Here is a 144,179-nt window from a genome sequence, read left to right as displayed (position 1 = left end):
TCAATCCCTTTCTTTGATTCTTGAATGAAGCTCTTGATGAAGAAGATTAGGGCACTTTTGTTTTTTTGTGTACTCTTTGATATTCCTTGCAAAAGTTATTCTATCTGATGAATAGTGCCCCTTTAAATAGCTTCCCATATCCTTTGGACAAGCTCCAATGGTTAGAATTCAAAAACTAGCCGTTACTGACCTTGGGAAGGACAAAAAGTACATCTGCAGAACTAGCCGTTAAGCTTCAGCCCGTGTTTGGGTCGGCTCAACCTGTCCTTGGGTCGACCCAACTTTCACTTGGTCGACTCAAACAATCCTTGGGTCGACCCTCTCAGAAAATACAGAAACTTCAATTTCAGCCTTCCTTCCCATGGTCGACCCAACCATTCTTTGGGTCGACTCAAAGTTCGCTTGGGTCGACTCAACTTCTTCTTGGGTCGACCCTCTCAGTAATTCCAGAGAACCATTTTCTGTCTGCCTTTCTGTCTTGCCTTTGGGTCGACCCTCTCAGGGTTTGGGTCGACTCAAGCTTGGGTCGACTCAACCACTGTTTGGGTCGACCCTCTCAGTAAATCCAAAGAACATATTTCTTTCATGTTTTGAGGTTCTTGAAGTTTGGGTCGACTCATGCTTACCTTGGGTCGACCCAACTCACTGTTCATCTGTGCCAATTTTGCAGAAGTGTGCCAAATGACTTCTTGATGTGCCGGGGTCGACCCAATCATCCTTTGGGTCGACTCAATCTACACTTTGCTGCATCTCAAGGTTAGATTCATTCAAATGAACAAAGACATGTATCTATATAATTCATACAAGTATACTGAGAGTAATGAACTTATAAATGAAGTATCAATTTAACTTATAATATACTCTAGATAATTGCTTGTTAATCATCAAAATAACACTATCATCCTCAAACCTTTGATTGGCTTGAGAGGAAGAAGAAGAAGGATGGATTTAGGAAGAAGAAAACAAGACCCGCAGCCTTTCTCTTTTTCTTCCCTTTTGGAACCAAGATGAAGAAGGAAGAGGGCATCCCAAGCTTTCTTTTTCTTCTCTTGATTGTGGCTCAAAGGAGGAAGATGGATGAGGGTGCTCACGGCTGGAATGAGGAGAAAAACATTCATTTTGGCCGAAATTCCATGCTCCCTTTTTAATTGCAAAGGGATAAAGATGAGCTCCTATTTTTTAGGAGCTCATCCTTATCTCTATTTCATGCCACCTAGGAGGGGCATGCGCCCCTCCTTTTTCTCCCATGCATGGCTCAAAGGGAGGGGCATATTTCCCTCCCTCTTATCCATTTAAATCTGCCACTTAATCAAATTAATGGGTGATTTAATTTGGGTCTAGTGCATGAGTCCAATCCTAGTCAAAATAGGACTTGTATGGACCTATTTCAATTTCCTCCCAATCCTAATCTAATTAGGACTTAATTGAACCATGACTCTATTGAACTCTTCAATCCTAATCCAATTAGGAGTTATGAAATTAATTAGATTAAATTTAAAATTAATTAGGACTTAAGAAAATCCTAATCTAATCAGACTTGTTCAATTTTCAGCCCTAAGACAATTTGGACTTTAGAAATCCTATTCCAAATAGGATTCTAATTTAATTTGAAATCCTAATCCAATTAGGACTCCAAAGATCCTACTCCAAGTAGGACTCATGATCAAGTCCAATTAATTAATCTAATTAATTAAATTAAATTACAATCCGATTGTAATTATTCCTTCTTCTAGCCACTAACTCTTAGCGGGTTTTCATTTATCAATCTAATTGATTATTTGTGATTCCTAATCACATTCAACCATTGGATCGGTCAATACCTCTAATGTGTGTGACCCCATAGGTTCCATTCTGACTGGTAGTGAGATATATTATGATCTCTATCACAATATCATTGAAAACTCCTTTCAATGGATTGAAACAATTCCAACTCAACTCACCAGGGATTATCGACCATCGAGATGATCCCTGTGAGTCTCACCATCCACCAGTGACACCTAGCAGTATGTTGGCCACCCAGCAGAATAGAATGATGAACCTCTAGGTTGCAGCAATCGTATGATACAGTCCTTCTATCGTGGATCTCTACAGATCGGAGGTCATGGAAAACTCGTCAAACCCTGTCGTCTGTCATATGTCTAGATTTATTTGACTTGAGTTCGATAGTGAAAAAACTCTTTCTCCACTTTATATTTCTGCCCTGGCCAAGGTCTTAGAACTCAGTCTAACAATCACATAGGATCACTCCTCTTCTATCAAGATCGATAGATTCCATGTAAGTGCATACCCTACTCCTACAGTGAACTTACTGCAGCCAATCTACACTACAAGGACCCATATGGCTAGAGACCATGTATACGTGTAGTCAAACTACAATAACCTCACTGTGAGTAGCCGAAGCACCGCAGGTCAAAGGACCAGTCATACTACTGCAACATCAAGCAAGTCACTGACGAGTGGATAGACATCCAAGTGCCTTCTTGTCTTGGTCACGTTCAGTGCCCTTGTTCTCTAACAAGCACCTACACTCTCACTTCAGTGTCCCTAAACTGTGGACTCGAGTCTCGTCCATCCATAAGGAAAGCGATCTGTGCACTGATCGGATCGATCACGGTCCTCGTGATGATCCATTGATCAGGAGCATTTAGAAAATTAATCACCAATGATACATGGCTCAAATTCTCAACTCTTGAGAATATGTATCATCATCTTATTAATTTCTTGGACGATTCATAGACACATAAACAATATGAATGAAAAGATGCCCATTTATTATTCAATAATAATAAAGTCAAGTACAAATTTATGTCCCAGAATAAATAATGTGTCTGCCAGATTGGCTTCTAGGGCATACATCTAACAATCTCCCACTTGCACTAAAGCCAATCAGCCATATATCTAAGTCCCATCTTCTCAAGGTGGGCTTCTGTCTTCTGCTGATTTAACTGCTTAGTGAGCGGGTCTGCCACGTTGTCCACGGAGTCTACTCTCTGCACCTCGACATATTTCTTCTCGAGGTATTCGCGTATGAGGTGAAAGCGCCGCTCTATGTGCTTGGACTTCTGATGAGACCTTGGCTCCTTAGCAAGAGCTATGGCGCCATTATTATCGCAGTAGAGTGTGATGGCATCCGATGGCATTACATCTAGCTCTGCAATGAATTTGTTGAACCAGAAGGCTTCCTTTGCAGCTTCAGAGGCGGCGATATACTCAGCTTCCATGGTAGAATCAGCAATGATCGGTTGTTTGGAACTCTTCCAATTTACCGTACCACTATTGCACAAGAACACATATCCAGATGTAGACTTTCTACCATCAATATCAGTCATAAAATCTGAATCTGTGTATCCTTCTACTTCTAACACTGATGATCCTCCAAAAACCAAGAACAAATATTTAGTTCTTCTCAAGTACTTAAGAATGTTCTTCACAGCTGTCCAGTGCTCTTCACCTGGATTCGACTGATATCTGCTAGTGACACTCACAGCAAGGGCTATATCAGGTCGTGTACACAGCATGGCATACATGAGGCTTCCTATTGCAGAAGCATAAGGAATCCTGCTCATGCGTTGAATCTCTTCAGATGTGTTGGGGCACATCTTTTTGGAGAGATGAATCCCATGTCTTAGGGGTAATAGACCCCTCTTGGAGTTTTCCATACTGAACCTCTTCAGTACCTCCTCTATGTACATCTTCTGTGATAGGCCAAGCATCCTTTTAGATCTATCCCTATAGACCTTTATCCCCAAAATGTAGGATGCTTCCCCAAGGTCTTTCATGGAGAACTCTTTTGATAACCAGACCTTGACCGAGGTTAGCATAGGAATATCATTTCCTATCAGGAGGATGTCATCCACGTACAGTACGAGGAACACGACAGCACTCCCACTAACCTTCTTGTAAACACACGGTTCCTCTTCGTTCTTGATGAACTCAAATGATTTGATCGCATCATTAAAACGAGTGTTCCAACTCCGAGATGCTTGCTTTAGTCCATAGATGGACCTTTGCAGCTTGCAGACCTTGTGATCACCATCACTGGAAGTGAAACCCAAAGGCTGCTCCATATAGATATCTTCATCAAGATATCCATTCAGGAAAGCAGTTTTCACATCCATCTGCCATATTTCATAATCATGAAATGCTGCAATGGCAAGCAATGTTCGAATGGATTTCAGCATGGCTACAGGTGAAAAGGTCTCCTGATAGTCAATGCCTTCGCGCTGACTATACCCTTTCGCTACTAGCCTTGCCTTATAGGTCTCTACCTTTCCATCCGAACCTATCTTCCTTTTATAGATCCATTTACATCCAATAGGTACTATACCTTCTGGTGGATCTACTAAGGTCCAAACTTGGTTGGAATACATGGAGTCTATCTCTGACTTCATGGCTTCCAGCCATTTCTCGGAATCGATATCAGATATCGCCTCATTGTAGGTATTGGGATCTTGTATATATTCCCTATCTCCCATGAGGAACATTTCCTCTGTATCCTCTACTAGTATACCTAAGTATCTATCGGGAGGATGGGAGACCCTACTTGATCTACGAGGTGGAGGAGGTACGACGTGTACTGGCTCTATGTGAATAGGTTCTATAGGATCCATTACTTGTTGCTTTTCAGAGACTCTCTCTTCAAGCTCAATTTTCCTCCCACTGCCTCTATCAAGGATAAACTGTTTTTCCAGGAAGACGGCATGTCGGCTCACAAACACATTGTGATCCTCTGAGACGTAAAAATTGTATCCTAATGACTCTTTAGGATATCCAATGAAACGAGCACTTATGGTCCTAGGCTCTAACTTGTCCGCCTGCATTCTTTTGACATGGGCCGGACATCCCCAAATCTTGAGATGACCAAGACTCGGCTTCTTACCATGCCATATCTCATACGGTGTGGTAGGAACGGATTTAGAGGGTGATGACCCAAAGATTGATTCATAGATTGATTTTGATGATCACAAAGCCTTGAAGTATAGATACTAATGTTTATGTTGCAAGGAGAAAGATATTTATTTGCAAGGAACATAGCAAGTTGGGAGAACACAAGAAGGCCTCCAAAGCTCTCAAGTTGGAAGAAAGCTACAGTTTATTGGCCCAAGCTTAAAGTTCAAAATCAAAAGAAAAATTCAAAAGAACAGTCTTCGAGTCGACTCCAGTGGAATTCGAGTCGACTCCGGAGAAGTATGAGTCGACTCCTAGGAGTCACAGGCAGAAAAGTCAGAGAGTAGTTTTCGGGTCTGAGATTCGAGTCGACTCCAGTGGAACGCGAGTCGACTCCGATGGTTGGTAGGTCGACTCCAAAGAAAGCAAGAGTCGACTCTCAGCGGAACACAAGAAAAAAGTCAGAGAGCATTTTTGGGACTCTGAGATTCGAGTCGACTCCCGCATTGCACGAGTCGACTCCGAGACTCCGCGACCATCAACAGACAGAAAACCAAGTTACTGCCTCTGAGATTCGAGTCGACTCCCAGACAGCTCGAGCCGACTCCAAGGCAGCGCTACACCAAGATGACAGAAGGATGAGTTTCGGAAACTGAGAGCCGAGTCGACTCCGGGGAAGTTCGAGTCGACTCCAAGACTGGACGAGCCAAAAGACAGAGGATCGGGAGTTCGGACTCTGAGATTCGAGTCGACTCCCAGGACAGTCGAGTCGACTCGAGAGGACAAAATTCAAAATTGGATCCACGGACTTCAGTGGAAGAGCCGACTCCAGAATTGCCAAGTCAGCTCCAGAAGTTGGCGAGTCGACTCCGGGTTAAGTCGAGTCGACTCCCAGTCGAGGCATGCACTTTAATTCAAATTTGGAACAGTGGCCGAGTCGCCTCCAGTAAAGCACGAGCCGACTCCTGCAACAGGCGAGTCGACTCCTGATCGCGCGAGTCGACTCCGATCCCAACGGTCATATTGTCAGGAGGTGCAGACTGGTTCCAACGGCTCTATTTCTGTCTCTAACGGCTATATTCTTGTCTCCACGCCATCTAAAGCTATAAAAACAAGAGGAGAGCTAGGGGAGACGGTATGGAAGTGGGAGAAAACATTTAGGGAAGAGATTCCAAGGGAAATCTCCCATAAGCACAAAAGGGCCATCAAAAGTGAAATAGAGAGAAGAAGAGCATCCAAGTGTATCCCGAAGCTTCTTCTCCATCTGTGCGCTGCCTCGGTGATCCTCTACTTCAAGCAAATCAGAAGAGGGTCAAGTAAAGAAGAAGCCGAGCTCCTTCATCTTCAAAATGCGATTAAGGGCTTCTCTTTACTCTATTTGCTTATATTGTTATATTTGTTTGTTTAAGAAGCTTTGATTTGTTTTATTCTTTGTTTTAATATCTTGTAACTTGATTCAATCAAGGGATTGAATCAAGGGGTTAAGGTTTGTTGGTGAGCCAAAGGAAAAACCAACGGTGTAAGGTTTGTTGGTGAGCCAAAGGGAAAACCAACGGGGTTTAGGTTTGTTGGTGAGCCAAAGGAAAAACCACGGTGTTAGGTTTGTTGGTGAGCCGAGGGTAAAACCAACGTGTAAGGGTTCGATTGTGATCCCGGAAAAACAATCGGGGTGGTTCTAGTCGGTGAGCCTGGGAAAACCGACCGAGTTCGTTGTGACCTCGTAAAACAACAAGTTGGGTTGTGAGCTTGTAAAACAACCGGCTGTAATCTGTAGGATTATAGTGAAATTCCCAAGAGGTCTTGGGGAGTGGATGTAGGTGCTGGGGTGCACCGAACCACTATATGTTTGTTGTGTTTGTAATGCTTCTTGTTATTGTCTAACTAACACACTTACTTACTTAGATAAATTGCTTGCTTAACTCTTATCCGCGCATTATTTAGCTGCAAGCATATTCAATCAAGTCACATTCTATACATCAAACTGTTGCTAAGTTTAACTCTCACTGTGCATCTATACAACTTAGCATAATTAATCAAAAAGTTTCAGAAATAGCTTAAAAGTTTTTTAAAAGACCCAATTCACCCCCCCTCTTGGGTTGTATCTACTGGGCAACAAGTGGTATCAGAGCAGGTGCTTAAATATTATTTGTAGTCTTAACCGACTAGAGCCAAAGATCATGACAACTCAAATAGATAGTTTTCTAGGAGAAGGACAATCAATTGATACACCTCCACTGTTTAATGGTATAAACTACCCACATTGGAAAATACGCATGCGCATTTTCATTCAATCACAAAACTATTATCTATGGAAAATCATAATAAATGACCTTCACACACTCTCTCATATTAATGAGAAGGACTTAGCACAATTAAATGCTAATGCTATGAACATATTATATTGTGCTATTCAAGAAACAAAGTTTAATGAAATTTCTGCATGCTTATCTGCTAAGGAGATCTGGGATACTTTAGAAAATATTTATGATAAATCTCAGATTAGCTCTCATATGCTTCAATTATATACTAACAATGAGACTGCAGAAAAGGGTGATGAATCTCCCTCAGTCGAGTCGACTCCAAGTAGCTCAGAGTCGACTCTCAAGTTCACCGAGTCGACTCCAATAAGGTCCGAGTCGACTCCGAGGCAAATCAGCTTCCTAAAGACAAAGAAGAAGAGGAAGCAAGAAGAAAGGAAGAAAGAGATAAAAAGGAAGAAAGCCTTGACCAAGAAAGTGTCTAGCAAGAAAATAAAAGTTAGAAGCAACAATGATGATATTAGCTCCAAGGAACTACAAGAGGTAACTAACTTGTGCTTTATGGCACAAGAAGACAAGGTAAAGACTGAATCTACTCTTACCTCAAATGATTTTCAAGAAGAATTCTCTTATGATGAATTATTAAATGCTTTTCATGATTTGTATAGTGAATGTAGAAATTAGCTGTGAAGAATAAAAATCTTAAGAAACTAAATCTGAAAATTTCAAAAGAAAGAAATTCTAATGATGAAATACAAGATTCTGAAAATAAAAGCTTAAGGTTAAATTTAGAACAATTGATTCAGAAAATCAAAATTTAATTAAAGAAAATCAAAACTTAAGCGAACAAATTAACCAATTAAGATGTTTTATTAACAAATTCACTGTAAGTTCAGAAAGATTAAAAATGATGTTTGAAAGCCAACATGCTGATTTTGATAAATCAAAATTCAGCTTGACTCCTTCACTTAGCCATAAATCTCTAGAGAAAAAGGTTATCAATCCACCAAGCAAAACCATTAAATAAGATAACTTATTTCAAACATGAAAAGAATGGACATAACAACTTTACCTATCGTTCTAACACAATTAAATCAAATGGTAAAGTCATTACTATTAAACAGATATGGGTTCCAAAAGGAACCATATGTCCTAACTCTCAAGGACCCAAGCAAGCTTGGGTACCCAAAATGAGAAAATGAGGATGTACACATAGGTGTACCAAGATACCCATGGAACATAAAGAAACTTAAAAAGGGTATTAACAAAAATAATAAGGAAATCAGTAATCCTTGCATCTCATTATTATTTTTGCTTTAGTATTTGATTAAAATATGAATTGCATGTATTGATCAATTTTGAGATATAGAAAATACTTTTGGAAATATAATCAAATCTCTTCATTTTATAGTATACTTTACTCACTATTGGATAAGTTGCAAAATGATTAATTTATTAAGAATAATTCTATGAATTCTCTATATGCTTGATTGAGAATTTTTATCCATGGCATTATTGTTTATTGATCATAGATATGATAATGTGTACTTGGTATGTTTTTGAATATATAAATACCAAGATTAAAGAAACCATATTTGGCATATGAAATCAGCTCATGCTAGTATGTACTTAATCTCAAAGGACCTTGCCATAGGCTTACTTAGATTATCCTCTTAAAGGTCAAAGTTTTACTATGCATGCTAACTAAGGAAACAAACAAAAATCAATTTCTAAATCTAGAGATGTTGTTTCCAACACTAATTTTTTAAAAGCCTACATTAGCCTTGTTCTTGGCACTCAAATTGCACAAACTCACAAAAAGCAATCAAATGATAAAGGTTTGCAAACTATGAATCACGGCATAGTTTTGAAAACCAATCTTTGTGTTAAGTTGTGCACAGAAAATAATATTGAATACAATTCTTTCTGCACCAAGAACACTATAGGTAAAATAGGATTAATAGAATCTTTGAAGAATTGAAAAAGGCAATGTTGTATGATAGTCATCTACTTAAATAATTTTTAAAAGCTATCATCACTGCTTGTCATACATATGATTTCTATTAGATCTATTTTTTGATGAAAACTCCTTTTGATCTTCTGAAAAATGGAAAATGAACCATTGCATATCTTTCATATTTTTCAGTCATACACGTTATACTTGATATGTTCTTTTAAAAATAATGCCAAATCTGATAAAGATACTTCTATCTTTGGATATAATTCATCAAGCAATGCATATAGAACATTCAATGAAAAGATTCGAGTTGTAGAAATATCAATTCATTTTCTTCCTTATGAGATTAATGATTTATTATCAAGATACTAAAATTAAATTATTTATGTATATGGTTAATCTTTTACATATAACAATCTGAAAACATGTTAATAATTATAACCAAATTGAGTTTTTCAGAAATACATTTAATGAAGAAAAATTGTTTGTTTAGAAAATGAAATAGATCTTGATTCTTGCATGATTAGAAGTAAAGATCACCATTATTATTTGCTTGCTTTATGAGCTTTATATTCTATCAAATGAGTGTGTAGAATGGACTCCTATATGCTTACTTTATTAAAGAAGATATATGTTAAATAACCACCATATTTGAAAACACTCATTACAAATATGATAAAGCAATATATAATTTGGAACAAGCATCAAAAGCATAATATAAAAGTTTAAGCAACCCTTTTGATAGAAAGTAATAATGATAAATCTATGTATCAAAAGGAAGAATTTGTGACATCATTTTTGGTTCTGCTAATGAAGATTTATATGTAGATTTTCACTAAGCTCATACAAGGTGAGTTTGAAATATGTATGATGAATGAATTAACATCTTCTCTCAAACTCCAAATTAAGACAAACAGAAAAGGGGATCTTCATTGACCAACGTTAGACCACAGGAAAACTCTTATAGAAAATTGGCATGAAGAAGGTATATCTATGACCCCATCTTGTAGAATTTGAAAAGAATGAGCAAAGTAGATCTATTGTTTAAAGCTGTATTGAAGCATGATAGAATAATTATTTTATCATACAGCTAGTAGACCAGAATGTATGCTTATTATGTGCCCTTATGAAAAACTTCAATCTAACTTTAATTAATCATATTTTATTAATGACAAATAAATCATAATCTGAATTTTGATAGAAACAAATGTTTAAGATAAGTTGATTAAAACTTAGCTAACATATCTTATTGATAATTATCTTAAGCAAATAGAATCTAAACTAAATTGATCTTGAAAATAAGAAATTGATTTGATCTTGATAAATCTTTCTATTGCCTCACATGCTTGTCCTTGAACTATCAGGGTTAATGAAACTATCTCTTTAGTTCAAGTGATATGTGCTTGCTTATACTTAGGCAATCTCTTGAAGTAAAGTGACTCAATATTCAACTATTGTCTTACCTTATATTGAGTCATCTAGTTAGAAATAAGTTGGATGAATGCTTTGTATTTTAAAGAAACTAATGACCTTCCTTCAAGAAAGAAAAATGAGAGATTTCAACTTGAAGGATATCTTCATGTAAGATACAATAAACATTCACATGCAAACAAGAGAAAGGATCTTCTTCAGTCAAAAGTTCACACATAAGAAATCTAGTTTGGCCTGAAGAATATATAATGAATAGGTAATTTTAGATACCTTTCTCACAAATTAATTGAGCAAAGTCAATAACTTAAATCCTATTATGGCATGATTAAATTCTTTAATTATTAATTCTTGATATCATGTCTATATGTGTATTGACTGACTTATACTTTTAGAAATTGTTTCATGGTTTGCCCAAACTAAAATATATCTTTGCCTATGTCATAACCATGAAATACACAAGTATATGCTTAAAATTTTGATTTAAAATAACTTGTGAGAAATTATGAATCCTTGAGCACAATGAAAATGTTGTTTGCATGATATACATCTATATGATACATAAGATTATTTCTTTATTCTGCTCTTTCATGTAAATTACTTGAGAATAACAAAAAGAGAGAGAGATAAAGAAAAGAAAATGGATATTATTCAAGAGATGAAAAATCTAAGCAAAGGAAAATACTTCAATCTTAAGAGCAAAACAATCATAATATATTCGGCACATTTGGAAGGGATAAAATCCAAAATTAATTATACTTAAACAGGGAGAATTTGAAGTAAACATTGTAACCCCTCTATATTGTTCATCATAGGGATGGTGCCAATGGGGAGGCTAGTGGTAGTACCCGGCACTATTTGACCCAACTATTCGGTGTAGGGCATATTAGGGACGGCACAAGAGGGAGGCTAGTGGTAGTACCTCGTGCCCCTTCCCAACTCCACCGGATAGGGAGCAAATAGAGTATAGAGCATAAGAAAGTAAAAATGAAAGACAAAGTAAATGAAAATATATAAGAAGAATCAATTCAATTTCTTTGTCACTTGGAAACACACCTTAAGGATGAAATCAATGCAAGATTATATTTAAATAGGGGGAGTTTATTTGAAAAGAATTGATTTTGATCCTTGACATGCTTGTTCTTAATATCTTAATGCATGACTTAACACACAATGTATTTTGCATGATGCTTTAAACTATGGGTTCTCAATGGGTTGTAATGTTCCATGATTGAATAATTTGATTGAATGTTGAAATGCTACATAACATCTTTTGTTTGATCCTATTGAAAAGAAATTTCAGATTTGTCATTCACAATCATTGTTAAAATCTGAAAGCTAAATAAAAGAGATTCATTCACAATCATTGTAGAAAGGAGAAGAGAAGAATATCTCTATTTAGGAAGAATAAATTGATTTTGATCTATCTTTCTACTCGCCTAACTTTGATACATAATGTCCTAATACTTATTAAAATATCCTTTATTTTGTATCAAAACTCAAAATTAAACACAAAGATTCTGAAAGTGCTTTAATGTTATTGAAAATATGTATTTTTCAATCGTAATAATTTAAGATGAGCCACAATGTGAAAGATACATATCTCAAATTATGACTTAAAAGGGCTCCATTGAAAATCTTTATGAAATTCAGAATTTGATATGATTACTAAATAAAATGTTAATGTAAGAAAAACAGAATTTATTTTGATTGCTCCGATACGCATCCAAAACATATCATTTCTTATCTTCAAAATATACTAATTTGATTCAAATGATGTGTCTTACGATGATCTTGATTGCAAGTAAATATTTTTAAAATATATGACTTTATTTTAATATTTAAAAATTTATTGAGCTTCATGTATACATTGCTGAAAAACTGTGATTAAGAAATTGAGTTCTATAAATACACATACCTCAATGATCATCTATATGTTTTTCTCTCCTACATTCTTAGAAACTATCATCAGAATATATATATATAGAGTGAATACTATAAATTTTGAATAATTCTAGGTCACTCTACATTCTCGATAACATAGAATTTCAGTTTTATTCACGTTTATTATTAAATTCTGAAATTCAACCAAAGAAAAGAATGATTAAAGAAGAATGCATCTTTTGAGGGGGAGCTGTAGATATTCAGTATCTTATCCTAAAGAAACCTTATTTTGATGCATACTTTGAATTTTATGGATTGATTTTGATGAACCTCCTTATATTGCAAGACATGCTTTAATTTCCTTGAGATGAGTTCTATCAAGGTTGTCTTATCTCAAACCTTGAGTCTTATGAAAATAAGCTGAAATATATTTTTGAGATTGACAATCTTATTGAACATTATCTACAAATTCTAAACTCTTAAATGGAATAATCAATTGAGGGAGAGGAAGAAAATTTCAGAAGGAGAGGTCTCACGGAACTTAATTGCATAAATCTATAACTAAAGGAGAGAAAGATTACTAAATGAAAAGTGATCCCAATACTCTCCAATATGTATCATCTGAAACTTAAATCTGAAAATCTTAATGAAAAAGGGGGAGAATAACGTGTAAAATTTTGTTGAGTATCTTTTGGAAAATCTATTTTGATATTCACTAATTAGTCCTAATTGACTTGATCTTTAGAACTTAAATTGTGTGCCAATTCATTATTTTATGTATCAAATTGTGCTTATTTTCGAAAGAAATAAAAGAAAGTCTTTAAAAGAGCTCTAAGATGTATCAAAAATTGCATGATTTCATATTTGGTGTTTGTGCTCCAATGCTCTTATTATCATAGAAGAACTTTGAAGTCATAGAAGAATTAATGATCCAACATGATGATATGTCTTTCACATATATAAGTTTTGATCTTTTACTCTGAAACTTAATTAAATTGCTCTCAAAATACTTAATAGATTGGGCAAAAGGTCTTAAATGAACAAGCTTTCATACTTAGTGAAGAGAGGTTAGATTTCCACTCATGGTTTTCCTTGAATATCATTAGTGGTACTTCTTGAATTAACTAAAGAAAGATTCCACCTACACTTGATTAGAAAACTATCTGTGGTATCAACTTAGAAAAACTTCTTGAAAACTATCTTAATTGGCTCTGATCTGTGCTCAACTAATCTGATTCCAATATTATTGCCTTAAGTTATATGATTCATATCTTTGCAATAATTTAACATTCCAATCAGAGTACAATAAGGGAAAGAAATATTTGAGTGTTCTTATCTTTGTGCTTAATGTTTCCCTATCTTTTTGATGTTGTCAAAAAGGGGGAGAAATATCTAAATATATGCAAATATCTAAGTATATGCTCATAATGCTTTATTACTTTGAATTGAATACAAATCAGCTTAAAGTTTAAATATGTTGATTGTGTTAAGCTGATTAAATCTAAAGCATTATCATGAAGTATGCCTTTTAAATATATATGTTTTCTACTTCATGCAACTTAGCTATGTATTACTTCTAGAAATCAATATCTTTTATATTGCATATACTCCAAGTTTTGTCATCATCAAAAAGGGGGAGATTGATGACCCAAAGATTAATTCATAGATTGATTTTGATGATCACAAAGCCTTGAAGTATAGATACTAATGTTTATGTTGCAAGGAGAAAGATATTTATTTTGCAAGGAACATAGCAAGTTGGGAGAACACAAGAAGGCCTCCAAAGCTCTCAAGTTGGAAGAAAGCTACAGTTTATTGGCCCAAGCTTAAAGTTCAAAATCAAAAGAAAAATTCAAAAGAACAGTCTTCGAGTCGACTCCAGTGGAATTCGAGTCGACTCCGGAGAAGTATGAGTCGACTCCGGAGAAGTATGAGTCGACTCCTAGGAGTCACAGGCAGAAAAGTCAGAGAGTAGTTTTCGGGTCTGAGATTCGAGTCGACTCCAGTGGAACGCGAGTCGACTCCGATGGTTGGTAGGTCGACTCCAAAGAAAGCAAGAGTCGACTCTCAGCGGAACACAAGGAAAAAGTCAGAGAGCATTTTTGGGACTCTGAGATTCGAGTCGACTCCCGCATTGCACGAGTCGACTCCGAGACTCCGCGACCATCAACAGACAGAAAACCAAGTTACTGCCTCTGAGATTCGAGTCGACTCCCAGACAGCTCGAGCCGACTCCAAGGCAGCGCTACACCAAGATGACAGAAGGATGAGTTTCGGAAACTGAGAGCCGAGTCGACTCCGGGGAAGTTCGAGTCGACTCCAAGACTGGACGAGCCAAAAGACAGAGGATCGGGAGTTCGGACTCTGAGATTCGAGTCGACTCCCAGGACAGTCGAGTCGACTCGAGAGGACAAAATTCAAAATTGGATCCACGGACTTCAGTGGAAGAGCCGACTCCAGAATTGCCAAGTCAGCTCCAGAAGTTGGCGAGTCGACTCCGGGTTAAGTCGAGTCGACTCCCAGTCGAGGCATGCACTTTAATTCAAATTTGGAACAGTGGCCGAGTCGCCTCCAGTAAAGCACGAGCCGACTCCTGCAACAGGCGAGTCGACTCCTGATCGCGCGAGTCGACTCCGATCCCAACGGTCATATTGTCAGGAGGTGCAGACTGGTTCCAACGGCTCTATTTCTGTCTCTAACGGCTATATTCTTGTTCCACGCCATCTAAAGCTATAAAAACAAGAGGAGAGCTAGGGGAGACGGTATGGAAGTGGGAGAAAACATTTAGGGAAGAGATTCCAAGGGAAATCTCCCATAAGCACAAAAGGGCCATCAAAAGTGAAATAGAGAGAAGAAGAGCATCCAAGTGTATCCCGAAGCTTCTTCTCCATCTGTGCGCTGCCTCGGTGATCCTCTACTTCAAGCAAAATCAGAAGAGGGTCAAGTAAAGAAGAAGCCGAGCTCCTTCATCTTCAAAACGCGATTAAGGGCTTCTCTTTACTCTATTTGCTTATATTGTTATATTTGCTTGTTTAAGAAGCTTTGATTTGTTTTATTCTTTGTTTTAATATCTTGTAACTTGATTCAATCAAGGGTTTGAATCAAGGGGTTAAAGGTTTGTTGGTGAGCCAAAGGAAAAACCAACGGTGTAAGGTTTGTTGGTGAGCCAAAGGGAAAACCAACGGGGTTTAGGTTTGTTGGTGAGCCAAAGGAAAAACCAACGGTGTTAGGTTTGTTGGTGAGCCGAGGGTAAAACCAACGTGTAAGGGTTCGATTGTGATCCCGGGAAAACAATCGGGGTGGTTCTAGTCGGTGAGCCTGGAAAAACCGACCGAGTTCGTTGTGACCTCGTAAAACAACAAGTTGGGTTGTGAGCTTGTAAAACAATCGGCTGTAATCTGTAGGATTATAGTGAAATTCCCAAGAGGTCTTGGGGAGTGGATGTAGGTGCTGGGGTGCACCGAACCACTATATGTTTGTTGTGTTTGTAATGCTTCTTGTTATTGTCTAACTAACACACTTACTTACTTAGATAAATTGCTTGCTTAACTCTTATCCGCGCATTCTTTAGCTGCAAGCATATTCAATCAAGTCACATTCTATACATCAAACTGTTGCTAAGTTTAACTCTCACTGTGCATCTATACAACTTAGCATAATTAATCAAAAAGTTTCAGAAATAGCTTAAAAGTTTTTAAAAGACCCAATTCACCCCCCCTCTTGGGTTGTATCTACTGGGCAACAGAGGGAACTCTATTCAATAAATAAATCGCGGATAATAAGGCATCTCCCCAAAGAAACATAGGCAGATCTGTGAAGCTCATCATGGATCGGACCATATCCAATAGAGTCTGATTCCTCCTTTCTGACACCCCGTTGAGTTGAGGTATACCCGGAGGTGTCCATTGTGAGACTATGCCATTCTCCTTGAGATAGTCCCGGAATTCTCCACTAAGGTATTCTCCTCCTCGATCTGATCGAAGAACCTTAAGGGTTTTTCCTGTCTGTTTTTCTACTTCATTTCTGAACTCTTTGAACTTTTCAAAAGACTCAGATTTGTATCTCATAAGATACACATACCCATATTGTGAATAGTCATCGGTAAAGGTAATGAAGTATGAATAACGACCCCTGGCTAGCACATCGAATGGGCCACACACATCAGTGTGTACCAGGGTAAGTATTTCAATGGTCCTCTCCCCATGTCCTACAAAGGGTAATCTAGCCATTTTTCCTTGAAGACAGGACTCACAAAATGGATATGACTCGGAAGTCAATGGGCCAAGAAGCCCATCTTTCTCCATTTTGTTCATTCTGTCCTCTCCAATATGGCCAAGCCTGAGGTGCCACAAATACTTCTAGTTTATCTCATCTCTCGATCTTTTAGATCCTATGGCATCCACTACTTGCTCAGACACATTCACAGATACATCAATATGCAAGTGATAAAGACTGTCAATCATGAAACCACGTGCAACTAATTTATTTCTGAAATAAATAGAACAGCAGTCTTTGTCAAATGACAAAACATGACCATCCTGTGCTAAACATGAAACAGAAATCAAATTCCTGCTAGTAGCAGGGACATAATAACAGTCTTTGAGCAATAAACTAAATCCAGACGGTAATCGCAGAGGGTAGGTGCCCACAGCTACAGCAGCAACTCTTGCCCCGTTGCCAACCCGAAGGGTCACTGCACCTTCCGCCAGCCTCCTACTTTCCTTTAGACCCTGCATAGTAGTGCACAAATGAGCACTAGAACCAGAATCTATAACCCAACTAGAAGTAGAAGAAACCGTAAGGTTAGTTTCAATCACGAGCAAGTCTAGCATATCTTCAGAAGGTGTGTCCCTTTTGTTCTAAAGGCTCTCGAGGTATGAAGGGCAGTTCCTTTTTCAGTGGCCGTCGACGTTGCAATGGAAACATTTTTCTTTGTCATTAGCCCTTTTCTTATGAACTTCCTTCTTAGGCTTCTTGTCTTTCTTTTGCTTCTTAGCAGGCTTCTTTTTCTTCCAAGTAGACTTTCTCTTGGAACCAGAAGTCAGCTCAGCAGCCAGAACAGAGCCCCTTGAACCTTTCAAGGCCCCTTCAGCAGTTACAACATATTCAACAATTCGGTCTTTGTGCATTCAATTTTATTCTATTGGTAGTTTACTATAAACTGACCAAATGAATCAGGAAGGGATTGCAGGATCAGATCTACCTGCAGTTCCTTATGCATGGACATACCGAGCTTCTCAAGTTCCTCGAGGTCCTTGATCATAGTCAAACAGTGATCGTGGACAGACTGCCCCTCACGCATCTTTGCCTTGAAGAGCCTCTTGGACACTTCAAAGCGTGCAGTGCGGCTCTGCTCACCATACAACTCTTGCAGATGAGCCAGTATTTCCCTAGTAGTCTTTATGTTCTCATGCTGGCATTGAAGTTCGTTAGTCATGGATGCCATGATATAGCACTTGACCCTAATGTCGTCATCAGTCCACTTCTGATGCGTCTCACGCTGATCATCAGTAGGACGTGCTGGTAGCCTAGGGATATCATTCTCGAGCACATACCCTATTTTTTCACAATTCAGAACAATTTTCAGGTTCCTAAGCCAGTCTTTATAGTTGGTTCCGGTCAGTCTGTTGGTCTCAAGGATTCGGGTCAAAGGGTTTGAAGCTGACATTGTGATCTGTAGAGAGTAAAGATTCTAGTTAGACTTTGTACTTGAACTTAATTTGTTCTAGGGACTTTTAAAACAAATATGCTCCCACTATTTTCTCGAATCCCTCATACTCCCCTGATGGAGAAACGAAAACCCTACGCGACTAGGATTTTTAGTGGGTACTGCGGTCTCACCGATTTACATGCCGCCTCACCTAACAGTTATTGGTGACATATAAATGGATGAGTGTACAACTCTTGTACAATGCTTCTCAAGCATATTGCAGTGGGTACTTGGTCTCTAAGTGATTGAAGACCTCACCTAACAGTTATTGGTCCCATTACTTAGTTAAGTCAGACCCACCGCATAACCGCGGAAATAAAGTCGTCATTGGGTCCTCACCTAACAGTTATTGGTGCCCAACCCCACCTTTACCCCACAACATCTCATGTCTAATAGAGAGGTCCAGTCCCCTGATGCAACTTGCCCACTGTGTCCAGCCGAGACAAATCAACGCCGGAAAGACCTTAGCAGCTCTACTACGGTGGAAGACCTATGGACTTAATATTGCATAATCAAGTCTTAGTGTTTGCAACTTGAGTTCTTCATAAGAGGTAATCGAACAATTGGCCAGGTAAGCAGGTGGGAGGCTCCCCTTACTCAGAGAGTAAGGTCCTAATTAAGTAACCACCTTATAGGCTTGCCTAGACACCAATTAGATCAATTAATCTAATATGACTAACTCATGTTGGTTCACCCTCGACTGATTAGGGAGGTTTCGATTTAGGTCTCACTCGATCGCGTATTCACATCTCATGCAAATATAAGTCTACCCGCATAATCATAAGCATTAAACATCCAGGCATTTATCAAAAATAAAATTAAATGGTGATGATCATGGATCCAGGATGGGGTCATTTACAAGCACATGCACGTCAATTGGTTTGATCGTCTTCAACTCTTGACTCGATCTTGATCCTCTAGGTCCAATTGTGATCAACTCCTTGATCCATCTTCAATCAACCCTTGATCTTGATCCGCGCATGTTGAGCTTGTTGATGTACATATCGATCAACCATCGACGTGCAACACACATCACAGATTACATCCCAGATTGCTTTAAAAATTAAATAAAAATAAAAATAAAATTTGTTGCCCAGATAGACAACCCAAGAGGGGGGGGGTGAATTGGGTTTTTAAATTAATTTGACTAATTAAAACTTTGTGGATGATTAATTAAAAACTATAGCAATTTATTTAATTAAAGCTAGTGCTGTGAGTAATGTGTGGGGAAGAAGATGAGAGACAATGCACTACAAACACAAAGTTTTATAGTGGTTCGGAGCTAACCCTTGCTCCTACGTCCACTCCCCAAGTCTCACTTGGGAATTTCACTATAACCCCCTTGGATTACAGTCGGTTGTTTTGCAAGCTCACAACCAAACTTGTTGTTTTACGAGCTCACAACGAACTCGGTCGGTTTTCCCAGGCTCACCGACTAGAACCAACCCCGATTGTTTTCCCGGGCTCACAATCAAACCCTTACACACGTTGGTTTTAACTTGGCTCACCAACCAACCTTAATCCCTTGATTCAATCCCCCGATTGAATCAAGTAAATACAAGAGATAGAAGAAAAACAGAAAATAGCTTCTCAAAAAGCAGATATAGAACGATATAAGCAAAGAGGAGTTTAGAAGCCCTCAAACGCTTTTAAGCTGAAGTAGAGGAATGGCTTCTGGAACTCCGGTCTCCTCTTGAAAGAGTGGTCGACTTGAATGCAGGAGGAGAAAGCTTTAATGCTGGGAAGATGTTGTTGGAGCAGTAAATGCAGATCTTCCCTTTTTCTCGTTGAAGAGCACTTGGAGAGCTTGAAAGCTTGAATGCTTGGAGTGGAAAGTGTGTTCTCTCCCTTGCTACAGTCTTCTGTGGCTATTTAAGCCAACCCCCACGGAAACTAGCCGTTACACTGCTTTTTCTGCCCGTTCTGCACACTCTGCGCAGCCTGACAATGTGACCGTTGGTGGGTTGGAGTCGACTCGCGCGATCAGGAGTCGACTCGGCTGTAGCGGGAGTCGACTCAAGCTTTTCCGGAGTCGACTCGGCAACTTTTCCAAATTTGAATTAAAGTTGCCGTCTTGACTGGGAGTCGACTCGTCTTGACCTGGAGTCGACTCGCCAACTTCTGGAGCTGACCTGGCAACTTTGGAGTCGGCTCATCCACTGAAGTCCGTGGATTTCAAATTTGAACTTTGTCCACTCGAGTCGACTCGACTGTCCTGGGAGTCGACTCGAATCTCAGAGCCCGAACTCCCGTTCTCTGTCTTTTGGCTCATCCAGTCTTGGAGTCGACTCGAACTTCCTTGGAGTCGACTCGGCTCTCAGTTTCCGAAAGTTGGTCTTCTGCCTTTTGACGTGAAGCTTGTCTCGGAGTCGACTCGAGCTGTCTGTGAGTCGACTCGAATCTCAGAGGCAGTAACATGGTCTTCTGTCTGTTGATGGTCGCTCAGTCTCGGAGTCGACTCGCGTACTGCGGGAGTCGACTCGAATCTCAGAGTCCATAAAATCAAACGGGGTTTTAATCAAATGCATTAGTAATTCACAAGATATACTCAAATGCTTTGAGCTCATCAAAATCAAACGGGGTTTTAATCAATCACTCCACAATCTCCCCCTTTTTGATGATGACAAAACTTTGAGTATATGTAAAATGAATTGCTCATAAAACAATGAAGTAAAATCCATAAATGAATTCAAATGTCTGATAATTTAATTTATCCAAGTTTGAAAGGAGTGAAACATCAAATTTCGGAGTTAAAGCTCCCCCTTTCATTTGGAATTATATAAGCCTTCATATTATGCACTCAAATGTTTGGCTTATATGTCATTAATGATTTAGCTTGATTAAAATTCAGATTCTCCCCCTCAACATATGCATTCAACTATGTTTTGATTCTCTGAATTTCCTTTTAATGCTTTGAAGTATTTGAACTGAAATTTTGGTTTTTAGAGGGGAAAATCTGTCAATTTGTTCTTGAGTAGGATTCAGCTAATCTCCGAATATCCCTTGAATAGATTCTGGAGATTACTCCATTAGGAGCCCCAAAAGAGAGATAATGAGCCTCGAGGTACCGAATCCACTTAGAACAAATTTGTGTGTGTTTTTAAGAGTTTATCTTTTTATTTATTTCCATTAATTTCTTTTACATATTTTTTTTTCATATTTCTCCCCTTTTACATATTTTATACATATTTCTCCCCCTTTTTGTCATCATATCAAAAAGGAGGTAATCACACACAAGCAATGGCACAACCAATCATCAAATGGCACATAATTGAAGATAAAATGTCTACTCATTGTATTGATATGAATGTGAATACATTTGAGCATACGATAAGTAAAGCAAAACAAGACAAAAAACACAACTCAAACACATCTATGTCCTCCTCGAGGATGAAGCTCCCCCTCTCGAGGATGCATCTCCTCCTCTCGAGGATGGGGCTCCTCCTCTCAATCGGTTCTGCTCCATGAGGAGGGTGACTGCATCTGTAACATGGCCAAGCTGCGCGATAATAGACGTAGTGGCTCTGCTATGTGTAGTGGAGAGCTCTGTCACCGACGCCTGAAGCCCAGTCACCGATGTCTGTAGTGCGTCCAGCTTGTCGATGAGTACATTCGACAAGCGCTCGGCCCCCTCGGTGGTGGTGTGCATGTCACGACCTATGTCCTCTCGCATCTGTCGAGTGGTGCTCGTGACCTCATTCATGCTTTGGAACTGGGCCTGGACCAAACTCCGGATATTGTAGATCTCTTCCCGTACATGAGCCGTCATGTCAGTCACGCTGTCAAGGAAGGGACCAACTGAGAGGATACGGGTGCAGGAGTGGGAGCAGGCACCGCACCTCGGAGCTCCCGAAGCAGATCGTCCCTCAGATCTCGGACGATCTCCTGCCGCAGCTCCCGGAGCTGCTCTGGATCAATACGGACCTCCATAGATGGTGGAGCCGAGGAGGAAGGTCCGGCAAAGGTGGTAGGAGCAGGAGGAGTGGATGGAAGGTCTGGATGGTCTGGATAGTCAGAATCGGGCTCAGGACTGGGAGAAGGTCTGGTGGTCTGAGCAGTGAGAGTGGACTTCCTAACCCAGATCCCTTCTCTCTTCCGAAATCCCATCCTGTGCATGGTCCCCGTACACAAGCGATCAGTCCATCGCAAGGCACGAAAGGGTTCCCTCTCAGGAATGGGGAATCTCGTACTGCCTAAAGAGAAGAGTGAATATCATCCGTATGGGAGTGAGAGCCTAGGTCTATCTAGGGGCTCACACATATACCTATAAATGAGCTTTGGGAAGTTGATCGGGGTGTCCTGAAGGATATAAGACATAATAGCTAAGTCCCTCTCATTCACAAAATCAAATCTCCCTGTCTTAGGGAAGATGGACCTGGACAGAATGCTCAAAAGGATTCTCACTTCAATAGGAAGTGAGCTAGCAGATACCTCATCTATGGGGGACTGAGGTGGATGCCCTAGGACGGCCGTAAGGGCCACAACCCTATCCTCAGGATGTGCAGGAGCTACCCCTACTAAAGGAAGGTGGAGGATATGGGCAATGAGATCCTCCGTGACACGTAATGGGACACCTACTACCGTGCCCTCGATACCTCCATCTCCCCGATGGACGGTACTATAGAACTCCTGAACAAGGCCTGGATATGTGGGGAGGTCCAAGGTGAGGAAGTACTCTAGGCCCTGGGCTCTAAGCTTGTCGCCTATGGTGAACCCTTCCCGGGAGAGATAGTCGAAGTTGACATACCTCCCGGAGGTGACTGCCTTCCCGGCCAACGGCCTTGCGGGAACTGCCCTAGGCGGGGAACGAGCCGGAGGTGGTTGCCTCGCGGGATCGTGCCGCGCCTTGGAGCGCCGCTCGGGACCGGCCTCGGGACGGGACCTCTTCCTAACGACGGTCTTACGAGGCATCTTGACCTAAATGGGAAGAAAAATACCTAGAGGACGGTGAAGGACCGACAGAGGAAGCTCGGGACGGACCGGAAATGACCTAGGAACGGACGGAAACTCAATGTCCGGCGAAGAATCGACGGGAAAAGGGTTGGAGACGATCGGGGATGACCTAGGAGTCGGCTCTAGGGCTTTTTGAACAGTGGGCGGCTTGAGGAAAAGTGTTTGCGAAACGACAAACCTAGGATTAAAAAGTCGGATCCCGACTGCGAGTCGACTCCCCTGAGTCGCGAGTCGACTCGACCTCGAGTCGACTCCAGAATATGCGCGAGTCGACTCTCCTTATGCGCTGTAGACCTTATGCGCCTGTAGACCTTGAGTCGACTCCCGACAATGTGCGAGTCGACTCCCCCTCTGCTGCCATCTTTGCGAGTCGACTCCCGCAAATGCGCGAGTCGACTCCCCCTTAGGAGCCGGCTCTGAAACTTACTCGAGTCGTCTCTAACCTTGGCACGCACTTAAAAATCATGCTATAACCGTGCCAAATGAGGGAAAAACACCTAATTGGGATCTGATTTGATGATCATTAAATAGAAACTCTATTTTAACCACATTCTAATCATCAAAATCAATTAATCTAGTGGAAACTCCCACTAGGATGGATCAATCACTCCTAATCCCCTCCTAAGCACACTAAACCTCTCTTCACTTAGGGGTTTTGTAAAAATGTCTGCTAATTGATTATCAGTACACACAAATTGGAGTGACACATCACCATTCAATACATGATCTCTTATGAAGTGATGTCTTATCTCAATGTGTTTAGTTTTTGAGTGTTGAATTGGATTTTTAGTTAGATTATGGCACTTGTGTTATCACAATTAATGGGGATTTTATCTTGTTTAATGCCATAATCTTCTAATTGTTGTTTAATCCATAAGATTTGAGCACAACAACTCCCGGCTGCCACATATTCTGCTTCAGCAGTGGATAATGCAACCGAGTTTTGTTTCTTGCTAAACCATGAGATAAAGTTTTCTCCTAGGAATTGACAAGACCCGCTGGTACTTTTTCTATCCAGCTTACATCCAGCGAAGTCTGAGTCTGTGTACCCTATTAAGTTTAGGCTAGATTCTTTAGAGTACCACAGCCCTATGTTCTTAGTTCCTATTAAGTATTTAAAGATTCTTTTAACTGCAGCTAGGTGTGATTCTTTAGGATTAGCCTGATATCTAGCACACATGCACACACTAAACATAATATCAGGTCTACTTGCAGTAAGATACAGTAAAGAACCTATCGTACCTCTATAAAGTTTTTGATCTACAGATTTACCTGATTCATCTTGGTCTAACTTGCACGATGAGCTCATGGGGGTGCTGATTGATTTGTTTCCCTCCATATCAAACTTCTTGAGCATCTCCTTGATATATTTGGCTTGATTGATGAAGATGCCTCCTTCAGATTGTTTGATTTGAAGCCTGAGGAAGTAGTTCAGCTCTCCCATCATGCTCATCTCAAACTCACTCTGCATCAAATCAGCAAATTCCCTCGCAGAGGCGATTGTTAGTAGCACCGAAAATGATATCATCAACATAAATCTGTACTAATAACATATCCTTATTTTGCTTTTTCAGAAATAATGTTGTATCTACATTTCTCCTAGAGAATTCATGTTCTAATAGGAATTTACTAAGTCTCTCATACCATGCTCTAGGTGCTTGTTTTAATCCATAAAGTGCTTTGTTCAGTTTATACACATGATTAGGGTATTGATGATTTTCAAAACCAGGAGGTTGTTCTACATACACCTCCTCATTAATATACCCATTTAGAAAAGCACTTTTTACATCTATTTGATATAGTTTGAAGTCCTTAGAGCATGCATATGCTAATAATAGTCTAATCGCCTCAAGTCTAGCTACGGGAGCAAAGGTTTCATCAAAATCTATGCCTTCTTCTTGATTATAACCCTTTGCTACTAGTCTAGCCTTATTCCTTATAACAATTCCATTTTCATCTAGTTTATTTTTATATATCCATTTTGTACCTATTATTGGATATTCAGAAGGTCTCTCTACTAGATCCCACACTTTGTTTCTAGTAAATTGGTTTAGTTCTTCTTGGCATTGCATTTATCCAATTTACATCATTTTCGGCTTCTTCTATATGTTTGGGCTCAAAGTGTGAAACAAAAGCTAGATGGTTATTCAAATTTCTAAGGGATGCTCTAGTCCTAACGGGTTGAGATGGATCATCTAGAATTAGTTCCTTAGGATGCCCATGAGCATACCTCCAAGCTTTTGTTAACCCATGATCCACAATAGGCTCTTGGCTTGATGATGCTTCTTCAACCAATTTTTGATTATTTTCTTGTAATCCCATCTCATCTATCTTTTCTTCAAGTATTTCAATATCATCATCAAAATTAACTTTCTTACTAGACGAGATGTCACTAGAGTCATCAAAAACAACATGTATAGATTCTTCTATAACTAGGATCCTTTTATTAAAGACTCTATAGGCTTTACTAGTTGTAGAATAACCTAAGAATATTCCTTCATCAGATTTAGGATCAAATTTCCCTAGATTATCTTTCCCATTATTATGTACAAAACACCTACATCCAAAACATGAAAATAGTTAACTTTTGGTTTTCTGTTTTTTCCACAGTTCATAAGGTGTTTTCTTTATAATGGGTCTTAATAGAACTCTATTTAATATATGGCAAGAAGTATTAATGGCTTCTCCCCAAAAGCACTTAGGAAGGTTACTTTCACATATCATAGTCCTAGCCATTTCTTCTAGTGTTCTATTCTTCCTCTCCACAACTCCATTTTGTTGTGGTGTCCTAGGTGCAGAAAAATTATGGGTTATTCCCTTTTTACTACAAAATTCGTCAAATAATTGATTTTCGAATTCGGTACCATGGTCACTTCTAATGGCTATGACTGAAGACTCTCTAGCATTTGTTACTTCCTTATGGAACTTTTTAAACATAGAAAATGCTTGGTCCTTATGTGCTAGAAACATGACCCATGTGTACCTAGAGTAATCATCTACTATAACTAGACCATATTTATTTCCACCTAGGCTTGTTGTTCTAGTTGGACAAAATAAGTCCATATGTAATAGTTCTAGTGGCCTAGAGGTAGAGACACATTTTATAGATTTAAATGAGTTCCTAGATTGTTTGCCAAATTGACATGCTTCACAAATTTTGTTCTTTTCAAATTTTAATTTTGGCAAACCTATCACGGAATCTCTTTTAACTAATTTAGTTATTGTGTCCATGCTTGCATGACCTAACTTACGGTGCCATAACCAACTAGCATCATTATCTTTAGTTTCATTTACAACTAGACATTGGTTATGTTTTGCAAGATCTTCTAGGTCTACAACATATACATTTCCACGTCTAATCCCTTTAAAAAACTAAACTATTATCATTAGGATTTGTTATAATACATAGTGATGGTTTAAACATAACATCATATCCTTTATCACATAATTGACTAATGCTTAACAAGTTATGCTTAAGACCATCAACATATCTAACATTATCTATAAAAGTAGAAGGGGTGATTTGAACTTTACCAATACCAATGATGTGACCTTGGTTGTTGTCTCCAAACGTCACAGCACCTCCCTTCTTAGCTTCAAGGGTGAAAAATTGGTCTTTATCATCCGTCATGTGCCTTGAGCAGCCACTATCCAAATACCAGCAGTTTTTGTTGACCTTGGCTGCAAGACACTCCTACACAAACAAATCATGTCATCTTAGGTACCCAAGTTTTCTTGGTCCTTCGTGGTTAGTCAAGTTGGTTCCTTTTGGAACCCATACCCTTTTAATTTTTCTTTTAGTTTTCCTTTTCCTATAGTCACATGCATTTGCCTTATGTCCTATATTTCCACAACAAAAACAGGTTATTTTCTTAGTTTTATTTTTCCCAGCTTTGACAAAGAAGTTACTAAGAAATTTTTGTTTATTTTTTGGTTTATACCCTAAACCCGCTTTATTAAATACGGCTCGTTGATTGTTAAGTATCATGTTTAACTTTTCAGAACTATACGTAAATTTTTCAACTAAAGGTTTGTATTTTCCAAGTTCTTTAGTTAGTGTTTGATTTTCTGTTTTTAGATCATTAAGTTCTTTAGTAAGATCCTTATCTAAGGTTTGTTTATATTTTTTAAGTTCTGAAAATTCCTTAGTTAATTTTTCATTATCTTTAGTTAAGGTGTTAGCCTTTTGAGTTAACAGTTGGTTGCTTGTTTTAAGTTCTATATTTTCTTTAATAAGAGCATCTTTATCCTTAACTAATGAATCATGCTTATGAATATAAGTTTGGTTAGTTACTTTAGTTTTCTGTTTTTAACATTTATATCCTTATATTCAATCATTAATTCATTAAACGCATCATAAAGTTCATCAAATGTAAAATCAAAATGCGTATCGGAAGTTACCTCATTTTCGTTGGCCATAAAACAAAAATTGGCCTTCTCTTCTTGTTCATCATCTGACGAGGAGGATGATGAGTCGGAGTCGGATAATGTAGTGACAAGAGCCTTCTTCTTCTTGTACTTACTCTCCTTTTTCAGTAAGGGGGCACTCTGCTCTTATGTGGCCCGGCTTCTTGCACTCGTAACACCCAATCCCCTCATTTTCCCTTTCCTTACCTTTGTCCCTGCGGTAGGAATTTGAGGGACCTCTCCTTTGATGATACGCCTTCTTGTGGTTGATAAATTTCTTGAACTTGCGCACAAGAAGTGCCTCACCACCATCTTCCTCATTCTCTTCTTCGTCACTGCTGCTACTACAAGACAAGTCCTTGTTAGATGAAGTAGACTTAAGAGCTATTACCTTTTTCTTGTGGGAGGACTCCTCTTCGCTGTGTTGCTTCATGGTTAGCTCGTGAGTCATTAGAGATCCAAGGAGCTCTTCAAGTGGAAGCTTGTTCAAATCTTTTGCTTCTTGGATTGCCGTCACCTTGGCTTCCCATGACCTTGGTAGACAGCGAAGTATTTTCCTGACAAGATCACTGTTAGTATAGCTCTTGCCAAGGCTTTTTAGGCCATTGACAATGTCAGTAAACCTAGTGAACATGCTAGTGATTGTCTCATTAGAATCCATTTTAAATAGTTCATACTTATGAACCAATATATTAATCTTGGATTCTTTAACTTGATTTGTGCCCTCATGGGTCACTTCAAGCCTATCCCAGATCTCTTTTGCAGAGCTGCAAGTAGAGACCCTATTGAATTCATTTCGGTCCAAGGCACAATAAAACACATTCATAGCTTTAGAGTTCAATTGTGCCTTCCTCATGTCATGTTCATCCCAATCCATTTCTAGTTTGGGTACCTTAACACCCTCTACATATATGGATGGGATGTATGGACCATTTACTACAATGGTCCACATCTCATCTCAGATAGACAACCCAAGAGGGGGGGGTGAATTGGGTTTTTAAATTAATTTGACTAATTAAAACTTTGTGGATGATTAATTAAAAACTATAGCAATTTATTTAATTAAAGCTAGTGCTGTGAGTAATGTGCGGGGAAGAAGATGAGAGACAATGCACTACAAACACAAAGTTTTATAGTGGTTCAGAGCTAACCCTTGCTCCTACGTCCACTCCCCAAGTCTCACTTGGGAATTTCACTATAACCCCCTTGGATTACAGTCGGTTGTTTTGCAAGCTCACAACCAAACTTGTTGTTTTACGAGCTCACAACGAACTCGGTCGGTTTTCCCAGGCTCACCGACTAGAACCAACCCCGATTGTTTTCCCGGGCTCACAATCAAACCCTTACACACGTTGGTTTTAACTTGGCTCACCAACCAACCTTAATCCCCTTGATTCAATCCCCCGATTGAATCAAGTAAATACAAGAGATAGAAGAAAAACAGAAAATAGCTTCTCAAAAAGCAGATATAGAACGATATAAGCAAAGAGGAGTTTAGAAGCCCTCAAACGCTTTTAAGCTGAAGTAGAGGAATGGCTTCTGGAACTCCGGTCTCCTCTTGAAAGAGTGGTCGACTTGAATGCAGGAGGAGAAAGCTTTTAATGCTGGGAAGATGTTGTTGGAGCAGTAAATGCAGATCTTCCCTTTTTCTCGTTGAAGAGCACTTGGAGAGCTTGAAAGCTTGAATGCTTGGAGTGGAAAGTGTGTTCTCTCCCTTGCTACAGTCTTCTGTGGCTATTTAAGCCAACCCCCACGGAAACTAGCCGTTACACTGCTTTTTCTGCCCGTTCTGCACACTCTGCGCAGCCTGACAATGTGACCGTTGGTGGGTTGGAGTCGACTCGGCTGTAGCGGGAGTCGACTCAAGCTTTTCCGGAGTCGACTCGGCAACTTTTCCAAATTTGAATTAAAGTTGCCGTCTTGACTGGGAGTCGACTCGTCTTGACCTGGAGTCGACTCGCCAACTTCTGGAGCTGACCTGGCAACTTTGGAGTCGGCTCATCCACTGAAGTCCGTGGATTCAAATTTGAACTTTGTCCACTCGAGTCGACTCGACTGTCCTGGGAGTCGACTCGAATCTCAGAGCCCGAACTTCCGTTCTCTGTCTTTTGGCTCATCCAGTCTTGGAGTCGACTCGAACTTCCTTGGAGTCGACTCGGCTCTCAGTTTCCGAAAGTTGGTCTTCTGCCTTTTGACGTGAAGCTTGTCTCGGAGTCGACTCGAGCTGTCTGTGAGTCGACTCGAATCTCAGAGGCAGTAACATGGTCTTCTGTCTGTTGATGGTCGCTCAGTCTCGGAGTCGACTCGCGTACTGCGGGAGTCGACTCGAATCTCAGAGTCCATAAAATGCTCTCTGACTTTTTCTTTGTGTACCGCTGAGAGTCGACTCTTGCTTTCTCTGGAGTCGACCTGCCAACCATCGGAGTCGACTCGCGCTCCACTGGAGTCGACTCGAATCTCAGATCCGAAAACTGCTCTCTGACTTTTCTGTGTGTTCCTCTTGGAGTCGACTCTTACTACCCTGGAGTCGACTCGTTGAACATTGGAGTCAACTCGCGCACTTCGGGAGTCAACTCGTTGACAGTTTCTGAGTTGAAGCTTTCTGTCCTTCTCTCTGTTCTCAGTCGGAGTCGACTCGTACTGATCAGGAGTCGACTCGAGCTCGTGCCAGTGAACTTGATACACTTGGAGTCGACTCGTGATACTCGGGAGTCGACTCGAGTCTCAGACATTGGTTCATGCAGACTTCTTAACTTATCCAAAATACTATGAACCAAATCTAGAGACACTTGGACAGGATTTTCACTGAAACACTCAATTGAATTCATTAGTAATCACAAGATATACTCAAATGCTTTGAGCTCATCAAAATCAAACGGGGTTTTAATCAATCACTCCACAGCTTCTAACTTTACTTTGCATTTATTGTTTTCACATCTGCTTTTTTAGAAGCTTTCTTTGTGAAATCCCAAACTTTGTTTTTCTTACTTGATTCAATCAGGGGATTGAATCAAGGGTTGTAAGATTTGTTGGTGAGCCAAAGAGAAAACCAACGGTGTAAGGTTGTGGTTAGTGAACCGGGAAAAACCAACTGGGTTTGATTGTGAACCCGAAAAAATAATCGGATGGTTCTAGTCGGTGAGCCTGTGAAAACTGTCCGAGTTCGTTGTAAACTCGTGAAAACAATAAGTTGGGTTGTGAGCTTGTAAAAAAACTGGCTGTAATCCTAGGGATTATAGTGAACTCCCAAGTGCGGCTTGAGGATGTTGGGGGCAGCGACTGTGCCGGAACCCACTCACACCGGCACCACCACCAACGTCGGACAAGCAAAGAGAGAATAAACGGATAAGCACTCTCTCGCTCCCTCGACACCGGACTCAAGGATCACCTCTTCGCTCCGCTACGAAGGGCAAAAGATTACCCCAGGTATCAATAGGGTAAAACACTTGAGCACCGCAGCGGATTATCGAATCAAAGGAAGAAGAAGGAAGAAAAATAGCAAAGCAAACACAAAGATGTAACGAGGTTCGGCTACAAGTAGCCTACGTCCTCCACCGCTCCAAATCTCACTTAGGATGAACTGATTATAGAGATAGCGCACACCCAAACGATCACAAGCGATCGCTCTACAAGAGATTCACATAGAATTCCCTTTGCACAAGAAGAAGGATCCCAATCCTCTTCTTCTCTAGAACCCTAGCCTCACAAAACAAACAAGAGTCTCTCTCAAAAATATTGGAATCGTCAATCTCTAGGGCTCTCATGAGTCCTATATATAGTCTCAAGACCTTCAGATGATCATAGCCGTCGAAACGCCACCAAAAAACACCAAAGAAAACTCGTCCGTATGATTTTCCGTGAGCCCGAGTCGACTCGGCTGTAGTTCGAGTCGACTCTGGCACGTCTGGACAAATCCTAGTATAACTGGCACGATCTCGAGTCGACTCGACTGTAGCTCGAGTCGACTCGACTGTAGCTCGAGTCGACTCGACGATGCTTCGAGTCGACTCAACCAACCTTCGAGTCGACTCTTACAGTCCAGACAGAAACATGGTTTTTCTCAGTCTTCTGACGTTTCTCCTTCCGGGTCGACTCGACGAGCCTCGAGTCGACTCGGCTGTTCCCGAGTCGACTCGACTGTAGCTCGAGTCGACTCGGACAGTCTGCCAGACAGAACTATGCAGAATTGATTCTCCTTCAATTCTCTTCATCACCAATGGTCTCCACATACCCCAACAGAGGAGTGGACGTAGGAGCAAGAGTTGGCTCCGAACCACTATAAACTTTACTGTGTTTGCATTGGCTAATTGTCTCTTTCTCTCACTTCACTCACTCCATCGAGTAATCTAACTATTCTGCTTGCATTAGATTTAGTTAATTACTCATTATACTTTTAATTGGTCAAGATTTAATTAAACCCCAATTCACCCTCCCCCCCTCTTGGGTTGTCTCCTTGGCTGCCGCCGCCTCCTGCCAGGGCATTGTCCCTCCCTGTCATCGGCTGCCTACACCTCCTCCGCCCCCTGTCCACCATACCCTCTACCGCCTCGCCACCCGCCATGGCCCCCTCTTCAACCTCCGCCTTGGCTCCACCCTCTGTGTCATCACCTCCTCTCCGAACGTCGCCCACGAGCTCTTTAAGACCCACGACACCGTCATCTCCAACCACCCTCAGACCGCCGTCGCCTGCCACTTTGCCTATGATGCCGCCGGCTTCACCTTTGCCCCCTATGATCCTTACTGGTGCTTCATCAAGTGCCTCTACATGTCCGAGCTCCTCGGCCCCTGGACCGTCGACCTCCTCGGTCCTGAACCCATCGACCTCCTCGGCTTGTCCGCTGCGTAGAGCTCCTCGACCTCTTGCACTCCGTTCTTGACAAGTCGGCACGTCATGAGCCAGCAGGAGGATGGCGGCCAGCATGTCGTCATTGGGGCTGAAGGGGAGACCGAGGCTCGGGAGTTGGTGAAGGTGGCTGGAGAGAGACTGATGTCTATTCTATCGCTTTTCTCTCCCGCTCCTCTCCCCCTGATTGTTTCGTTTCTTTTCTCCATAGTTGTAGCAAAAAAGAGTGGGAACTGACATCTTGTTAGCCTCTCTTTCAAAATGTTCAAAAAAAAAGCTTCTTGTCATAGCTTCTCTAGCCATGCAATCTTGAAAATCTATTAGGACATCCTGCAACTATAACATGAGCCGTAGACCGAGGTTGTAGAGGAAAAAAAAGTGAAAAATGACATCTTGCCAGCCTCTCCCTCAAAATGTTCAAAAAAAAATTCTTGTCATTATCTTCTCTGACCAGGCAATCTTGAAAATTTATTAGGACATCCCACAGCTATAACTGTGGAGTGATTGGTTATACCCCTATTTGATTTTGATGAGCTCAAAGCATTTGAGTATATTTCATGTTGTACTAATGAATTCAATCTGGTGTTTCAGGCAAATATATGTGAATTTATCTTTAGGAGCATCGAGCTTTTGTTCAAGGTCTTTTGGCTGAGTGTTGAACTCAATTAAGCCAAAGTCTGAAGCTCGAGTCGACTCCGGAAGATTGTGAGTCGACTCTAAGTGTTTCAGAGGTTCTGGTACAAACTCGAGTCGCCTCCAGTACACTACGAGTCGACTCCGACCGAGAACAGATAGAAGGACAGAAAGATGAATTTCAGACCCTGTCACCGAGTCGACTCCGACGATTTTGAGTCGACTCCGATGCTTGCCGAGTCGACTCCCGACAGTTTCGAGTCGACTCTAAGTAATAACAGACAGAAAGACAGAGAAGTGTTTTCTAGACCCTGTTACCGAGTCGACTCTAGAAGGATGCGAGTCGACTCCAACGTTTGGCGAGTTGACTCCTAAACATGCAAGAGTCGACTCTCAGAGGAAAGCAGACTGAAAGGTAGAAAACCAAACAAAGTGACTCTGTGAACGAGTCGACTCCGAGAATACGAGAGTCGACCCCAAGTCAGCCGAGTCGACCCCAACAGAGTGCGAGTCGACTCCGAGGCAGTTCAACTCGAAAGACAGAGGATCAGTTTTCGGGCTCTGAGAGCCGAGTCGACTCCAAAATGATCCGAATCGACTCGAGAGAGAAATACGGAAAAATAGATCTCTGGAATTCTAAGAACGAGCCGTCTCCAAAAGTGTCGAGTCATCTCCGGATATTGGCGAGTCGACTCCAGGTTTGGTCCGAGTCGACTCCAGGACGGGACAACACTTTAATTCAAATCCTGAACAGTGGGCGAGTCGTCTCCAGTAAAGCATGAGTCGACTCCAGCAACAGCCGAGTCGACTTCAGATCGAGCGAGTCGACTCCGACCTCAACGGATACATTGTCAGGAAGTGCAGACTGTGCAGAACGGCCACAAATCAGTGTCTAACGGCTATTTTTCAAGGGAAACTGTTTAAATAGCCAGAGAGTAGTAGACATCAAGAGAGTTACTCCATCTGTGCATTAAGTGTTTTTCAATTACCAAGAGTCTACTGAGAGAAAAGACAAGCAAAAGAAGGAAGAAAGCATTCAATACATTTCTACAAGTCTTTCCTTCGCATTCAAGGCTTTTCTTCTGACATCAAATCTTCAATGCACTCAAAGAGGAGACTCAGAGTTCGAGAAGCCCTTCTCTTCCTCTTCCGAAATCTGTTTGAGGGCTTCTAACTCTACTCTATTCATATTGATTCATATTTGCTTGTTAAGAAGCTTTCTTTGTATCTTTTTCCAAACTATTTTCTTACTTGATTCAATCAGGAGATTGAATCAAGGGTTGTAAGGTTTGTTGGTGAGCCGAAGTTAAAACCAACGGTGTAAGGGTTCGATTGTGATCCCGGAAAAACAATCGGGTGGTTCTAGTCGGTGAGCCTATGAAAATCGACCGAGTTCGTTGTGATCTCGTAAAAACAACAAGTTGGGTTGTGAACTTGTAAAACAACCGGCTGTAATCCAAGGGATTATAGTGAACTCCCAAGTGAAGCTTGGGGAGTGGATGTAGGAGCAAGGGTTGGCTCCGAACCATTATAAACTGGTTTGTGTTTGTATTGGCTGTTGTTCTCTCTCTCTCTTCATTCACTTCATCTAGTAACTTAACTAATTTGTTTGCAATAGATTTAGTTAATTACTAATCATAGTTTTTAATTGGTCGAGAATTAATCCAAACCCAATTCACCACCCCTCTTGGGTTGTCTTCTTGGTCAACAAGTGGTATCAGAGCCGGAGCTCTTATATTAAAAGAGTAAAAGATCAAAATGACAACCCCTTTTGGATCTTCTCTTGGTGAGGGGCAATCCTTCAATAGGCCTCCATTCTTCAATGGAACCAACTACACCTATTGGAAGGCTAGGATGAGGATATTTATCCAAGCTCAAGACTATGAAGTTTGGAGCATCATAGTTCATGGACCATACATTCCTTCTATTTATGTAGATAACATTACTATACCCAAGCTTAAAAAAGATTGGGATGACAATGATAGAAGGAAGGCACAACTAAATGCCAAAGCAATGAATGTACTTTACTGTGCCCTAGATCATAATGAATTCAATAGAATCTCTACTTGCAATTCTGCAAAAGAGATATGGAACAGACTTGAAGTGACCCACGAGGGCACGAATCAAGTCAAGGAATCCAAAATAAACATGCTAGTTCATAAGTATGAACTATTTAAAATGGAATCTAATGAAACTATCACTTGCATGTTTACTAGGTTTACTGATATTATCAATGGCCTAAAAAGCCTTGGCAAAAGTTATACTAATAGTGACCTTATCAGGAAGGTTCTTCGATCTCTACCAAGATCATGGGAAGCCAAGGTAACGGCGAACCAAGAAGCTAAAGACTTGAACAAACTGCCACTTGAGGAGCTCCTTGGATCTTTGATGACACATGAGCTCACAATGAAGCAACATAGTGAAGAAGAGTCCTCCCACAAGAAAAGGTAATTGCTCTTAAGTCTACTTCTTCTAACAAGGATCCCTCTTGCAGTAGCAGCAATGAAGAAGGAGACAATGAGGGAGATGAAGATGAGGCTCTTCTCGTGCGAAAGTTCAGAAGATTCATCAACCGAAAGAAGTTCTTTCATCAGAAGAGAGGTTCCTCAAGTCCTACAACAAGGACAAAGATAAGAAAAGGAAAAGTGAGGGAATTGATTGCTATGAATGCAAGAAGCCGGGACATTTCAAAATCGACTGTCCCTTGCTGAAAAAGGGCAGTAAATACAAGAAGAAGAAAGCTTTTGTCTCCACTTTGACAGACTCCGATCAATCATCATCATCATCGGATGAGGAACAAGAGGAAAAAGCAAATTTTTGCTTCATGGCAAATGATAATGAGGTAACATCTGAAACTCAGTTAGAGTTTACTTTTGATGAATTGTATGATGCCTTTAATGAACTAATGGATGAGTATAAATCCTTAACTCTTAAAAACAAAGAATTGAAGTTGACTAATAAATCTTATAGTCATAAAAATGATAGTCTGATTAAGAAAAAGGACTCCATTATTAAAGAAAACTTAGAACTTAAAACAAGCAACCATTTATTAACTCAAAAGAATTGTACCTTGATTAACGACAAAGAAAGATTAACTAAAGAGATTTTAGAATATAAAAACAGTAATCAAACTATAAAAGATAATCTTACAAAAGACTTAAACTTACTAAAAACAGAAAAACTGAACTTAACAAAAGAACTTGAAAAATACAAACCTATTGTAGAAAAATTTACATATAGTTCTGAAAAATTGGAGATGATTCTTAATAGTCAACGAGCTGTGTTTAATAGAGCTGGTTTAGGGTATAAGCCTAAGAATAAGCAAAAGTTTCTTAAAAACTTTTTTGTAAAAGCTGGAGAAAGTAAAACTAAAAATATAACCTATTTTTGCTGCGGAAAAGTAGGACATAAAGCTAATGTGTGTGATCATAGAAAAATAGAAGCCAAAAGAAAAATTAAAAAGGTTTGGGTTCCAAAAGGAACCAACATAGCTAACTTTGAAGGACCCAAGAAAACTTGGGTACCTAAAATTGTATGATTTCCTTGTGTAGAAGTGTCTTGCAGCCAAGGTCGACAAAAACTGTTGGTACTTGGATAGTGGCTGCTCAAGACACATGACGGGTGACAAGGAGCAATTCTTCACCCTAGAGCCTAAAAAGGAAGGTGCTGTGACTTTTGAAGACGATAACCAAGGTCACATCGTTGGTATAGGTAAAGTACAAATCACTTCTTCAACCTTCGTTGATAATGTACGATTTGTAGATGGTCTTAAGTATAACTTACTTAGCGTTAGTCAATTATGTGATAAAGACTTTGATATTTTGTTTAAGCCATCTCTATGCATCATAACCAACTTAATTGACAATAGCTTAGTATTCAAAGGAATAAGACGTGGCAATGTGTACGTAGTAGATCTTGAAGATCTTGCCAAAAATAGTCGTTGCTTAATAGCTAGTGATTCTAAAGTCAATGATGCAAGTTGGTTATGGCACCGTAAATTAGGTCATGCAAGTATGGATACAATATCAAAATTAGTTAAAAGAGACTCTGTGATTGGTTTGCCAAAGCTAAAATTTGAGAAAAATAAAATTTGTGAAGCATGTCAATATGGCAAACAATCTAGAAGTTCCTTTAAATCCATAAATTGTGTCTCTACTACTAGACCCCTTGAACTACTCCACATGGATCTTTTTGGATCAACTAGAACCACAAGCCTTGGTGGAAACAAGTATGGTCATGTCATTGTAGATGATTTTTCTAGATACACATGGATCATGTTTTTAACTCATAAAGATGAATCATTTTCAATATTTAAGAAATTTCATAAAGAAGTAACTAACTCAAGAAATGCTTCAGTTATAGATATTAGGAGTGATCATGGAACGGAATTTGAAAATCATCTATTTGATAAATTTTGTAGTAAAAAGGGAATAACTCATAATTTCTGTGCACCTAGGATACCACAACAAAATGGAGTGGTAGAAAGAAAGAATAGAGCCCTAGAGGAAATGGCTAGGACCATGTTGTGTGAAAGTAACCTTCCAAAGTATTTTTGGGGAGAAGCCATTAACACATCATGTCATATATTAAATAGAGTTCTATTAAGACCAATTATAAAGAAAACACCTTACGAACTTTGGAGAGATAGAAAGCCCAAAGTAAACTACTTTCATGTTTTTGGGTGTAGGTGTTTCATTCATAATAATGGCAAAGATAACTTAGGCAAATTTGATTCCAAATCTGATGAAGATATCTTTTTGGGATATTTTACATCAAGTAAAGCTTATAGAGTCTTCAACAAAAGAATCCTTGCTATTGAAGAGTCTATACATGTTGTTTTTGATAATACTAATGATGTCTCTTCTAGCAAGAGAGTAGCTCTTGATGATGATGCAGGGATACTTGAGGAAAAGATGAATGACATGACATTATAAGAAAATAAACCGAAACAGATTGGAGACACATCAACAAACCAAGAGGTAATTGTTGATCATGGGCTTACAAAGGCTTGGAGGTATGCTCATGATCATCCTAAAGAATTAATTTTAGATGATCCATCTCAACCTGTTAGAACTAGAGCCTCTCTTAGGAACTTAAATAATCATCTTGCATTTGTTTCACATTTAGAACCTAAAAACATAGAAGAAGCTGAAAATGATGTAAATTGGATAAATGCTATGCAAGAGGAACTTAACCAATTTACAAGAAATAAAGTATGGAACTTAGTTGAAAGACCCACTGAATACTCAATAATAGGAACTAAATGGATATACAAAAAATAAACTTAATGAAAATGGAATTGTGATTAGGAACAAGGCTAGACTAGTAGCAAAGGGCTATAATCAAGAAGAAGGTATAGATTTTGATGAGACTTTTGCTCCTGTAGCTAGACTTGAGGCAATTAGATTGTTACTAGCATTTGCATGCAATAAAGATTTCAAATTATTCCAAATAGATGTAAAAAGTGCCTTCTTGAATGGGTATATTAATGAGGAGGTTTATGTAGAACAACCTCCTGGTTTTGAGAATCATCAATACCTCAATCATGTTTATAAACTAAACAAAGCACTTTATGGTCTAAAACAAGCCCCTAGAGCATGGTATGAAAGACTTAGCAAATTTCTATTAGACCATGATTTTTCTAGAGGAAATGTTGATACAACTCTATTTTTGAAAAAGGAAAACAAAAATATGTTGGTAGTGCAGATTTATGTCGATGATATTATTTTCGGTGCTACTAACAATCGCCTTTGCGAAAAGTTTGCTGAGTTAATGCAGAGTGAATTTGAAATGAGCATGATGGGAGAGCTGAATTATTTCCTCGGACTTCAAATCAAACAATCTAAGGAAGGGATCTTCATCAATCAAGCTAAATACATCAAGGAGATGCTTAAGAAGTTTGATATGGATGGAAACAAGTCAATCAGCACACCCATGAGCTCATCATGCAAATTAGACAAAGATGAATCAGGTAAGTCAGTTGATCAAAAGCTATATAGAGGTATGATAGGTTTATTACTATATCTTACAGCAAGTAGACCTGACATCATGTTTAGTGTATGCATATGTGCTAGGTATCAATCTAATCCTAAGGAATCACACCTAATTGCAGTAAAGAGAATCTTTAAATATCTAATAGGAACAAAAACCATAGGTTTATGGTACTCTAAAGAATCAAGCATAAACTTAATAGGGTACACTGATTCTGACTTCGCTGGTTGTAAACTTGATAGAAAAAGCACCAGCGAGTCATGTCAATTTTTAGGAGAAAACTTAATCTCTTGGTTTAGCAAGAAACAAAACTCGGTTGTAATGTCTACGGCGGAAGCCGAATATGTTGCTGCCGGAAGTTGTTGTGCTCAAATTTTATGGATCAAGCAACAACTTGAAGATTATGGTATTAAACAAAATAAGATTTCCATAAATTGTGATAATACAAGTGCCATAAATCTAACTAAAAATCCAATTCAACACTCAAGAACTAAACATATTGAGATAAGACATCACTTCATAAGAAATCATGTGTTAAATGGTGATGAAATGCTTGAATTTGTTTGCACTGATGATCAACTTGCTGACATCTTCACAAAATCCTTGAGTGAAGATCGATTTTGTATTCTTAGAAGAGGGTTAGGAGTGATTGATCCATTCTTGTGATACTCCCCTATAATTCATTGATTTTGATGATTAGCTTATATTGGATATAGGATTTCACGTCTATGGTCATCAAATCATTCCTTAAGTTATAAAGATTTCCATATCTCTCTCCTTTGGCACGGAATTAGCTGAGTTTTTTGGTTATGTGCCAGAGTTCGAGTCGACTCGAATAGATTTTAGAGTCGGCTCATGGACGAGTCGACTCACGCATATTTAGGAGTCGACTCGAGATCGAGTCGACTCACGACATACCAGAGTCGACTCGAGGTCGGAAATCCGATTTTTAACCCTAATCGAAATGTTTATTCTTCACTTCTATTTTCGGCCGCCACTGTTCCAAAACCCTAGAGTCGTCTCCGACCTCGTCTCCGACCCATTTTTAGGTCCTTTCCCTCGCGTTTTCTTCCATTTCTCTTGTCCATCCCTCGGTTTTTAGGTCAAAATGCCTAGAAAAGCCGTTGTCCCGAGCCGGAAGAGACCTCTCTCCGCGAGCGGCGCCGAGCAACGGTCCAAGGCCCGGGACGAACCCGTGAGGCCACCACCTCCGGTTCCTTCCCCGCCGAGGTCAGTTTCCTCGCGTTCGTGCGCTGGGAAGGCAGTCTCTATCGAGAGAAAAGTCAATTTTGACTTTCTCTCCCCTGAAGGATTCACCTTAGAGCATCGTCTTAGGGCCCAGGGCTTAGAGTTTTTCTGTTCTCTAGACCTTCCTACCTACCCAGGGTTAGTTAGAAAATTTTATGGGACTGTCGCTAGAGGTAGCGGTGGTATCCAGGGAACCGTAGCGGGTGTCCCTATTTTTATCTCGGAGGACTTCATTACTCGAATCCTCCATCTCTCCCGAGAGGGGATTTTTTTCACTCATCCCCATGATAGGACAGAGGCCCTTACGGCCATCTTAGGGAACCCACCTCAATCTCCCATAGAGGAGGTGTTTGCAAATAAGCTTTCAGCTGAAATGCGGCTTCTCCTAAGTATCATTTCTAGGACTCTCTTTCCCAAAACTGGTAGGTTTGACTTCATCTCTGAGAGAGACCTAGCACTGATGTTCCACATTCTCCAAGACACTCCCATCAACTTCCCCAAACTTATCTACAAATATATCTGTGAACCCCTAGATAAACCTAGGTTGAGTCTCCCTTATGGCATGCTATTCACACTCTTCTTTAGGGAGTTAGAGGTCCCTATCCCTGAGGGGGAACCCTCTCGTTCATTTCGAAATACTGATCACATGGGTGAGGGGACTCTTCACAGAATGGGGTTACATAAAGTAGAGGATGTTTGGGTTAGAAAAACATCTTCATGCACACCTTCCAACCCCACTACTCACCATTCAGCTAGCCCTGACCATGACCAGGACCACTGCTCAGCTCCTCCCACTTTTCCTTCCACTTCTGGTCCTTCATTCCCATCTACTTCAGCTGGACCATCTACAGCTCCACCACCTCAGCAACCTTTAGAAGTCCGGATCAGCACTGAGCAGCTCCGAGAGATAAGACAGGAGATTGTGAGGGAGCTGAGAGATGATTTATTGAGAGAGCTCCGAGGTCCACTGAGTGCTCCCTCCACTGACGTCGTTCCCTCCTTAGCAGCAGTGTCTAAGATGGTAGCAGACCTGAAGGAGGAAATATACAACATAAGGAGTCTAGTCCAAGGTCAATACTGGAGCCTTAGTGATATAAAGGATGACACGAGGAAGATGCGAAATAGCATCAGGGAAGAGCTGGGCAGCCAAAGTCAAGGTGCGGAAAGGCTTGCAAATGCCTTAATATTCAAGCTTGACGCTCTAGGGCCACCTCGAAGATCATCGAACAACTAGGGAACGTCTCTGAGGGGCTAAGCTTGGTCATAAAACATACTAGACTGAGTACGGGAGCCACATCCTCCACTACTAAAAACCCTAGTATTTTTTTTTTATTTTATGATGTACAGTCCCTTGAGGACTTTTTCTGTTATGTATTCACACTTGTACTCAATTTGACTTTAATACAATGAATAGAAATTTCCTTTCAAAACTGTGCAATTTGAGTTCTTATATTTTTCCTGTGTTTTGTGCCTTTTTGCTATGATGACAAAAAGGGGAAGAAAAAATATGATGAATTGAAATGTAAAGGGAATCACTAAAAAGAAAATTCTTAAAGCAAAAAGTAATTTTTCTTAGTGGATTCGATACCTCGAGGCTCATTATCTCTCTGTTGGGGCTCCTCAAGGAGTAATCTCCAGAATCTATTCAAGGAATATTCGGAGATTAGTTGAATCATACTCAAGAACAAATTGTCAGATTTTTCCTCTGGAAGTAAGAATTTAAGCTCAAAAGCTTGAAGACATTAAAAGAAAATTCAGAGAACCTAAACAAAATTGAATGCATATGTTGAGGGGGAGAATCTGAAATCTTAAGAAAGCAAATTCATTAAACACATATAAGCCAAACAATTGATTGCATGATATGAAGGCTTATATAATTCCAAATGAAAGGGGGAGCTTTAATTTCAGGATTTACTGATTCATACCTTTCAATTTTGGATAAATTAAATGACTAGACATTTGAATTTATTTCAAAACTTTACTATAAATCACCTTTTGGTTGAGCAATTCACTTTACAAATACTCAATGTTTTGTCATCATCAAAAAGGGGGAGATTGTGGAGTGATTGGTTATACCCATATTTGATTTTGATGAGCTCAAAGCATTTGAGTATATTTCATGTTGTACTAATGAATTCAATCTAGTGTTTCAGGCAAATATATGTGAATTTATCTTTAAGAGCATCGAGCTTTTGTTCAAGGTCTTTTGGCTAAGTGTTGAACTCAATTAAGCCAAAGTCTGAAGCTCGAGTCGACTCCGGAAGATTGCGAGTCGACTCTAAGTGTTTCAAAGGTTCTGACACAAGCTCGAGTCGACTCCGGTACACTACGAGTCGACTCCGACGGAGAACAGATAGAAGGACAGAAAGATGAATTTCAGACCCTGACACCGAGTCGACTTCGACGATTTTGAGTCGACTTCGATGCTTGCCGAGTCGACTCCCGACAGTTTCGAGTCGACTCCAAGGAGTAACAGATAGAAAGACAGAGAAGTGTTTTCTAGACCCTATTACCGAGTCGACTCCAGAAGGATGCGAGTCGACTCCAATGTTTGGAGAGTCGACTCCTAAACATGCAAGAGTCGACTCTCAGAGGAAAGTAGACTGAAAGGCAGAAAACCAAACAAAGTAACTTTGTGAACGAGTCGACTCCGAGAATACGAGAGTCGACCCTTAGTCAGCCGAGTCGACCCCAACAGAGTGCGAGTCGACTCCGAGGCAGTTCAACTCGAAAGACAGAGGATCAGTTTTCGGGCTCTGGGAGCCGAGTCGACTCCAAAATGATCTGAGTCGACTCGAGAGAGAAATGCAGAAAAATAGATCTCTGGAATTCTGAGAACAAGCCGTCTCCAAAAGTGCTGAGTCATCTCCGAATATTGGCGAGTCGACTCCAGGTTTGGTCCGAGTCGACTCCAGGATGGGATAACACTTTAATTCAAATCCTGAACAGTGGGCGAGTCATCTCCAGTAAAGCATGAGTCGACTCCAGCAACAGCCGAGTCGACTCCAGATCGAGCGAGTCAACTCCGATCCCAATGGATACATTGTCAGGAAGTGCAGATTATGCAGAACAGCCACAAATCAGTGTCTAACGGCTATTTTTCAAGAGGAACTGTTTAAATAGCCAGAGTGAATAGTAGTAGACATCAAGAGAGTTACTCCATCTGTTCATTAAGTGTTTTTCAATTACCAAGAGTCTATTGAGAGAAAAGACAAGCAAAAGAAAGAAGAAACACATTCAATACATTCCTAGAAGTCTTTTCTTCGCATTCAAGGCTCTTCTTCTGACATCAAATCTTCAGTGCACTCAAAGAGGAGACTCAGAGTTCGAGAAGCCCTTCTCTTCCTCTTCCGAAATCTGTTTGAGGGCTTCTAACTCTACTCTATTCATATTGATTCATATTTGTTTGTTAATAAGCTTTCTTTGTATCTTTTTCTAAACTATTTTCTTACTTGATTCAATCAGAGGATTGAATCAAGGGTTGTAAGGTTTGTTGGTGAGCCAAAGTTAAAACCAACGGTGTAAGGATTCGATTGTGATCCCGGAAAAACAATCGGGTGGTTCTAGTCGGTGAGCCTGTGAAAACCGACCGAGTTCGTTGTGATCTCACGAAAACAACAAGTTGGGTTGTGAACTTGTAAAACAACCGGCTGTAATCTAAGGGATTATAGTGAACTCCCAAGTGAAGCTTGGGGAGTGGACGTATGAGCAAGGGTTATCTCCGAACCACTATAAACTGATTTGTGTTTGTATTGGCTGTTGTCCTCTCTCTCTCTCTTCATTCACTTCATCTAGTAACTTAACTAATTTGTTTGCAATAGATTTAGTTAATTACTAATCATAGTTTTTAATTGGTCGAGAATTAATCCAAACCCAATTCACCCTCCTTCTTGGGTTGTCTTCTTGGGCAACAATAACATAAGCCGTAGCTCATCCCGTAGCTGCCTGATCTTACTCAGAAAGTCAAAATGCATATTTATTATGTTACATGTGCTAGAATTAGCACAGAGTGAAGAGCGGATTTTTAAAACCCAATTTATTTATTATTTATAGTAATACTTTAATACTTTATATGCGGGTCACTATAGAACGGGTCCAATTTTAAGATCCAACCCGATTCCACGAGTCCTCCAAAATAGGTTGGGTCGGGTCTAAATGGAACAGGTCGAGTTGGGTCATGGGTCAACCCCCCATTTGCAGCCTTACTTAGGATCAAGGTTCAAATTCATTCAAATCTAATTGTAAGTATCACAAATTCTATTACAAATAGCATAACCAACGTTCATCCCAAATAAACTCGTGCTACAATATCTCCTAGTCTACATAGGCTATAGTTCGGGCCTGCTCTGATATAATTTGTAATACCCAGAACCTCACTTAAAAAGATTGGTCGAAAATTATTATTTGAGGTTTTTGGTTCTATATAGGTATCTAAAATCTATCTAGTGCATAGTCGATGTGGAACTAAATACATGCCTGGAAAAGTCCTCGCAGCTGCTTTTCTAACTTTACTATTGATTTTTTTAGAGATTTTGTTTTGTGGCCCTTCTTGTGCAAGTTATGTAAGGGGGAAGAAATCTCTTTGTTTGACCAAAAAAAAAATTATGTAAGATTAGAAGAAATTTCCTATTGAAGATGTAATTAGGGTAGTTGGTCAGTAGAAAATACTGAAACATACATTTAAGATGATTTCTATCAAAAATGTTGTGCAGATCATTACATATAACCCTTACCTCTCTTATTTATATCAAGACAAATTTTAGGTCACTATATGGTGTAAAATTATTATTTGCACTATTAAGACAAATATAAAATACATTACATATTTGAAATATATGTTTTGCTCGTGATCAATATTATTTTGATGCACTAGGAAAGAGTGTTGCTTGCATCATATCCCAATTACAATTTTGAATATCCAAAAGACCATGTGTAATATGCAAAATTTCAATCACAGTGGCATTAATTATTGGAGGTTCTCTCTATCATTTTGTTATTTCATGCATTTGCTGGTACATTGTCACTACTATAATTTTGTAGACTTAAATCCACTTTGCCCACAGATTTTGAACATTAATTTTTGTCTTTCTTAATTACATGACCATAAGAATCTCAATTAGCTTAGTTGGTAAAATCTTTGAGAAACTAGTACTAAGGACATAAGTTTAGGTCCTGCTATCACCACTATTTTTGTTAGAATTCTTCTTGTCCTTGAAGTTATCAACCCAATGTGTAAACCCAGTATAGATGTGGGCCCAACCTAATCTTGACCTGATCTGTCGATGAATGTTTTGCTATGGATCCAAGGTTAGACTTCTGAAAATTTTAAGTCGGATTTGGATTTGAGGTTTTTAGACCTGACCTAACATGGTCCCAACTAGTTACCTAATTTATTTATATATACATATACATTAATGCTTATTTATACATATATTTAAGTTTCTAAAACTCTTGACATATGAAACTTATCTATGACCTTGTGAGTAGAAGGAATAAAAATCCAAACATGGTAGAACATGTTAGGGCGTTTGCTCTTGACTTTAGATTAAACTAGCATGCATATATCTAGCACAATGCATAGGGTACAATTTTTTAATAATGAGTGAGTAGAAATGACCATTTAATATAGTTAAATTTTAATTGCACAATAAGTAATAAACTTTAATAATGAGTGAGTAGAAACAACAATCATTAATACCAATATCATTCATATCGACATCCACATGGCAGCAAAGAACTCTCCATAAGTTGAGCCTCTATGGAGAAACTCCCGACACCATGAATATTGGCCCACGTGATGCGAGAAGTACCTTTTTTCTTGAAATACAATATAATAATGTAATAAATTATAATAAATAAAAATCTTGAATAACTAAATTTTTTGTGCACATTAAACAATAAACTTTAATGATAGTCAAGCAAAAACTCCTCCCATTAATAATGGTGTCCATATGGCGCATGAAAAATTTTGCATAAGAGCCTCTGTGCAGAAACTCCTATCATTAATACTGGTATCTATGATACCAAACCTGCATAATGCGTGATATACGATTTTTCTCCTTTTTCCAACTCTCCCCTTGTGATACGAGGAGTACGATTTTTCTTTTCTTAAAATGCAATATTAAGCGATGGAAGACTTTCAATAGCCAAACTTCTATTTCACATCAACTAATAAGCTTTATGGTTGAGCACATTATAGCGATGTCATTAATATCTTGCATATTAAGCAATAAACTTTAATAATGATCAAGCATATTAATATCGGTATTATTAATATTATTGTCAATATGGTTCATGGAGAGCTCTACACAAGTTGAGCCTCTATTTTAGATATATAAATAAAAATAGATATATTTTTAAATTTTTAATCAATCATTTTTATATGATAAACCATCTAGCATTTATCATTCATGATTTAGCTTTTGGAGCATGTAATTAGATATTTCATTGATAAATTTCTCGAAGCATAAACAAATTTAGCTTGATTAAGTATTTGAAATATGTATTTTCGTACCTGATGAAAATGTATACTCAATCTATAACTGATGTATTGGTTTAAGTGTGCATTTTAATATATCCGAACCCAAGTTGAAGACTTAATAGGCTTTGTGATATTTTTTATAAATTGTGAACCCGTGCCACTCTTATCCACTCTCTCTCTCTCTCTATAAAAAATGTGAAGGAAAAAATAGAGAGAGAGAAAATGTCCCCCTGGCCTCCGTCTCGCTCGATCAAAGAATGTTTCCTGTGTTAGCTAGTGCTGCATCCGTGATCACAATGTCCAATTTTCAACTCAAAATACTGATCAAAGTCTAAGCGTTTGAAAAAGACTTTAGGGCTCGTTTGGTTCGCGGGAAGTATTTTCCCTCCTAGGAATATGATTCCTGAGAATCAGATTCCTAGGAAGAGGATATCTAGGAAAGTACTTTTGGCATGTTTGGTTAACCATGGGAAAGTGACAAATTTCCAAAGTGCTTATGTTTGGTTGACCATCCACTTTCCTAGGAAAGTTATGTATAATTCCTATTATGCCCTTAATAAAAATTAGGTCTTTAATGCCTTTTTAATGCTTCTTTAATGCTGAAGGGTCTTTTGGGGAAAAAATAAAAAAGGAGTGATTCCCACCTCATGGGAAAGACTTTCCCATGAAATGTGGGAATCATATTCCCATGGGAATACAACTTTCCCATCTCTCTCCTTTGAAAACTCCAACCAAACAAGAGGCATTTTATTACTTTCCCGTTGACCATACTTTCCCCCCTCTTTTTCCTGCGAACCAAACGAGCCCTAAATGAAAGCAACATATGCGAACTTTTTCTTAATAGAACAAAAATCTAGAAGGAAATCATGCACCCATCAGGAAGCCGTATTAAATTTTTTCATGCAGGCCCACGTATTCATTATCCATGAATGCTTGCAAGCAACCAAGGAAGACTTGGCTTCCAGCCAACGCCGTAATCGTACTAAACTGCTTATTGACTGGACACGAGCAAATATTCTTTAAAACGGAGCAGCTCAGAATGTCTGAGGACGTCCCGGACTCAACATTGATTGTGGTCAAATTTCATCACCTGACACGTCTTTCCGTAATTCTCTATCTGCAAGGGTTTTGATTTATGACGCCCATTTGCGTGCTTGAAAAGGCAAAGCTTGAGGGTACATAAGTCGCGGATTCCTCAACTCTACTCATTCAACAACATCAGGACACCAGCTTGTGAAAGAACGGTCAAACTCCAAAGCTGCCATCCGATTGACATGACCCGAAAGTACGCGCGATTTCGAAATTGTCTGCATTTTCTTTTCATGGAAAAGTTATCCGCGTATTAATTTATTTCTTATGCACGGTTAAATAGATTGGTTTTCGCTCTGATTATGTAAGAAACGTGCCAAGACTTTTATTGCAAAAAAAATTGGACCATGAACACTAGTATGAACAGGGTCCCAAAGTTGTCAAACTCGATTATCTCATGATCGATGTGAAATTTACCATTCAATTTGCAACAATATTAATTTTGTGTGGGATACAACATATAGTAGATCCTTTTATATTTTTTTTAAAAATCATCCGCATGTTAATCTATATCTTATGCAAAGTTAAATGGATTGGTTTCACTCTAGTTATAAGAAAAAATACTTACACTCTATTTTAGAAACATTAAATCATGAATATTAGTATAAATTAGGTTTCGTAGTTGTCAAACTTAATTATCTCATGGACGGCCTGAAATTTAGCATTCAACTCGCAACAATACCGGTCTCATAAATGCGCAGAATTCGTTGATCTTTTGACAGTTTTTTCTTAAAAAAGAAAAAATCATATATGTATGATCTGAAAAAGCCAAACAAGGATTATTTACATTATTATTTTGTTATTAGATTTTGTTATTTTTATCTTTTTTATCAATTATAATGATCATACTAACAATTGCAGTAATAATTTACACATGCTTTTGAGTTTTGATTTGGCAAACAACAACAGCAAAATAGTAATATTAGCATAATTTACACCCAATAAAAAGTGTCTCCACATAAATATATCTGAAAGCACTAGTTGTTAACGTTAGTGGCAACCTCGCAATTCGACTCAATGCCAACTCCATTTACCTTCAACCGCTCACTTCTTTAGGGGTGGTTCAATATACACCCCCCCTATTGCTCAGGACACCCCCCAAAAATTAAAAAAAAATTAAATACTCTCTACACCCCCCCATTTGCTAAGCACACCCCTAAAAAATTAAAAATTTCTAAATTACCCCCCACCCTCCCCACCCCCTCACCTAAATTGCTCTCTACACCCCCCAAACCCCCCCCACACCGCTCTTCCCCTCCAAAACACCCGCCGGCTTCTCCCTTCCGCCCAAAAAACCTCGCCTCAAGCACCTCGCCGGCGGCCAAACCCCCTCCGTCTCCCCATTCTCCCTCTCGTCGCCGGTCGGTGCAGTGCACCTCGCCAACGCCCAAAACCCCCCCGTTCCCCCTTCTCCCTCTCGTCGCCGGCATTCTCCCGATCTCCGACCACCTCGCCGGCTTCTCCCGGAACCACCTCCCCGGCCATCTCCCGAGCAACGAGCACCTCGCCGGCGCCTCCACGACCACCTCGAGGTAGCTCCCCCCCTCCCCCCGCCTCCAGTGCTCCGTTCGGCACTGGATCGCCGAACAAAAGGCTTCTGTTCGGCTGAACAGTGCCGAACAGAAGCCTTCTGTTCGGCAACCCTTAACCAAACAGAAGCCTTCTGTTCGGCTGCACAGTGCCGAACAGAAGGCTTCTGTCCGGCACTGTGCAGCCGAACAGAAGTGTTCTGTCCGGCTCTGTGCAGCCGAACAGAAGTCTTCTGGTGCCAAATCGCGTGCCTAACATTGAATTTCTATATTTTCAGACATGGATCCCGGTCCCGCCAGAGTTAGACCTACGGCGTCAGCTAGGAGACGTCGTGCTAGGATTGCTTCTCCCGAGCCTGCTCATATGTCATCGCCCTCTCCTGAGTCAGAGCATGATGATATGCCCGCTAAGGGCGAAGACGATGAGTCCGTTGGACCATGTCCAGGAGGTCCAGAGGATGAGTCCGTCCTGATCAGTTTCAGGACGCATATAGCAGCTTCCATCTGGAGGCAACAGGTATTGTTTATTTGTTATAGCATTATATTTTGTTTATTGATGTTTTATAAAGTAGTAGTAATTATACATTTATATTACAGGAACGGGCTCCACTAAAGTGCATGAACCATACTGCCAAGGTTGGTGAATGAAAGTGGTGGTCTTCAAACCAACCAAATACCAGGTTCAAAGCACTATTGAGGCAGTCGGGCCTCATAGAGTTAGTACAGTGCTCTTATCGATTCACCGATAAGATTCTGATTTCGGGCTTCGTAGAGAGATGGCAGCCCGAGACGAACACCTTCCATATACCATTTGGCGAGATCACTATCACGTTGGATGATGTATCCGCCATTTTAGGGATTCCTGTCGCAGGTGCCTCAGTAGCAGTTTCTCCTGAGAGGATGAGTGATCGGGATGCTGAGGAGCTACTTGTGGAGTTGTTGGGGGTGTCAGCTGGAGACGCGCGTCAGGAGGTACTGTCATCGCGCGGTCAGTCTGTGAGGATGGAGTGGCTGAGGACTCAGTTTCACTCTGTATCTGATAGAGACAGCCAGCAGAGGATAGAGTGTGCAGCACGAGCCTATTTGTTATTTTTGTTAGGCTGCACACTCTTTGCTGATAAGAGTGGGACCAGGGTGCCTATAGCGTATCTGTGTTTACTGCGGGATCTGGATAGGGTGAGCACATATGCCTGGGGTACAGCTGCCTTAGCATATTTGTATCGGCAGTTGGGGATTGCGTCGAGGTCATCAGTGAGACAGATCAGTGGTTATATGACGCTTCTGCAGGCATGGATTTATGAGCATTTTCCAGCACTCAGTCCTCACCCGTCGCTTGAGTATACTGATGCCAGTCCCCGCGTGCACCGCTGGATGCCCGGTACTCCATCCCGTACCACGATGGACCATTTAGTGGTTCTACGTGAGTCATTGGACCTTTTGAGCATCGATGAGTTACGTATCATATTACCATTTGCTTGTGTTTGTCAGTACTTTTAATATGCGATATAGTATAAAATTGAAATGGACCTTTTGTTTTGCCGGTTATTTGGGATCCCCATCATCGGCTTCGGGGAGATCGCCCATATGTTGATATCGCATTTTTTAGTGGCTCCATCAAGTGCCTTGATATCGTAGAACCCTATCATCCAGAAAGGGTTCTTAGACAGTTTGGTCGTATTCAGACCATCCCTCGAGCGCCACTAGCCCCTACGCGAGCCAACAGAGGTTCCACAGCAGGCTCGTACCGGATACATTACTCCTATATGGATCAGCTTTGGGAGCGGTGGGAGGACCACGTGCTGAGCCAGGCGAGCAGGAGCCACCCAGTTACCCGGCCATCAGACAGCGTACCGGGATACATGGAGTGGTATCTCCGTATCACGCACGTTGCAGTTCAGCCTCCTCATCTGCGCTCGAGTACTCATTCTGGAGATAGGGGAGGTCATGATGATGCTGACATGCACCGGCGGCGTAATGCAGATGCACTCGGTATCAGTACCGACATTGTACGGATGGGTCCCTCAGAGGCTACGTCACTAGGTGCCGGGCACCTATTTCATGCTATTTGTCAGATGCATCAGTTACTTCTGGGTGATGAGCCTGGCCCGAGTACAGCACCCTCTCATTCGGATCCAGCACCCTCTCATTCGGACGTACAGCAGTACACGCGTCGACGACGGCGCCATAGGGATTGATGATGGAGCCTTTGTAATCTTTGTAAAGCCTTTGATATTAATGAAAAATATATATTTTTGGTACATTTACGTGTAATCTTTGTAAAGCCTGGCCCGTTCTATTTTATAAACAATCAATCTAACTCTGCAATGCAAGTTAAGGTTCAAAGAGAACATCCTCATGATCTTTCAACATTTTAAATACATAGCTAACATAACTGTTGCTTATCAGAAAATCCGCCTCAATCATCAAAGGCAAACATTTAAAAGATGCTCTACCACCCCCTTAATTTCTCACTCCCCCAAATAAAGCGCGCAGCCTATTTGCGCTTCGCTCACCTGACCAAGAACATCACAGAGCCCTCTTTTCCAACAAAAGAAATGATAATGCCTGCTCAACTAATACAAAATTGCACAATACATTATAATACCTCGTAAGTTGTAAATTCGCTTGTGTAATCCAGTACAAATTCTGATCCAATTATACTCGATTCGGTTGTAGCATAGCCCTACATATAAAATAATTTATCACCAAGAATTAATGAATCAGAGGATCTGTTCGGCACAAAATTCAGCACGGCACGCGATTTGGCACCAGAAGCCTTCTGTTCGGCTGCACAGTGCCGAACAGAAGGTTTCTGTTCGGCTGCCCAGAGCCGGACAAAAGGCTTCTGTTCGGCTGCACAGTGCCGGACAGAAGCCTTCTGTTCGGCACTGTGCAGCCGAACAGAAGGCTTCTGTTCAGTTGAGGGTTGCCGAACAGAAGGCTTCTGTTCGGCACTGTTCAGCCGAACAGAAGCCTTTTGTTCGGCGATCCAGTGCCGAACGGAGCACGAACCGTGAAAAAAAAAAAAATTCGAAACAAGGTGGAACACGTACCTTTGCGGCCGATTCTTCGTCCCAAATCACTAGTTGCTTGTCCATGCTTCGAATGGGGCTTAAATCTCCTTCAAAGATCGCCTAAACGATGTAAATGGATCGAGGAGTTTAAGGGGGGTTTGAGGGGGGTTTTTTTTTTTCTTTTCAAAACGAAATGGAGGAGGAGGAAGGGGGGGTGTATGAGAAAATTTCAAGGGCAATATGGTAATTACACTAAAGGTTAGTTTGGGTTTTTTTTTTTGGTTTTTGGGGGGTGTCCTGAGCAATAGGGGTAGTTCTAAATACACCCCCCCGATTGCTCAGGACACCCCCCAAAAATAAAAAAAAAAATTAAATACTCTCTACACCCCCCCCATTTGCTAAGGACACCCCTAAAAAATTAAAAAATCCTAAATTACCCTTCACCCTCCCCACCCCCTCACCTAAATTGCTCTCTACACCCCCCAAACCCCCCCCCCACCCCGCTCTTCCCCTCCAAAACACCACTCCAGCCGGCTTCTCCCTTCCGCCCAAAAAACTTCGCCTCAAGCACCTCGCCGGCGGCCAAACCCCCTCCGTCTCCCCCTTCTCCCTCTCGTCGCCGGTCGGTGCAGTGCACCTCGCCAACGCCCAAAACCCCCCCGTTCCCCCTTCTCCCTCTCGTCGCCGGCATTCTCCCCTTCTCCCTCTCGTCGCCGGCATTCTCCCGGAACCACCTCCCCGGCCATCTCCCGAGCAACGAGCACCTCGCCGGCGCCTCCACAACCACGTCGAGGTAGCTCCCCCCCCCGCCTCCAGTGCTCCGTTCGGCACTGGATCGCCGAACAGAACCCTTCTGTTCGGCTGAACAGTGCCGAACAGAAGCCCTCTGTTCGGCAACACTCAGCCGAACAGAAGCCTTCTGTTCGGCTGCACGGTGCCGAATGCCGAACAGAAGCCTTCTGTTCGGCTCTGAGCAGCCGAACAGAAGCCTTCTGTTCGGCTCTCAGCAGCCGAACAGAAGCCTTCTGTTCGGCACTGTGCAGCCGAACAGAAGGCTTCTGGTGCCAAATCGCGTGTCGTGCTGAATTTTGTGCCGAACATTTATGTATGCAATTGAATTATTTTCTTTGATGTAGCCTAACATTGAATTTCTATATTTTCAGACATAGATCCCCGTCCCGCCAGAGTTAGACCTACGGCGTCAGCTAGGAGACGTCGTGCTAGGATTGCTTCTCCCGAGCCTGCTCATATGCCATCGGGCTCTCCTGAGTCAGAGCATGATGATATGCCCGCTAGGGGCGAAGACGATGAGCCCGTTGGACCATGTCCAGGAGGTCCAGAGGATGAGTCCGTCCTGATCAGTTTCAGGACGCATATAGCAGCTTCCATCTGGAGGCAACAGGTATTGTTTATTTGTTATAGCATTATATTTTGTTTATTGATGTTTTATAAAGTAGTAGTAATTATACATTTATATTACAGGAACGGGCTCCACTAAAGTGCATGAACCATACTGCCAAGGTTGGTGAATGAAAGTGGTGGTCTTCAAACCAACCAAATACCAGGTTCAAAGCACTATTGAGGCAGTCGGGCCTCATAGAGTTAGTACAGTGCTCTTATCGATTCACCGATAAGATTCTGATTTCGGGCTTCGTAGAGAGATGGCAGCCCGAGACGAACACCTTCCATATACCATTTGGCGAGATCACTATCACGTTGGATGATGTATCCGCCATTTTAGGGATTCCTGTCGCAGGTGCCTCAGTAGCAGTTTCTCCTGAGAGGATGAGTGATCGGGATGCTGAGGAGCTACTTGTGGAGTTGTTGGGGGTGTCAGCTGGAGACGCGCGTCAGGAGGTACTGTCATCGCGCGGTCAGTCTATGAGGATGGAGTGGCTGAGGACTCAGTTTCACTCTGTATCTGATAGAGACAGCCAGCAGAGGATAGAGTGTGCAGCACGAGCCTATTTGTTATTTTTGTTAGGCTGCACACTCTTTGCTGATAAGAGTGGGACCAGGGTGCCTATAGCGTATCTGTGTTTACTGCGGGATCTGGATAGGGTGAGGACATATGCCTGGGGTACAGCTGCCTTAGCATATTTGTATCGGCAGTTGGGGATTGCGTCGAGGTCATCAGTGAGACAGATCAGTGGTTATATGACGCTTCTGCAGGCATGGATTTATGAGCATTTTCCTGCACTCAGTCCTCACCCGTCGCTCGAGTATACTGATGCCAGTCCCCGCGTGCACCGCTGGATGCCCGGTACTCCATCCCGTACCACGATGGACCATTTAGTGGTTCTACGTGAGTACTTGGACCTTTTGAGCATCGATGAGGTACGTATCATATTACCATTTGCTTGTGTTTGTCAGTACTTTTAATATGCGATATAGTATAAAACTGAAATGTACCTTTTGTTTTGCAGGTTATTTGGGATCCCCATCATCGGCTTCGGGGAGATCGCCCATATATACCCGTCGCATTTTTTAGTGGCTCCATCAAGTGCCTTGATATCGTAGAACCCTATCATCCAGAAAGGGTTCTTAGACAGTTTGGTCGTATTCAGACCATCCCTCGAGCGCCACTAGCCCCTACGCGAGCCAACAGAGGTTCCACAGCAGGCTCGTACCGGATACATTACTCCTATATGGATCAGCTTTGGGAGCGGTGGGAGGACCACGTGCTGAGCCAGGCGAGCAGGAGCCACCCAGTTACCCGGCCATCAGACAGCGTACCGGGATACATGGAGTGGTATCTCCGTATCACGCACGTTGCAGTTCAGCCTCCTCATCTGCGCTCGAGTACTCATTCTGGAGCTAGGGGAGGTCATGATGATGCTGACATGCACCGGCGGCATAATGCAGCTGCAGTCGGTATCAGTACCGACATTGTACGGATGGGTCGCCCAGAGGCTACGTCACTAGGTGCCGGGCACCTATATGATGCTATTTCTCAGATGCATCAGGTACTTCTGGGTGATGAGCCTGGCCCGAGTACAGCACCCTCTCATTCGGATCCAGGACCCTCTCATTCGGACGTACAGCAGTACACGCGTCGACGATGGCGTCATAGGGATTGATGATGGAGCCTTTGTAATCTTTGTAAAGCCTTTGATATTAATGAAAAATATATATTTTTGGTACATTTACGTGTAATCTTTGTAAGGCCTGGCCCGTTCTATTTTACGAAAATACAACAGTGCACATAACAATCAATCTAACAATGCGAAGACAGATATTTTTTGATTTATATTGATGATGGAGTTTCACAGTACATGACTCTAAGAGGCCAAAAAAATTTACAACTTTCAAAAATTGTACATATATAAACAATCAATCTAACTCTCCCGTGGGGGGTTTGACCCTGAATCTGATACGACTGATGTTCTGCCTCCACCTCCCTCTGAGGTACCTCCAAATGTTGTTCCAATCAAAGCTGACCCTGCACAAAGTTCCCCTCCAAAAAAGGCAGCAAAGCCTAAGAGGGTGCCAGTGGCAAGACCTGGCCTTGCAAGGAGAGGGCAGCCGATTAACCTCTTAACCAAGGACATCACAGAGCCCTCTTTTCCAACAAAAGAAATGATAATGCCTGCTCAACTTTTCCTTCAGAAATGATGATGCCTGCTCAACAAGAAAGTGAGATGGTGCAATCAGAAGTTCTTCCCCATGATACACTTCACAAGGTGTAAGATGCGAAAATAATCATAAAAAAGAGATGAATGTTTACCCTCCAGCCCATCACGACTATAGCGGTTGCTACCTGAAAGATTATTACATGGACTTCCACCAATAACCAGATCAAACCCACCAAATGTGTTAATCATCTGCTCAAGCTTGTCACCGTTAAGTTCTTGTACATCAGAAAGGTCTAAGAGCCCAAAAAAATTTACAACTTTAAAAAATTGTACATATATAAACAATCAATCTAACTCTACTGTCTCGCTAATTGTAACATTAGGTGAGATGCTCTCTTTGAACTGTTGAATCCGGGCTTCATATGAATTTTCCCATCCGGTAGCACAAGGAAGATGATATTTTCGCCAGTTGGTCGCTACTGGCGGAACGGGATGTCCCGGCAACAAGAGCACCTTCAAAATTAGAAATAAGAAAATATTAATAGCTACAAAATTATAAATAAGCAAAAATAAATTAAATATTCGCAAGTGTTGTGAACGTAGTACCTCAATAAAATGATTTCCATTTACGAATCCGATAGCGATATCTTTGCGGGATAGAAGAGGTACTGGCACAGAACGGAGAGGTAGGAAGGTCAGACATTGTTGCAACGAGAGATGGTATAGGACAACATTATAGCAGGATGCTATAAGATGACCCATGTCCGGCATAGTCATCCATCTGTCATATGGTGGACAATCATCATAATATGATAATGCATGAGTGATCTCAGCAATCGTCCCTTCCACACCATATAATGTGCGATAGTGGTCCGAATGACATTGCAACTCTCGCAATAAATCCTTCCTAACACGCACCCAGTCATCTTCTCCAAATCCCAGTAAGTCAGCTATTGCCCTAAATCCGCAATTCCCATCAGCTTTTACATCCTTGATATGCTGGATGTATGGTCTCAAGGCAGAAGGAATAGCATCAATATAGATAATGGGCGTATGTGACTGGGCTCTAGTACGAAAAACCTGCAAATAATATCAAATGATAGAAAATATGTATCAATGGCAGAAATATCCAAATAGTTATCCGTCTCAGCACTTCCCGTACCGGCACGGCACGGCACGGCACGACATGTCCCGTATCGGCACATCTCGGCACGGCACATCCCGTATCGGCACATCTCGGCACGGCACATCCCGTATCGGCACATCTCGGCACGGCACGTCCCGACATGTCCCGTATCGGCACATCTCGGCACGGCACGTCCCGACATGTCCCGTATCGGCACATCACATACCGGCATGGCACGGCTTGTCCCGTAGACGTTGTGATACCTATTGTAAGGAAATAAATATTTGGTACTTACCTTTTGCTTGGGCCGCCTCTTTTGAATCTGAGTAGATGGATTGCAGATGGTAACTTTCTCAACACCAGGTGAGTAACTATCCTGTCCAGATAGAACCAACTCAAACGCAGACGGGTCACGTCGAGTAGACGTATCAACCTTCATTGAAGCGCGCCCACGTGAACCGGTCTGCCGTTTTGCAGGCTCTAAAAGAGGTGTACTATCTGGACTTGCAATCTCTCGTAACTTCTTGATCATCTGCAATTGAGAAGCCCCATCTAACTTCTTGAATCGTAGCGCAATCAAATCTAACTCTGCATCACAACTCAACTGAATTCGCTGCACGGGGGGGGGGGGGTAGGCAGAATATCAAGTTTCCTCCAATGAGGATCTATGCAGTCGAGAGGAATGGGCCGACCTTCCACCCTGTACCGCGCAATCTGGTGAGCACATGGTATACCATGTGTGCGTCGAATAGCGCACCCACAATTTGAATCATCAAACCCAACTGAATTGGCTCGTTTCGATTGGGCGAGGACATGATTTAACGCACTTATAGATATGAAACCTCGCAACTCTTTGAATTCAGCTGGCTTGAAGTTGTGCTGCACTACCAATAAACTCTTCTCCAATGAGGCTTTAACGGAGCTGTGCTGCAACTCAATCAATCCATGTATTCTAGTCCAAGATGACTCGAAACTTCCTTGGCTTGATCCAAGCTGCTTTTTGAGCTTTGCATGTGCACTCTCGACCCTAGTAAACAAATGAAAGTTAGATATAACAATTGAGGCAAATTAAAATTAAATGAGTCTTTATTTGTGATACCTATTTGTCGTCACATTTCCGTAGTGCCTGCATGTATCCGTCCACGCCGCAACAAATCTTTCCTTGTATTTGCTCAGCCAAGTATCTGACACATACTGTAGTGCATCTGGATAGGTACCGAACTCTCTCTGCAGTGCACTCCAGCGATCATTAAACTCGTCTTCCGTGGAGGACAGCACTAGTACATTCCAACTCATAATAAATTTATCCCATTTCTCCTTCAATTCGAAAAATTTTTTGCACTTGGCCAAAACATTCCTACTAATATGCCATCTACATAATAAATGTCTAGCAGTAGGAAATACTCTATGAATTGCATTCATCAAAGCCAAGTCTCTATCTGTAACAATCAACTCAGGCAAAACATCATCAGCTATGACACTGCGCAATCTCTCTAATGCCCAAGTATAGCTTTCTTCCCCCTCAGAATTTAAGTATACAAAAGCAACTGAAAATGTCATGTCAGTAGATGTCACCCCCACAATCTCTAAGAGCGGAAGACGATACCTATTCGTCTTGTACGTGCAATCCATTATCAACACACGGGGAAATGCACGGAACAACTCAATGCTGCCAGGGTGTGCCCAAAATAAGTCATGCACAACATCCGTATTAGTACAATTCCTATGCCACTCAATATATTTAGCCTCTGATAATTTACCTAATAGATGTTGCATTTCAGACCTCCCGGCTTTCTCTGCAACCTTAAACCGTTGACGTACATTGTAGATAGTCTTGATAGTTGTAACATTGAGGGCATCTCTTTCCTTCAATGTGGATAATATGTCCTTTGGACGAACCAAACTCTTCGACATATCCACTAACAATTCCGTCTCCTGCTCAGATAATCTCCCTGCATATGAGTGCCCCTCCAGATTCTCTGCAGCGGGATGATTGTGCACTCCACATACGACCAGTAATATCCAATCATCCGCAGTATCCAATTTCTTTCCTCTTAATGCAAAAGGGCATCCACACTTCTTTGTCCCACAGGCAGTCTTTATTCGCTTTTCTTTTGTGGTTCGGTACGTCCCACCCCTCTCACAACCTAACGTAATTCTGGGTTTCTTAGAAATGGTACCTGCATCGGATGATTTGATTACAACAACAAAACCATTTCGCCTCCCAGCTTCACGACACCAATTACACAAGTCCTCTCTACTCTTGAAGATCTATACATTAAACAATTTATGTAAGTACACAGTTGTAAAAATAGCTCGCTAAACTAATACAAAATTGCACAATATATTATAATACCTCGTAAGTTGTAAATTCGCTTGTGTAATCCAGTACAAATTCTGATCCAATTATACTCGATTCGGTTGTAGCATAGCCCTACATATAAAATAATTTATCACCAAGAATTAATGAATCAGAGGATCTGTTCGGCACAAAATTCAGCACGGCACGCGATTTGGCACGAGAAGGCTTCTGTTCGGCTGCAGAGTGCCGAACAGAAGCCTTCTGTTCGGCTTCAGTGTGCCGGACAGAAGCCTTATGTTCGGCACTGTGCAGCCGAACAGAAGGCTTCTGTTCGGTTGAGGGTTGCCGAACAGAAGGCTTCTGTTCGGCACTATGCAGCCGAACAGAAGCCTTTTGTTCGGCGATCCAGTGCCGAACGGAGCACGAACCGTGAAAAAAAAAAACTTTCGAAACAAGGTGGAACACGTACCTTTGCGGCCGATTCTTCGTCCTAAATCACTAGTTGCTTGTCCATGCTTCGAATGGGGCTTAAATCTCCTTCAAAGAACGCCTAAACGATGTAAATGGATCGAGGGGTTTAAGGGGGGTTTGAGGGGTGGTTTTTTTTTTCCTTTTCAAAACGAAACGGAGGAGGAGACGGAGGAGGAGGAAGGGGGGTGTACTGAGAAAATTTCAAGGGCAATATGGTAATTACACTAAAGGTTAGTTTGGGTATTTTGTTTTTGGTTTTTGGGGGGTGTCCTGAGCAATCGGGGGGGTGTATTTAGAACTACCCGAGCAATAGGGGGGGTGTATATAGAACCACCCCTTCTTTAGCTTGTCCGAAAGCCGGACCATTCGCCTCAGCTTCCTTACGATTTACGTCTAAGATTTGACCGCCGAACCAGGGCGGCACTGCAAGCGGCCAGAAGCGGGCCACCCTCTCCCCCATTCCCCGTCTCCTCCTCGTTCCCCGTCTCCTCCTCCTTCCCCAATTCCGTTTATTTCGTTCCCCACCTCCGATGGACTACGAAAGAATCGAAAAGCCATTTCCCCCTCAGGTACCCCCCCGCCCGTTTCTGTCTCTCTGAACTCTTCTCTTCCCTCTCAGAGATTCCCACGGGAAAGCTGGTCCTCTGGGACCCTCCCTATCTCCCTCCCTTGCTTCGATTTTGCTGCAATTTTCGTCTTATTCTGCTTTTCCTCCGATTAGATCCCTGCCTTTTTTTTGCAATGATTAAAGCGTGAAAAAGACTGGATATGGAGCGGGTAATAGGTGTTGATCTGATGGGAAACATTGGATCGATGAGATTTTGATGCAAATTTTTTGGTTCAGGGCCGTGGGTTTTCCCCTGGGAAGCTGCGAGCGATGCTTGCTGGAGTGGAGAAGAAGCGGAAGGAGGAGGAGGAGGAGCTGGAGGCCGGGTTCTCTTTGAGAGTCGACCCCCCTGAGATCGAAGATAGACGTAAGTTTCCTCCTTTTCTTTGTGTTTGAGATGAATTCAGGCTTAAATTTGCTATTTTCTTGAGAGAAATGTGGTGAATTTTGGCAGGTGCAAGTGCTGTGGAGAGCTGCAGGGATGTAGACATGGTGAGCTCGCATCCGGAATGCTCTACTTCGATGGAGACGGTGAGTGTTCATAGATCGCTGGCCGGCCCAAGGATTCGGTTGGAGCAGGATGATGCATTTGAGTCTGAGAGCGGGTCATCGGGCTTCGAGTTCCAGAAGGCGGACCGAGCGCTGCACCGGTCTGCGCTTATGCTGCCGTTCTCGAAGCCAGCACCTTCAAAGTGGGATGATGCCCAGAAGTGGATTGCGAGCCCCACGTCGCACCGCGGGGGGAAGGCCGGCGGAGTGCAGTCCAGGAAGCCGGGTTTGACTGGGTATGGGAATCGACAGGCTGCCACCAGGGTTGTTTTGGAGGTTACAGAGGAAGCGGACACTAAGAGGATCGATCCAAGCCAAGAAAAGAAGTTAGTTCGAGAGCATAAGAGTGTGAATTGGGTACCTGAACCTTACCTTGTTGTGGATTCAGCTACGAAGCCTCCGCTCATTGTTGACAACCCACTTGCTGATTCTGAAAGTAAGAAAAGCTTCTTCATTCTGTTGATTTTTATTGGCATGATATATTATCTATTTTTAGCACTATATGCCTGATGTTTTGTAAAACCAGTAGCCTTTCTCTGGTTATGATTGGATAAGTAAAGCGGTCAAATTGAAGGATAAATTTAAAATTTTGTTTCCTGCTTCCTGAACTTACAATTTATGTTGTAGTAAGTTCTGGTACCATCACAAGAATGCAGAGACCTGGTACACAAAAGCACCTTTGATAGTTCTTGCTAGAGAGATATCACATAGTCGAATACCTTGTTGTTAGATTGCAATAGCAAAACAAGGTTCTTTCTTTAGGGTGCTAGAACAGAGAGGAGAAAACAGAGAAAAAGTTGAAATGAAGGCCTTAATAGCAAAAAGATTAAGTGCTACTATTGGGCTACATACCTGCACATACCAAACGGGAAAAAAATTCATTCTTTCTACATCAACATGCATATCATCTTACCCTGAAGTTGTTAGTATCAAACATGGACCTCCTACTCTGCTTCCACTAAGAAAAGCTAAATTGCAGCCTGACTTTCAAGCCGTTACCGAAGTGAACTACTACTCGCACAGCTGGGCCTCTACAATTATGCAAGTGAGGCCCTCGCGAGAGTTTAAAAGAAAGGAACAACTATTACTTCTCTTTCTCCTTGTAGTGTGCATTTGCTTAAAGCCAAGTTCCTTTTGCCTTGTATTTTATAATCATAGAGAATGAATATTCTCATATTTTTCACATCACCATAATGTGATTTCATAAAGCAAAAACCAAATAAGCCCCACCATAATAACAAGTCACCTTGTTGCAATAACTAGGGGTGGCAATAGATGACCCGACCCGTTAACAAGTCTGGATCGCGCTAAACAGGTTCCGGTCATAAACAAGTCTACCCTTTTAAACTGTTCAATTAACAGGCTGGGTTTGGATTCTAAACTCTTGACCCGTTTAATTTGTTTAACCTGTTTACTCGCATTATCTACAGTGGTCGAGTCCTGAGTCTTGAGACCACATTTAGGGTATTAAACCAGTTAGGGACTAGCATTTCACTTCACTTTTTATTATTTTCTAGAGAGTTTCGAGCAGCGAGCAACCCCTTTCTATTCTTCACAATCGTGCAGCGATTTGGGCCCTTCCGACCGCTGGCCACCTGAAGATCCCAACCTCCAACCCTCGATCAATGATGATGCCCTTTCTCTACCTTGTTTCTTGTTCGAAGAAGCGAAGAGTGGTGACTTGGGCCCTTTTGACCACAAGCGACCTTATGATCCCTACCTCCAACCATCGACTGACCGACAATATCTTCTCTCCACCTTCTTTCTTGTTCGAAGAAGTGATGAGCGGGGACTTGGGCCCTTCCGACCACTGGGCACCTCAAGATCCCAACCTTCAAGCACCAATTAATGACCCATGCTGCCTCATGACACCAAGATCCTAGCCATCAACCCCCGATCTCATCCATCCCTACCGCCTTCTTTCTGAGCCCTCCCAGTCGTCATCCACATTTAGATCTCAGCTCCCAACCCTCTATCGCTGCTGCCACCGCCTTCTTCTCAAACCCTACATGGTGCAGGCAAGGTGGGGACCGGAGCAAGGTGAAGGACTAGTTTAAGTTGGGGGATTTGGTTCTGGCAAAGGTCAAGGAAGTTCCTGCATGGCCAGCAAAGGTAAGTTAGGTTGGTTGGATTATGATTTTATCTCGGCGCAATTCTTGGTCTTTCTTTACTCTACTTGTCTCAAGATTTTACTACCTCTTCTTGGATATTATTGAAAAGTATGAAACACGACGTTTAGAGATTTGAGATTTTGTTTTAATAGATAAATATCTAAATCAAGGTATGCCATATTGTTTTGGTACCAATACACTACAGAGGACGTACCGCATGCTGACACTCGGTACGCCAAATCTGCCCTCATATCGGGCGTACCAATGTAGTAATACCCGGTGCCAGTACGGGGCCTAGTACAAAGATGGCGTACGTTGATTTGGATAGCCTGATTAAGTTTTGGTCGAAACTTTGTTCATGACTCTTTTTCTACTCCTACTTGTATAGATTTTTTGCTTTTCTAGATATTTGTTTATGTATCAGAAGTACTTAAAGCTACCAACCTCTTCTGTTTTTTTTTCTTTTCTTTTTTTGAATAATGTTTTAGAGTTAAGATTAGCTAAGTAAATGTGTTCTCCTCTCTCATTATCAGATGTGGGATTATGTTCCTTTTTTGTTTGTTTGTTTTCTTGTAAGGGAATGGTCATAACCTTAACATCTTTATTTTTTATGTTAATGATGTGTGTCCATAGGCTTAATAGAAAGGTTGATTTAACTCTTTGATTTAAGAGTTATTCAAAGAGTTTATAGACTCTTTTGACTTATTCATTAAATTGGTTAAACAAGTTAGGTCAGGTTACCTATTTAAACATGATAGGTGCAAGATTCAAACCTTCACCTGTTTAATAAATAGCTCAGGTTCAGGTTTAGGATATTTTGGCCGGAACAACATTTCACCGACCTGTGTACAACCTGACATGTATACGACCCAACCCGTGTACAACCCGACTCGTATACAAACCGACCCGACATGATTGCCACCCCTATCTATAACCTCCCTTCCTTGAAAACCATAGAAGTTAAAGTCCATTTCTTCTCTACTCGAAAAGCCAGAAACATAAGTTAGTTGGATTAGCTGTTGGAAATCTATTTTTAATATTTGCACATCAAATAAATAATTCTAAAAACCTAGGCAAAATTGATATTATAATAAGGAAAAATAAGGCGTGTTTGGAATTGAGGGGTGTAGAGAACATTGTCCTAAGAACAAATTTCACCCTCTCGTGCAAGTACAGGGTGATATCATCCCCAAGGTACAAAAAACCTGGCTTAGCCCAAATCCTTCTATCATGAGTACGATCACGTGGAGGTGTGACCCAAGGATTCCTTTAGCTACCGAGAAGTATAGAAAGAGTGGGAATCGAAGGAGAGGAAATAATATTTCTCACACGTAGAGGCTTGTTGGCTTTCTGTGTGCCTGGACCTAAGGGCTTTATACATGCTCAGTCCATGTAACACCCCAAATCAGCAGTTTTGGGCCTGATGAACTTTTCATGTCTGCATAACTGGCATGAAAAAGCATTTTCAATGATAGATAGTGGGTTCGATAGCTCGTTGTTAGGTGGGTATGGAAATAATATTAGGAGCTTACTTAAGAATATAAAATGGTCACATACCTCATTTTTCCTTCATTCTTTTGTCTTTCTTTTCCCTCTATTCTTCGCCTTTCTCTTATTTTAACTTAGTTTCTTCATTGCTGTGACAAGATAGGGCTTCTTTTCGGCATTTTTGTGCTGAAATCTTGACCTTGTTTTTTTTATGGTGACTTTTTTTTATCACAAATGGTTTTTTAAAAAATTAATCCAGATCTAATTTAGATCGCAACCCTAATCTACAGTAGATTCATATTTTGTAGCCAAAATTCCAACTAGATCTACATTCAATTGCTATAACAGCAGATGATCCAAAATGTTGGCAATTGGTGGAAGGAAAGGCTAATCTGCATCAATTTCAAGACGATAATGAATATTGGACATGAATTCATACTTATACAACATGGAGGTCTGTTTGCACACCTCAAACTAATGTCAGGCAGAAGATTATATTGGTGATTTGTTTCATCACAAGTGATTGATTAGGAATCTAGTCCAAAATTATTTTAAGATCTGAAGCCTAAAGAAGCAACAGATTTATGTTTTTGCACCCAAAATTTCAACTAGAGCTACATCATATGGTCCATTATTGAGCTTAATGTGAAGGCGTGAACTAGCTGGCCTATGCCTGGCTGGCATGAAGCCTAAATGTTTCAACCTGAGTTTGCAGGGCTTCTACATCCCAAACTTGTGTTGGATTTGGCTTGATCTAATCACCTTATTAGGCAGCAAAATCCCCAATTGGCAACCTCGAGAGCAAGTGGGGAAAGATAGAGACAGACAAATAGATAAGAGAGAGAGAGAGAGAGGGGTCTTCCTGGTTGATGGCACTGTGTCGGCAATGATGGAATGAGATGGTTAGTAACGGCATTAGATGAGAGAGAGATAGAGAAAGAGAGGGGGGGAATTTAATGTTGATCATGTATCATGGCACTTGTTGGTGATATTGAAGAGCATAATCATGTGTTATTGGTAATGATCATCCAATAGAGACAATGGAGGGATACCTTTGGTGCCATTCCACTTGGGGGAGGACAGGGAGGAGAGATGCGGGTGAAGTTAATGGGGCAGAGGTGAGAAGCATGGAACTAAGATGGTAAAAAGGGGTTTATTAGGAGGCTTGTTGATAGGAATTTTGAATTTTATAGTAAAAGCCATGTAATATATAATAATACATCCCAAACTTGTGTTGGATTTGGCTTGATCTAATCACCTTATTAGGCAGCAAAATCCCCAATTGGCAACCTCGAGAGCAAGTGGGGAAAGATAGAGATAGACACATAGATATGAGAGAGAGAGAGAGAGAGAGAGAGAGAGAGAGAGAGAGAGAGAGAGAGAGAGAGGGGTCTTCTTGGTTGATGGCACTGTGTCGGCAATGATGGAATGAGATGGTTAGTAACGACATTAGAGGAGAGAGAGATAGAGAAAGAGAGAGGGGGGATTTAATGTTGATTAGGTATCATGGCACTTGGTGATATTGAAGAGCATAATCATGTATTATTGGTAATGATCATCCAATAGAGACAATGGAGGGGTACCTTTGGTGCCATTCCACTTGGGGGAGGATAGGGAGGAGAGATGCGGGTGAAGTTAATGGGACAGAGGTGAGAAGCATGGAACTAAGATGGTAAAAAGGGGTTTATTGGGAGGCTTGTTGATAGAAATTTTGAATTTTATAGTAAAAGCCATGTAATATATAATAATATATTACTTGATATAATAAAAGATATATAAGCTACAAAATTTTGGGCTAGGACAAGTGAGCCTAACATTGTTTTTCCTTTGGCAAGTTCAGTCTAAAATTTAGTTAGGTTTACAAATCTGGACACCACTTGAGAACCCAAAGTGGGCATAAAAATTTAAATTGCTTAGATTTTCTCAAGGTCTGTCGAACCGGTACAGAATCCGTACCGGTCAGCAGATGGGTCAGTACGGTACCTGTTCGGTACCGTACTTTAATTAATTGATAATCAATCTTTTTCGACATTTTCAATGATTTTAAGTCTAATTTGATGTTTTTTTATTTTTTTAATATTTTTTGATGTTTTCATGACTTTGGTTGAACCTAAATGATGCATTTTATTGTTTTAAAATGATACAAAATATAAAATGATTAGTGAGATGTTGCATGCTACAAAAAGCAGCATGAAATATCCTCCAATCAAGTAGTGAGGCAAAAAATATAAAATAATACAATCAATTATATATATTTAAAATACAATATACACACTGTTATCTAAAATCTCATCGAGTGGCGATGCCTCTTATAGATATCCGGATCATTAGCATAGTCAGAAAGCAGATCAGCCAATCTCTCTAACCAAGCGGTGTTGTAGTCTTTTATGTTCATCTTATAAAAAACGCGCTTCGGATTATAAGCACTCTCAGATTTCTTACTGAAGTTCTGATTTTGAGAGGTGTCCTCTGGTTGATAAAATGGTTGTGAAAGAGTCCATCCAAATAAGCCGACAGCAAAAATCCGATCCATAAGATGCTCCGGACTACGTAGGATAATAGTTATCAGAAGATGTCTCTCACGCACCATATCCATATTTCTATCCGTATGGGCCATAGGCTGTCCATGGCTGCAAGTAATAAGATCCAGTATACGACTTGAAATTAGATATCTATGGATTCTACTACATGTGTGATATCATCTGCTACTGCATCGTATCCTCGTGAATGACCTCGAGAAGTCCATCTCCTATATGCAATCAGATCTTCGTGGGCTTTACCAGATCGTATATCGTAGTCCCTATCATGTATAGCATGCGTAAACTTGAATTCACGGTGATTCGAAGACCACTCTGCGACCGTCTCATAAATGGTGGTCTCATGTCCTCTACTCTTTTTCTGGCCAGCAGATCCATGACCACCAGAACTGCTGCTCTTGGTCTCGGTACGGGCTGAACCAGAAGGTTCAGTCCGGTTTGGCCTACCTAAACCACTAGGTCTCATTGTTGGAAAAAACTTAAACACCACATTATATGATTAGAATAGCCCATAAAAATTCTAAAACAAAAGCAAACCACATGTCCATGCTATCCAAAGAAAATTTAATGTATTGTAGATTTCTCATACATGGAAATTCATTGTTGATGAGGACTCGTGCATTAAAATCTAAGATTAAACTCCAAAGATAGTAGCCTATCGTGGAAACCTCATCATTGGTGTCATTATGAGTATGTCTCGACCGGCATCATGAATATAGTTAGAAAATTTGGAATTCTGAAGCTTCTATAGGAGAACCATAAGAACTTGGGTAAGAAACCACCTCTTCCCTATCTCATTGTTGTAATTTGTATACGTACAACCAAGGTATGCTGTACCGGCCTGAACCGGGCAGTACGAGGCATACATTACCATACCAGTTTGGCACCGGTATCCGGTACGGGTGGTTTATCGACACTCGATATGCCAAAAAATTTCTTACCGTACCATACCGACATTATGTTAGTGTGGCACCAGTACAGAGTCCAGTATTGAGACGGTGAACCTTACATACAACCCATGCCTATTTGTATATATGTTTTGAGCATAATATATGTGAAGACAAAATACAAATATATCGTTGTGTGAAGTCCCTCAAATGTTTTGAAGGCGGTAGCCTAGACTTTAACAAGCCCTTGTTCACACATCTTAAGTCGTTAGAGTCTAAGCAGACCTCTTCAGTATAGGCTGGTCAGTTTTGGGCCACCTTTTAGGGCTTTTTTGGTACTGTGTCATGCCTCTGATCCGAAATTGTGAGTTAAGGTTGTGGTAATTACCCTATACTCATAGGGAACTCTTCCTACAGACATGCAAGGCATTTCATCACAATATCATAAAGCAACCAAATTTAAATAACCAATATTCAACTTTAGTTTAAATAACTAAAACCAAAATTTAATGTCTCACAAAAACGAACAATATTTTAAAGTCTTACATCAAACTTTAATATAATCCTAATTAAAATAAAGATATCAAAATTCTACCTCAAGTCACTCTTGCCTAGTGACACCCCAAGCCAAGCTAGTTCTTAGAATTTATAAAAATAGTAAGGTATCGAATAATGAACTAGACAACCCAGTAAGCAATGAACATCTAGTTAGATAAATCAAGCAATAAGACAAATAATAATTTTACTGAAATAAGAATAAGAATTACATCAGTATAAAAATCAATTCTAAATATGCAGCATTATCAAAACATCATGCATTCCAAATTCGATCTTTCTCAAAATTTAAATTTTCATTCATGAAACCAATTTCTTTCAAAACATCAAGTTCCTCTCGTCAGCCATGGGCTATGACTATATTTTTTCTGTGGCAGGGTCATCATACCAACGCATCTTCTTGCGCTGTGCCGCATATCTTCTTGCGGCGAAGTCTTTCGAATTTACATATCTGCTTGCGGTAATGCCGCTCATCTTCTTGCAGTATAAACTCTTCAGGACTAGTCAAGTGCCAACATTTAATCCTCACTGGAAAGGTCCTTAACATAGTTGTGCTGAAAGCCCAAATCTATCTCGAAATCAAAACTTTTTTTTTTACAAAATATATTTCATGATCCAATTCAACAAAATACATAAAGCCATGTCATATCAAATTCAATCAAGGATAATCCATAACAAAAACTATGCTTTCGATCATGCATCATATAATACTTCAAAATAATATATATTTAATAATAACGTACCATGCACGAAATTCATGATTCTTAAATACAACTTTGAGTCATTAAATATAATAATTTATAATCTTTGCCGATAAATCTAGAAAAAAGGTTATGCTACCTTGCAAGTGAAATCAACTGATAGATCTAATTAATTTTGAAAATCTTCCTTGGAGTCTAATATTCCAAAATTATATTTTTATCAAAATTTATCCATTATTATTTTAAGAATAAAAATTTTAAGTCCCAACACCCTTACGGGGCTGGCAAGTGGGAGTGTTCGACTTCCTGGTCGGTTCGATCATGATAATCTCATCCAATCATGGTCGGACTAGGGTACAGGTGGCTCAATAGAAATTAAGAATGATTAAATCTAGCAATGCTCGATAAGGGCCAAGGTGGAGGCTGGGACATTGCTTGGTGACTAAGGGTCAGAACCCCTTCGCCAACATCGATCAAGGTCATTGAGGAAAAGCTCTTTTCTAACGTCCAATGAAACATGAGAGGCAGTGTAGAGAGAGAGGGGGGAAGAGAGAGAAAAGAGAGAAAGTGAGGAAACATAGCCTTTCTCTCCAACAGGGGGAAAGGAAGCTTGAGGGTGATGACTGCTAGTTTGAGGACCGATGGTCGCCACCATGGACGATGGCTAGCGGCAACAGATAGCCGGTGGTGAAGAATCAACCAAAAAAATCAACTAAAATAGGGGCTTCGGTCCTAATCCTAAGATCCACGACTTCTGACAATTGAGGCTTCGACCATGGCCATGAGCTATCTTGAGAGACTGGACAAGGGCTTCGGCGATAGGCAACAGTGACGAAGATGGCCAAAAAAGGAAGAAAAGGGGCCGCAATGAAACTAAAATAGGGAAACCGAAACAGAGCCCCCACTTCTCAACTAAAATCCGACGATTAGCTGGTTGGAAACCAAAAATATAAAATATAAAGAGGATGGAAACAAGGTCAATTTGAAGATTTGAGGTCCTTGGATTTTGATGAGATCTCGAGGCGGCACAAAGAACTAGTGCGGCGGACGGTGTTGGGATTGAGAGAAGAACAAAACACAAGCAAATCTTTGACCTTAGCGACTGAGCCCGGGTGGTGGAGGTCAAAAAGAAGGCTAGACAACTTAAATAGAGCTGAAAACCAGCTCTTTAATCCTTCTTGGCGTCGGACTCCTATCGGAGTCGAGGGAGAGAGGCGACTCCCAACGAGAGTTTGCCTTTTCCCAACTTGTGTGATACATATGCACCCCAAGTCTGCCTCCTTGCACATGCAGAGCACATGCCGGGCCAAAAGAAATCTTTTTTTTTTCTCTCCTCTCTGGTTTGGACCACATGGGTTTCTTGAGCTAATTCAAGTTTTCCCAAGCCGGTCAAGTGGACTAGGCCTAATACAATATCAGGCCTGAAAGGGCTTGGGTATTACACTATGTGAGGCAAGTTGAAGTAGCGGATAAGTTGTGTAGGTCTTGACACTAATCTAAATTTCTAGTATTTGAGCAGTTGTTTACTTCCAATGCCATATTAATTGTTTGGGTTGCATACATTTCCTCCTTAAAAGAAACACTAGGATTTGTCTAGCCGCTGCTCCTCAATTTTTTCCGTAAAAATATTGCTTAAGAAAAAGATTGATTCGATATTTAAGATAATAAAAAAAATTATGAAAGTTCTTTCACTAATCATGGGATTATTTTATTTTATTTTTCTTCATTTATAACAACCACTATATCTTATTTCATCGAAACATAGACTATAATATTTATTGTTATAGATACATATATGAGGGTATGTATTAGAAAGTAGAAAAGGATTAGAATCTCTTAAAAGCTCACGATAGTTACAATGATCAAGCTTTTTTGCTACTGCTATGCTCATAGGTGGAAGAACAACATCAATCATCCTCAAGCAAAATCATTGAAGAACTTCGAACCCTTCAGACTTATTAACAACCTCCACGGCCATGTGGTAGAAGGCTACCTCTTACGTTGTGTACCTTAAGTCACTTTTTTCTGGAGCTTCAATTTTTTAGAACAAGAAAAGATCTAGTGTATGGGGCCCATCTTGTCACAGTAATTTCAAATTAGCCACCAGCCTGCACATAAAAAAATTTTCAACTCTAAAAAATAAACATTGTAAATCTCATACACTAAAAGATAAATGTTGCAAATCTCTTACAACACTTTTTTTATATAATTCATAAAGCTAAAGGCAAGATCTGACTATTTTCATATACAAAAAAAATACAATGAAGGGCTGTCTATGGTGGAGAAGGAAGTCGAGGGAATGGTTTTGATTCGGGATGGAGAAGTAAAAAAGAGGGTCGAGAGAGATCGAAAAATTTCTCAAAGAAGGTAGATATATTAGTTTCCAGTAAAATTTGTTAATTTGTTACCTGCTTCCGAAATAATAGATACTTTCAATTTTAATTAATTTTTAATTTAAATAAATATAATTTTGGCTAATCACGTTAGCTAAATAGCTAAGTTAAAGATATTCATACAAAAATAGTTTTTTGTGAGGGCATGCATGTAAATATCGATTTGGAGAGCATTCATGCAAATTTCAATATTTAAAAGGGTATTTATGCAAATCTAAAGAATTTTCTTGCGTGTATATCCCCCTAAATATATGAAATTGCATGAATACCCTCCAAAATTGCTATTTGCATGTATACCCTTATAAAAGTTTTTTTTGCATGTTTACCCATTAAGGGTATTTTTGTCATTTCAATTTTAAACCATTAACTTCTTAGTGGCATTAGATGGCATGAGTACATACAAAAAAAAAGAAGAAGGATATACATACAAAATAAGTGTTTGATAAGGGTGTACAATGTACATCCAAATATCAATTTTGGGAGGCTATACACGCAAATTCTAATATTTAAAAGTGTATGCACGCAAAAAATATTTGTTGTAGTTGCTTGCTAATATGAACATGAATAATAAAGCATGCAATTTGAGTGACCGATCAATATTGTTGTGATTGTTGTAAAAAAATTATCATTTAATACTCATGGCAACAGTTGAAAGAGGTCCTGACATCCTGTCAGAATGCCAATATTTAAGATGTTGTTTACTTCTAATTTGTGTTAATTGTTTGTTATTTTGTATAGTTGTTTGCTTATTATAACAACCTAGGACCTCACCCAAAATGGCTAACCGGAAGGTATTATTTGGGTTCCTGGATCCTGTATAAGTATCTAAGATTTACCCAGCGAATAACCGATGTGCGACTAAACATGCCCGCACGGGTCCTCATTGTTGCCCAGATAGACAACCCAAGAGGGGGGGTGAATTGGGTTTTAAATAATTTTGCAATTAAAATATTTGTGGATGACTAATTAATACTTTTACTAGATGATTAATTAGTTGCTATGTGCTGTGAGTGAAATGAGAGTAAGAGAAAGAGACACAAACAATCACAAACACAATGTTTTGATAGTGGTTCGGAGCTAACCCTTGCTCCTACGTCCACTCCCCAAGTCTCACTTGGGAATTCACTATAACCCCTCGGATTACAGCCGGTTGTTTTACAAGCTCACAACCAAACTTGTTGTTTTACGAGCTCACAACGAACTCGGTCGGTTTTTCCAGGCTCACCGACTAAAACCTCCCCGATTGTTTTCCCGGGATCACAATCGAACCCTTACACCGTTGGTTTCAACCTAGGCTCACCAACAAACCTATACACCCTTGATTCAATCCCCTGATTGAATCAAGCAAAGACAAGATGGAAAGAACAAGGACAAACAGAAAACCAGAGCTTCTAAAAAGCAGATATACAGCGATATTAATAAGAGTAAAGTTAAGAGCCCTCAAACACGTTTAAGTTGGAGAAGAGAAGGGCTTCTTGAACTTTGGGTCTCCTCTTGAAATTCTGGAAGACTTGAAGGCAGGAGGAGACTTCTTTAAATGCTGGGAAGAGGTAGTTGGATGGAGTTAATGGCGCTCTTCCTTCTTTTCCGTTGAAAACCAGTTTGCAGAGAAAGGATGCTTGATTTCTTTGAGTGGAATGGTGCTTCTCTGCTTTGCTACAGTCCTCTGTGGCTATTTAAGCCATCCCCCACGGAAACTAGCCGTTAGACACATTTTTCTGCCCGTTCTGCACACTCTGCACATCTTGACAATGTGTCCGTTGGGGTCGGAGTCGACTCGCGCGATCTGGAGTCGACTCGGCTGTAGCGGGAGTCGACTCATGCTTTTCTGGAGTCGGCTCGGCAACTGTTCCGGATTTGAATTAAAGTGACCTCCTCGATTGGGAGTCGACTCGACTTAACCCGGAGTCGACTCGCCAACATCTGGAGCTGACTTGGCATTTTCGGAGTCGGCTCATCCCATTAAATCCGTAGATCTATTTTTCAACTTGGTCCACTCGAGTCGACTCGACAATCCTGGGAGTCGACTCGGCGCTCAGAGCCCGAACTCTCTATCTTCTGTCTTTTGGCTCGAACTGTTCCGGAGTCGACTCGAACTGTTCCGGAGTCGACTCGGCTCTCAGTTTCCGAAACACACCCTTCTGCCTTTTTGGTGTAGCGCTGACTTGGAGTCGACTCGAGCTGTCTTGGAGTCGACTCGGCTCTCAGAGACAACAATCTGGTCTTCTGTCTTTTTGGGGTCGCGCTGTCTTGGAGTCGACTCGGGCATTGCGGGAGTCGACTCGAATCTCAGTGTCCGAAAACTGCTCTCTGACTTTTGCCTTGAATACAACTGAGAGTCGACTCTTGTTTTCTTTGGAGTCGACCTACCAGCCATCGGAGTCGACTCGTGTTCCTCAGGAGCCGACTCGGCTCTCAGGGTCGAAAATCGCTCTCTGACTTTTCTGTCTGTAACTCCTTGGAGTCGACTCATATTACTCCGGAGTCGACTCGGTAAGCAGCGGAGTCGACTCGCGCACTTCAGGAGTCGACTCGCTGACAAATTTTGAATTGCGTCTTTCTGTTCATCTGTCTGCTCTCAGTCGGAGTCGACTCGTAATGTTCCTGAGTCGACTCGAGCCCGTGCCAGTGCTCTGATACGCTTGGAGTCGACTCGTACTATCCAGGAGTCGACTCGAGTCTCAGACATTGGTTCAAACTGACTTCTTAACTTATCCAAAATATCTTGAACCAAATCTAGAAACACTTAGACAAGATTTTCACTGAGACACTTGATTGAATTCATTAGTAAACAAAAGATATACTCAAATGCTTTGAGCTCATCAAAATCAAATAGGGTTTTAATCAATCACTCCACAATCTCCCCCTTTTTGATGATGACAAAACATTGAGTATATGTAAAGTGAATTGCTCAATAAACAAGGAAATAAAATCTATAAATGAATTCAAGTGTCTGGTTATTTAATTTATCCAAACTTGAAAGGTGTGAAACAATAAATTTTGGAGTTATAGCTCCCCCTTTCATTTGGAATTATATAAGCCTTCATGTCATGCACTCAATTGTTTGGCTTATATATATTTAATGATTTGGCTTTCTTAAAAATTCAGATTCTCCCCCTCAACATATGCATTCTACTTTGTTTTGATTCTCTGAATTTCCTTTTAGCGTATTGAAGTTTTTGAACTTAAATTTTTGTTTTTTAAAGGAAAAATCTGTCAATTTGTTCTTGAGTACGATTCAACTAATCTCCGAATATTCCTTGAATAGATTCTGGAGATTACTCCATTAGGAGCCCCAACAGAGAGATAGTGAGCCTCGAGGTATCAAATCCACTAAGAACAAATTATTGTTTGTTTTAATTTTTTGATTTTCATTTTGATTCCTTTTGATTCCTTTTACATATCTATTAAATATTTCTCCCCCTTTTTGTCATCGTATCAAAAAGGAGGTAAGCAGAACACACAATCAATTAGAGATCAAATTGCACAAAATTGAAGAGAATATGTCTACTCATTGTATTAATGTATATGTAAGTACATTTGTGAATACAATAAGTAAAGCAAAAAGTACATGTCAAAATAAAACAAAATCAGCTAGGGTCTCCTCGAGGATGTGGCTCCTCCTCTCAATCTGTTCTGCTCCATGAGGAGAGTGACCCCATCTGTAACATTCCCAAGCTGGGAGATAATGGCCGAGGTGGCCCTGCTGTGTGTGGTGGAGAGCTCGGTCAGGGTCTCCTGCAGTGTGTCCAACTTGGCGATCAGCACATTCGCCAAGCGCTCTGCCCCCTGACTAGTGGTGCCCATATCCTGTCGGACGTCATCGCGCATCTGCCGTGTGGTGCGTGTGACATCACTCATGCTAGAGAACTGGGCTTGGATCAGGCTCCTGACATTGTAGATTTCTTTCCGCACATGGGCCGTCATCTCGGTCACGGCTGAAAGGGAAGGAACCAATGTAGAGGAGGGTGCAGGAGAGGGAGCAGTCGCTGGACCTCGGAGCTCCCTAAGCAGGTCGTCCCGAAGATCCCTCACGATGTCCTGTCGCAACTCCCGGAGCTGCTCAGGAGAGATCCGGACCTCCATCAGCTGAGTGGGTGGAGCGGAGGAGGAGGGTCCGGCTGAGGTAGTGGGAGCAGAGGTGGAGGGAAAGGTAGGGTAGTCTGAATCTGGGTCAGGACTAGGGGAATGTCTGGTAGTATGTGTGGAAGTAGAGGATTTCCTAACCCAAGTTCCCTCGACCTTACGAAACCCCATCCTGTGTAGGGTTCCCGGACGCATGCGATCTGTCCATCGCAATGCGCGAGAGGGTTCCTCCTCAGGAATAGGAATCTCGGCCTCCCTAAAAATGAGTGTGTATAGCATGCCATAGGGGAGGGTGAGCCTAGGTCTATCTAGTGGCTCACACAGATATCTATAGATCATCTTGGAAAAGTTTATGGGGGTGTCCTGGAGAATGTAGTACATGAGGGCTAGGTCCCTCTCAGACACAAAATCGAACCGTCCGGTCTTAGGGAACAAAGACCGAGAAATGATGCTCAAGAGGAGCCGCATCTCAACTGAAAGTGAGCTGGCAGACACCTCATCTAAAGGGGACTGGGGTGGATGCCCTAGAATGGCCGTAAGGGCCTCAGTCCTATCTTCGGGGTGTTTGGGAGCTACCCCTACTTGTGGAAGGTGGAGGATTTGGGCTATAAAATCCTCAGAAATAAACAATGGGACACCGGCTACGGTTCCCTCTATTCCCCCATTGCCCCTATGGACAGTACCATAAAACTCTCTAACTAGGCCAGGGTATGTGGGGAGGTCTAAGGAACAAAAATACTCTAAGCCCTGGGCCCGCAATCTCTCTCCTATTGTAAAGCCCTCCCGGGAGAGATAGTCAAAATCGACGTATCTCCCGGTGGAGACCGCCTTCCCGGTGCACGGCCGCGAGGGAACCTCCCTCGGCGGGGAACGAGCCGGAGGTTGTGGCCTCGCGGGATCGTTCCGAGCCTTGGAACGTCGCTCGGTGCCGGTTGCGGGTTGGGGCCTCTTCCGGCTTGGGACAACGGTTTTACGAGGCATGGTCGACCTAGAATGGGGTAAAACGCTAATGGACGGTGAAAGGTCGACGGAAAAAAGCTTAGGGACGGCCGGAGACGATCTAGGAGTCGGCTCTAGGGTTTGTGAATAGTGGCGGCGGTGAATAGAAGTGTTGAGTAAACGCTTGAGTTAGGGTTAAAAGGTCGGATCCCGACTGCGAGTCGACTCCACTGAGTCGCGAGTCGACTCGACCTCGAGTCGACTCCAAAGTATGCGCGAGTCGACTCTCCTTATGCGCCTATTGACCTCGAGTCGACTCCCGACTGTATGCGAGTCGACTCCCCCTTACGAGCCGACTCTGAAACTTACTCGAGTCGTCTCGAGCTCTGGCACACACCTAAAAATCATGCTATGTTCGTGCCGAATGAGGGAAAATCACTAAGTTATGATCTGATTTGATGATCATTGAAAAGAAACTCTATATTAACCACAATCTAATCATCAAAATCAAAGAACTAGTGGAAAATACCACTAGGATGGATCAATCACTCCTAATCCCCTCCTAAGCACACTAAACCTCTCTTCACTTAAGGGTTTTGTAAAAATATCAGCTAATTGATCATCAGTGCAAACAAATTGAAGTGTCACATCACCATTCAGTACATGATCTCTTATGAAGTGATGTCTTATCTCAATATGTTTAGTTCTTGAATGCTGAATTGGATTTTTAGTTAGATTAATGGCACTTGTATTATCACAATTAATGGAAATTTTATCTTGTTTAATGCCATAATCTTCCAATTGTTGTTTGATCCACATGATTTGAGCACAACAACTCCCGGCAGCTACATACTCAGCTTCAGCAGTAGATAATGCAACCGAGTTTTGTTTCTTGCTAAACCATGAGATTAAGTTTTCTCCTAGTAATTGACATGACCCGCTGGTGCTTTTTCTATCAAGTTTACATCCAGCAAAGTCTGAATCTGTGTATCCTATTAAGTTCAGACTAGATTCTTTGGAATACCAAAGACCTATATTTTTTGTTCCTATTAGGTATTTAAAGATTCTCTTGACTGCAATTAGATGATATTCCTTAGGATTAGACTGATATCTAGCACACATGCAAACACTAAACATGATATCAGGTCTACTTGCAGTGAGATACAATAAAGATCCTATCATACCTCTATATAACTTTTGATCTACAGATTTACCTGATTCATCTTGGTCTAACTTGCATGATGTGCTCATGGGGGTGCTGATTGACTTGTTTCCCTCCATATCAAACTTCTTAAGCATCTCCTTGATGTATTTAGCTTGATTGATGAAGATCCCCTCTTTTGATTGTTTGATTTGAAGCCCGAGGAAATAGTTCAGCTCTCCCATCATGCTCATCTCAAACTCACTCTGCATCAAGTCAGCAAATTCTTCGCAGAGACGATTGTTAGTAGCACCGAAAATAATATCATCAACGTAAATCTGCACTAATAACATATCTTTGTTTTCCTTCTTCAAAAATAGTGTTGTATCTACATTTCCCCTAGAGAATTCATGATCTAGTAGAAATTTGCTAAGTCTTTCATACCATGCTCTAGGTGCTTGTTTCAAACCATAAAGTGCTTTGTTCAATTTATATACATGATTAGGGTATTGATGATTTTTAAAACCAGGAGGTTGTTCTACATATACCTCCTCATTAATATACCTATTTAAAAATGCACTTTTTACATCCATTTGAAATAATTTGAAGTCCTTAGAGCATGCAAATGCTAGTAAAAATCTAATTGCCTCAAGTCTAGCTACAGGAGCAAAGGTTTCATCAAAATCTATACCTTCTTCTTGATTATAACCCTTTGCTACTAGTCTAGCCTTATTCCTTATTACAATTCATCAAGTTTATTTTTATAGATCCATTTGGTACCTATAATTGAATATTCAGAAGGTCGTTCAACTAGATTCCATACCTTGTTTGTAGTAAATTGGTTTAATTCTTCTTGCATTGCATTTATCCAATTTATATCTTTTTCAGCTTCTTCTATGTGTTTGGGCTCAAAATGTGAAACGAAAGCTAGATGATTGTTTAAGTTCCTAATAGATGCTCTAGTCCTAACAGGTTGAGATGGATCATCTAGAATTAATTCCTTAGGATGCCCGTGAGCAAACCTCCAAGCCTTAGTCAGCCCATGATCCACAATAGCCTCTTGGCTTGATGATGCATCTCCAATTAATTTTTGATTATTATCTAGTAATGTCATCTCATCAATCTTTTCTTCAAGAATTTTCGTATCATCATCAAAATTAACTCTCTTGCTAGAAGAGATATCACTAGAATCATCGAAAACAACATGTATGGATTCTTCTATAACTAAGGTTCTTTTATTAAAGACTCTATAGGCTTTACTAGTTGTGGAGTACCCCAAGAATATACCCTCATCAGATTTAGAATCAAATTTTCCTAGATTATCTTTCCCATTATTATGAACAAAACACCTACATCCAAAAACATGAAAGTAGTTTACCTTTGGTTTTCTGTTTTTCCAAAGTTCATAAGGTGTTTTCTCTATAATGGGTCTCAATAAAACTCTATTTAATATATGACATGAGGTATTGATGGCTTCTCCCCAAAAGTACTTAGGGAGGTTACCTTCACACAACATAGTTCTAGCCATTTCCTCTAGAGTTCTATTTTTTCTCTCCACAACTCCATTTTGTTGTGGTGTCCTAGGTGCAGAAAAATTATGAGTTATCCCCTTTTTACTACAAAACTCATCAAATAAATGATTTTCAAATTCGGTACCATGGTCACTTCTAATAGCTATAACTGAAGTATCTCTAGCATTTGTTACTTCCTTATGAAATTTCTTAAAGACTGAAAATGCTTGATCTTTATGAGCTAAGAACATAACCCAAGTGTATCTAGAATAATCATCTACAATAACTAGACCATATTTATTCCCACCTAGACTTGTGGTTCTAGTTGGTCCGAATAGGTCCATGTGTAGTAGTTCTAGAGGTCTAGAGGTAGAGACACAATTTATAGATTTAAAGGAGTTCCTTGATTGTTTGCCAAATTGACATGCTTCACATATTTTATTCTTTTCAAATTTTAGTTTTGGCAAACCTATCACGGAATCTCTTTTAACTAGTTTTGATAAGGTGTCCATGCTTGCATGACCTAACTTACGGTGCCATAACTAACTAGCATCATTATCCTTAGTTTCATTAACAACTAAACATGGATTATGTTTGGCAAGATCCTCAAGGTCTACAACATACACATTTCCACGTCTTATTCCTTTAAAGACTAAACTATTGTCATTTGGGTTTGTTATGATGCATAGTGATGGTTTAAACATAACATCATAACCCCTATCACACAATTGACTAATGCTTAGTAGATTATGCTTAAGACCATCAACATATCGAACATTATCAATAAAAGTTGAAGGGGTAATTTGTACTTTACCTATACCAATGATGTGACCTTGGTTATTGTCTCCAAAAGTCACAGCACCTCCCTTCTTAGCTTCAAGGGTGAAGAATTGATCCTTGTCATCCGTCATGTGTCTTGAGCAGCCACTATCCAAGTACCAACAATTCTTGTCGACCTTGGCTGCAAGACACTCCTACACAAGCAAATCATATAATCTTAGGTACCCAAGTTTTCTTGGGTCCTTCATGGTTAGTAATGTTGGTTCCTTTTGGAACCCATACCCTTTTAATTTTTCTTTTAGTTTTCCTTTTCCTATAATCACATACATTTGCTTTATGTCCTACAGTTCCACAACAAAAACAGGTTATTTTTTTAGTTTTACTTTCCCCTGCTTTAACAAAGAAGTTACTAAGAAGTTTTTGTTTATTTTTAGGTTTATACCCTAAACCCGCTCTATTGAATACAGCTCGTTGACTATTAAGTATCATATTCAATTTTTCAGAACTATATGTAAATTTTTCAACCAAAGGTTTGTATTTTTCAAGTTCTTTAGTTAGTGTTTGTTTTTCCGTTTTTAGAATGTTCAAGTCTTTTGTGAGATTCTCGTTTAAGATTTGTTTATTGTTTTTAAGTTCTGAAATTTCCTTAGTTAGTTTTTCATTATCTTTACTCAAGGTATTAGTTTTTTGAATTAAGAATTGGTTGCTTGTCTTAAGTTCTAAATTTTCTTTGGTGATAAAGTCCTTATCCTTAACTAATTTATTGTATTTATGTAGGTAAGATTTATTAGCTAGCTTTAGCTCTTTATTCTTAAGATGTATAGCCTTATATTCAATCATTAATTCATTAAATGCATCATACAGTTCATCAAAGGTAAAATCTAGATGCGTTTCGGATGTTACCTCATTTTCATTGGCCATAAAGCAGAAATTGGCCTTTTCTTCTTGTTCCTCATCCGATGATGATGATGATGCGTCGGAGTCCGATAGGGTGGTGACAAGGGCTTTCTTCTTCTTGTACTTGCTCCCCTTCTTTAGTAAAGGACACTCAGCTCTGATGTGTCCCGGCTTCTTGCACTCATAACATCCAATCCCCTCATTTTCCTTTCCTTACCTTTATCCTTGCGATAGGAATTTGAGGGGCCTCTCCTTTGATGAAAGGACTTCTTTTGGTTGATGAATTTTCTGAACTTGCGCACGAGAAGAGCCTCATCATCATCTCCCTCATGATCCTCTTCTTCACTGCTGCTACTGCAAGACAAGTCTTTGTTAGATGATGTAGATTTAAGAGCTATTACCTTTTTCTTATGGGAGGATTCTTCTTCGTTGTGTTGCTTCATTGTTAGCTCGTGAGTCATTAGGGATCCAAGAAGCTCCTCAAGAGGAAGCTTGTTCAAATCCTTTGCTTCTTGGATTGCCGTCACTTTGGCTTCCCATGACCTTGGTAGACAGCGAAGAATCTTCCTGACAAGATCACTGTTAGTATAGTTTTTGCCAAGACTTTTTAGGCCATTGACAATGTCAGTAAACCTAGTGAACATGCAAGTGATTGTTTCATTAGAATCCATCTTAAATAGTTCATACTTATAAAACCAATATATTTATTTTGGATTCTTTGACTTGATTCGTGCCCTCATGGGTCACTTCAAGTCTATCCCAAATCTCTTTTGCAGAATTGCAAGTAGAGACCCTATTGAATTCATTCCTATCTAATGCACAGTAAAGCACATTCATTGCTTTGGCATTGAGTTGTGCCTTCCTCATGTCATGGTCATCCCAATCCTTTTCAAGTTTGGGTACAGTGACACCCTCTACATAGATGGATGGGATGTATGGTCCATTCAATATAATGGTCCACATCTCATAGTCTTGGGCTTGGATAAATATTCTCATCCTAGCCTTCCAATATGAGTAGTCGGATCCATTAAAGAATGGGGGTCTTTGGGTGGACTGACCCTCAATGTGGGAAGATCCAAATGGGGTTGTCATTTTGATCTTTTACTCTTAGGGTAGAAGAGTTTAGACTCTGATACCACTTGTTGCCCAGATAGACAACCCAAGAGGGGGGGGTGAATTGGGTTTTAAATAATTTTGCAATTAAAATATTTGTGGATGACTAATTAATACTTTTACTAGATGATTAATTAGTTGCTATGTGCTGTGAGTGAAATGAGAGTAAGAGAAAGAGACACAAACAATCACAAACACAATGTTTTTATAGTGGTTCGGAGCTAACCCTTGCTCCTACGTCCACTCCCCAAGTCTCACTTGGGAATTCACTATAACCCCTCGGATTACAGCCGGTTGTTTTACAAGCTCACAACCAAACTTGTTGTTTTACGAGCTCACAACGAACTCGGTCGGTTTTCCCAGGCTCACCGACTAAAACCTCCCCGATTGTTTTTCCGGGATCACAATCGAACCCTTACACCGTTGGTTTCAACCTAGGCTCACCAACAAACCTATACACCCTTGATTCAATCCCCTGATTGAATCAAGCAAAGGCAACTGTTCCGGATTTGAATTAAAGTGACCTCCTCGATTGGGAGTCGACTCGACTTAACCCGGAGTCGACTCGCCAACATCTGGAGCTGACTTGGCATTTTCGGAGTCGGCTCATCCCATTAAATCCGTAGATCTATTTTTCAACTTGGTCCACTCGAGTCGACTCGACAATCCTGGGAGTCGACTCGGCGCTCAGAGCCCGAACTCCCTATCTTCTGTCTTTTGGCTCGTCCAGTCTTGGAGTCGACTCGAACTGTTCCGGAGTCGACTCGGCTCTCAGTTTCCGAAACACACCCTTCTGCCTTTTTGGTGTAGCGCTGACTTGGAGTCGACTCGAGCTGTCTTGGAGTCGACTCGGCTCTCAGAGACAACAATCTGGTCTTCTGTCTTTTTGGGGTCGCGCTGTCTCGGAGTCGACTCGGGCATTGCGGGAGTCGACTCGAATCTCAGTGTCCGAAAATTGCTCTCTGACTTTTGCCTTGAATACAACTGAGAGTCGACTCTTGTTTTCTTTGGAGTCGACCTACCAGCCATCGGAGTCGATTCGTGTTCCTCAGGAGCCGACTCGGCTCTCAGGGTCGAAAATCGCTCTCTGACTTTTCTGTCTGTAACTCCTTGGAGTCGACTCATATTACTCCGGAGTCGACTCGGTAAGCAGCGGAGTCGACTCGCGCACTTCAGGAGTCGACTCGCTGACAGGTTTTGAATTGCGTCTTTCTGTTCATCTGTCTGCTCTCAGTCGGAGTCGACTCGTAATGTTCCTGAGTCGACTCGAGCCCGTGCCAGTGCTCTGATACGCTTGGAGTCGACTCGTACTATCTAGGAGTCGACTCGAGTCTCAGACATTGGTTCAAACTGACTTCTTAACTTATCCAAAATATCTTGAACCAAATCTAGAAACACTTAGACAAGATTTTCACTGAGACACTCGATTGAATTCATTAGTAAACAAAAGATATACTCAAATGCTTTGAGCTCATCAAAATCAAATAGGGTTTTAATCAATCACTCCACACTCATATACTCCCTCGTTCAAGCCCTGATGTCCTCGTCAAGCTAAGAGTTCAATTCCATTCAAATCTAATCACAAACACCACAATCGGCCTGTGGTTAGCCTCAATAGTCCGTGCTGCAGTGTCTCCTAGTTCACATAGGTTATGGGTCGGGTCTGCTCTGATACCATTTATAACAACTCCGGACTTCACCCAAAATGGCTAACAGGAAGGTATTATTTAGGCTCCTTGATCCTGTATAAGTACCTAAGATTTATCCAGCGAATAACTGATGCGGGACTAAACACGCGCCTGCATGCATCTTCACACTTATATAACATGAATGGTAGAGCATGCCATTTGAGTGATTTATCAATGTTGTTGTGTTCCTTGTAAGACAAATTATCATCTAATACTCTTTATGACAGCTATAAATGTAAAATTGTTTCCTTAATTTGGATTTTCTTTTCTTCTTTTTGTTTTTAACCTTCTATCTATTTCTTTTATGTTTAATAATAACTTACCTTCAATATTTAATGATACAATCAGACTTCTATATTTAAGCTTCTTCCTTTTAAGTGTTGGACTTCCACATATGCACGATGAAGTTCCCCAGTGACGTGCACAATACTAGTGCTTTTTAGAATGTTGCATATCCCAAATGAGGACAATAAACTGATTTCATGTCATAATAACAATATGATCGATTATTTAAAAAAATATTTAATTATTGAATGATTTTCTGAATTAGTCCATGTAAATGAGTCAGTCCATGATCATCCAGTAATTCGTGTTTTATATGCAAAGTTTACGACTTAACATGTTATTCTTTTCCTTTTGGCATACCGGAGGAGGGAGAGAGAGAGAGAGGAAGATCCACATGCACTATGATTATCTAGGTCCAAATAGGGCTGCAAACAATTAGGTCGACCTGTGAACCAACTCGGTCCCGACCCAAGTAGACCTTACCTCGTCCATACTTCTTTTACTTAAATAAATGTATGAATATTGTAGAAAGATTATATTGTATATTCTTGCTATTTATTTTCTAATTATTAGTTATTTGAATTCCTTCCAAATATTTGACTAATTTAGCAGATTTTTTTTTTTGGAAGTCTTGGTTTTTGCCTCTATCTGAATTGTTACCAAGCACTAAATTGTGTCTCTTTTTCATGTTGCTAGAACTGGTGTACGTGTGCGTGTACATGTGCATGGGCGGACCAGCAGGTGTGCGCTCATGCCCTTGGCTATGGGCATATGCATGGTTGTCTGTCAAGGGAGGGGGATGAGGTGTGGATGTGTGTGGGCATGGGGTGTGCATGTAGGTGCGGGCGTGGGTGTGTGAGTAACTGGAGGGATGGGTGTGGGTGTGTGCATGTGTGCGTGTGGGTGTGCATCCATGCATGCCTGTGCTCCTGTGTGCGTGTGGGTGTGCATCCATGCATGCCTGTGCTCCTGTGTGCGTGTGGGTGTGCCCATGTGTGCATGTGGCTGTGTGCATGGGTGTCAGCATGTGCATGTGCATGCATTCGTGCAACAGGCAATGTGTGGGTGAGTGGATGCATGCACAAATGCATCCATTGTGCATGTGTGTGTTTATGTGTGTGTGTCAGTGTGTGTGATGCTGAAGAGAGAGATGCTTCGTTTAAGTCAAACTTGGAGCCTCTGTATGGTGCATATGCTTAGGAGATGGATGCCAACGGATGAAAATTATACTAGAATTCTTGCTTTCGAGGTTTAAAAGTAAAAGTTATTAATCATTTTGAGACCATTTTGCTTCTCTTATGCAAAGAAGATCTCTTACCTGATAGGAATAGTGCAGCTGTAGTATTTATGGTATATTAAGGGAATCATAGAATCCAGTTTCATTCCATTTGAAGTTGTATAATCATCATCTGTTAACACTTAACTACTTTATGGATATTCAGAACATTTTCATTTGAACCTAATTATCTTTATTAATGTTGTGGTAATATAGAAGGAAGGGGTTTTTGAATTTCAAGGTTGGAGCAATTTTGAGTGTGTATTGAATGTGTAACTTTCTGCAGTCAGTCTTAGTCGGCATGATTCATCAACGTCTGTTCACAGTGCTGCAACATTTTTCACACCCCCATCAACAGTTAGATCTGTATCTATGAGAGATATAGGCACAGAAATGACTCCAATTGCTAGCCAGGAGCCTTCTCGGACAGGAACTCCTGTGAGAGCAACGACACCAATACGCAGCCCTACTTCTTCTCGACCATCAACTCCACAAAGAACTGCTCCAAATGCAAACCCAACCGAGTCAGCTGATTGCCATGTGGATTCCAAAAACACACAGCTATCTGAAAAGGAATTACAAATGAAAACTAGGAGAGAAATAATGGTTCTTGGCCAACAATTGGGCAAGACGAACATAGCCAACTGGGCAAGCAAGGAAGAGGAGGAAACAAATGCATCTGTTTCACTTAAGACTGTATCCGTAGATCAGGCAGCTAAAAGTGTTATAGAGGCCCGAGCAACAGCCTGGGAGGAGGCAGAAAAAGCCAAGTATCTGGCCAGGTAGTTTTACAGTAAGACTCAGTTTGCCTGTGTAGAAAAGCTTAACTTGAACTATGTGTTAGACATTGCTACTTACAACAAATTGTATGATTTCTGTAGTTTACTTTTTATGAGGGTTCAGTTTCTGAGTAGCAGAAAATTTCTCAGGTTTAAACGTGAGGAAATCAAAATTCAAGCTTGGGAAAATCACCAGAAGGCAAAAACAGAAGCTGAAATGAGGAAGATTGAGGTAAAACCTGTCATTTTTTGCATGAGAAATGCCCATGCATGTATAAATGTGTACATACATAGATACATGCATACATTTGTAGGCATATATGCATATGAATATATGTTTATGTATTATGTACCTATGTGTTTCTGATTGCATGCAGTCAGATATTTAATGCTTCTTTATTCCATATATAACACTTGCCAACTCTTTTATTTGTCATGGATTTCTCAAAAGAACTGCCCTTAGTTGCATCATGGACTGGCAATGCATTAAACCTTATAATTGATGGTAGTTTAATTACCCATGCATTTGATGGTTTGCCATCAAGACAACGCCATGTAGCAGATTTGAGAACCTAACACTATTACAGTAATTGTGTTAATCTAACAAGAAATTATGTAAACTATTCCATCTAAACATGGATTTCTGGCCGCTTTAATATCCAACATCTATGTAAAGACTGAGGACCTAAAGCAGTAACATGCTCCAAAAAGTATCCTCGGTTCCAAAGAACCCGGAACACGTTTGAAACAGATAGATGCCTCAATGATTTAAGAGAGTCACATTAGGTAGCTGCCCTTGAAATAGTTGTCAAAAGAAACATCTGTATCTGAGGGTTAACTTTCTTCTTCCAAATATAAGATATACTAGGAGCATCAACATCATTAGCTCTGTTACTAGGAGACAAATAGACTTCTCAAGAAATTACCTTGCTTTAAAGATCTGAGCCCATAGGAAAGTATTTATTGATTGTTGACTAGAAGTGGACTAACAATGAAACATTGCAGAGGGAGGGAAGAGAACTGATTATAAGATCTCGTTCTAAGAGGGTTGTGGCCTGGCGAAATAACTTGTGAGTCATAAGGACTTTCCCAGTTAAGAGTAACATCAAAAGTAATTGAAAGTGTGTTCAAGGAACATTAGAGGACCAAGGATCAAATACGACTAATATCTACTCACCATCACCTACAGTCCATTGAAAATATTGGCAATGGTTTTAGATCACTCTGCTGGTCTCTTATCAATATCCTGGTTGCCATTAAAGGAATATTTAAATCATAATATTAAACTCGAAGGAGAATTAGGTTCAAATTCAAGATCTAAAATGAATAAAGTCTCTCGGTAAGAAAGAATGAAGTACCTTTATCATGTGTATCATTTTGAGTTGAGCAGAAGAACCGTGCATTCATTATTTGTTCCGAATGAAGTCTTGGGAAGAAATAATGATGTCTCTTTTCCAAATGAAGATCTACCTAAATTCATTATTTGTTCAGTACTAGTATTCATAATAGCAGCTCCTTAGTTGCTCAAACTTTTAGAAGCATATTACGATTAAACCCAACCGAACAAACTCAAGAGACCAAGGACTAAAACTCATGTACCAGAAAAAATGAGCTTAGAAGTGGGCCTCCATGACATAAAAAATGTTAGATGTTTTGTCAATTGATCTTAAAGAGAGAGATCTCCAAGGAGATTGCAGAAGCAGAAGAGGAGAAAGGGTAATATGTGGGAACAGTGTATATCTGAAAAAATTCCATCTTGGAACAGTCAAAATTTATTCGATACTCTGGTTTCAGTGTTCAACTCTACCCCTATCCTCAATACAAGGCTGGTTATATATAAACAAGTAGTATTAACCAAAATAAAATTCTGTCTGATTCATTTTTAGGCTCTCAAAAGCCTAGAATCATTAGATACTAGGCCGAACCATCCCCATATACCATAGAAACCAGTTTTTATTCAGTAATTACCAAAGAAAAATACTATATGTGCATCTTTTCTGATATCTTGTTTCAGAGGGGAAATATTGTTTTCATTTTTCATTATTTCTTCAATAAGAACGCCATACTCCCTTTATTAGACCTATGATTTGTACATTCCCTACATTGTTGAACGCTCAATCAATCAACCTTGGATATAATTCTTTTTGATCTTCAAATTCTTCATTAATGAGCTTGGTAATTTGTAAGGATGCCTTTCATCTTTTATAATAAACTTATTCCACTTTTGCATTGGATCAATACTTCGCACCTAATGATTTCCATTGCAGTATACAAATTCTGGTACACCTCTACATTTGAAGCAAAAACTCATGCTACCGAGGGCCGCTCATTTAAAAAGCTAGAGAAAAACTCTAGATACTTAGCATGACTGTCATAATACCCAGCTTTCGAGATTTAGCCCTGAAAGAAGAGATGGGAGAGGGACAAGAAATGCTCATGCATATTTTCATGAGCCCATATCCAACTACCATCTTGTCGCCCTTCCAATGCTAAAGCTCAGCTCGTAGGCTGAGTTGACTCCTTGATCCTCCCCCAGCCTCCACCATCGAGTAGGGCTATCATTAATATATGCAAACTTTCAACTTTGAAGCTCAACCTTAGCCAAGTTGATATCTTAATCCTCTCATAGCCTCTACCACTGAGCAAGCCTACAGTTTACAAACCTGGAACCTGACTTGGACCTGTTCTGAATCCATAGACCCATGGGTCAAATCTAGACCATGGATAGACCCCTAAAACTTTTCCAGTCCATAAATGATTCTGGTAAATTTTACCTGACCTGAACTCTTAACTAAACCAATCATATAATACTCACATGGGATTGCTTTTTATGATCCTAACCCAAACTAGACAGTCCAGATCTGATAGATTTCATGATGCATAGTATTTTTACACTTATATCTTCATATTTCGTATAAATATTTTACTAATTATACTTGAAGACTGTCATCGTTTAATTGTTTGAGTGTATGAAAGAATTGAAGTTCAATCCTGCTTGGGACCCAAAACTGGACCTCATTCATGCATGATTCAAATCCAATGAGTCTTGAGTAATGTACGGATCTGTACATACCCGAACCTGATGCCTAGACCTGATGATTCATGTGAATTCTATCTAGTTGAGGACCGGACCTGAATTCTTGATGGATAGGGTACTGGTTAAAGTTACTAACAAGTCAGTGTTAGGGGATTTGTAGACCCGACATGACTCAATAGGACCCCTTCCTTTGAGCAAGAGTTTGGCATAATCCTTAATCCATCATCAAAAGCACCTATATACGACAAACAACTTTTAAAAGAAGAAACTAATCGCAAAATAGACAAAATTTGGCAGCCTAAATGAAAGATTTGACATTATTGTTAGACTGCAGTTAAAAAAAGAAAAGGTATCCTTGGTTGGGTCTTCACTAGGCTCCATCCATGGTATGCTGAATCGGCCCGTACCGAACCGGTCCGATTCAAGTATGGAAAATGGTTCGGCCCCAAAGGGGCCGAAATTGAGCGGTACAAGCCCGGTACCGATGCGAACTGGACCGGTTCGCACCGGTACCTGCCCTCGGGGCAGCGCACCCACGTAGGTGCGAGCTGGGAACCGCGTCCACGCGCGGTTCTGGGCGCGATTCCCTGGTGCAGTACGCATAATCCTTGTCACATCTTTCTGCGGTATGGCTAATAGTCTTATTAGAGTCAGTAGTAGGGAATCTCTTCTTCCGCTCGGTGTGACTATGACTTTCTTCTTGAAAAGACTGCTTTCTTTTGAAAGAGCTGTGAGCATAGCTAAACTTTCTCAAATGCGGGATCGTTCCTTTCCTCTCTTGTTAGTCAAGCATCTTTTGGAACCTCTTTCTGCGGTAGAAGAGGTCTAGTCTAGGTCATACTTTTTTTTATTAAAAAAATCATCCTGATCCCGCCGCTCCTACCAACAAACATAGAAGTTTCGAGGGTTTTCCGATAGAAAAAATTGCATGCGAGAGAGATCCTAATTCCATGTATCCGGTTAAGCAAGCCCTGCCGCCAGCTTCCACCCATTCAAGAAGGTCCTGATTTGGGTGTTTAATAATTACTGCATGCGTTATGTATAAACGTGCTAGGAATCGCGCCCACGCGCAGTTTCGGGCACTATTTCTCGGGGCAGCGCGCCCGCGCGGTCGCGTTTAATGCCACTCTGTGGCATTTAACGCGGCGGGCGCGCATCCGCGCTTGCGAGTTCGTGCAGCTCACGCGTTGTGCGTGTTTTCCGGTTCGATACCGGTTCAAACCGGTCCGAATCGAAACTGTACCGGTCCGGTAGGCGACCGGTACGCCTACCGGTACTGGTACAGTGTACCTTGGCTCCATCGCCTTCATTTTGCTTGGACAGTTTTGCTATTGAAGCCTTTGTTCTCTTTGACAAGATGGTGTGTCGAGATTTAGGTACACCATTAGAAGTGTTGAATAAATAGGCTAGATAATTATTATTATCTGTTTATCCAATTGACATTGGCAATCTTATCTTCTACTAGTAATACTCTTTCTTTAGTTTGGCTTACTAAGCTTTCTATTGCAATTGAGAAATTCAACAGGTTTATGAATAGTTTCCTTGAATCTCCCATCGAAACTACAGTAAGATGGACCCCACATTGTTATTTGTAGCTTAGCCGGTTCTCCATGTCTAAAATTTTAGTGTTAATGGATTTTGAACATTTAATATTTACTCAAAGATGCGATTGGACTTTAAATCCCAAGATTTGAAGACATTTTAATGATAAATTGTTGATGATGTCAATTTAGTTTTATTACATTTAAGATTCATATTCTAGGTTATGCAGAACAACCCTCCAAAAGGCCAATGCATGATACTTCTATAGTCTGAATTTTCACATTGGATCTTGTTACGGGGGAACTTAGCCACCATGCCCCACGTGACCGGCACGCGCGCCCAGGAAGACTACGGCTGCCCCTTGATCCAGCAATCCGACCTCGGGTCGGATATCTTCGGCTCCGCAGCCCGACCCCGAGTCGGCTGCCCCTTGATCCAGCAATCCGACCTCGGGTCGGATATCTTCGGCTCCGCAGCCCGACCCCGAGTCGGCTGCCCCTTGATCCAGCGATCCGACCCCGAGTCGGATATCTTCGGCTCCGCAGCTCGACCCCGAGTCGGCTGCCCCTTGATCCAGCAATCCGACCCCGAGTCGGCAATCTCTGACAACAATAGACTGTTCCCCTGAGGCACGCCGCGGCCCCCTGCTCCACTACTCCCTGCAACGGCCGTATCCGGCGCTGTTCCACGATCCCCTGTAACAGCCGTACAAAGCGGAGCTCCACTACGCCCTGCCATAGCCGTACCCAGCGCTGCCCCACGACGCCCTGTAACGACCATGTCAGTGGCAACCCCATCGCGCCACACGATGACCAATCCCCAAAAAAACCCCCCAGCCTGATATATATGCGGCTGGGGGGGAAGGGGGAGGGTAAGCAAGATTTTCCAGAGTATCATCTTACCTGCTACCTCTCCTTCTCCTTCGATCTTCCCTAACTTGATCATCGGAGGGCCCCCACTACCCCGGTGGTGGTGCGAGGCTTGCTTGCAGGTTTTCCGGCGGAAGGCGGAGCGCAACCGAAGCAATTCCAAGGGAACCCCGTTCACACCGCTGTGCCAATCGTTCTTGGTTTGAACCCCAGCAACAGTTGGCGCTAGGAGGGCCTGGATCTCAGAGCGATCGTAATGGCACGGCGAGGTGGTCGTGGAGCTTCCAATGCTTCCGGTCGCGGGGCCTCTCGCGCCTCTGGCCGGAAGGCCGCTGCATCTCCAACACACTCTCAGCAACACTCCACCTCCCCACCGCCCGTTCAGACGGTCGAAGCCGCCTAGTTCGACCAGCTAACCCAGCAGGTTCGCACCCTCGCGGAGGCGGTGCAGAATCTGCAGGGTGCGATGTCTCGGGCGCCGCAGCGGGCTCAGGAGCCGCCGCTGCCTGAGCGTTCGCCTGTCCTTCTCAACCCGCGCTCCTTCCTCTCCCATGGGGAGGAGCGCCGGCGCAAGGAGGATTCTCGAGCGCGCTCCATTCTGCCGGGACCTTCCCACCGGAGCTGCGCGGGGTCCGAGAGGCGGGCCCGGGCGCGTTCCCAGACCCCCCAGTCCTCGAGGAACCCGCGCTCCAGTCGGTCCCCCTCTCGCCGCTCCTTGTCTCCCACCCACCGGTCGCGCTCCCTGGACCGGCGGGTGGACGATCTCCACCGACAACTCCAGGTCCTGAAGGGCCATTCCAAAGATTCCTTCGCCGACTTAGAGATCTCCTCCCAGCCGGCGCTTGCCTCGAGGATCCTGCGGACCCCGAATCCGCCGGGGTTCAAAATGCCGGCGATCGAGCCCTATGACGGGGCGGCGGACCCGCGGGATCACGTCGAGAGTTTCAGGACCCTTATGCTCCTCCACGGAGCATCAGATCCCCTTCTCTGCAAGGCTTTTCCGGCAACCCTCCGTGGCCCGGCGAGGGCGTGGTTCGCCGGGCTGGAGGCTGACTCAATCCGGTCCTTCGACCAGTTCACTCGCCTCTTCGTCACTCATTTCGCCGTCAGTAGCCGGCGGCGACTGGTCTCCGACTCCCTCTTTGATGTCCGGCAAAACGAGGGAGAAAGCCTGCGGGATTATCTTACCCGCTTCAATAGGACTACGCTGGAGGTCCGGAGCCTGAATCAGGAGGTAGCTCTTTCAGCCCTGAAGCGTGGCTTCCGGAAGGGCAGACTCACCTTCTCCCTGGACAAACGCCTGCCGCGGAGCTTCCCAGAGCTGTTGTCCCGGGCGAACCAGTATGCGGACGCCGAGGAGGCGGCCGCCCACCGGAGCAAGGAGGCCGCCGAGATCCCTCCAAAGCTTGGGAAGAAAAGGCGGAAAGAGGCACGCCAGAGGAGGAGCCCGACGCCCCAGCGTCGGCGCAGAAGCCCGTCGCCGGCGAAGAACCACGGCGCCCCACGCCCTCGTTCTCCGCCCCGACGTTTCAACCGGTACACCCCTCTCCTGACTCCCCGGGCCAAGATCCTTATGGAGATCAAGGGGCGGGAGGACCTCCCGGCCCCGAGACAGATGCGGAAGATCCCTGGGAAGAGGCCCTCCCGGGCGTACTGTGAGTACCACCGAGACCACGGCCACGACACAGAAGACTGCTTCCAGCTTCGGGACGAGATCGAGGCTCTCATCCGCCGGGGGCGTCTCGGTCGATATGTGAGCGACCGACGTCCCCCCGCAGACCCGCGTCCGGCCGACCCGGCTCCTCCGGGGCCTCGGGAGCAGAATCGACCCGTTGCGGGCGTGATCCACACTATCACTGGGGGCTGCCCCCGGCCCGTGAGGAACGCAGGGGGCTCGACGGAGGCGTCAGGGGCGGCCGTCGCAAAGAAGCAGAAGGTCGGCAATGTAATCACTTTTTGTGATGAGGATGTAAAGGGGGTTCAGACCCCCCACGATGACGCCATGGTGATCTCCCTCACCATGGCAAACTATGATGTAAGGCGTGTTTTTGTGGATAGTGGAAGCTCAGCTGATATCTTGTTTTACGAGGCCTTCCAAAAGCTGGGCTTGTCCAGACAATTGCTGCACAAAATATCCACCCCCCTCATAGGATTCACCGGTGACGCTGTCCCGGTGGAAGGTGTCGTTGAGCTGCCTGTGACTGCGGGCGTCGCACCCGCAGAAGCCACGGTGCGACTCGGGTTCTTGGTCGTCCGTGTTCCCTCGGCTTACAACGCTATCCTCGGACGACCCGGGCTGAACGCCCTTCGTGCGGTGGTCTCCACGTACCACTTGCTCATGCGGTTCCCCACGACGGTCGGGATCGGGGAGGTCCGAGGTGACCAACCGACCGCACGGCAATGTTTCTCAGCGACCCTCAAAGGGAAGAAGCCCGCAGAAGCCCTAAGCGTCGAGTCCCTTGATGCCAGAGACGAGGTGGCCTTGCGGCAGGGGGAGCCGGCCGAGGGTGTGGTCGAAGTTCCCCTTGAGGAAGGCCGCCGGGACCGGGCGGTCCGGGTCGGCGCCAATCTCGATCCGGGAGCTCGGGCCCGGTTGGTGGAATTCCTCCGAGCCAATGCCGATGTATTTGCCTGGTCGGCGGCCGATGTACCTGGGATCGACCCGGAGGTCATCTCTCACGCCCTCAACGTCGACCCGACCCACCGGCCAGTGAAGCAGAAGAAGAGACACTGTGCCCCGGATCGGATCCGGGTGGTCGACCAGGAGGTAGACAAACTCTTGGAGGCAGGATTCATAAGGGAGGTGAGTTACCCCGAGTGGCTGGCAAATGTCGTACTTGTCCGGAAGGCGAACGGGAAAGTGGAGGATGTGCGTCGACTATACCGACCTGAACAAGGCGTGCCCTAAGGATAGCTTTCCGCTTCCGCGGATAGACCAACTGGTCGACGCGACTTCCGGACATCAGCTGCTGTCTTTCATGGACGCCTTCTCCGGTTACAACCAGGTAATGATGGCCCCACAGGACGAGGAGAAAACTGCCTTTATAACAGACCGGGGGCTGTACTGCTACAAGGTAATGCCCTTCGGTCTGAAGAATGCTGACGCCACTTACCAGCGCCTCGTCAACAAAATCTTCAAAGAGCAAATCGGCCGGAACATGGAGGTGTACGTGGACGATATGCTGGTGAAGAGCCGCCAGGCAGACCAGCACATCGTGGATCTGGAGGAGACTTTCACCACCTTGCGGAAGTTTCGCATGAAGCTGAACCCAGCGAAGTGCGCCTTTGGCGCTTCGGCCGGGAGGTTCCTCGGTTTCATTGTCAACCAGCGGGGTATCGAAGCCAACCCGGACAAAATCAAGGCCATCCAAGGTATGTCCCCTCCGACCAAAGTGAAGGAGGTTCAGGAGCTCGCTGGAAGGGTCGCCGCGCTCGGACGATTTGTGGCAAAATCGGCCGAACGCTGCCAACCATTCTTCAAGGTGTTAAAACGCCCGAAAGACTTCCTCTGGACGGCCGAATGTCAAGCAGCATTCGACCAGCTCAAGGAATACCTGGCGTCTCCTCCCCTGCTGTCCAAGCCGCAAGAAGGGGAGATGCTCTACCTCTATCTGGCGGTCTCCCCAACCGCGGTCAGTGCGGTGCTGGTTCGGGAAGAGGCAAAGCTCCAGAAGCCCGTGTACTACATCAGCCGGGTCCTACGGGATGCCGAGGCGCGGTATACGAAGGCTGAAAAGATCGCCTTCGCGCTGCTGACCGCGACCAGGAGGCTCCGCCCCTATTTCCAGGCCCATTCTGTCACCCTCTTAACTGATCAACCACTACGACAGATCCTCAGCAACCCCGAGAATGCGGGACGGCTGGTGAAGTGGGCAGTAGAACTCGGTGAGTTCGACATCCGCTACCAGCCTCGACCCGCCATCAAGGCCCAGGTGCTCGCGGACTTCCTCGCTGAGTGCACGGTGCAGGTGGCGGAACCTAGACCGCCGGAAACGCCAAGCCTCGACCTCCCGACCTGGACGCTTCACATCGATGGGTCGTCGAACCCCGAGGGTGGAGGGGCCGGGCTGGTCCTTACCAGTCCTGATGGAGTGATAGCCGAGTATGCTTGAGGTTTGGATTTCCAGTGACCAACAACGAGGCGGAGTACGAGGCCCTAGTCGCGGGACTCAAACTCACCGGGGAGCTCGGCATCCGGCGTTTGAAGGTCTTCACCGACTCCCAGCTGGTGGTCGGGCAGGTCCGTGGGGAGTTCGAGGCCCGGAGCCCGACCATGCAGAACTACGTCCGGAAGGTGCAAGCATTCATTCCCGACCTCGGCAGCGTCGACCTCCAGCAGGTCCCCAGAAGCGAAAATGCCAGGGCCGACAGGTTGTCCCGCTTGGTGGGCGCAGAGGCGCACAACCTGTCGAGGGCAATCTACCTGGAGACCCTGGATGCCCCGAGCATCGGCGAGGCTGGGGCGGTGATGGCGATTGATCCGGAGCCGTCTTGGATGGACCCGCTCGTCGCCTACCTCGCCGAAGGGATCCTCCCTGAAGACGAAGATCAAGTTCGGCGACTTGTCAGGAAGTCCGCCCATTACGTACTCTATGAAGGGAGGCTGTATCGGACCTCGTTCACCGCCCCCCTCTTAAGGTGCCTCCGCCCCTTGGAGGCGGCCTACGTCCTCGGCGAAGTCCACGAGGGCGTCTGCGGATCGCACTCGGGGGCTAGGTCCTTGGCGCACAAGATCATGAGGCAAGGCTATTATTGGCCTACCTTGTTGGAGGACTCAAAGGATCACGTACGGAAATGCGACGCCTGCCAGCGCCACGCCAACGTCCAGAGAGTCCCTTCTGTCCCCTTGGCACCAATCACCGCACCCTGGCCCTTCGCACAGTGGGGAATGGATATCCTCGGACCATTCCCCGTCGCTTCCGCCCAGCGGAAATTCTTGATTGTTGCAATCGACTACTTCACCAAGTGGGTGGAGGCAGAGCCGCTGGCCACTATCACGGAGGTGCAAGTCCGGAAGTTCGTGAAGAAAAACATCATTGTCCGATTTGGGGTACCCCGGGTCCTCATCTCGGATAATGGTCGACAGTTCGACAACAAGCATTTCCGTGACTTCTGCGAGGAGTTCGGGATTGAGCATCGGTTCACATCTGTGTCGCATCCCCAAACCAACGGTGAGGCCGAGGTGACAAATCGGACAATCCTCCAAGGAATTAAGGCGCGAATCGGTCGGACGAGGCAAGCTTGGGTCGAAGAACTCGAGAACGTCCTTTGGGCGTATCGGACCACGCATCGGACCCCTACCGGGGAGACGCCTTTCGGCCTAACCTATGGCACGGAAGCGGTCGTCCCCGTGGAGCTCGGACTCCCCTCGCCCCGGGTGGCCGCGCACCGACCCGAGGCCAATTCGGAGCAGCTCCGAGGGAACCTGGACCTCTTGGAAGAAGCGAGGGAAATGGCGCAGGTCCGGATGGCGATGTATCAGCGGAGGGTGGCCCGATATTATAACTCCAAGGTCCGACCAAAACTTTTCAGAATCGGAGATCTGGTGCTAAGGCGGGCCAAAGCATCTCAACCCGCGGAAGGTGGGAAGCTGGCGCCAAATTGGGAAGGCCCGTATAGGGTTCGCTGGGTAAACCGACCTGGCTCCTACTAGTTGGAGGCACTAGATGGTCGAGAAATTCCAAGGAGCTGGAATTCGCTAACCTGCGGGTGTATTACCAGTAGAAAGACAAAGCCAGAAAGACAGTTTCAAAAAATATATAGTTCTTTTCATTTCAATAATTCCTGGTTACAATGGCGTGTTCGTGTGATTACAAAGAATTCCCAGAGGGGGATTGGGGAGTAAAGAAATTAAGGAAGAGGTGGGGACTCTGTGGAGCTGAAGATCTGGGATCCCGAACCCTCCGCCCGAAGCAGCTGCAATCCCACTGGCCGTGGGTGCTTCCCCCTGGAGGCGCCATCGACGCCTCACGCAAAAGACGAAGAGCCGGCCGCGGACGAAGAAGTTCACACTGCTCTAGAGGAACGCCACCTCCAAGGGATATTCCGGTCCTCCCCAGGAGAAGGGGAGGAAAGGAATATAAGGGAGAAGAGCGCGAGGAGGCGTGATCCCGGATGAAGCGTCTAGCACAGAGCTCCATGGGGAGGTGGGACTGAAAAGAGGGGGGATGTGATCCCGGATGAAACGCCTAGAGCGGAGTTCCACCGGGGAGAATCTTCCCGTTAATCCCAGATGAAACGGCTAGTTGGTGGAAGTCGCGAGGGGCGCGCCTCCCGTTCCTCCGGCAGGGATTCCCAGCCACGCGCCGGAAAGGAGGTCCACGAATCCATGGCAACCTGAACAGCTCCGGCTTGGCAGGCTCCACCGCACCTGCGCTTATATTTATAGCCAAACTGTGGCCCCCCGGTCGTTCCGATGCGGGTGGCTCCAATAAATGCGGGCACATCGAATCCGGAAGCCGTTTCGGCTCTCGAGGTTTATCCCTCCACGATCTCCTAAGCGTCGTTCTCCTTAATTGCCATCTCTCGTGCAGGACACTCCGGACGGCGTGTAGTCCCGCGGCCCACGTATCTCCGCACGCGCCCAGGCCGCATCCGCCTCGAAGAACGCGCGTATACGCGGCCGCTTAATGGCACTCCTTGCAAGCAGCAACTGGCCGGTCCGATTTCCCAGGTAACGCCTCAATTAGCATTTAATGGCCTTCTGGTGTTCCCCAGGCGACGCTTCGAAGAGGAGGAGAAACACGATCGCAGCTGGCCACGGAGAAACCCCGTCGAGCGGCAAGTGACAGGCGCGTGCGACCAACGAGCGGAATTCCCCGAGGCTCGGCCCTCGGATGCCAGGCTAACCCGATGATCATCTCCGGGAGCAGACTAGCCTGAAGCCCCGACCGGTCGCCTCGGCTTGCGCCAGCCTTAGCCGACCAACGAGCGGAATTCCCCGAGGCTCGGCCCTCGGATGCCAAGGCTAACCCGATGATCATCCCGGGAGCAGACTAGCCTTGAAGCCCCGACCGGTCGCCTCGGCTTGCGCCAGCCTGGCCGACCAACGAGCGGAATTCTCCGAGGCTCGGGCCCTCGGATGCCAGGCTAACCCGATGATCATCCCGGGAGCAGACTAGCCTGAAGCCCCGACCGGTCGCCTCGGCTTGCGCCAGCCTGGGCCGACCAACGAGCGGAATTTCCCCGAGGCTCGGCCCTCGGATGCCAGGCTAACCCGATGATCATCCCGGAGCAGGACTAGCCTGAAGCCCCGACCGGGTCGCCTCGGCTTGCGCCAGCCTTGGTCCGACCAACGAGCGGAATTCTCGAGGCTCGGGCCTCGGGATGCCCAGGCTAATCCGATATCATCCCGGAGCAGACTAAGCCTGAAGCCCCGACCGGTCGCCTCGGCTTGCGCCAGCCTTGCCGACCAACAGCGGAATTCCCCGAGGCTCGGGCCCTCGGATGCCAGGCTAACCGATGATCATCCCGGGAGCAGACTAGCCTGAAGCCCCGACCGTCGCCTCGGCTTGCGCAGCCTTGCCGACCAGCGACAGAATTTCCTGAGGCCTAACCCTCGGATGCCTGGCCTAGCGCCGGAAGAATTTCCTGAGGCCTAACCCTCGGATGCCTGGCCTAGCGCCGGACAGAATTCCTGAGGCCTAACGCCCTCGGATGCACTGGTCCTAGCGCTCGGAAGAATTCCCTGAGGCCTTAAACCCTGCGGATGCCTGGCCTAGCGCCGGAAGAATTCCCTGAGGCCTAACCCTCGGATGCCTGGCCTAGCGCCGGAAAGATTTCCTGAGGCCTAACCCTCGGATGCCAGGCCTAGGCCGGAAGAATTCCCTGAGCCTAACCCTCGGATGTCAGGGCCTAGCGCCGGAAGAATTCCCTGAGGCCGAACCCTCGGATGCCTGGCCTAGCGCCGGAGGAACTTCAAGAGTCAGGAGTCGGCGAGACGCTACCAAGAGTTAAAAGAGGAAGGACGAAAGTGAAATGACGGAAACACTTTGTTTGCATTAACTTTCGTTGCATCAGGGCCGAGACCCAATACAACATGGCAAAACGCCAACATACAAAGAAAGAACAAAGAAAAGTAACAGAGAGTCAGCTTGGAGGAACCCCTGGGTCGTAGGAACGGCGAGCACGTCCGCGAAGGGTAGGGAGACGGTTGGAGAATCGGCACGGCAATGGCATCGGAGGGGAGTCGAGGAGGGAGACCCCACTCAAGTCAATTCCGGGGTATTTAGCGGACACCCTTGCCAGGCCTTCATCGAAGCCTAAGGCAAAGGAGTCGGACCCCCGCGTCCGACATGTCACGGATGAACTCGGCGGACTGACGATAGGCCTGTACCGCCTGACGCCCGATTTCCCGCGCTCTTCTCGGCCAGCGCCGCCTCCGCTCGCTCCGTAATCTGAGCTTTCGCTTCCATGACCTTCGCCACAATCCGGTCGTCCGCCTCGGAGGAGACCCTCAGCAGATCGGCCCGAGCCTCCATGTGCCTCGCCTCGGCAGCGATGCGAGCAGCCTCAGCCTCCTCCAGGCGCAATGAAGCTCCTGGTTGCTCGCACGAGTCCCCTCCAAGGCCGACTCCAATTCGGCCAGCTTGGCTTCAAGAGATCGGGTTCGGTTGCGGGCGTTGTCGGCCGACTGCTGAGCCTTCTCCCACCTCTCCCGGAAGTCGGCAGCCTTCCGGGACTGCTTTTCGGCCCGCTCCTCCGCCTTCCTGATCTCGCTTTCGAGACCCGAGGCAACCTTGAGTTGCTCCTGAGCATCCAACAGTTGCCTCTCGAGGACGGCGAAGCCGAGTGCCCGCTCTTCGGCCACCTGGAGCCTCGTTTCGAGGTCCCTGGTCGTCCTCCCCGCCGCAGCCTGGTCTCCCTCCTCTACAGCTTTCAGTCGGCTCTCGGTCCTCGCCAGAAGCCTCGCCTATTCCTCGTGGCTCTCCTCCAGGCGGATCATGTACTGGGCGAGCTAAGAGATAGGAAAAATGAGAGCGTCAGACGGGGATCAACAGAGCCTATAAACGACGAAAGCGACCAAAAGAACACTCACCGACATGAGACAGACGCAGCTGGCAGCTCCGACTTCAGGGATCTTCATCTGCCGGACCTGCCTACGGTCCCTCTCCAGCAGCACCGTCTCGACGAGGTTTCGGGCGCCGGCGAAAGTGAAGGCCGACCCCGACTTCGCCCCGGAGCCGGACGGTGGTTTTGCAGCCTTACCCTTACCCATCGCTTGGGGAGAGAGTCATGCCAACCGTGCGCGGGGCAGGGGCCGCGCCAGAAATCGACAGGGTCCCCGCTCGGCCGGGGCCTCGGCGCGCCCCTCCTTCTCGTATCATCCGAAGCCGACCGAGTCGAAGGTCGGGCTGGGGACCGACTGCGTCCGACCGGCCGCCTCGGGCGCGCCCGGATGACACCTCCGGAAAAAACGATAGTCTCATCACCGGAGGGCTGATACGGCGTCAACTGTCGGTCCGAGCCCGCGGCGTCCCCCTGATCGGTGGGCCCGGACCCGTCTGTCGGCGTGGGAGTCGCCTGCTGGCGGGGCTTCTTCGCCGGTGGGACCCCGCTCGGAGGAGGTCCGTTTCTTCCTCCGGATCGCTTCCAGTAGGGACGCCCTACTAACAGCCATTGCCTTGTCCGACTGCATGACGTCGTCGATTTCTGCAAAAAGGACGAGATGGTTAGAAACTGAGAAACTGATGGAAAGAAGAAACGAAAGAGGAGAAAAGAGCTAAAAAAGAAGTGGTGGCGGGCTCACGGTCGGGCGGGGACCGAGCTCAGACCGACGTTCACCAAGGCATCCTCGGAAATAAGGCTAGCCACCGGGGGGAGCCGGCCCTCGGCAACCAACCCCCTCAAGACGGCGACACCATCGGACTCCTCCCTCGACAACCTCGATAGGCCGATCGGGGACTTCATCGGCGTCTCCCAGGTTGTCCCGATTCCCCAAGAAGGATCTACGTCGATGAAAAAGAAATGCTCCTTCCAGCCATGAATGGAGGAAGGAGCCTCCTTGACGAGGCCGCACCCTCGCCGCGCCGCAAAGCACCACCACCCTCTGTCCCGGGGTGGCCGTTCAGGCCATAGCATTCCCAAAAGACGTTCAGGGTGGCGGGAACCTCGTGCATGCGGCAGAGAACCTGGAAGGCCGTCAGGGTACGCCATGAGTTCGGCACCAGTTGCGTCGGCGCCACTCTTAAACCTCGAAGCACCTGCACGACTAAGTCCGAGAGGGGAAAGCGGAACCCAGCCCGAAGGATCCTCATTGATGGCGACCTTCCCTGGAGGAGGGTGGGACATCCTCTCCTCAGGCCCCGGGAGCGTAACGTTGCAGGTTTCGGAAGGTGGTACCGGGCCACGAACCTATCTAGGTCTTCGGGGACCAGCTCCGACTGAATGCGGTCTGCTCTTACTTCGTCCATCCCTAACGGCCAGTGAATCTACGGTCAGGACGGGGTCAAGAGGGGAGAAGGACCGGAACGACTGGGGTACACTAATACGAAAGGAGAAAGTACGGAGGGCCCTAAATTGTAGAGTGGGGCAACTCACCGGAAGGGAAGGAAGAACGGCTCCGAGAGCGTCAAAGGAGGAGCGAACGAACAGTCCGACGGCAACGGCAGCAGCACAAGGGAGAAACTCGAGGATGCCTGTGAGGAGAAAGGCGGACGGGGGAGGGCCCCCCGGTTAAATAGGCGGAAAGGCGGGTGACGCCTCGGTGACGCCAGAGGACGCCTGGCTGCCGAAGGTTCGTTCGCGCCCCAAAGGCGAATCGACGCCATTAAGGAAGGATGTCCGCCGAAATCCGCAGACCGCCAGATCAGCGACAACCGCCATACGCCATAAAGAAGGCGGGGAGCTCGGAGCGCGCGCGCCTTTCCGAGGGATGGCGGCAATCTCGAAGCGTCACTCCCTTCACCCGTTCCCCTCCTGGTTCCAGGCTCGGAAGTGGGGGGCTACTGTTACGGGGGAACTTAGCCACCAATGCCCCACGTGACCAGCACGCGCGCCCAGGAAGACTACGGCTGCCCCTTGATCCAGCAATCCGACCTCGGGTCGGATATCTTCGGCTCCGCAGCCCGACCCCGAGTCGGCTGCCCCTTGATCCAGCAATCCGACCTCGGGTCGGATATCTTCGGCTTCGCAGCCCGACCCCGAGTCGGCTGCCCCTTGATCCAGCGATCCGACCCCGAGTCGGATATCTTCGGCTCCGCAGCTCGACCCCGAGTCGGCTGCCCCTTGATCCAGCAATCCGACCCGAGTCGGCAATCTCTGACAACAACAGACTGTTCCCCTGAGGCACGCCGCGGCCCCCTGCTCCACTACTCCCTGCAACGGCCGTATCCGGCGCTGTTCCACGATCCCCCTGCCATAGCCGTACCCAGCGCTGCCCACGACGCCCTGTAACGACCATGTCAGTGGCAACCCCATCGCGCCACACGATGACCAATCCCCAAAAAAACCCCCCAGCCTGATATATATGCGGCTGGGGGGAAGGGGGAGGGTAAGCAAGATTTTCCAGAGTATCATCTTACCTGCTACCTCTCCTTCTCCTTCGATCTTCCCTAACTTGATCGTCGGAGGGCCCCCACTACCCCGGTGGTGGTGCGAGGCTTGCTTGCAGGTTTCCCGGCGGAAGGCGGAGCGCAACCGAAGCAATTCCAAGGGAACCCCGTTCACACCGCTGTGCCAAACGTTCTTGGTTTGAACCCCCAGCAACAGATCTGAAAACAACAAAATAAGGTGCAAAAAACCTGTGTCATGGGAACTTGACATTCCAAAGGCAAAGAACAAGTCTTGGGCTCAAGGAAACCAGTGAAAAATTTGAAAGAAAAGAAAGAAAGAGGAAGAAGAATGAAAATTCTGAAATTTTTTATAAATCGTTGCCATACTAAATGCAATTACAACAAACTATCTCCTTTTTACAATTCTAGACACCCCTAATACTCTCAGAATAACATTCCTAGAAGAAAGACTCTTTCCTTTACTTCCCTAGCAAAAAGCCAAAAAAAAACTTTCCTAAAGTAGTAAGATTCATCACACTAATAGGACCCCACATAAACATAAGCCCTCCTCTCCGATCATCCATTGGTCGGAGCCAAGCCCTGTTTCGAATGAAACAGGGGCTCAATTTTATTTTTTTTAGCTTCTTTAAGTGAAGTCGGCCCCTATATCATTTGAAACAAGGCTTGGCTCCGCCCCAATGGACCATAGGAGGAGAGGTGGGCTTCTGACCCCCTCTCTCTCCCCCTCCTAGCATCTCTTTCTCTCCCTCCTAGCATCTCTCTCTCTCTCTCCCCCTGTTTCTCCCTCTCTCCCTCCCTCTCTTTTCCTCTCTCCTATCTCTCCCCCTTTGGTTTTTCTTTTTCGGTTCGCGCCGAGACAGTATAATATAGTAGCATATTGTACCATGCTGCCAGCCTATTGGTATGAGTACCGGTTTGGGTGTTGCGGACCTTGAAAGAGTACCGGTTTCGGTGCTACGGACCTTGAAACTAGTCTCACAACCCTTCTCTCTTTCTCTCACAGTATAATGGAGAAGGAAAAACCTAGCCTACACCTTGCTCTTGTGGTTTGTGAGATTGCTCATCTAACCCTAGGATACCCCTTCCCTTTTATAGTTGAGGGAAGGACCTAGAGCTTTCCTTGCTTGGCAACCAAGAGTTCTAGTAGGACTCTAAGAGATAAGGAGGAGGTGGTGGCATGCTTAACCATGTTGCTTCCCTAGGAGTCCTAGTTGGACTCCCACTAAAGAGGACTAAGGGGCATTGGCCCTAGGGGCCGCCACTTGGATCCCATCCAGGTGGACCTAGAATTAGCCTAGATTTGTTCTTGCTTGACCCGACCTAGCCTTATCCCTGTATCTAGACTATTTCTGTAGCCCAATCATTTCACCAATGAAATATGGATCTTTCTTAATCTGATCTATAAGAGAATAATCAACTTGAATCTTATTCTAATTGACCTGAAGTCAAATATATGTACTAAATGTGTTACTGGGATTGGTCAACTTTGGTTCCCACTCATCAAAGATCTACCTACTCCTGTCTGTTTGGTCACACGTTAGCTACATTGTTTAGCATGGAGATATGGATCCTATATCGCATCACTGAACCTCTTATTGAGTAGGATGGAACTAGTTAGTCTCCTTGATCTTGCATAAGCTATATCATGCAATTTAGTCCATCATTTCGGTGTCCTCGTATGACCATTGTCTATAGCATTGTCAAATTCTTAATCATATGATTTCTAGCCCATTAGTACCTTGCATTGAGCTAGATATCCTTTTACGAAAACTGTTCATGCGAATCCCTTTTCAAAATAATTGTAACTATAATAATTTTGCAAAATATTTACTTTCAAAATCTTTCAAGTTAGTATGCAACTAGGTCTAATATGTCTGAACATGCTGTTGTTTTAATATGGACGGTATGCTATTTGATGGTTTCTATGTTTGGATAGCTTAAACCTCGCACGTATCTGAATCCAGTAAATCACTATGCTCCCTGTCAAAGGCAAAGTCCAAAGTATTATGATTAGTACATGGGTTTGGCCTAAATTTATTGACCTCTAAAATATGAAAATGTATCTTATCCTTTAGTTCAAGGGACCACTTGCAAGCTCGTGTACATGGTTCACATTCCTACCCCTGACAATGCTTTGTGAGGTAAATTGCGAGTGTTGACCATTCAGTGTGATGGCACACCCAAGTGTCAGTGGAAGGTCTGAATTGATGAAGGAGAAACTCCATGAAGTCACCATCCACCTCAACAGCCTTATAAGTGTGATGCTCAATCTCATCTATAGTTGTGAACAAATTTTGAGTACTTAGAAATATTCAATCTTCCTTTTGAAAAACTTTCCATACACTTGGAAATAAAGCCTTGGAGTTCTCAATGGATTCTTTTCTAACTTTGTGACCAATGTTTGCACAAACCGTGTACCATATATGACTGTGTGAATAGGAGGTAGCTATTATTTTTTAAACTATTCTTTTGTATTAAATATGTAAATGGTTTTTTAAGGCATACCCTACTTCCAACATTAGGTGCTCACCTATGACAACCTAAGCAATTAGTTGTTTTTTTGTAAGACTTGAAATAGTTAGACAAAAGTTATAAAGTTCAGGGCTGAAATTCGGGCATGTTAGGTCAGGTTGATGGCAATCCTTAACCCAATCCAACTTCTAAATCCCTCAACCTCATCCCCTCTATTATTATAAGCTAAATTCTGGTTGGAGTGGCATGGTCCAGTTAGGTTTTCGGGTTAAGGTGGATTATGCCATGTTAATTGGGTTAAATCAGGTTGAATAAAAATTTGAAGATAAGGAAAAGAGTAGGACATTTTTATTGAATTGATATTTGTTGAATTGAGGTCTGAGTCATTCATTATTTCAACTATACACTTGCATGCAATTTAATAAGATTAAAGATGTTATATAAACATGTAGGCACTCTTTATGAAACATAAATATGAATTGTTTATTTAATTATTTATATATCGCGTAGGGTCAGGTTAAGTTGGGCTGGATTGGGTTAGATCGGGTTCGGGTTGGGTTGAAGGTCAACCCTAACCAATCCTACTTGAGAGCAGGTTTGGATTTTTGAGCTCAATCCCCACCCAAGTTTATAAAACATCAACCAGACCTACCTCATAAGCAGGTTAGGCCGGTGCGTTCAGGTTGAGCCCAATCTAAGTTGCAATCCTAGTAAAGGCTAGGTGTGTTCACTATGAATTAACATGATCTTGCATTAAGAAGATGTACAGGTTGCTGAACTTAAGGATGTGTTTCTAGCTGGTGTTGTTTACGAAGTATGATTGGTTAGGTGTAATCTAGTGACTATCAATTGTGCTGACGCTGAACAAGGATGTTTGTATGTTTTTGGAAGGTGAAACAAGTTCTCCATATCCATATTGTTCATAATGTACAGAACTACAGCTTCCATGCCAATCACAATGCGTGCATCCCTAGCATTGGGAAAAAATTTTCCTCCCTCAAAAAAAGTGGTTCCAAGATAAGCTAATGATACTAGAACCTCTTGGTGATCAACATAATCAAGGGCCTGATATCGACATTGCTTGCTTATTACACTTAACTAGATCTCCAATAATCTCATTTATTGCTGCCATTTGATCAAAGAGAGACAAAAAGTGTCTAATATGTGTAGACATTTCCTTTCTCATCACTAGATAATAGATCTTGTTTTACCGTAAATTAAGTAATTGCATGATTTGCGAATGATTATTTTGCTTTGACAATCATCTAATAATAGATTGGCAAGGAGACTTATTTAAGGCTGGTTTCCGATAAAAGCTAAATGGTTAATTTGGTTGGTTAGACAAGAAATAAAAGGTGCTTCATTTATTAATCCAGATTCTTAAATTTTATTCATCTGAGATGTTGCACGGAAATCATTTATGATTGTTTGAGATTGCACCAATTAACATTTTTAATTTAGGAAGCCAGATTATAGGAAAAGCTGTGCTTCTAAGAAGAAAAGTTGGAGTTTGTAGCAAAAAAAAAAGAAAAAGAAGAAAAGTTGGAGTGAAAGAACAAACAATAGAAGAGGCTAAATAGAAAAAAAATGTGTATAGACCATGGTGGCAAATTAGCGGTCTAGGGGTTCTGCAGGACACTTGCACACATCAAGCTTCGCATGTCTGCAAATGATTTCAAAATAGATATGGCTTATGTTGTAATTGTTTACTTAGTCAAGGATGAATCCAGTTCATGGTGGTACAACTACGACAAGAATAATAGGACACTAATCCCTGCTAATTGGATTGTACCAATATATGACTGGAATTTTTGTTTCAAGCTTGATTTAGTTCTTAATGGTTGGGCTACATCTTCTGAAGGCAGAAGGCAGCAACAGGCATTCATGGCATTGAAGACCCTCTATATTTAGAGTTTCGTGATGACCTGACCTTTGCTGAAAAATGGCAGCTTGTCTTGCAAGGTGACTGCTAGTTTGAACCATGAAAGAGTAGCATTCATCGTGGAGAGAATGTACCAAGTTGCACCATGGATATATGATTTTGTTGCGTGATTCCTACTACATCAGTGACTAGCAAAGAATCTGGGTGTACTTTGGAGGAGCAGTTTGGCAGGTCAAAGAAATTGTCTGCATTTTGTATGTTGCATCAATCTCATTAGTATTTTGGAGACTAAGGCAGTGTCCTTTGTTATCTTAAAGATTGGAATCTGATGGGTGATGAATGAAGAAATTTTTATAAGGGAATCTGGCTGAAAGCCAGTTTTCAAAGATACCTGCATTTGTTCCAGCAATATGGCAAGTCAGAATTTAGGCAAGGAACTTTCAAGCGTTGAGTTGATGAACTCAGTGATACTTTTAGATTCTGGGGCTGTAGAACCTGCAAACCGAAGCTTGTTTGCGAGCCAAGATTCTAAAGAAATTACCACTTGAATACAGAGGGACAGCGAGTATTTTGAGCTTGATGCTTTACAAAGATGTGTATCTTAAAGTTCAAGTGATAAACAAAGCAATAAAAGCTTATTTGTTCAAAATGGAGAATCAAATATCAAGGTATATTGAAGAGTGACAATAGGGGCTAGTGAATTTTACAATGTTCGAATACCTATTTCAGAGATATAGATAATATTCACATTTTCCCATCGTAATTTTCCCATTTGATAGTTTTGTGGAAATGTGTTGCCCAAGGTGACAATCCAAGAGGGGGGGGGGGTGAATTGGTTTCTTCTAAACTTTTGGTACTTTTAAAACTTTCTTAATTGAATGCAGTGGATGCTTTCTTAGGTTATTTGAGTAAGTGAAACTAATGCAAGAATAAAGGATAACACAAGAGAGAATAGAGACACAAGCACAATGCAAACACCACAATATATAGTGGTTCGGTGCTCTCCTTAGCACCTACGTCCACTCCCCAAGCGTACCCTTGGGATTTCACTATAATCACGCGGATTACAGTTGGATTGTTTTCCGGGCTCACAATCCAAAAACCTTGTTGGTTTTGCGGGCTCACCAACGAACCTATACACTTGGTTTTCCGGGCTCACCAAGAACCTTGTTGGTTTTGCGGGCTCACCAACGAACCTATACAACTTTGGTTTTACGGGTTCACCAAAACCTTTGTTGGTTTTGCGGGCTTACCAACGAACCTTTACAAAGTGTTTAAGCAAATGAAAATAAAAGATTTAACTCCTAAATGAGCATATAAGACAATATGAACAATAAGAAGAGTTAGAAAGAAATTATCGCTTTGAAGTTCGCTTGCTCTTCTTTGCCAAGAATGCTTCACTCTTCAAGGGGGGAAGGAGCTCTTGATGCCTCTTTGAATGTGCTCAATCCCTTTCTTTGATTCTTGGATGAAGCTCTTGATGAAGAAGATTAGGGCTCTTTTGGTTTTCTTGTGTATGCTTTGATATCCCCCTCAAAAGTTGTTTATCCTGATGAATAGTGCCCCTTTAAATAGTTTTCAACCTTCCTTGGACAAGCCCCATCCGTCAGATTTGAAAAACTAGCCGTTACAAGCCTTGGGAAGGACAAAAAGTACATCTGCAGAACTAGCCGTTACTGTTCAGCTCGTGTTTGGGTCGGCTCAACCTGTCCTTGGGTCGACCCAACCTTCACTTGGGTCGACTCAACCATTTCTTGGGTCGACCCTCTCAGTAACCACAGAAACCTCAATTTCAGCCTTCCTTCCCTTGAATCGACCCAACCAATTTTTGGGTCGACTCAAAGTTCACTTGGGTCGACTCAACTTCTTCTTGGGTCGACCCTCTCAGTAACTCCAGAGAATCATTTTCTGTCTGTCTTTCTGTCTTGCCCTTTGGGTCGACCCTCTCAGGGTTTGGGTCGACTCAAGCTTGGGTCGACTCAACCACTGTGTGGGTCGACCCTCTCAGTGAATCCAGAGAGCATTTTTCCTTGGCGTTTTGAGGTTCTTTGGAGGTTGGGTCGACTCATCCTTACCATGGGTCGACCCAACTCACTGTTCATTTGTGCTGTTTTTGCAGGAGTGTGCCAAATGATTCCTCGATGTGCCGGGGTCGACCCAATCAACCTATGGGTCGACTCAATTCACACTTTGCTGCATTCTCAAGGTTAGAATCATCCAAATGAACAAGATCATATATATATTTTCAATTAAGCAAATGTACTGAGAGTAATGAACTTATAAATGAAGTATCAATTTTAACTTATAGCATGCTCTAGATAATTACTTGTTAATCATCAAAATAACACTATCATCCTCAATCTCCCCCTTTTTGATGATTACAAAATAAAGAGTATAAGTCTATTGATACTTGTCTTTAAAATCAGTTTATAAAAGGAATTGAATTTCAGAATTTCAGCTTTTCATATATATAAGTGAAATCTCCCCCTATATCATTCAAAATTTGCCAATTTGACTTTTTGAATGCCTCCCCCTTTCATTTATAATTCATTAGTAATGAAACTTCAAAAATTTGAGTTAAAATATGAGTTTCAGCTTATGTATCGGGGTGAGAGAGGAGCGTGCCAAATTCTGAATTATGATAGAAATTTTTTGATTTAATGATTTTCATTGTTACAAATTGCTCCCCCTTAGATATATAAGCTTTCTTATGCGATTTTCAATTTGTTTCTCTTTTCTTTTCATAACTTCTTTACTCACTCTTTCTTACAAAAGTAATACTCTTTCTTCTCAAATGAAATACTCTTTCTTTTCTTAGAGTGAATACTTTATCTTTTCGTCTCCCCCTTTATATACTCTTTTCTTCTCTCTTAATATACTCTTTCCTTCTCTTCTCTTTTATATACTCTTTCCTCTTCTCCCTTTATATACTCTTTCGTCTTCTCCCTTTATATACTCTTTCGTCTCCCCCTTTATATACTCTTTCCTCTTCTCTTCTCCCCCTTTTTGTCATCATCAAAAACATATATATGGGAAAAGATGCAATAACGAACAAACTTCAAACTTCATTGATCAAAATAGGAACATTTTCATATATTAATGCTCAAAACGATGAAAAGTACAATGTTCCACAATCAAGATTTAAAGATATAAGGGAAAGACAAGATACATAAGGGAAAAGAAAAATACACATGAGAAAAGGCAAGATACATATGAGAACTAGATTTCTAGTCTAGGCTCTAAACATAAATGCTAAAATCAGCCTAGGGAGAATCTAATGGCTGGGATCTAGTCCTCATCCGCCTAGCATAAGTGGCGAGGGGAGGTCGAGCCTGGTGAGACTGGGTCTGGCGTGGAGCACGTCGAGCTGGATGACTCTGTGCCGATATCTCTGACTCAGCAGCCTGTGGCACAGAAGGTCCATGTGTCTCTCTCTCTCTCCTGAGTGCTCCAATCTGCTGCCTCAGATCACTGATATCAGCAGACATGACATCCAAGCGGGCGTCCAATCGGCTCGTAAGCCCGTCAGTAATAGTCCTCGCCTGAGCTGTCATGAGCTCTGTCATCCTGCTCCAGAAGTCATCCGTATCTGTCGGAGGAGCAGATGACGATGGTCCAGCCTCTGAGGGTGCAGTAGGAAGATCCATAGGCTCCTCATCCTCACCCTCTGGTGCCTCTCCCTCTGGTGCCTCACCCTGAATGCCTGCACCAGTATGTATCCACTGCCCGTTCACTTTCTCATAACCCATGCGTATGAGTGACCGTGCAGTGTACGTGTCTGTGGGTTGCAGATTCTTGAATGCTTCCTCCTCGAGAGGTAACCCATGCTGACGGAAGATTAATGTAAGTATCATACCATAAGGTAATGATACCCTGTTGCTGCTTATTACCTTTCTCATTTGCCTCAATATCATGGCCGGAAGATTTAGGGGAATCCCCCGAATCATACACTCCATAACTGCAAGATCTCGTTCTGAGATGAGATCGAATCTCCCGGTCTTCGGAAATAAAATTCTATTTATCATATTAAGCAACAACCTCATCTCGGCGGAAAGAGAACTAGCTATTACCTTCTGAGAGAAATCGAAGTTCTCATTTTCCATGATCAGCTGAAGAGCTCTCATTTTGTTATCTGATCTTTCCGGAATAGCTCCCGTGCAAGGTAGGTGTAGAAGCTCACTCAAGCTCTCCTCGGATACACGGATCCAAATCCCTCTAACATCTGAGACAAGCCCTCCCATACCAGTCTTGAGGAAGGCATAGAATTCTTGGACTAGCCCGGGGTATATTACTACATCAAGGGAGCAAAGATACTCCCATCCTTGTTTTTGGATCCATTCCCAAATGCGAAATCCCTCTTGGTTGAAAAACTCCGAATGGATCCTTCTCCCGGTAGTAACGGGCCTCCCCGCAAATCTTGCAAGAATCACTGAGGGGGGAGGAGGAGGAGGGACCTCCGCACGTGCCTCACGTCGTGGAGACACGGGAGAAGGCTCGGTAGGGCGCCTCTCCTCTCGTTGAACTCGGGTCACTCTTCCGGATCTCTTGGCTACGGCTCGTTTGGGACCCATTTCTCCAAGATCTTAAAGAAATCTACTGTTTGGAGGAGTCTAGTGGAGATTGGAGAGTGGGGACAAGGATTTTCGGAAGAAGACAAAGGGCAAACAGTGCCCTAGATGTGCTCTCGGGCCCCCTTTTAACAGTGGGGTCCCGACGTTGGGTCGACTCAAGAATTTTCTTGGGTCGACTCAACGTTGGGTCGACCCTTGTTCTGGGTTGGGTCGACCCAAGTGCAGAATTTGATTTTCTCGCCCTCTTTGCTTCAAAAAAAATTTTCCTCGCTTTTAATCCTTATAAGCTCCTTATGGGACATTGATACATGAGTAAGAAATCTATAGACAACAAATTTGACTCATGTTTCATGGGATTTTTGAAGTTAAAGGAATGTATCATGAGACTACTAACTTCCTTTCATATTCATTCAATAAAAGGATCACATATACCTAATTCCCTCCTGAGCATACAGAATCTATCTTCACTCAGTGGTTTTGTAAATATGTCGGCCAATTGTTTTTCTGTGCATATATGCTCAATGCATACATTTCCATTTTGCACATGATCCCTAATGAAATGGTACCTTATTTCTATGTGTTTGGCCTTAGAGTGCTGAACTGGATTTTTAGTGAGATTGATAGCACTCGTATTGTCACACTTAATAGGAATATTTTCTAGTTTAACTCCATAGTCCTCTAGTTGTTGCTTGAGCCATAATACTTGAGCACAACAACTACCAGCAGCTATGTATTCAGCTTCGGCTGTGGATAGTGCTACTGAATTCTGCTTTTTACTAAACCATGATACTAAATTGTTTCCTAAGAATTGACATGTGCCACTTGTGCTCTTCCTATCTAATTTGCATCCAGCAAAATCTGCATCTGAGTAAGCAAGCAAATCTAGACAGGAGTCTCTAGAGTACCATAATCCAATGGTGGTAGTTCCTCTCAGATATCTAAGGATTCTCTTAACTGCACTTAAATGTGATTCCTTAGGATCCGATTGGTATCTAGCACATATCCCTACACTAAATACAATGTCGGGTCTACTAGCAGTAAGATAGAGCAAGGATCCAATTAGTCCTCTATAGAGCTTAATATCAACACTTTTTCCTTTTTCATCCTTGTCTAGCTTACTAGTGGGATTCATTGGAGTGCCAATTCCCTTATGATTTTCATTACCAAACTTCTTCAGTATTTCCCTTGTATACTTAGTTTGATGAATGAAAATGCCTTCTTTGGTTTGTTTGATTTGTAATCCTAAAAAGAAGCTTAATTCTTCCATCAAACTCATCTCAAATTCTCCATGCATTAAATCAGCAAATTCTTTGCATAGAGTATCGTTAGTGGCACCAAAGATTATGTCATCTACATATATTTGTACCACTAGTAGATTTTTGTCCTTTCTTTTGAGAAATAGAGTCTTATCTACATTTCCTCTACAAAAATCATTATCAATGAGGAATTTACTCAATCTATCATACCAAGCCCTAGGTGCTTGCTTTAAACCATATAATGCCTTATGTAATTTAAACACATGATTTGGCAATTCATGATTTTCAAATCCTGGAGGTTGTTCTACATATACTTCCTCCTCAATAATGCCATTTAAGAATGCACTCTTTACATCCATTTGATATAATTTAAAATCCATAAAACATGCAAATGCTAGAAGTAATCTAATAGCTTCTAATCTAGCTACAGGAGCAAATGTCTCATCATAATCTATTCCTTCTTCCTGATTGTATCCCTTAGCTACAAGTCTGGCCTTATTTCTTATGACTACACCATTTTCATCTAATTTATTTCTAAATACCCATTTTGTTCCAATTACTGAATTATGCTTTGGTCTTTCAGTTAATGTCCATACATTACTTCTTTTAAATTGATTTAGTTCCTCTTGCATGGCATTTATCCAGTTAGTATCTTTTTCAGCTTCTTCATAAGTTTTGGGTTCTAATTGTGAAACAAAAGCAAGATAATCATTTAAATTTCTAAGAGAAGATCGAGTTCTTACCCCTTGAGATGGATCACCAATAATTAAGTCTTTGGGATGTCCATGTGCATACCTCCATTCTTTTGGCACATCTTGGGGTTGTGGTGGCACGCAATCTTCTCCCTTATCTTGATTTGGCACATCATCAATTTTCAACTTCTCAAAGTCGATAATTCCTGTATCATCATCAACAGAGTTTTCTTTCCTAGCAGACTCACTATCAGACTCATCAAATATGATATTGACCGACTCTTCCACTACTAAGGTTCTTTTATTGAATACTCTGTATGCCTTGCTAGATGTGGAGTATCCTAAGAAGATACCTTCATCTGACTTGGCATCAAATTTACTTAAGTCCTCCTTGCCATTATTTAAAATAAAACATCTACAGCCAAACACTTTAAAGTATTTTGCAGTTGGTTTCTTATTCTTCCAAAGTTCATAAGGAGTTTTCTTAGTTATAGGTCGTATTAAAACTCGATTTAGAATATGGCAAGAGGTGTTTATAGCTTCAGCCCAAAAGTACTTTGGAAGATTTGACTCGCACAACATTGTGCGTGCCATTTCTGCCAATGTCCTATTTTTCCTTTCAACAACCCCATTTTGTTGAGGCGTTCTAGGTGCTGAAAATTGATGTGATATTCCATTTATAGTGCAAAATTCCTCGAAGTGTTGATTTTCAAATTCCGTGCCATGATCACTTCGAATTGCTACCAATGTGAGTTTCTTTTCATTTATTATTTTATTATAAAGTTTCAAGAATTCAGAAAATGCTTCATTCTTATGTGCCAAAAATGAAACCCATGTATACCTTGAAAAGTCATCAACAATAACTAGTCCATATTTCTTTCCTCCTAGACTTGTAGTTCTAGTAGGTCCAAATAAATCCATATGTATGAGTTCAAATGGTCTAGTTGTTGATACTACATTTTTAGATTTGAAGGATGATCTAGTTTGTTTTCCTAGAGAACACGGTCCACATATTTTATCTTTTTCAAAAATCAATTTTGGCACATCCTTTATTAGTTCCTTCTTAACTAGTTTTGATATTAATTCCATACTTGCATGTCCTAGTCTTCTATGCCAAAGCCAACTAGTTTCATTCTTCTTTTCTTCATTAGTCATTAAGCATAAACCATTTTTCTTACCTAATTCATGAAGATCTACTAAATAAATGTTTCTTTGCCTTTGTCCTACAAGTATAATGCTATTATCCTTAGGATTTGTGATAATGCATACAGATGCTTCAAATGTAACTTTAAATCCTTTATCACAAAATTGACTTATGCTAAGAAGATTATGTTTCAAACCTTTAACTAATAAAACATTTTCTATAAAAATAGATGGAGCAATGAAAATTTTACCCTTTCCAATGATATGACCTTTACCATTGTCTCCATAGGTAACTACTCCACCTTTCTTTGGTTCCAAAGTGACAAACTGATCTTCGTCACCGGTCATGTGTCTTGAACAGCCACTATCAAGATACCATCGTTTTTCCATTTTATCAGCTGTAAGACACACCTGCAATCAAAATCAAGGAGAGGCTTTAGGTACCCAAACTAAGTTGGGTCCTTTAGGGTTAGTACTCCATGTTCCTTTTGGAACCCAAATTTTCCTGAATTTAAACTTTTGATTATTACTTGATTTGTTTTGACTAAGCTTTTTAAAGTTACATTCATATGCTTTATGTCCTATCTTATTGCAACAATAGCAAGTAACATTTTTATTTTTAGCTTTTACAAAAATATTCTTTAAGAATTTTTGTTTTGTATTTGGTCTATAGCCTAAACCTGCTCTATTATATACAGCTCTTTGACTATCAAGTATCATATTTAACTTGGTAGAACTAAGAGTAAATTTATCTACCAAGGATTTATACTTTTCAGCATCTTCTTTTAACTTAGTATTTTCAGCAATTAGATTCTTGTTTTCATTTTCAAGTTTCCTACTTAATGTTTCATAGTTATTAGATAGTTTCATTTTATCTTTAATGAGAGATTGATTTTCTTCTTTTAGAGCTTTATTTTTATTAATTACTTTCTTATGTTCTTCCATAAGTTCTAAAAATGCATCATGTAATTCATCAACAGTAAAATCACAGTCAAGTTCAGAATCTACCTCATCGTCATTGGCCATATGACATATTTGGGCCGTGTCTTGATGATCTTCATCCTCTGAACTTGATTCCTCACTCTCACTCCAATCAGCCATAAAATTTTTCTTTTTCAATTTCCTTGCCATCCACTTCAAGTCTGGGCAATCTATCTTATAATGCCCGGGTTTATTACACTCATAGCAAATAGGGGTTTCTTTCTCCTTTTCTTTATCCTTACCCTTTTCTTTGTCCTTACCCTTCTCTTTGCTTGAGTTACCTTTAGAGAAGGGCTTCTTTTTATGGAATCTATTCTTACCTCTCATGAATTTTCTGAACTTCCTTCCAAGTACTGCCATCCCTTCCTCATCAATATCCTCATCATCATCTGAATCTTCTGATTCAGATTGTTGTCTAGGGGTGGTAGTCTTTAGGGCAAGGGGCTTTCTTCTCTTGACCTCATCTTCTGAGTTTTGCCTCATTGTCAACTCATGGGTCATGAGTGACCCTAGAAGCTCCTCTAGCTGCAGTGCATTGAGGTCCTTCGCTTCTTGTATGGCGGTTACCTTGGCCTCCCAATTCCTTGGTAGAGACCTGAGAATTTTACGCACCAAATCAGAGTTAGAGTAAGATTTTCCTAAACTTTTGAGTCCATTTATAATATCAGTAAAGCGAGTAAACATATCAGTTATGGATTCGGTAGAATCCATTTTAAACAATTCATATTTATGTACTAATATATTTATCTTTGACTCCTTGACCTGATTGGTCCCTTCATGTGTGACCTCAAGTCTATCCCAAATTTCTTTGGCAGTGGAGCAAGTGGATATTCTATTGAATTCATTTATATCTAAGGAGCAATAAAGTACATTTATTGCTTTTGTATTTAACTGTGCAAGTCTTCTATCATTTTCATTCCAATCCATTTCTGGTTTGGGTATGATAGTGCCTTCTATATTGAGGGTGGGTGTGTGAGGTCCTCTAGTGATTACTTGCCATACCTCATAATCTGAAGCTTGAATGAATATCCTCATTCTAGCTTTCCAATATGCATAATTTGTGCCATTAAATAGAGGTGGTCTATTTGTGGATTGCCCCTCACTCATTGCACCTCCCACTTGGGTTGCCATGATCTTTAACTCTTGATGGTTAGATCAATGAGCACTATTAGAGCACCTCGCTCTGATACCACTTGTTGCCCAAGGTGACAATCCAAGAGGGGGGGTGAATTGGTTTCTTCTAAACTTTTGGTGCTTTTAAAACTTTCTTAATTGAATGCAGTGGATGCTTTCTTAGGTTATTTGAGTAAGTGAAACTAATGCAAGAATAAAGGATAACACAAGAGAGAATAGAGACACAAGCACAATGCAAACACCACAATATATAGTGGTTCGGTGCTCTCCTTAGCACCTACGTCCACTCCCCAAGCGTACCCTTGGGATTTCACTATAATCACGCGGATTACAGTTGGATTGTTTTCCGGGCTCACAATCCAAAAACCTTGTTGGTTTTGCGGGCTCACCAACGAACCTATACACTTGGTTTTCCGGGCTCACCAAGAATCTTGTTGGTTTTGCGGGCTCACCAACGAACCTATACAACTTTGGTTTTACGGGTTCACCAAAAACCTTTGTTGGTTTTGCGGGCTTACCAACGAACCTTTACAAAGTGTTTAAGCAAATGAAAATAAAAGATTTAACTCCTAAATGAGCATATAAGACAATATGAACAATAAGAAGAGTTAGAAAGAAATTATCGCTTTGAAGTTCGCTTGCTCTTCTTTGCCAAGAATGCTTCACTCTTCAAGGGGGGAAGGAGCTCTTGATGCCTCTTTGAATGTGCTCAATCCCTTTCTTTGATTCTTGGATGAAGCTCTTGATGAAGAAGATTAGGGCTCTTTTGGTTTTCTTGTGTATGCTTTGATATCCCCCTCAAAAGTTGTTTATCCTGATGAATAGTGCCCCTTTAAATAGTTTTCAACCTTCCTTGGACAAGCCCCATCCGTCAGATTTGAAAAACTAGCCGTTACAAGCCTTGGGAAGGACAAAAAGTACATCTGCAGAACTAGCCGTTACTGTTCAGCCCGTGTTTGGGTCGGCTCAACCTGTCCTTGGGTCGACCCAACCTTCACTTGGGTCGACTCAACCATTTCTTGGGTCGACCCTCTCAGTAACCACAGAAACCTCAATTTCAGCCTTCCTTCCCTTGGGTCGACCCAACCAATTTTTGGGTCGACTCAAAGTTCACTTGGGTCGACTCAACTTCTTCTTGGGTCGACCCTCTCAGTAACTCCAGAGAATCATTTTCTGTCTGTCTTTCTGTCTTGCCCCTTGGGTCGACCCTCTCAGGGTTTGGGTCGACTCAAGCTTGGGTCGACTCAACCACTGTGTGGGTCGACCCTCTCAGTGAATCCAGAGAGCATTTTTCCTTGGCGTTTTGAGGTTCTTTGGAGGTTGGGTCGACTCATCCTTACCTTGGGTCGACCCAACTCACTGTTCATTTGTGCTGTTTTTGCAGGAGTGTGCCAAATGATTCCTCGATGTGCCGGGGTCGACCCAATCAATCTATGGGTCGACTCAATTCACACTTTGCTGCATTCTCAAGGTTAGAATCATCCAAATGAACAAGATCATATATATATTTTCAATTAAGCAAATGTACTGAGAGTAATGAACTTATAAATGAAGTATCAATTTTAACTTATAGCATGCTCTAGATAATTACTTGTTAATCATCAAAATAACACTATCATCCTCAAAATGACACTGACTGATATGGTGACTTGATTAGAGTGAAGGTCGTCTGCAGGGTCAGCAGAACCGTCTCGAATCGGGCGGTTCCGGCCGTTCCGAGCCGTACCGATAGCCTACCAGTATAGTTCCAACAACGGAAACGAAAACTATTGTCGGAGGCGGAGGAGAGGGAAAGAGAGGAAAAGAGAGCGAGCAGGGAAGGGAGGGAGGCCGGCGGAGGGCCGGCACTGGGGCAACAAGGGGAAGCCACGGCCGTTCCCTTGTTTCGTCACTTAAAAATTGCGAAATTCAAAAAATGGCTGGCGAAACAGGAGAATGGCCATGGTCAGCAAACGAAGCAACTTCCACCATTCATGGTCAGCAAGAGATGTGTTTGGTGGGCAATATTGAAGGCAGATTTTGTACCAACATAGAAATTTATATGCATGCATCAGGAAACTTGTGTTTTCCCTATTATGCACCTGCTCTTTTCTTTTTGGAATATTCATTCCAACTAATTCTTGTAAAACTCATTCACCGAACACTCCAGTCCCCATGCATGTGAAATTCTCCTAGAATTTTCTGTCTGACACCTTTATGTGTCTGAGAAATATGGGGTTTTTCTAAGTACATGGCCCACCACAGTATTGTTTCAGAAGGATAAGCTGACATTACTAGTACTCGTTGAGAAAACTGACAAATATCTCTAACTATACAGAACCAAGGGAGAGCAAAAGCCTACCAATTAAGCTGAACATGGCACATGATTGACTATATATCATGGCAGGATGAAATATTGATGAAGTATCAATATTCTTATTGATATAGTTGGCAGGCCCTCCCTGTGATACCTCAATCCAGAATCTAGTATGACTCAAGTTCGCTTCCATCTCTCTTAAGTTGGAGATGTTAAATTAAAATAGTAGCCACAGTTCAACAATTTGACTGATTTTATTGTTTTAGTTATCAATGCTGCTTTCATGCTGGGCTGAAGTGGTTCCTCTTAACCCAAAAGAACAAAACGCTGAAAGGGAAAATTTTGCTTTGTTATTTGCAACACTTTAATTTTCTTATTTATGGATGGCCATGTATGACAGGTTGAGGTAGAGAGAATGAGAGCTCGTGCACATGAGAGGCTTATGAACAAGCTAGCAGCTGCAAGGCATAAAGCTGAGGAAAAGCGAGCAGCAGCAGAGGCCAAAAGAAATCAACAAGCCACTAGAACAACACAGCAAGCAGAGTACATCAGAAAAACTGGCCGCATTCCTTCCTCGTTTGCCTGTTGGAGTTGGTGCTTTTAGTTACATTTCACTGAAATGCAATTCAAGTTGCCAGGTAAGCTAATGTGAAATGTTCTCATGTTTTAATGATGTTGTAAACAGGAATCCTTTCCAGGTAGTTCATTTAATTGTAAAATATGAAAGTCTTCCATGTAATTCTGTTTCTTTCAACCATGAACTCCTTTACCAGCAATCAAGGTGTCATCATTCTTTTTTATTCTTTTGATGCTCTGCAAAGTTCTGATCTTCCTTTAACAATGTGGTTCTTATATCTGGAGCTTGCATATTACATTGACAGATTCCGAGTACTTGTTAAATAACCCTCTAAGATGACCTAATGCTCCTGAACTTGACTAAGCTATCCTAGCAGCTGCACTGCGATCCTTGGTTTTTGACTGGTGGTTTCCTGTGAGGCTTGAATGATATTACTACATGGATGATAAAATAGATGGTGTGAGGTTTATCATGAAAACCTACTCATTTCTCTAGACTTGAGCTCTCTCTCTTGAGCTTGTTAATTCCTCAGGGATATAGAGTGTCTTTTTACATGATCATACTCTGTATTAGGTTTAAGTAGATATGAAATAAATTTGTATATATCTAATGAGCAGATTCAATTTGCTAATTCTAATTAATGTACTTAACCGAAACTTGGTGTAAGTAATCAAATCCTGTTGCTAAATAATTTTGAGAGTCAAACTTCAGTTTTTTAGTCATTTCGGTTAATTTCTTTTTCTACAACTCTAAATCAGAGTTGTTAATGCCTTAGCTTGTTAATTCCTCTGGGATCTAGAGTATCTTTTTACATTGTCATGCTCAGGTATCAGGTTGAAGAGCCACGAAATCAATTTTGATATATGTAATGAGCTGATGTAATTTTTTGATTCTAATTGGTATACCTAACTGATACTTGGTGCAACTAATCAGTCCCTATTGTTGAATATTTTTGAGTCAAAATTCTGCTTTAGCAAAATTGACCAAATAGTTTTTGGTATAAACAATTTTTTTTCTAAGACTGCAAATCAGAGTTATTACTGCTTGGGAGGCTGGTCCATCTTGGAAGTTAGCAGAAGTCGTACCCTTTACAACTTCCAAGCAAAAATCTTTGACAGCAGAAAATGAATATCTGGTTCACCTGGGCGATGAAAAAGAGAGCTTTTGTTGAAGGACCTAAACTTAATTCGAAGCTGTAGGGTATGAGTTTTAAGTTGGGCATGGAGATTGCCCTATCATCAACATGATGCAATTTTTTGATTCCTCCTGTTAGTTGACTTGGGTTGAGGCCATTCAGAATGTTTGGAAAAGCTACCACTAGGAGAAAAAAAAGCAGTTTAGGACGCCTGAGGCTGAGATGAAGATGTATGAGACTGGGGGCACTACTGGAAAAAGAGGAAATTTTGACGTAAATTTACCAAAGAAGCATTATTAAGTTGCGTACCATGCCAAAATTTGCTGATGTAGCTTATTAGTATTGGCAAATTATGACGCTTAAAAATGTCGGCGAGTAAAACTACTTTTTGGTAAGCGTCGTTATTTTATGATACTTAAAAGCGTCATTATTTTATGATGCTTAAAAGCGTCATTATTTTATGATACTTAAAAGCGTCATCAGTAGTCAATAAAAAGACGACGCTAATAAGCGTTATTGGATTCCACTTATTTTTCCAAAATTCTAGCTCGACCCACCATCAATCAACTACTGCCACTGATCTCCTTCTCCTCCGCCGCCTCTCCGTTGGCCTCCTCCTTCTTTATCAGTTTCCTCCTTGCCTACCTCTACTCCGCCCTATACTCCCATCCGATTTCCTTCTTGACTCCCTCACATGGCTTTTACCTTCTTTGTAGCCGGCCGCCCGGCCTCAATCTACCACCGCCTACGAGAAGCTCCTCCCTCTCAGTGCCCGTCGGATGACATCACTGGTATACTTTTTTTTTTTTTTTTTGACATCACTGGTATACTTTTTTTTTTTTTTTTTGAAAGATCTCTCCATGCGGCAAGTCCTCTACTCATTTGTTTTATTGTTACAACCCTGTAGCCCTCACGACCAGGGACGGTCACCATGGTGTCCCTCTTCTGAATATTTTTTGTGGGTCTTTTATTTGCCCATGGCTTCAACAAATTTTTCAAAACCTAGAATTTTTTAGGCTTAGAAATGGTATTACCATCTAATAACTAGAAAACTGAGATCCAATCATGTTACTTTTTGTTTATGTACCACTAGAAGAAGATGCAGTTAATGATATTCAATAAATTTATTGTAGTTAAACTCATGACTAGATCTAGTTATGACTTGTTAACTTGTTTTATTTCTTTTGATGCTTAAACATGGATTTGACCTAATTATGACTTTCGAAATCATTTGCTTTAGTTTGCTACTTAATCACCGATGAAATGATAGCCTGTAAGGGGATGTCTGGTATCACCGGGGCAATAAATTCTGCGATGCATTTGAAATATTCATTATACTGAATTGAGAAGCAAAATGAGGAAAACCTATCCAAAAGCACAGCTAAACACAGCATATCATGACTTGTTTGCATTCGATTGCTGTGGAAAGCAGCTGGTAATCCAGTGTGTGCTGTACCTGCTTTGAATGACTTACGTAGGACTCCATCTGGAGGGAAAAATAATCTGCAACCTAAGAATATTTTACTGTCTCATGTGAATGTGCAGGGCTGTTCACTGATGCGCTGTAACGGTAGCCCTTAAAAAAAAAAAAAATTAGACATCCTTCAGAAGTCAATTGGATTCTCCGGATTTGGGTGCTGATGACTTTGCCAAACTTGTTGGAATCATATGATTGGTTACTATTACCTTGGCCTTGTTAGCATTTTGATGTTCAGTAAAACTGACATTTGATTGCTTCTTAAGGTCGGGCATGATAAATGATGATGCATACATATAGAAACATCGAAAGCCTTGGCACCTTCAAAATCATATCAAGGTTGTTTCAAGGTGCTTGGTTAAAAGGGCATCAAAGGTGTCATGTTGAAGGAACATTCATTTGATTAAGCATTCCACATTTGATCATTGTGATTCACCTGCTCAATTTTAATTTTCAGCAGCCAGCAACATTTGTGAGAACCAATTCTACATTTGGTGCATAGGCTATATGCCAAATCCTAACCACCTAGGCACCGCATAGCAATAGCTAGGCTCGTTTTTAGTTGGTGCAGGAAATGTATAACGTGGTTCACATGAAACCAGAGGAGAACAAACCTGACAAGCTTGATAACTTGATTCCACCATATAACCTGCAAGCAAATTGGTATATTAGCAAGTTTTCGAGGATCGGTTGTCCAGAAAGGTTAGTTGTATCTGCTCAATTATATACTAAGTAAAATAATATGCTTCATTCGTATAAGGTTGAGCTTCTACAAATTGGATAGGTAAAGAATTGAATTTGATATTGTAGATTAATTTGTTAACTATCATAATTATATAATTTGATTTAACATTTATAATATTTTTTACTTTGGTGTAGAGCAAGTTTATTTTTTCTTGAGAGAGCCATGACCGAGTGCCAAAGTCCCTCAATCACAAATGAAAAAAATTTAAGAAAAAGTTGAGAAACTATGTATCATGTATCATGTACCATGCATCGTAATACTTATAGGTCTTATTAAAACTTTTAGACTTTTTTACTTCAAATTGAAACTTTAATATTTATATTGAACTATGTATCATGTATTATATATCATGAATCATATAATGTGTATTATGAATCGTGTATCTTCTATCATACATCACATATCATGGGCCATGTATCATATAACATATAGTTTTTATTGTAGATAGAAGAGCATTGGAGGAAGCTTGGTGAGGTGGAGTTCTACAGGATGACTCATACCCACCGAGATAGCAGCTTTGTCTGGAAGAGTTGAGAGAGATGGTCGTCTGTATTGATAATCAATTTGTGCAATAATTTATAGTTTTATTTTTCAAACATTAATATATAACTTTTCTTTCCTTAAATATAGAAGAGGGTTACATCCCTTATTGCATAGCATGTCGTGGACTCATTATCATCTAGAGAGATCAGTCGCATTAAAGCTCGGGTGTTCACCGAATTGATGGAAATGTAGCATTATGGTCGAGTGAGAGATTATGACATTAGAATTATTCTTACTCAGTTGTCTGCAGTGAGCATATATACCTAGAATGCTAGATATAGTAATAGCATTGCAGACATTCGTAAGCTAGAGGCAGACAGAGATACAATCCTTGAGGGCTTAGCTTGACTAGATTATATCCCTATTGTAGAGATTTGTCCCTCCTCAAGTAAATAACTATATCTATTTATATATTTTACATAATTATCACGTATATTTTTGTATGAGCTTAAGGATTTATAATACTTTGTGATTTTTGTATTTTCAACTTCTAAAGTTTCTATCTTTTTTTATAGGTTTCTGATACTTCAAGCAGTCGTAGAGATGATGATGCTGCTGCTATGGACCAATGATAGCCCTTAGACTTTTTTTAGGGGGAGTTTTATATGTGTATATTTTTATGTTTTCCAAGCACATTGAGTTGTAATGGACATTCAATCATGTTTGACAATATAAATATAATCATGTTTGACAATGTAAATATTTCCTTTTTTTATATATGATACATGTGTTATTATGTCATATATTTGGTGTATATGTGTGTGCAGGTTTTTCTGTTTTTTTAATATTTTTTTTAAAAAATAGTTTATTTTTGCAACATTTTAAAAGCGTCGCAATATTCTTAATTTAACGACACATGAAAGCATCATGAAGAGGTACACCAACGACACAAATAAGCATCGTTAATTGATAATTAGTGGGGCAAATAAGCGTCGTTACTTAGGGTCACAAATAAGCGCTATTAATTTGCAATGCTTGTAGGCATCTTCGGAAGCAATGTCCAAGCATTCCCTTGCCGATGCCCAGTAAAGCGGCATCGATTAGCGACTCGACGACTCATAGAAGCGTCGTGCGCTTTAATGCCCGCGAACTAAAAACATCATAAAAATATTTTTCCATACTCGCATTGTCGATGCTTTTTTGACGTTTTGGGAACCATCGAGGAGCAGTTTTGCGATACTTTTTCGCATCAGTAGATGCCTTAAAAAATGCCGGCAATGCTGAAGGTTTATGTAGTTGGGTCTTTCTACTTGAGATTGCCGACAAGGGAACCAGGTTGTCGGGTTCCCATTAAGCTGAACAGCAGACTTTTAGAGAAGAGGTTGTAGAAGTCTAGGAACTACTGAATCCTTGAGTTTCAAGGAGCTTGAGGAAAAAAAGAAAAAGAAAAAAGGCAAAAAAATCCTACTTCAGTTTGTCGACGACTTTTCAAGGTCGAGCTTGCAATGCAAGCTTTCTTGGTCCCTTAATTGACAATATCAGATGATTTCATGCACATCCATCTACCTTCTCACATTTTGAACACTTATAATATATTTTAGAAAGGAAGATCTTAGCCGTCGATACGCCATGGGGAGGAAAGCAGACTTGATAATTTGCCGTTTTGACCAAAAAAAAAAAAAAGCAGACTTGTTTTGCAGTCAATTGACAACCAGTTGTCCTTATAAATTTCGAAAAAACATAAAAGAAAGTAAAACTCATCCTTTCTTCTCTCACGGCAAGGAGTTCCAACATGACCTCTGGCTCGAAGCGACTACGAAAATGGGAGCACCGACAAAGGGCGTGGCGAAATAATGGGAAGATGCAGCAATGGATTGCTGAGGAGGTGAGGCAGGTGGGGAAACGGAGCTTGGGGAGAGATTGCGGGCGACTGTTGTTCGGATGGTTGGATGGCAACGGAGGGAGATCGAGAGGTAGCGTTCGTGGCGGTGGCGGAGGTGCTCAAGAGAAAGGTCCTCGTCAAACAATTCCGACGCCTCCTCGTTGGTGTCAGTGACCGCAAAATAGAGGAGGGTATGATTGGGAACGTCTGGCATCAGCCTGTGGCTGGAAGGTGATGGCATCGGCCTGTGGTTGTAAGAAAAGGAGTGGCCAAATAATAAAATACGTAAATTAGATAATTCATGCAACAAATTAAATATTTTTTTAGAGTATATAAACAAAATCATTATATTTTAATAAAAAGAGTTAGAATATCCAAAATTGCACAAATATGTTCAATTGAACAGTGTTTTTGCCTATAACCATATTGTGATAGGATTCATAATACCGCATTTAACTTCTATAGAGTAGGTCCAAAGTATCGTCCTTAACTCTCATAGAACATATTTAAAGTACTGTATTTAGCCCCTACAGAGTAGGTGCACATTAATCAAGTCTCGAAATGATTAAATACCAATATATACCTTCCACTAGCGAGGTTCAGAATATAATCAGGCTAAGAATCTAAATTCAAAATGTGTCAAAACATTTTACAAAATCATATATGTCATATTCTAATAAAAATATATGTAATCAATGCAAGTTTTATTAACAACATACATAATATTTATTAATAAAAATATTATTTCCGATTTGCAAACTGAGGTTCTGTTATGGCATAGTTTTTTAAAAATTATAAATCGTGGATTAACTGATTTGTAATTTATCTAATATCAAAATATATTCGTATTAATTTAATAAAAAAATATAGAGAAGATAAATCATTACTTGCAAGTACAAATAAATCTAACTTTTTTAAAAAATTCTTTCGAAACCTAGAATTAAGAGCTAGAGTACAAATCTCCATAAGTGCACCCCCACATGGAGTCAAGACTAACATTTAGATGAGGTTGCAAAGGGAATAAGGTGATAGTAAAATATGAGAAAAAGTTGGAGGAAAGGTAGGGTTGTCTAGGTGGTAGCATCCGACGGCCTAAGCCGATCTAATCTGAGTAATCTAACCGATCATATCATGAAATGAGAATCAGGCCAAGAGAAAAAACACATGATAGGGAGTGTTAATGCAAGCTCCACTGATACTTGATGAATGGTGAGATGGAGGCCAACATGTTTGGGTGATTGTGAAGTCAATTCATGATCCTTTGCTTGGGGTCAACTAGAAAAACCACAGGAGAGACCCTTTGCTAGAGTCCAATCAACAAGAGAGAGAGAGAGAGAGAGAGAGAGAGAGAGAGAGAGAGAAGACGAAAGAGAGAGAGAGAGGGAGGATGTACAGGGGCCTTAAGGCCTCTCTTAAGAAGCAAGAGAAGGGGGAGAGTGAGGATGGTGGTGTCTAGCTGTGAGATCCGGCCCAGAATGGGTCGTTTGGGTTGAAGACAGCTAGCCCAACCGACTTTATCCCATGGCCAAGGAGAAACTAAAACAGAGGATCGCGATCCTCTACTCCGGCCTCCTTGGGCGTAACAAGGGTAGGATCCACGGCAGCCCTGTGGCAGCTCCATGGCAACCCCATAGCCGCTTGAACGACTGCCAATCCCGCTCAACACCATGAGAATCACGGTGGTGAACGAGTCGATCTCGTTTCGAAACCCTCCTATAAAACCCCCTCGACCTCTGATCAATCTACCGTGGCCCGTCTCTTCCTTCTTCCTCACCTTCGGCGGCCATCGTGTCACCAAATTCAAGCTCCGCCACCCTCGAATCCCCTTTCTTTTCTTTGGATTTTTGATGAAATTGCTTTTTCTCTGCTCCGAGATCTATTTTTTCCGTCGAGAGATGCCGCCGCCGCGAGACCCGCCGCCGCCATCATCTGTCAGTGAGTCTGCCGCCTTGCCTTCTTCTTCCTTGGCTGAGGGCAGCTTGGGGTGCTATCCTTCCCTCCCTCTCTCTTCCATTTCCTACCTGTCGTAGTCGTTCATTAGATGGCTTTGATGCTTTTGAAGCGTAGCTCGATGGTCGTGGAGCAGTGGCAAGCTACTGAGGAGTGGGTAGACCTGGCTGAGGTGAAGGCAGAGTCGGTCGAGGACGAGGTCAGGTCGGCGCAAGCCCACACCTTGGTCGTGAAGACCCAGGCAGAAGTGAAGGAGGAGGCCCAGTTGTCCGCAGCCAGGGAAGCCCTCAAAGCCGCCGATCAGAGGGAAACGAAGCCTTTTGTGAGGTTGGCCAAGGCCGAGCAGAGGGCCGATGAGGCCGAGCAGTGGGCCAACGAGGCCGATCAGTCGGCCGATGAGCCTGCACCAAGGCAAATGCTGCAGAGGCAGTCAAGCAGTATCTTGCCTCAGAGAAGTTCAAGGAGGAGACCATGGAGAACATGACGGATGCATCTGGGAAGGGCTTCGAGACATGCCAAGCTTAGGCTTAGCAACTCTTACCAGGGATAGACTTCCTCAAGCTTGACGATGATGACGACAGGGGAGGTGGAGGTGGCAAAGGCACTAGGGCCTATAGGAGGGGCAATTGCGGCAGCAAAGGCAACAAAGGCAAGAAATGAAATCCTGCTGGTGCCTTTTGATGAGTTACGCTCCGTTCGATGCGACGTTCGCAGCGGAATTCGAACGGGACGTCGTTCATCGCATGAACGCTCCTCAGATCGTAGAATTCAAAAATTGACTAATTAAAACTTTGTGGATGATTAATTTAAAAACTATAGCAATTTATTTAATTAAAGCTAGTGCTGTGAGTAATGTGCGGGGAAGAAGATGAGAGACAATGCACTACAAACACAAAGTTTTATAGTGGTTCGGAGCTAACCCTTGCTCCTACGTCCACTCCCCAAGTCTCACTTGGAAATTTCACTATAACCCCCTTGGATTACAGTCGGTTGTTTTGCAAGCTCACAACCAAACTTGTTGTTTTACGAGCTCACAACGAACTCGGTCGGTTTTCCCAGGCTCACCGACTAGAACCAACCCCGATTGTTTTCCCGGGCTCACAATCAAACCCTTACACACGTTGGTTTTAACTTGGCTCACCAACCAACCTTAATCTCCTTGATTCAATCCCCCGATTGAATCAAGTAAATACAAGAGATAGAAGAAAAAAACAGAAAATAGCTTCTCAAAAAGCAGATATAGAACGATATAAGCAAAGAGGAGTTTAGAAGCCCTCAAATGCTTTTAAACTGAAGTAGAGGAATGGCTTCTGGAACTCCGGTCTCCTCTTGAGAGAGTGGTCGACTTGAATGCAGGAGGAGAAAGCTTTTAATGCTGGGAAGATGTTGTTGGAGCAGTAAATGCAGATCTTCCCTTTTTCTCGTTGAAGAGCACTTGGAGAGCTTGAAAGCTTGAATGCTTGGAGTGGAAAGTGTGTTCTCTTCCTTGCTACAGTCCTCTGTGGCTATTTAAGCCAACCCCCACGGAAACTAGCCGTTACTCTGCTTTTTCTGGCCGTTCTGCACACTCTGCGCAGCCTGACAATATGACCGTTGGTGGGTTGGAGTCGACTCGCGCGATCAGGAGTCGACTCGGCTGTAGCGGGAGTCGACTCAAGCTTTTCCGGAGTCGACTCGGCAACTGTTCCAAATTTGAATTAAAGTTGCCGTCTTGACTGGGAGTCGACTCGTCTTGACCTGGAGTCGACTCGCCAACTTCTGGAGCTGACCTGGCAATTTTGGAGTCGGCTCATCCACTGAAGTCCGTGGATTCAAATTTGAACTTTGTCCACTCGAGTCGACTCGACTAACTTGGGAGTCGACTCGAATCTCAGAGCCCGAACTCCCGATTCTCTGTCTTTTGGCTCATCCAGTCTTGGAGTCGACTCGAACTTCCTTGGAGTCGACTCGGCTCTCAGTTTCCGAAAGTTGGTCTTCTGCCTTTTGACGTGAAGCTTGTCTCGGAGTCGACTCGAGCTGTCTGTGAGTCGACTCGAATCTCAGAGGCAGTAACATGGTCTTCTGTCTGTTGATGGTCGCTCAGTCTCGGAGTCGACTCGCGTACTGCGGGAGTCGACTCGAATCTCAGAGTCCGAAAATCGTTCTCTGACTTTTTCCTTGTGTTCCTCTGAGAGTCGACTCTCACCTTCTTTGGAGTCGACCTGCCAACCATCGGAGTCGACTCGCGTTCCACTGGAGTCGACTCGAATCTCAGACTCGAAAACTGCTCTCTGACTTTTCTGCCTGTGACTGCTTGGAGTCGACTCTTACTTTCCTGGAGTCGACTCGGTGAACATTGGAGTCGACTCGCGCACTTCAGGAGTCGACTCGTTGACAGGTTCTGAGATGAGGCTTTCTGTTCTTCTTTCTGTTCTCAGTCGGAGTTGACTCGTACTAATCTGGAGTCGACTCGAGCTCGTGCCAGTGAACTTGATACGCTTGGAGTCGACTCGTGATACTCGGGAGTCGACTCGAGTCTCAGACATTGGTTCATGCAGACTTCTTAACTTATCCAAAATACTATGAACCAAGTCTAGAGACACTTGGACAGGATTTTCACTGAAACACTCAATTGAATTCATTAGTAATCACAAGATATACTCAAATGCTTTGAGCTCATCAAAATCAAATGGGGTTTTAATCAATCACTCCACATTTCTGGATCTAAATCTAGAAGATCTTTGAACTCATTAGGAAGGGAAGATTAGGATCTAAGGAAGGTTGATTAAGATTCATAAAACTGAAACTAAAATCAGAAGAAATTAATTTGAAGATCTCATCCTCAAAAATTCTGCAGGTGAAGAACACCGCAGCCTGATGATCTATCTAGGTTTCTGTTTGAGCCACACAATTGTCCGGCCTCTACAGGTATCCACACGAGGATCTAATCATCTCAGATAGGGTCTTACTGGAGTGCTAGCTCCTTGCAAAGACCTCTCATGACTATCATATAGATTAGAAGATAAAAATATGCAACATACCTCCTTAAAGAAGAACCCTTTCTTCTTCAACCTTGCTCGCGATGGAGGAAGAGGAAGGAGGAACCTTGCACGTGGATCTTCCTTGCCTTGCTACCGTGGAAGAAGAGGAGGATGAAGACCCCTTGCTGCCGTGGAGAAGGAGGAAGAAAGAAGAGGAGGCGTGGAGAGGAAGAGGAGAGAATTAATTCATAACTTCTCCCTTGCTGCCCTTTTATAGATTGGGTTTAGGGCTCCTCCTAATCTTATTAGGAGTATGGGACTATAACCCACCCGTGGATTAATGCCAAGTGTCCAATCCTTGTACTCATAGATGCATGACATGTGTCTATTTAATCAATTGATTAATTTTCTAATCATATTAGGATTTCTAATCTCATTAGGAGAATTAATTGATTTGGGAGCATGCATCCTACGACGCCATGTGGACTTTAAAATCCGCATAGTGTGAACATGACTTAAGTCATATTCATCCTACAACGACATGTGGTCTTTAAAATCCGCACAAATCTTGGTTTAATCAAATTGACCTAATCATGAATCCAAATCAATTTGGGTCGAACCCAATTTGATTTGGCTCATTAAATCAGCCCAATTGCAATCCAATTGCAATCAATTCCACTTAATTCTTCTTCCATTAACTCATTAACACTTAGTGGGTTAATTCAATCACCAATCATATTGATGATTGATTTCTATTATGATTCCAAATCATAATTATGATAGTCTGACTAATTAAATCCTCTATGTGTGTGACCCCGTAGGTTCTATGTTGACTGATAGTGAGATATATTGAGATCTCCATCTCAATATCACTGAAACTCCTTTCAGTGGACTGAAACGATTTCAGTTCTACTCTAAGGGTTCATTGATCACCAAGTGAATGCCTTTGAGTCTCACAATCCACTAGTGACACCTAGCAGTATGTGGTGGCAACCCAGCAGAATGGAATATCTGAACCTCTTGGTGCAGTTAGCATATGATACAGTCTCTCTATCATGGATTCCGACGTGACGGAGGTTATGGATATCTCGTCAAACCCTATCGTCTGTCATATGTCAAATTTATACGACTTCCAGTTCGAGATATGGAAAACTCTTTTTCAAAATACCTGGCCAGAAATTTATCGAACTCAGTCTCATAAATCACATAGGATCACTCCTAATCTATCAAGGTCGATAGATCCCATCTAGATGCAACTTGTTGCCCAGAGATGGTCACCCAAGAGGGGGGTGAATTGGGTGTTTTAAAACTTTTTGTCTAATTAAAAATAAAACACACAAATGTATGAGCTAAAGTAAACATAAAGGTATGAAAACAGACAATCGCAAACACAAGCTTTTATAGTGGTTCGGAGCTTCCACTGCTCCTACATCCACTCCCCAAAGCACCTTTGGGAATTTTCACTATAATCCAAGATTACAGTACGGTAGTTTTGCGAGTTCACTACCCAACTCGTTGTTTTACACCGGGCTAACAACGAACCCTATAACCCCCAATTTCACCTAGGCTTGGGACGCCTTTCCCTTGTTCCAAGTCCCTTGACTGGAACAAGCACAATAAAGAAAAGTTTTACAGGGATTTAAAAGCTCTAAATAAGCAAATATAACAATGATAAACAATGAAACCTGGAAGAACCCTTTTAGCCGTTGGAAGCGTGGGAAATGGTGGTTCTTCCGATGTGGATCGCGTTGGCTTGAATGTGAGCTTTGACTGCCTAGCGGAAGAGAGTAGTTGAGCACGAAATCACTTGGGAAGCTTGAAGGCACTTGATTTCTTCACTTGAATGCACTAACTCCCTTGAACCTCTTTTTCTTTCTTCTCTCTTGAATGATCTTGTGTTGGGTTGGTGAGAAGTTGTTGGAAAGCACTTAAGAGCTCCCTTTTATAGCCCAAAAAGCAAATATAGCCGTTAGAGATAAAGTTAAAGAGATTTGAAATTCAAACCAAACCTGCAAAAGTTGTCAGTCGCGTCCCAGGTGCTCCGGAGACGTCTCCGCTTCATCGCGAGACGTCTCGGCTGTAAGATTTTACTTTTGACGATGTTTGGGGTCGACTCGGCGCTTTACGGGGACGACTCTGGAAATGAGCCGTTTGAATACTTGTTTTTCTGTTTTTCTGAGAGGGTCGCCTCGGCACTTTACGGGGACGTCTCGGCTTGTTTGCGCTTTTTGCATGGGGACGACTCCGCTGCCTTAGGGACGACTCCGCCGTTATATCTCCGAAAAACATGTCTTCTGGAATTCTCTGAGAGAGTCGACTCCGCTCTTTCAGGGGACGTCTCCGCTGCCTTATCACCGAAAAAGACATCCTCTGGAATACCCTGAGAGAGTCGACTCCGCTACCTTGGGGACGACTCGGGCAGTCTGCTTTTTACTCGCGGGGACGACTCCGCGTACTGTGGAGACGACTCGCGCGTATCACTTGAAATCAGCCTTTCTGCCGCCACTGAGAGAGTCGACTCCGCTTCTGAGAGAGTCGACTCCGACCCTGCGAGACGCCTCGCCAGGTGCCGGGGACGTCTCCAAACGTGCCAGTTCTTCCTGTTTGTGCCAGAGACGTCTCTGGGACAAACCGGAGACGTCTCGGCTGTCCCTGATCTGTTTTCTTCAACTCAAAAAATTCTTCAATAAATTCATAAAAATTATGGGAACTTGCCTAGACAATTCTTAACAATATTTTTAATAAAACACATGAAATGCTCAATTAAATTGTTAAGATAAATGGAATTATACTCTAGTGTTTTGTATTCATCAAAATCCATTAGGGGGTCAACAATCTCCCCCTTTTTGATGATGACAAAACACTGAGTATATGCAAAATTCGAAATTTAAACATATACACAGTATTTGATCAGATGTACAAGTCTATTGTTTTGATTAGAGCTAGATACAATGTGCATAATTCAAAATAGTCAATTTTCAGTTCTATCCTTATGCATAAAATTGATCTTAATAGCTCTTAGGCAATTTTAGCATATCTACTGAATTTCAATCAAGTTAAAATGTAGATGGATGCTAAAGACAATTGAAAGCTAAGTTCTTTTTGACTCCCCCTTTCTTTTCCAGAAGGGCAATTATCTTAAAGCCAATATTCTTCAATTTTGCATTCCCTATTGGTTCTACTCCATATATAAGTTCTATATATCTACTCCCCCTTTTTGTCATCAACAATGAAGGGGACAAATTATACGTAGGTACTTAAAACACAATTTCTAGGGGAATTCAGCATATTACAATGAATCACTCAAAGATATTCAAGTTATGCTCCCACTATCTATTGTTTTATTAATGAATTCAGAATTCATTTCACTCCCCCTTTGATATTCAGGTTGTGCTCCCCCTGTAAAAGTAATTCATTTCAGACTTTTGTAAAAGTAATTGTGCTCCCCCTGTTTTGTATGCATTCATAAATTGTGTCAAATTTGAGCACTTAAGGTATGTTATGAGATCTTTAAGGCACATCATAGAATCACATACACAGAGTCAGAAATGTACACAAGGTTTCAAAAGAAATTGTATGTCATTCATATATCATTGTAAACCTTTGAAGTCATTACAAAGTTAAAAGAGGAGATCATTTCAAGTATTCATTTCTAATACAAAAAGTGTTTCAAAATGAGCCTAGGGTTTACAAAAGAAGAACCCTAGATGTCTACAAAATGTCCCTCATCGGCGACGTTGCTCATAAGCCCTACAAGCTGCATCTATAAATGCATTGATGGAATCTAGTAATGTCTTGAATTGATCTCCTTGGGACTGATGAAAGGCTGCCACTAGTGCTTCAAATTCAATGCTTGCCCTTTCAATTCTACCTCTAAGTTGGGCAACCAAAGTGCCCACATTGCCTTCAGGGCTTGTCAATTCTTGAAGGCTATTTGAAATGGTCCTCAAGCTGTCTTGTAGCTCAATTGATCTGAAAGTTTGGGTGGTATTCACATGAACTAGTTCTGTCGCTGTAGCTTCTATCTGAGTTCTGATTTCCTTCAACTCTTGTAGAAGCCCTTCATGTGAGGTACGGATGGGGGCCAACTCTGCAGAGATCATCGATCTCATTTCCTCCCTCATTTGCTGGCATATCACAGATGCTAAAGTGCGCATCTGTTCTTCTGATAGGGAGAAGGGCCCAGTGACTGTAGGAGGAGGTGGCATAGAGGTGGAAGGTCCAGCTGAGCTGGAGGGTATATCAGGGAAGTCCATGTGGCTGAGTGGAGGAGAGTGGTGGTCAGGCTCCTGATGTGGGATCTCAGGGTCTAGGGTTTGAGCTTTTCTTTTTGGTACCTTCACCCATGACCCATCTACCTTGTGAAACTCCATTCTACGCATAGTGCTCTCATTATAATAGTCGGTGTTTCTCAAGGGTTTTGCAGGTTCATTTTCTGGAATGGGAACTTTGAAATATTTGAAGAGTAGGATAAAGATCATTCCATAGGGTATGCTAAACCTAGAATATCTATGACATACGGCAATGTAGTTCAACATAAGTCTAGGGAGGTTTAGGGGTATCCCTAGTAGGATGTGGTGCATGATAACTAGGTCTCGCTCCGAAACAAAATCGAAGCGACCGATTTTTGGAAACAAGACCCGGTTGACAATACTCAAAAGTAGTCTCATCTCGGCATTTAGGTCTTGTGAGTTCACTACATCAAGAGGGCCGCAGTCCTCTCGTCCTAAAAGCAAGTTTAGGGCTATTTCCCTTTGGGGATGTGAGGTAGGAGCCTCACCGTCCTTAGGGATTTGCAAAACGCTAGATAGGACATCTTCATTAATCTCTACCAACGTCCCCCGGACATATGCAGTGTACCCTAAGTCCCCTAAGGCCATATTACTAAACATTTCTCTAACTAGGCCGGGGTAGGTCGATGTATTGAGGGTACAAAGGTATTTCCACCCTTGGGCACGGAGTCTCTCTCCAATAGAGAACCCCTCACTATCTAGAAAATGAAAATCTATGTACCTCCCAGTGGTTACTGTGCGATTCGCACAGGAAATGGTCGCGGTTGGCGGAGCAACCGGAGGAGACGGCGCGGAAGGCTCTTTCCTCCGTTCCTCACCGTCGGCCGCTACCCTAGGACGCCTTCCACCGGTTCGTCTAGCCCTCTTAGGTGCCATGGATGCTAGGGTTTGTGATGGAGAGCAAATGGAGGCTAGGGTTTGTGGTGGAGAGCAAATGGAGGCTAGGGTTTTTGTTTTTGTCGGGGATGAAAGGGATAGCTCGGGTCGGCTCGAGTTGTTTCGACCTATTTTAAAAACCCTCGTTCGGTCCCCGAGACGTCTCCGCGACTGATGCGAGACGTCTCGCCGGGGGGACGTCTCTGCGATTTGCCAGAGACGTCTCCGGCACTGAAAAATTTCAGACTGATTTGTAACCTTTTCCCAATTTATTTTATTTAACCACATTAATCAACATGATTTCTTTTGGTGAATACAGAGTGAGTTTGTTTGTGATCCTCCCCCTTAATAATACATCCTATAAAAGTTTGATAATGATTTTTGAATAATTAATATTGAAATGAGGAATGTTTGACCAAATTTCGAATACCTATGAAATAGGCTCTGAAAATATCTCCATGAAGAGTCCAAGGGAGGGTAACCATCCTCCGGAAAGTCAAACAGTTCGTCATTTAGCTTAGATGGATTCATGCTTTCACTTATGGACCTTGAGGTGGATTACTAGTTTGAGTAGCCAAGCATTGCAATACAAGTTGAATTTATTTGCTAGGATCATACAAGCTCAAAGCATTCCTTAAGAAGTTGAACCTATCTTTACAAAGGGGCTTTGTAAAGATATCGGCCAATTGATTTTCAGTACATACATATTCAATCATCACATCATTTTTCAGCACATGATCCCTAATAAAGTGATGCCTAATCTCTATGTGCTTTGATTTAGAATGTTGGACAGAATTTTTTGTTAAATTAATTGCACTTGTATTATCACATTTAATTGGTATATTATCCATTTTGATACCGAAGTCTTCAAGTTGTTGCTTAATCCAAAGAACTTGGGCACAACAGCTTCCAGCTGCAATGTACTCAGCCTCAGCTGTGGACAAGGCAACTGAATTTTGTTTCTTGCTAAACCAAGAAACCAAATTAGCACCCAAGAATTGACATGTGCCACTTGTGCTTTTTCTGTCGAGTTTGCACCCGGCAAAATCAGCATCGGAATAAGCAATTAAATTTATGTCAGATTGTTTAGAATACCATAAGCCTACATTAGATGTCCCTACTAGATATCTAAAAATTCTTTTAACAGCTTGCAGGTGTGATTCTTTAGGACATGCTTGGTATCTAGCACACATACAAACACTGAATAATATATCTGGTCTACTAGCAGTAAGGTAAAGTAAAGAGCCTATCATACCTCTGTACAATTTGCAGTCTATACTTTTACCTTTTTCATCTTTGTCAAGCTTGCAACTTGAGCCAATGGGTGTGCTGATTTCCTTTGCATCCTTCATCTTGAATTTTTCCAACATTTCCTTGATATATTTGGACTGACTGATGAAGATGCCTTCCTCTGATTATTTTATTTGTAGCCCAAGGAAGAAGTTAAGCTCACCCATCATGCTCATTTCAAATTCTCCCTGCATAAGCTTGGCAAACTCTTGACAAAGGCTATCATTAGTAGCACCAAAAATTATATCATCCACATAAATTTGTACAAGCAATAAGTCATTTCCTTTTCTTTTAATGAAGAGGGTTTTGTCTACATTTCCTCTCTTAAATTTATTTTCAATTAGGAAATTACTTAATCTTTCATACCATGCTCTAGGGGCTTGCTTAAGTCCATACAATGCTTTATGCAATTTATAAACGTAATCTGGATGTAAGTGGTTTTCAAAGCCTGGAGGTTGTCCTACATAAACTTCCTCCATTATATAACCATTTAAAAATGCACTTTTTACATCCATTTGATAGAGTTTAAAATCCATGAAGCATGCATATGCCAAAAGTAGTCTAATAGCCTCTAACCTAGCAACAGGAGCAAAAGTTTCATCAAAATCTATTCCTTCCTCCTGATTATATCCTTTGGCCACTAGCCTAGCTTTGTTTCTTATTACTATTCCATCTTCATCTAGTTTATTTCTATATACCCATTTGGTGCCTATAATTGAAACATTAGGGGGTCTTTTCATTAGAGTCCAAACTTCACTTCTTTCAAATTGGTTTAATTCCTCTTGCATAGCATTCATCCAATTATCATCTTTTTCGGCTTCTTCTAGTGATTTAGGCTCTATTTGTGAAACGAAAGCAAGATAATTACTAGTATTTCTTAGAGAGGATCTTGTCCTTACCCCTTGCGAAGGATCACCAAGGATTAGATCCCTTGAATGACTATGTGCATACCTCCATTCCTTAGGAAGATCTTGATTTCTTGCTTGGGGTTGATCTTCTTCATCTTGCTGAATTGTATCTTCTTTGACTTCATCTTCAAGTTGCTTGTCTTGTATGGAGAATTCCTTCATTCTGTCTTCAAGTATACCTGCATCACTATCTTCTTCTTTTCTAGAAGAATCTCCATTAGTTTCATCAAAAACAACATGAATGGATTCTTCAACAACGAGAGTTCTCTTGTTGAAGACCCTGTATGCTCTACTAGATGAGGAATAACCTAAGAAGATCCCCTCATCTGATTTAGCACTAAATTTGCTTAGATTGTCCTTTCCATTGTTTAAAATAAAGCATCGACAACCGAAAACATGAAAATAGCTTATGTTTGGTTTCTTACTTTTTATCAACTCATAAGGTGTTTTCTTTAAGATGGATCTGACTAAAGCACGGTTTAAAATATGACATGAAGTATTTATTGCTTCAGCCCAAAAGTACTTTGGTAGATCCGATTCGCACAACATGGTACGAGCCATATCTGCTAGTGTGCGATTCTTCCTTTCTACCACCCCATTTTGTTAGGGTGTCCTAGGTGCCGAGAAATTGTGATTGATACCATTTTCGTCACAAAACTTTTCAAAGTACTGATTTTCAAACTCGGTACCATGATCACTCCTAATTGCTTTTAGTTTAAGATTGAGTTCATTTGAAACTCTATTATGAAACTTGATAAAAGCTGGAAAGGACTCATCTTTATGTGCAAGAAATGAAACCCATGTAAAACGTGAAAAATCATCAACAATTACAAGACCAAATTTCTTACCCCCTAGACTAGCAGTTCTAGTGGGTCCAAACAAATCCATGTGAATTAGTTCTAGGGGTTTTGATGTTGAGACTATGTTCTTAGACTTGAAAGAACTTCTTGTTTGTTTTCCTAATTGGCATGCAGCACAAATTTTGTTCTTTTCAAAGTCTATTTTTGGTAGTCCTTTGACTAGATCTTTTGTAATCAATTTAGAAATTAAATCCATGCTAGCATGCCCTAACCTACGATGCCATAACCAACTAGTCTCATTAGCTTTGGGATCCATGGCTACAAGACATTGGCCATCCTTCATGGTGAGATCATCAAGATCTACCATGTAAACATTTCCATGCCTATGTCCCGTAAGTATGATCTCATTGTCAACTGGACTACTAATTATGCATAGTGAAGATTCAAATGACACTTTAAAACCCTTGTCACAAAATTGACTTATACTTAATAAATTATGTTTTAGTCCATTAACTAACAATACATTGTCAATAAATGAGGAGGGTGATATGGAGATTTTACCAACACCAATGATTTGACCTTTTGCATTGTCTCCAAATGTGACTACTCCTCCTTCTTTTGATTTCAAGGTGACGAAGAGACTCTTGTCACCGGTCATATGCCTTGAGCAACCACTATCAAGATACCACATTCTCTTTTTATTCTCGGCTGCAAGGCATACTTGCAAAATGATCATGTGAAGCTCTTAGGTACCCAAGTTTTCTTGGATCCTTCGTGGTTAGTGTAGTTGGTTCCCTTAGGCACCCATACTTTAGTTATGTTTTTAGCTTTTACAAATGTACTCTTGTTTGTTTGGATCTTTCTTTGAATACAAGAGTAAGCTTTATGTCCACTTTTTCCACAATGAAAGCATGTAGGTTTTTCAGTTTTGACATCTTTTGCTTTCACAAAGAAATTCTTTAGATACTTTTGTTGCTTGTTAGTTTTATATCCTAATCCGGCTTTATTAAAAACAGCTCTTTGATTTGAAAGAATAAGACTTAATTTTTCAGAGCTTTGTGTAAATTTTTCAACAATTGGTTTGTACTTATGTACCTCATTCTTAAGATTCAAATTTTCTTTAACTAGTTCTTCCTTATCCTTTTTAAGGGATTCAACATGTTGTGCAAGTGAGGTATTATTATCGAGTAGGGATTTTACTTTTAGATTTAATTCCTTAATTAGTGTTTTTGCCGTTTCATTTTCAATGCTAAGTTTTGAATTTTTATTTTCTAGATCAATGGTGTTAACATTTTCAACGCTCTCTTTCTCAATCAATAGATTTTTAATATCATCCTTTAGTTTTAGATTGGAGGCTTTTAATTCTTTATTCTTTGCTCCTAACATACTACAATCACTCATAAGTTCTTGAAAAGCTTCATACAATTCTTCTAAAGTAAAATTTATAGTTGAGTTTTGACATACCTCGTCATCTTCGAACGCCATGAAGCACAAATTGGCGGTCTCTTCCTTCTCTTCCTCGGAGGAGGATGTGTCACTATCGTCCCAAGTTGCCTTTAATGCCTTCTTCTTCTTCTTCCCAAAGTACTTCTTTTGTTGAGGGCATTCGGAACGAATGTGTGTCCCGGTCTCTTGCAATCATAGCATATGATTGGGTCTCTTTCTTTTTCTTTTTCTTTTTCCCAATCATTTCTCCCTCCAAACTTTTTCCTTGGGAAGGGTTTCTTTCTTCTCATGAATTTCTTAAACTTCCTCACTATCAAACCCAAATCCTCATCTTCGCTTTCTTCTTGGCTCTCACTACTTTCTTCTTCACACACACTCGAAGTGGCCTTGAGTGCGATTGTCCTTTTCTTTGGCAACTCTTCTTCATGTTGCTTCATTGTGAGCTCATGCGTCATCAATGAGCCCAATAGTTATTCTAGTCCCAAAGTGTTGAGGTCTTTGGCTTCTACGATCGCCGTGACCTTTGCTTCCCATGCTTTCGGCAAAGACCTGAGAATTTTACTCACAAGTTCCGGATTAGTATAAGATTTACCCAAACTCTTTAGACCATTAATTATATCGGTGAAGCGTGTAAACATGCATGTGATGGTTTCATTAGGTTCCATCTTAAATAGCTCATATTTGTGAACTAGAATGTTCACTTTAGATTCTTTGACTTGATTTGTACCCTCGTGGGTAACTTCAAGTCTATCCCATATTTCCTTGGCGGAAGTACAGGTTGAAACTCTATTGAACTCATTCACATCTAGAGCACAAAATAATGAGTTCATGGCTCTAGAGTTGAGTTGAACCATCCTATTATCATTCTCATCCCAATCCTCCTCAGGTTTGGAAACTTGAATGCCATTCACCATGTGTGATGGTTCTTGTGGTCCCTTAACTATAACCCTCCACAAGGCATAATCTTATGCTTGAATAAAGATCCTCATCCTAGTCTTCCAATAGGTATAATTTGTCCCATTGAAGAGTGGAGGTCTATTAGTTGCCTGCCCCTCAGCAGGAACATTGTTGAAGGGTGTTGCCATCTAGATCTTTAGCTAAGACGGTTAGGTCTTCAAGAAATATACAGAGCACCCGCTCTGATACCACTTGTTGTCCAGAGATGGTCACCCAAGAGGGGGGTGAATTGGGTGTTTTAAAACTTTTTGTCTAATTAAAAATAAAACACACAAATGTATGAGCTAAAGTAAAAATAAAGGTATGAAAACAGACAATCGCAAACACAAGCTTTTATAGTGGTTCGGAGCTTCCACTGCTCCTACATCCACTCCCCAAAGCACCTTTGGGAATTTCCACTATAATCCAAGATTACAGTACGGTAGTTTTGCGAGTTCACTACCCAACTCGTTGTTTTACACCGGGCTAACAACGAACCCTATAACCCCCAATTTCACCTAGGCTTGGGACGCCTTTCCCTTGTTCCAAGTCCCTTGACTGGAACAAGCACAATAAAGAAAAGTTTTACAGGGATTTAAAAGCTCTAAATAAGCAAATATAACAATGATAAACAATGAAACCCGGAAGAACCCTTTTAGCCGTTGGAAGCGTGGGAAATGGTGGTTCTTCCGATGTGGATCGCGTTGGCTTGAATGTGAGCTTTGAATGCCTAGCGGAAGAGAGTAGTTGAGCACGAAATCACTTGGGAAGCTTGAAGGCACTTGATTTCTTCACTTGAATGCACTAACTCCCTTGAACCTCTTTTTCTTTCTTCTCTCTTGAATGATCTTGTGTTGGGTTGGTGAGAAGTTGTTGGAAAGCACTTAAGAGCTCCCTTTTATAGCCCAAAAAGCAAATATAGCCGTTAGAGATAAAGTTAAAGAGATTTGAAATTCAAACCAAACCTGCAAAAGTTGTCAGTCGCGTCCCAGGTGCTCCGGAGACGTCTCCGCTTCATCGCGAGACGTCTCGGCTGTAAGATTTTACTTTTGACGATGTTTGGGGTCGACTCGGCGCTTTACGGGGACGACTCTGGAAATGAGCCGTTTGAATACTTGTTTTTCTGTTTTTCTGAGAGGGTCGCCTCGGCACTTTACGGGGACGTCTCGGCTTGTTTGCGCTTTTTGCATGGGGACGACTCCGCTGCCTTGGGGGCGACTCCGCCGTTATATCTCCGAAAAACATGTCTTCTGGAATTCTCTGAGAGAGTCGACTCCGCTCTTTCAGGGGACGTCTCCGCTGCCTTATCACCGAAAAAGACATCCTCTGGAATACCCTGAGAGAGTCGACTCCGCTACCTTGGGGACGACTCGGGCAGTCTGCTTTTTACTCGCGGGGACGACTCCGCGTACTGTGGAGACGACTCGCGCGTATCACTTGAAATCAGCCTTTCTGCCGCCACTGAGAGAGTCGACTCCGCTTCTGAGAGAGTCGACTCCGACCCTGCGAGACGCCTCGCCAGGTGCCGGGGACGTCTCCAAACGTGCCAGTTCTTCCTGTTTGTGCCAGAGACGTCTTTGGGACAAACCGGAGACGTCTCGGCTGTCCCTGATCTGTTTTCTTCAACTCAAAAAATTCTTCAATAAATTCATAAAATTGTTAAGATAAATGGAATTATACTCTAGTATTTTGTATTCATCAAAATCCATTAGGGGGTCAACACAACTCTATTCCAAAATGAATCTACTGCAGCCAATTCGCACTACAAGGACCCGAATGACTAGGGCCCAAGTTTACATGCTCGTCAAACTACAGCAACCTCACAGTGAATAGCTGAGGCATCGCAGGTCAAAGGACCAGTCATACAACTGCAACATAAGTAGTCACTGACGAGTGGATAGATATCCATATGACTACTATCTTTGGTCACGCTCAGTACCTTGTTCTCTAACAAGTACTTGCATAATCACTCCAGTGTCTCTACACCGTGGACTCGAGACTCGTCCATCTGACTAAGTGATCTGTGCATTAATCTCAGCGGATCGATCACCGTCCCTCGTGATGGATCTATCGATAAGGAGCATTTAGAAATTAATCCCTAATGATATATGCCTCAAATTCTCAACTTCTTGAAATTATGTATCATCATCTATTAATTTTTTGGACAATTCATGGACACATACAAAAATGAATAAAAAATAAATTGCCCAATCTTATTTATTAATAAGTGTCAAATTACAAATTTATGCCTCAGATTACAAATATGCGTCAGCCACGTTGGCTTCTAGGGCATACTTCTAACAATCTCCCACTTACACTAAAGCCAATCAGACATATATTTAAGTTTCATTTTTTCAAGATGGACTTCTAATTTCTTCTGACTCAGCTGCTTAGTGAATGGGTCTGCCACGTTATCAGTGGAGTCTACTCTCTGCACCTCTACATATTTCTTTTCGAGGTAGTCGCGAATTAAATGAAATCGCCGATCTATGTGCTTGGACTTCTGGTGAGACCTTGGCTCCTTAGCCCGTGCTATTGCGCCGTTGTTGTCGCAGAAAAGGGTTATGGCTGATGAGAGCACAAAAGTGCGACATACATGTCACTAAAATTAGTGTTATTGCTAACGGATAATGATAAATTCACTGGATTAATATTATATTTGGGTTTGACACAGATCATCATAAATTAGAGATAAAATGCACATTAAGTACAAATTTGACTTCAGAAGGATCCCTTCCCAGATCCGACCCGGTTGAAGATCGGGTCGGGTCCGAGTCGGGTTCGGGTCCGAGTCGGGTCCGAATCGGGTCCGAGTCGGGTTCGGGTCCGAGTCGGGTTCGGGTCCGAATTGGGTCCATTTTTTCTGTGCTTTTGGGAAAGAATTTTGGGCAAATCTAATTTGGCCATATCATAACTATGAGGTGC

At 42.2% G+C, this 144,179-nt stretch overlaps 1 protein-coding gene and 1 long non-coding RNA gene across 2 annotated transcripts; one reads left to right on the top strand and one right to left on the bottom strand.

Moving 5' to 3' along the window:
• Window positions 1-51,629: 51,629 nt before the first annotated feature.
• LOC120107998 lies at window positions 51,630-56,201 on the bottom strand. Its single transcript, XR_005509552.1, has 2 exons — window positions 56,040-56,201; window positions 51,630-51,863 (listed from the first exon to the last, which is right to left on the bottom strand). It is a non-coding gene; the product is annotated as an uncharacterized LOC120107998 (long non-coding RNA).
• A 3,971-nt stretch (window positions 56,202-60,172) lies between these two features.
• Window positions 60,173-120,300, top strand: LOC103697825. The gene is made up of 6 exons (XM_039121526.1): window positions 60,173-60,355; window positions 60,631-60,760; window positions 60,848-61,378; window positions 85,617-86,112; window positions 86,260-86,341; window positions 119,898-120,300. The coding sequence occupies exons 1-6, from the start codon at window positions 60,317-60,319 to the stop codon at window positions 120,099-120,101; spliced, it is 1,482 nt and encodes a 493-aa protein (XP_038977454.1). The 5' UTR covers window positions 60,173-60,316; the 3' UTR covers window positions 120,102-120,300.
• Window positions 120,301-144,179: the final 23,879 nt, after the last annotated feature.

The sequence above is a fragment of the Phoenix dactylifera genome, unplaced genomic scaffold (genome assembly GCF_009389715.1).
Source record: "Phoenix dactylifera cultivar Barhee BC4 unplaced genomic scaffold, palm_55x_up_171113_PBpolish2nd_filt_p 001118F, whole genome shotgun sequence".
In the NCBI taxonomy this organism is placed as follows: domain Eukaryota; kingdom Viridiplantae; phylum Streptophyta; class Magnoliopsida; order Arecales; family Arecaceae; genus Phoenix; species Phoenix dactylifera.
This window is presented reverse-complemented; position numbering and strand designations above follow the sequence as displayed.

Excerpts from the sequence above, each read along its gene's own strand:
- LOC103697825 (XM_039121526.1), top strand. The coding sequence starts at position 60,317 with ATGGACTACGAAAGAATCGAAAAGCCATTTCCCCCTCAG. Across the intron at positions 86,113-86,259 it reads AAAGCCAAGTATCTGGCCAG|GTTTAAACGTGAGGAAATCA; the intron begins GTAGTTTTACAG and ends AAAATTTCTCAG. Across the intron at positions 86,342-119,897 it reads CTGAAATGAGGAAGATTGAG|GTTGAGGTAGAGAGAATGAG; the intron begins GTAAAACCTGTC and ends CATGTATGACAG.